Here is a 144179-nt window from a genome sequence, read left to right as displayed (position 1 = left end):
ACAGGGCAGCAGGTAGGTGGCTCCCGCAGACAGCTGTACATGTACGGAGCAGCCGGTAGGTGGCTCCCGCAGACGGCTGTACATGTACGGGGCAGCAGGTAGGTGGCTCCCGTAGACGGCTGCACATGTACGGGGCAGCAGGTGGGTGTCTCCCACAGACGGCTGTACATGTATGGGGCAGCATGTAGGTAGCTCCCGCAGACGGCTGTACATGTACAGGGCAGCAGGTAGGTAGCTTCCGCAGACGGCTGTGCATGTATGGGGCAGCAGGTAGGTGGCTCTCACAGACTGCTGTACATGTAGAGGGCAGCAGGTAGGTGGCTCCCGCAAACGGCTGTACATGTACGGGGCAGCAGGGTGGTAGCTCATGCAAACGGCTGTACATGTAGAGGGCAGCAGGTAGGTGGCTCCTGCAGAAGGTTGTACATATATAGAGCAGCCAGTAGGTGGCTCCCGCAGACGGCTGTACATGTACAGGGCAGTAGGTAGGTGGCTCCCGCAGACAGCTGTATATGTACAGAGCAGCAGGTAGGTGGCTCCTGCAGACGGCTGTACATATACCGAGCAGCAGGTAGGTGGCTCCCGCAGACGGCTGTACATGTATGGGGCAGCAGGAAGGTGGTTCCCGCAGACGGCTGTACATGTACAGGGCAGCAGGTAGGTAGCAACCGCACATGGCTGTACATGTACGGGGCAGCAGGTAGGTGGCTCCTGCAGAAGGCTGTACATATACAGAGCAGCCAGAAGGTGGCTCCCGCATACGGCTGTACATGTACAGGGCAGCAGGTAGGTGGCTCCCGCAGACAGCTGTATATGTACAGAGCAGCAGGTAGGTGGCTCCTGCAGACGGCTGTACATGTACAGAGCAGCAGGTAGGTGGCTCCCGCAGACGGCTGTACATGTACGGGGCAGCAGGTAGGTAGGTGGCTCCTGCAGACGGCTGTACATGTACGGGGCAGCAGGTAGGTGGCTCCTGCAGACGGCTGTACATGTACGGGGCAGCAGGTAGGTGGCTCCTGCAGGCTGTACATGTACGGGTCAGCAGGTAGGTAGCACATGCAAACGGCTGTACATGTAGGGGGCAGCAGGTAGGTGGCTCCCACAGACGACTGTGCATGTACAGGGCAGCAGGTAGGTAGCTCATGCAAACGGCTGTACATGTATGGGGAAGCAGGTAGGTTGCTCCTGCAGAAGGCTGTACATGTACGGGGCAGCAGGTAGGTGGCTCCCGTAGACGGCTGAACATGTACGGGTCAGCAGGTAGGTAGCACATGCAAACGGCTGTACATGTACGGGGCAGCAGGTAGGTGGCTCCCACAGACGACTGTGCATGTACAGGGCAGCAGGTAGGTAGCTCATGCAAACGGCTGTACATGTACGGGGCAGCAGGTAGGTAGCTCATGCAAACGGCTGTACATGTATGGGGCAGCAGGTAGGTTGCTCCTGCAGAAGGCTGTACATGTACGGGGCAGCAGGTAGGTGGCTCCCGTAGACGGCTGTACATGTACAGGCAGCAGGTCGGTGGCTCCCACAAAACGGCTGTACATGCACGGGGCAGCAGGTAGGTGGCTCCTGCAGATGGCTGTACATGTATGGGGCAGCAGGTAGGTGGCTCCCGCAGACGGCTGTACATGTACGGGGCAGCAGGTAGGTGGCTCCCGCAGACGGCTGTGCATGTAAGGGGCAGCAGGTAGGTGGCTCCCGCAAACGGCTGTACATATACTGGGCAGCAGGTAGGTAGCTCATGCAACTGGCTGTACATGTATGGGGCAGCAGGTAGGTGGCTACCGCAGACGACCGTGCATGTACAGGGCAGCAGGTAGGTAGCTCATGCAACTGGCTGTACATGTAGGGGGCAGCAGGTAGGTGGCTCCCGCAGATGACTGTGCATGTACAGGGCAGCAGGTAGGTAGCTCCCGCAGACAGCTGTACATCTACGGTGCAGTAGGTAGGTGGCTCCTGCAGATGGCTGTACATGCACAGGGCAGCAGGTAGGTGGCTCCTGCAGACAGCTGTACAGGGCAGCAGGTAGGTAACTCCTGCAGACGGCTGTACATGTACGGGGCAGCAGGTAGGTGGCTCCCGTAGACGGCTGTACATGTTCGGGGCAGGAGGTGGGTGGCTCCCGTAGATGGCTGTACATGTAGAGGGCAGCAGGTAGGTGGCTCCCGCAGGCGGCTGTACATGTATGGGGCAGCAGGTAGGCGGCTGTACATGTATGGGGCAGCAGGTAGGTGGCTCCCGCAGGCGGCTGTACATGTATGGGGCAGCAGGTTGGTGGCTCCCGCAGGCGGCTGTACATGTATGGGGCAGCAGGTAGGCGGCTGTACATGTATGGGGCAGCAGGTAGGTGGCTCCCGCAGGCGGCTTTACATGTATGGGGCAGCAGGTAGGTGGCTCTTGCAAACATGACTAACTACAAGCTAGTGGAGGCGTTGAGCCCACAGTGGGGTGGGGGCTGTAGGTGGCCGCGGGGGGGCGGGGTCAGCTCCAGTGTTGCAGTGTATACGGACAGCGCCATCTAGTGGTCCGCAGCCGCCTGCATGCAGTCCTTGTTTTCCTCTTCCGGGCGGCAGAAAGTAAACAAACGGAAATATTTATGTGTAACCCAGTGATATCACCGGAGAGCAGCGAGAGCCCGAGGCATATATACAGACACAGCGGCACCCCGTGACCGCCGCAGCCCGACCCCGCCCCCTTCTGGTCACGTTGTCCATGACGTCAGCAGGGCTGCAGCCTCGGCCAGTGACTAGAGAGGTAAGTAGTGTACAGCGGGGGCGCTGCGGCCTCCGTACATGACAGCCCTGTCCCCGGCTGCCCGGTCTATAAGGTCTGGATCCAGGAAGTAGACCGGGTGCTGACAGACATATATACTGTCCGTGCAGCGCTATATACACTGTCTCTGTATCCATCTCTATATGTACTGTCCCTAGCGCTATATACTGTTTCTGTACTATATATACTGCCCCTGTACCCAGTGCTATATACTGTCCCTGTACTATATATACTGCCCCTGTACCCAGTGCTATATACTGTCCCTGTACTATATATACTGCCTCTGTACCCAGCACTATATACTATCCCTGTACTATATATACTGCCCCTGTACCCAGTGCTATATACTATGCCCGTACTATATATACTGCCCCTGTACCCAGCGCTATATACTATCCCTGTACTATATATACTGCCCCTGTACCCAGCGCTATATACTATCCCTGTACTATATATACTGCCCCTGTACCCAGTGCTATATACTGCCCCTGTACTGTATATACTGCCCCTGTACCCAGCGCTATATACTATCCCTGTACTATATATACTGCCCCTGTACCCAGTGCTATATACTATCCCTGTACTATATATACTATGCCTGTACTATATCTACTGTCCCTGTACTATATATACTGCCTCTGTACCAAGTGCTATATACTATCCCTGTACTATATATACTGCCCCTGTACCCAGCGCTATATACTATCCCTGTACTATATATACTGCCCCTGTACCCAGCGCTATATACTATCCCTGTACTATATATACTGCCCCTGTACCCAGTGCTATATATACTATCCCTGTGCTATATATACTGCCCCTGTACCCAGCGCTATATACTATCCCTGTACTATATATACTGCCCCTGTACCCAGCGCTATATATACTATCCCTGTGCTATATATACTGCCCCCATACCCAGTGCTATATGTACTATATATACTGCCCCTGTGCTATATATACTGCCCCTGTACCCAGCGCTATATATACTGCCCCTGTACTATATATACTGCCCCTGTACCCAGTGCTATATACTATCCCTGTACTATATATATACTGCCCCTGTACCCAGCGCTATATACTATCCCTGTACTATATATACTGCCCCTGTACCCAGCGCTATATACTATCCCTGTACTGTATATACTGCCCCCTGTACCCAGTGCTATATACTGTCCCTGTACTGTATATACTGCCCCTGTACCCAGTGCTATATACTGTCCCTGTACTGTATATACTGCCCCTGTACCCAGCGCTATATACTGCCCCTGTACCCAGCGCTATATACTGCCCCTGTACCCAGCGCTATATACTGCCCCTGTACCCAGTGCTATATACTGTCCCTGTACTGTATATACTGCCCCTGTACCCAGTGCTATATACTGCCCCTGTACCCAGTGCTATATACTATCCCTGTACTATATATACTGCCCCTGTACCCAGCGCTATATACTATCCCTGTACTATATATACTGCCCCTGTACCCAGCGCTATGTATACTGCACCTGTACCCAGCACTATATATACTATCCCTGTACTATATATACTGCCCCTGTACCCAGCGCTATATACTATCCCTGTACTATATATACTGCCCCTGTACCCAGCGCTATATATACTGCCCCTGTACCCAGCACTATATATACTATCCCTGTACTATATATACTGCCACTGTACGCAGTGCTATATACTGTCCCTGTACTATATATGCTGCCCCTGTACCCAGCGCTATATACTATCCCTGTACTATATATACTGCCCCTGTACCCAGTGCTATATATACTATCCCTGTGCTATATATACTGCACCTGTACCCAGTGCTATATACTATCCCTGTACTATATATATACTGCCCCTGTACCCAGCGCTATATACTATCCCTGTACTATATATACTGCCCCTGTACCCAGCGCTATATACTATCCCTGTACTATATATACTGCCCCTGTACCCAGCGCTATATACTATCCCTGTACTGTATATACTGCCCCCTGTACCCAGTGCTATATACTGTCCCTGTACTGTATATACTGCCCCTGTACCCAGTGCTATATACTGTCCCTGTACTGTATATACTGCCCCTGTACCCAGCGCTATATACTGCCCCTGTACCCAGCGCTATATACTGCCCCTGTACCCAGTGCTATATACTGCCCCTGTACCCAGTGCTATATACTGCCCCTGTACCCAGCGCTATATACTGCCCCTGTACCCAGTGCTATATACTGTCCCTGTACTGTATATACTGCCCCTGTACCCAGTGCTATATACTGCCCCTGTACCCAGTGCTATATACTATCCCTGTACTATATATACTGCCCCTGTACCCAGCGCTATATACTATCCCTGTACTATATATACTGCCCCTGTACCCAGCGCTATGTATACTGCACCTGTACCCAGCACTATATATACTATCCCTGTACTATATATACTGCCCCTGTACCCAGCGCTATATACTATCCCTGTACTATATATACTGCCCCTGTACCCAGCGCTATATATACTGCCCCTGTACCCAGCACTATATATACTATCCCTGTACTATATATACTGCCACTGTACGCAGTGCTATATACTGTCCCTGTACTATATATGCTGCCCCTGTACCCAGCGCTATATACTATCCCTGTACTATATATACTGCCCCTGTACCCAGTGCTATATATACTATCCCTGTACTATATATACTGCCCATGTACCCAGCGCTATATATACTGCCCCTGTACTATATATACTGCACCTGTACCCAGCACTATATATACTATCCCTGTACCCAGCACTATATATACTATCCCTGTACTATATATACTATCCCTGTACTATATATACTGCCCCTGTACCCAGCACTATATACTATCCCTGTACTATATATATACTGCCCCTGTACCCAGCGCTATATACTATCCCTGTACTATATATACTGCCCCTGTACCCAGCGCTATGTATACTGCACCTGTACCCAGTGCTATATACTGTCCCTGTACCCAGTGCTATATACTGCCCCTGTACTATATATACTGCCCCTGTACCCAGTGCTATATACTATCCCGGTACTATATATACTGCCCCTGTACCCAGCGCTATATATAGTGTCCCTGTACTATATATACTGCCCATGCACCCAACGCTCTTATACTGTCCCCGTACCCAGTGCTATATATATACTGCCCTTGTACCCAGCACTATATATATACTGCACCTGTAGCCAACGCTATATACTGTTCTTGTACCCTGCGCAATATATTATGTCCCTGTACCCAACGCTATATATTCTGTCCCTGTACCCAACGCTATATATTCTGTCCCTGTACCCTGCTCTGTATATACTGTCCCTATACCCTGCTCTGTATATACTGTTCCTGTACCCAGCGCTATATATATTGTCCCTATACCCTGCGCAATATATTCTGTCCCTGTACCCAGTGTTATATATACTGTCCCTGTACCCTGCTCTGTATATACTGTCCATATACCCTGCTCTGTATATACTGTTCCTGTACCCAGCGCTATATATACTGTCCCTGAACCCTGCTCTATATATACTGCCCCTGTACCCAGTGCTATATATACTGTCCCTGCACCCAGTGTTATATATACTGTCCCTTTACCTGGCGCTATATATACTGTCCCTGTACCCTGCTCTATAAATACTGCCCCTGTACCCTGCTCTATATACTATTCCTGTACCCTGCTCTATATATACTGTCCGTGTACCCTGCTTTATATATACTGTCCGTGTACCCTGCTTTATATATACTGCCCCTGTACCCAAAGCTATACACTGTTCCTGTACCCAGCGCTATATATACTGGCCCTGTACCCAATGCTATATACTGTCCCTGTACCCGGCTCTATATATACTGTCCCTGTACCCGGCTCTATATATACTGCCCCTGTACCCGGCATTATATATACTGTCCCTGTACCCGGTGCTATATATACTGTCCCTTTGCACAGTGGTATATATACTGTCCCTGTACCTAGTGCCATATATACTGTCCCTGTACCCAGCGCTTTATATACCATCACTGTACCTGGTGCACTATACTGCCCCTGTACCCAATGCTATATATACTGTCCCTGTACTCAATGCTATATATACTGTCCTTGTACCTGGCGCTATATATACTGCCCCTGTACCCGGCATTATATATACTGTCCCTGTACCCAGTGCTATATATACTGTCCCTTTGCACAGTGGTATATATACTGTCCCTGTACCTAGTGCCATATATACTGGCCCTGTATCCAGCGCTATATATACCGTCCCTGTACCCAGTGCTCTATGCTGTACCTGGAGCTCTATACTGCCCCTGTACCCGGTGCTATATATACTGTCCCTATACCCTGCTCTGTATATACTGTTCCTGTACCCTGCTCTATATGTACTGTCCCTGTACCTGGTGCTATATGTTCTGTCCCTGTACCTGGTGCTATATGTACTGTCCCTGTACTGAGTGCTATATATACTGTCCCTGTACCGAGTGCTATATATACTGTCCCTGTACCGAGTGCTATATATACTGTCCCTATACCCGGTGCTATATATACTGTCCCTGTACCCAGTGCTCTATACTGTACCTGGTGCTATATATACTGTCCCTGTACCCAGTGCTATATATACTGTCCCTGTACCCAATGCTATATATACTGTCCCTGTACCCGGCGCTATATATACCGTCCCTGTAGCCAGTGCTCTATACTGTACCCGGTGCTATATATACTGTCCCTGTACCCAATGCTATATATACTGTCCCTGTACCCAATGCTATATATACTGTCCCTGTACCCGGTGCTATATACTGTCTCGCAGAGGCCTGCACAGAAATGTCAGTGGTGACGGGCCAGCATTGCTTTGCACATGTGCCGGCTGGCCGGCAGCCGGTGCGTAGCAGGAGACGGAAGATGCTGGGAGTGGGTGAGCCGCAGGTCTCTGCAGCGAGATGCGACCCGGCTGTCTGCAGGCGGCCTTAGAGGCATTTTTTCAGCACAAAAATGTGTTTTTTGGTAAATCGTTATTTGCACTTTTGTTACCACATTGGCTGTCACATTAACACAAGTTGTTTGCATGGCTGGCATTAGGGGGAGCACACGGGACAGTTTCCCTGCACTGCCATCCCTAAAGGGGCTGCACGGCCTTCAGTGCTGCCGCTGGTGTTTACCGGTTTCGCAGAGAGCAGTCAGACAGCACCACAGCTGAAGAGCCCACCGACCCGGCTGTTCAGACATCTGATGTGGGGAAGCAGGGGCGGGGGTTTGGCAGCAGCAGCCCCTCTCCTCCCCAACCCAGCTGCTTGCTACTTCTCCAATAAGGCTGGATGCTGCTCACGTCGGTGTAAGGATGTGTGTGTAACGTATGTCTGTGAGTGTAAAACCATGTGATCCATTAAATGGTAACATGAATCCAGCTCCTCCCGTTACAACAACCTTCATCCAGCAATGTGATGAGAAAAGGAAGTTATCACTCAAAATACAAAGCCCCCCAGATGGCGGCTCCCTGCCGCCCTCACTTCTTATTTTTCAAGTTAATGACCTTTTGATGAATTTGACATTTACTACGCATGTATTGGAAACACCGGCATTCGGTTTCATTATATTACCCATTTCTAACTTTTTTTTAAACTTTTTACTTAATTTCTTAGTTTTTCTGCACAGTCAGCAGCCTGTAATGATATGTTGGAAGGTGAACAAAGAGTGCCGTACCGCCGCCTGGAGCCTGCAGCGCAGAAGTTTGCAAAGGTAGTAATTCCAACCGACTTGGAAAGATTGAGGAACCACCAGATCAATATCGAAAAGGTTCGTTCCATTTATTGTCTTTAGTCGCTTTACTAAAAGCAAAGTCTGCAAACAGTATCTGCCGCCCAGAACGGTTTACTGATTTGTTGTGTAAAGCGATGAATCGGTCTATTCAGAGGGGTTCGCCCATCATGGACAGGATACTGTAAGGATACGCAACATTCTATGATTGGTGGGGCTCCAACAACTGGAGGGAAGGGGCCACAGAATCTGTTTTGTAGAGGGAACTCCTGGCCACTGACTGTGGGAGGAATTAAAGCACAGTCGCTTGATGCCTGTGAATTGGCTGCAGATCAAAGAGGTCTGTGCCGTTTCAGCCTGCTTTGGGGAAGTGACTAAAATGGTCAGTTGCGATGGCACGACTGCTGGAAGAGGTGCTACAGGGTCTCAGACACAACGATGTGTTGTTGTCACAGGAGGAGGAAGAAGAAGGGATTTCAATCTCCCAACTGTCTGACCAAACCACCATTGCTCAACACAGCAGGGAGGGTTGCTTTGGGCAATAAAGAGGGTTGTCTTCTCCAATGTGTTTCTCCACCCATGGGAGAAGTATAGAGGAGAAAGAAAAGAAGGAACAGCAAAAGTGCAGGGTTGGATTGCCAGTCACAGACAGCACTTATCCATGATGCTCCAAGGCCATGTCAGCTACCACATGGGTGTACTCAGACATGGCGGTGGAGCCTTTGACTTCTGAGTGTCTAAGCTGGACTAGTGGCCGGAGCTGGCACAACATGCTATAGAGGTGCTTGCCTGCCCTGCTGCCAGTGTGCTATCAGAAAGGGTATTCAGTACAGCTGGGGGTGTGATAACTGACGGACTCATCCGCCTGCACACAGACAATGCGGATCACCTGATGTTTATTAAAATGAACCTGGCATGGATGTCACCTGACTTCTGTACCCTATGGCAGATTCCACTGATTAGTTAGCAAGCTGGCAAGGTTTACTCACGTATGACTGAGCGTAGATTTATATCAAAGACCTCACTGAGTCCTCAAGGTTATCCTGGCTGTGGTGGAACTGCTGGTGCTGCTGCTCTCCTTCTCCTGCTTCTACCAGGTTTCCTCCTCCTACCCCGCCCTTCCCGGCCCCAAATGAAAAATATGTTAATATGGAAATCTGTAGCTACAACTGTTATGTTTCCACAAGGATCACACTCTGTCCTCAAGGTGCTGTTGCTACTAGTGGTGATGGTGGAACTGCTGCTGCTGCTCTCCTGCTTCTGTTGGGTCTCCTCTTCCTCCCAAAGCACAAGAAACAGCTGTAGCTCTACATCTTTTCCTTGGAGGAGGCCCGTGCTCGGCTGTTCTGTTCACATGGTAGAATTTGACCTTTGCAAACTTAAGAACATTGCTTTTAAAACAAGCGGCACACCTGCTGTCTTGCCTAGCAAAATATTTTGTAGCTCTACAGCTGTTGCTTGGAGGAGGCCCGTGCTTGAGTGTTCTGTTAACCTGGCAGAATCTCTCATTGAAAATGTATTACACTATGTTTAATACAAGTACCACACCTGCTGTCTTGCTTGGTGCAATTTTTGATCTAGGAAACTCTATGTGGTCCTTCCTTTTCTTTCAGTGACACCCCGGTGCTACAATTGAGCCCTACACCACTGTACACTATTTTGACCAATTTTCGGGAGGAGCACATTGTTCTCCAGATGTGTGGCTGTATTCCGATGCAATTTGGAAGGAAGGGGCAGGGGTTGGATACTTTAGGGACCTCCTGGAGGGCAAATTAGTGGATCAGATTTTTATTCTCATTGACTCTTATGGGAGTCTGAACCGACCCCGCTAATTCATAAGGATTTTCATGAAATTGGCCCGATACCGACACAAACCGATTATTCCACTAATTGCTTATCAGTATCTGCAATTAGAACAGTTTTCTCAATAATCTATATATTTATGTCCCACCTGTTATGCTCGCTCCTTAAAGGGGTTGTCTCGCGAAAGCAAGTGGGTCTATACACTTCTGTATGGCCATATTAATGCACTTTGTAATATACATTGTGCATTAAATATGAGCCATACAGAAGTTATTCACTTACCTGCTCCGTTGCTAGCGTCCCCGTTGCCATGGTTACGTCTAACTTCGGTGTCTTCTTGCTTTTTTAGACGCGCTTGCGCAGATGCATCTTCTCCCTTCGGCTGGTCTTGGAAGCATCGGCGTTTTGGCTCCGCCCCCTTGTACGCATCATCGCGTAGCTCCGCCCCATGACGTGTGCCGGTTCCAGCCTCCTGATTGGCTGAAATCGGCACGTGATGGGGGCGGAGCTACGCGATGATGCGTACAAGGGGGCGGAGCCAAAACGCCGATGCTTCCAAGACCAGCCGAAGGGAGAAGATGCATCGGCGCAAGCGCGTCTAAAAAAGCAAGAAGACACCGAAGTTAGACGTAACCATGGCAACGGGGACGCTAGCAACGGAGCAGGTAAGTGAATAACTTCTGTATGGCTCATATTTAATGCACAATGTACATTACAAAGTGCATTAATATGGCCATACAGAAGTGTATAGACCCACTTGCTGCCGCGAGACAACCCCTTTAACTTAGTTCTCTTCCTGAGGCGGTGTTCTTGATGATATTGAATATTGAGCGGGGTGATTGTGTGGAATGCTTTGACCATTCTGATCGCTGTACTGAGAAACGATGTGATATGGTGAACAGGTTGCCGGAATTTGTTTGCTCAACTCCTCCTGCATCAACGGAAAGAAATGCTTATTAACCCCTTAGTGACCAAGCCTGTTTGCGCCTTAATGACCAGGCCAAATTTTGCAAATCTGACACGTGTCACTTTAACATGGAAAAACACCAGAAAGGTTTTGCATATCCAAGCGATTCTGACATTGTTTTTTGCCACATGTTGTACTTCATTTAGGTGGAAAAAAAGACCGATAGAATTTGTGTTTATTTATTAAAAGCGCCAAAATTGGGAAAATTTTGAAAAAATCGTCATTTTTTTCACATTTCCAACTGCAATATCTCAAATATGTGCAAACCTAATATAGAAATTTTTGCTAAGATTTATATTTCCATCTGTTTACTTTATTTTGGGCGCACATTGGAAAAACGTTCGTTTTTTTTTTTAACCATTTAGGAGACATACAAATTTAACATTACTTTTCAGCATTTTGAGGAACACTTTGTTTTCCTACACCAAGCCAAGATTGGAAAGGCTCATAGGAGTCAAAATGATAGATACCCCCACAAGTGACCCCATTTTAAAAACTACACCCCTTAACGTATTCACTGAGGGGTGTCATGAGTGTTTTAACCCCACAGTTTTTTTCAGGAGTCAATGCAATTTAGTAGAGAAAAAATAAAATTTCATATTTTTGCAAATCTGTCATTTTAAAGACAGGAATTTTTTCTATAGTTCACATGAAAATGAGGATTTGCACCTCAGAATGGATACCCCTGTTTGTCCCGTGCTCAGAAACATACCCAATGTGGCCCTAGTATTACGTCTGTATGCACAACGGGGCCCAAAATGAAAGGAGCAACCGGTGGCTTTCGGAACAGAAATTTTGCTTGAAGGAGATTTAGTCCCCATTGCCCACTTGTAGAGCCATTGAGTGACCAAAATGATGGAGAACCCCCACAAGTGACCCCATTTTGAAAAGTAGACCCCTTAACGAATCAATCTAGGGGTACGATGTCTTTTTTGACTTCCCAGTTCTTGAATGAATCTAAGCCATGCAGAAGAAAAAATAACGATTTTCATTTTTTTGGTAATTCTGTAATTTTAAAAGTGATTATTTTTTTTGTACAGCACATATATGAATGAAGACTTGCACCCCAAAATGGATACCCCTGTTTGTCCTGTGCTCAGAAACCTACCCATTGTAGCCCCAATCTTTTTAGAGAGCGCATGGCTAGGCCTATAGTGGAGGGAGCAACCGTTTGATTTTAGGGCGCAACTGAATAAATTCCATAATAAACTGCCAAAATAATAAAATGCCCCTCACAAGTGACCCAATTTTGACATCAAGACCCCTTAGCTAATTTATCTAGGGGTGTACTGGGCATTCTGACGCTACATTTTTTTTTCTAAATAATTATAATGCGAGTGAAATATAAATGTGATTTCATTTTTTTTCACCAAATTTGACACTTTTAGGACCGCTTTTTTTTTTTTTCAAGCAGGAAAAACTGGGGAGACGGACTAATAAAAGTAAAACTGATTCCCTAAAAAGACCCCCCCACCCACACCCCCTTTTGGCGTTTTTTATATGTGAAATAAAATTAATAATGTAAAACTGTATGGTAAATTTCAAAGCAGGGGTAATTACAAAGGCCAGGGTGGGATGGGCACGTGGGGCAATAAAAACGCGTATCCCTCCTCCTCCCTTGCTTGGTGCAGACGCGACACTTTTTTGGGGGGTATTTTTTGCTCGCAGTCTGAGGGATGGGATTCATGAAATGGCGCTCTGAGCCTCCACACCTCCTCCGATTGCAATGCGTCTTGTGGTCCCAAATAAAAGATTTTCTACGAGCGCCTCCTGAAACTGGAGGAAGCTCAGCGTGCCCCCCGGACGATTTAAAAATCACGTGAGCGTTATACGTAGCCATCTGTATAAGGTAGATGGCTACCTTCTTATACCACGCTCTCGTTTCACAAGGTAGGGCTGTAGCGCCTGGTTGGACAGATCGACGCCCCCCCTGAATTTATTATATTCTGTGACGCAGACCGGTTTAGTTTTCTCCGCTGCACCCCCCTCTCCCTAACCGCACAGTGGACAGCGTACAAATGTCCTTTTTGTCACGCCATTTAACTGCCAGCAAGGGGTCATAGGCCGGTGCGTAAGACGCGCCTTTATCTACACGCCTGGAAACAAGGGGTTGTGGGAACCCTACCCTATTTTTGCGTACAGTTCCGCAGGCCCCTGTACCTGCGGCGTGTAACGCTTTAAAAAGGGGGACGCTCGTATAATAGTTGTCAGTATATATGTGGTACCCCCTTTATTTAAAAAGGGCCCACGAGCTCCCACACAATTTTCCCGTTAACGCCAATGTCTTCTTGACAGTTGGGGGGATTTAATTGGGGATCCCTGCCCTCATAAATAAAAAAGTCGCAAGTATAACCTGTGTCGCTCTCACAGACTTTATACAGCTTGACGCCATATCTTGCGCGCTTTGAGGGAATAAACTGGCGGAAAGATAAACGCCCTTTGAAACTCATCAGCGATTCATCCACCGCCAGATTTTTTTGGGGGGTATAAATGTTTTTAAAGGCGTCCCTTAATAGCGAAATAAGGGGCCTTAATTTGCCCAGTCTGTCATACGCCGGGTCACTTCTCGGGGGGATTTGGGCATTATTGGCGATATGAAAAAAACGCAAAATGTTTTCGTATCTGCGTCGGGGCATTATGGATGCAAATACGGGCGTCGCGTGAATGGCGCTCGTGGACCAAAAGGACCGTATTGATGACATTTTTACGAGTCCCATTAGCAAAATAAGTCCCAAAAACTTTTTACACTCAGGGACATCTATGGCGGTCCACATCACTGCATAAACTGACGTGGGGTGCGCGGTCACGTATTGTCCAGCGTATATATATTCGTCTGCTGGCCAATTAACTGCAGGACGCCGGCGGTAATAAATAAATTTAAAAAATTAAACGGTGTAAAATTTGCGACGTCCAGATTAACGCCTGGAGCCGCTAAAAATTCTGGGATGCGGGGCGCAAACAAACTTGCGGCACTCCACGCAGTGGCGGGCACCACGTAACTTGGCCCCGCTGCCCCAACGACTTCCTCTACCTCCATAGCGCTGGAGGCAGAGTCGTCACTTTCAAAAATTTCCTCCTCCTCCGACTCGCTGGTAGCATCACTACCGAAGCTTGACGCAAAGAGCAGCGCCTATGCTCCATTTTATTAAAAAAATTTTTAATGGGGGTAGACAAAAAAAAATAGCCCCCAAAAAAGTGGACAGGGATAAAATGGGGTAATTGGGGTATGAGGGAAGGTGAAGGCGGGTAATAACGGGTTTTTTTTTTCTTTTTTTAACTCTCTATATGGCACACGATTTTTCACAGCTATCTCTCTCCTGCCACAAATCTCTCTCAGTGACAGGAGATACGCCAGACTGATCGTGTGCCATATTTATTAAACAAAAGACATGGATGGCTGTGATAGGTTTATCCCAGCCACCCATGTCAGCAGGGACCAATCACTTTGGTCTCTGCAAGTTACTATGCCTAAGTCAACTTTTGCCTTAGGCTCTACTGCGCATGCGCCGCCATTTTGTTCGGCGCATGCGCAGTAGAGGGTAATGCCCTGCGTTTTGCGGGGGCTTTGGGGGACCTGAGGGGAGATGAAACTACAACTTTTTAAAACTTTTTTGTGATCGCCGGTATGTAAAACATAAATAATGAATATCATTTTCTATGGTTCAAGAGGCTAATATAAATCCGGGGAATGTGTGGGCCATGGGGGGGGGGGGGGGGGGGAGGAATGTGCGGGCCATGAGGGGGGGGGGGAGGAATGTGCGGGCCATGAGGGGGGGGGAGGAATGTGCGGGCCATGAGGGGGGGGGAGGAATGTGCGGGCCATGAGGGGGGGGGGAGGAATGTGCGGGCCATGGGGGGGAGGAATGTGCGGGCCATGGGGGGGAGGAATGTGCGGGCCATGGGGGGGGGGGGAGGAATGTGCGGGCCATGGGGGGGGGGAGGAAAGTGCGGGCCATGGGGGGGGGGAGGAACGTGCGGGCCATGGGGGGGGGAGGAACGTGCGGGCCATGGGGGGGGGAACGTGCGGGCCACGGGGGGGGGGGGGAACGTGCGGGCCACGGGGGGGGGGGGGACGTGCGGGCCACGGGGGGGGGGACGTGCGGGCCACGGGGGGGGGACGTGCGGGCCACGGGGGGGGGGGGACGTGCGGGCCACGGGGGGGGGACGTGCGGGCCACGGGGGGGGGGGACGTGCGGGCCACGGGGGGGGACGTGCGGGCCACGGGGGGGGACGTGCGGGCCACGGGGGGGGGGGGGGACGTGCGGGCCACGGGGGGGGGGGGGACGTGCGGGCCACGGGGGGGGGGACGTGCGGGCCACGGGGGGGGGACAACGTGCGGGCCACGGGGGGGGGGGGGACAACGTGCGGGCCACGGGGGGGGGGGGGGAACATGCGGGCCACGGGGGGGGGGGAGGACGTACGGGCCACGGGGGTGGGGGAGGACGTACGGGGGGGGGGGGGAGGACGTACGGGCCACGGGGGGGGAGGACGTACGGGCCACGGGGGGGGGGGAGGGTGTACGGGCCACGGGGGGGGGGAGGACGTACGGGCCACGGGGGGGGGGAGGACGTACGGGCCACGGGGGGGGGGGAGGACGTACGGGCCACGGGGGGGGGGGGCGTACGGGCCACGGGGGGGGGGGCGTACGGGCCACGGGGGGGGGGGAGGACGTACGGGCCACGGAGGGGGGGGACGTACGGGCCACGGAGGGGGGGGGACGTGCGGGCCACGGGGGGGGGGGGGCGTGCGGGCCACGGGGGGGGGGGACGTGCGGGCCACGGGGGGGGGACGTGCGGGCCACGGGGGGGGGGAGGAACGTGCGGGCCACGGGGGGGGGGGGAGGAACGTGCGGGCCACGGGGGGGGACGTGCAAGCCGGGGGACGGCGTGCAGGCCACGGGGGGGGGGCGTGCGGGCCACGGGGAGGGGGGACTTGCGGACCACGGGGGGGATGTGCGGGCCATGGGGGATGACACTAAAAGATATGCTGTATCTTCATCTGTTAAACGATTTCAGCCAGCGATTGTTTGTCCAATAGAAGGCCCTGTCCGCTGGCTCCAGCGTTCTGTACGGCTCCTTCTAGTCATTCTGTGTACCGGAGTTATTCACGTGGAGTTACAGCATTGATTCATACACACCTCTTTTACGTGTGCGTCCTCTCTTATAGATTCCATGGGGGAATTAGTGTGTCTTAAATGTATAGTTGCACATAAGTACTTTTGGTGGCAATATATATTTCCCCTCGGTATTAACCCCTTGGTGATGGAGCTTTTTTGCTTTTTTCCATTTTTGTTTTTTCATCCCCTTTAAAAAAAAATTTCTCCTTTATTTATCCATCGACGTCGCTGTATGAGGGCTTGTTTTTTTTGCGTGACGAGTTGTATTTTTTAATGGTGCTATTTAATGTACGAAAAACTTGTAAAAAATTCTAAGTGGAGAGGAATGAAAAAAGAAAAACCGACCTTCCGCCATCTTTTAGTGCGCCTTGTTTCTACGGCGCATAAACTGCAACAAAAATGACACAATACCTTTATTCTATGGGTCAGTACGATTACTACGATACCAAACTTGTATGTTTTTTTTTTTTGCTGTACCACTTATATATTTTTTTAAGATATTTAATTTTTTTAAATTATTTTCTTTCTCCATCTTCTGCGCACAATAACTTTTTTATGTTTCCGTCCACATAGTTCTGCTAGGGCTCCTTTTGTGCGGTACGGCCTGTAGTTTCCGTTGGTACCATTTTTAAATACATATGACTTTGATCGCATTTTATTAGATATTTTTCTTGGCAACAGGGTGACCAAAAAAGCGTGTATTTTTATTTATTTTTTGGACAACATTCACCATGTGCAGTAAATAATGCATCACTTTGATAGATCGGACTTTTACAGACGCAGCGATATCAAATATGTATTTTTGTTTTATTATTTAGATTTTTTTATTGTAAATATGACAGAAGGTTTTTGTTTTTTGAACTTTTATAACTTTTATTTTTTTTAAATAATTAATAAAAATGTATTGTTCTAATTTTTTCATTTTCTTTTAGTCCCCCTGGGGGACAACAACATGTGATGCTCTGATCGCTCCTGCAGTATGATGTAATGCCATAGCATTACATCATACTGCGATCTGAGAGGCAGGCTATCAAGCAACCCCATGGGGATTCTGCCATGACAGCCCTGGGGGCCTTTCAGAAGGACCCTGGCTGTCATGACACCCGCATGGCTCTCTCGATATCGTCGCGGGGGGAGGTCCGTATGGATGTTTAGGGTATTTAAATGCTGCTGTCAAGATTTTACAGCTGCATTTAAAGGGTTAACGGCCCCAATCGTCCGCTCAGCTTGTCAGGGCTGTTGCCGGCAGGTGTCAGCTGTAAGAAACAGCTGACACCCGCGATGTATGGAAGGAGATGGCAGCGCAAGCTCCCTCCATACATATCCTGCAACACAGGACGTAAAAACACAATAGGGTGGTCACTAAGGGGTTAAGAAGATGATGGAATTTGTGGCTATATCCCCTGCTATTCCTACATTAATGGATTTTAATAGTTGTCTGGATCCTTGTTTGGATGGACACGCTTAGTAATGGAATTACATGTATGTGATCTGTGGAGGTTGAGAAATCCAGACGTTCAACAATAGTCTTGTTATTCCAGTTCACATAATCCACTTTCTAGAATAGGTCTCCCGATAAGCGCTCCATCTGCGCTCCATCTGTGCTTCCCTATGTTCGTAGAGTGGAGTATCTACCACCAACCATGTCTGATCACTCTCCACTCGTCATCGATTATGAGTGGTGGGGGGTTTGGATATAGTTGGGAGGTCACGTCCCTTGTGGTTGAACCTGCTTGATGGTAATGCTAGATAAATATTGGTTCCTCCCCCGTGTCTGTGATGTAGGGGGCTGGGAAGGCATTTAGACGTGGTCCTCATATGCCGTTAGGGCCGTTCAGCAACGAGCTTTGGATGCAGAGCAAGTGGATGAGTATTCTCAGCCTCAACTGACGGATCATCTGAGAGGCGATGCGAAGCAGAAGTGTCTGCTTATGAAGCGGAGGATCTTTGAGGAGGAGGTGGTTTTTTGGCTTCTACATTCCAGGTCCAGGAATCCTCCTCCCATGCTTCAGCTGAGGAGGCCTGACGATTCTCTCCCTATAAAGGAGGACGACGTTTTGGAGACCTTTTTTCTCTATTTTAACAACCTGTCCGTTTCTACGTTTGTGTGGATTGTGAAGATCTTTAGGAATATTTGGCTCGAGTGCAATTGCTACCATATATTCCGGCGTATAAGGCGACGGGGCGTATAAGACGACCCCCCAACTGTCACCTTATATGCCGGGAATACAGCGGAGCAAAAAAAAATAAATCATTACTCACTTCCCCCGGCGTTCTGCGGTGCTGCGGCAGGCTGTCGCTCCCTCCTTGGCCCCGGCAGAGCATTGCTTTCTGGACACAGGGCTTGAAATCCCCGCCTCCAGAAAGCTAATACTATGATTAGCTAGCACACGCCATCAGCCAATCCCAGCCATTCAATGACATCATTGAAAGCTGTGATGGCTAAAACACACGTGCCTTCAGCCAATCACAGCCATTCAATGACATCCTTGAATGGCTGTGATTGGCTAACACACGTGCGCCTTCAGCCAATCACAGCCATTCAATGATGTCATTGAATGACTGTGATTGGCTGACGGCGTGTGTTAGCCAATCACAGTATTAGCTTTATGGAGGCGGGGATTTCAAGCCCCGCATTCAGAAAGCAATGCTCTGCCGGGGACCAGGAGGGAGCGACAGCCTGCAGCAGCGCCGCAGAACACCGGAGGAGGTAAGTAATGATTTTTTTTTTTTTGGACACTTTCTTTTTTTTGCATTACCGGCGTATAAGACGACTCCCGACTTCAGAGCAGATTTTTGAGGGTTCAAAAGTCGTCTTATACGCCGGTATATACGGTAATTTGTCTGATATCCAAGAATGATGTTAGAAGCTCCTTTGTCTCTGAATGAGTTAACCCCATAGGGTGCTTTCAGACGAGCGTGTGCGTACATAGGTGCAAACACACGTACCTGCAAAACATAGGACATGTGTGTACCATAGGTCAGTGGAGAGTGCCCAGGTCTGAAAAGGCTCATTAATTCTCCTGCACAGTTCGCCCATGCACCATCTAATCCAGGACTGGTAACGATAGCCCACAGACTCCTTTGTATTCCACTGCATCACCCCGTCTCTGGTCTTTCAGCACACCACCCCAACCATGGTGCTTACCCTCTTGCCAAGACATATCATACGCTGGGCCCCCTGGACTCGCTCTTCTTCCACATTCACTGGCTCTAATCTTCAGGCCTGCGTCCTTGGCATTTTCTTCAGGTTTCCTGTGGTCTCCTGGACCGTATTGCTGGCTTTTACTACATGGACCCTTCTACAACAAGTCTAACCTGTGGGGCGGAGTGCCTGTCATGCGACACAAGCTGCACTAACTGCCCCACATGTTGGCATCTGGTGCCTGTGTGCGGCCCATTCTTCTGCCCCATGTTGGCTGTATCACTTGTCATATAAAGGGGCAGAGCTTTCCTTTTACTGTGCTCTGCCTAAGCAAAGCATCTTCCTTGTCCACTTGTGGCATCTAATGATTGGCCTGTGTGCTACTAAGAACACTGTGACGCTCGTCCAGAGGGGCCGGACGGCAGTACAAACGTGTGGAAGTTACAACATGCTGTTAGATGCACTAAAGATAAATCAAAACTTCATATGGAAACAAACAAGGTATCACTGGCAGCGGCTGCGGAACCGCGAGGGATTTATGTGTAGAACATTTGGAAAAAAGAAATCCAATAAATGCCCAAAATAGCTGTAGAAATGGTCAGGAAGGGGATCATCACTCCTTAAGGAGAGCACCTGGGAGGTGTGAGGAGACTTATAAGGCCACCCATGCTCCTCTAGAAATATGCAAATGGTAGAAGGAACAAGACCTCTGCAGCGCCACTTATCGAACTATATGAGGTTTCCCATTGACAACATTAGCCGATCTTCTAATGCGCCTGAAAGCCGCGCCGGAGGATCTCTACTTCACAGAGGTAATAGGTGTTTTCCAGAAAAATGTTTCACATTGGCATGAAAAGGCACATTGCCAAGCGTGATATCGCCCATGTGGGGGTGGCCTCAGTCCAAGTAAAAGAAAAGCCCCCGTGCATTCAGACATGCAGACAAACTGATACTGTGTCCATCCAACATTTTGGTCTAAAAAATCGGATAGAAAAAACATCCGTGTTCAAGTAGCCCAAATCTAGAAAAACCAACGGACTGCCTGCTGGATTGTACAAGCTAAACCCATTGCCTGCGCTGAAGGCTGCCCTCGCCTCTTCTGCAAGTAGTAACGACTGCACGCAGATTGTACATGAAGGGTAACTGTAACCCTTGCATATGGATGGCCGCACTCTCTAGCAGGAGATGAACGTGAATCCGATGTCATTCATTGGTTCGGCGTCTCACCAGAGGGTATTGCATTCAAGTGACTCTGGCTTATGATCCGTATAAAGTTCTGCTATTTATGGACAGTTTTACAAATTACTATTTTTTTCTATAGATGTGCGGATATTCTAGAGATCTACACCAAATGATTGCAAGCTGAGTTTTAATCTGACGGCCGTATGATGTTTTTTTTTCTTCTATTGGTTAATTTCTATCTAAACCAGATTTTCTTCATTTAACCCCCTACAGTTTGGGAGGAGCTCTGTTACAGTTTGGGAGGAGCTCTGTTACAGTTTGGGAGGAGCTCTGTTACAGTTTGGGAGGAGCTCTGTTACAGTTTGGGAGGAGCTCTGTTACAGTTTGGGATCAGCAGAGCTCATTCTACAAGCAGCTGCAGCTCCGGTTCTCTTAGGGCTAGGGACATGATTTTGTGTCATTTTGAAGATAATATTCTTGGGCTTAAATGACAACATAAGAGCTAAAGCTGTCCATTTTTAGCAGTGCGTGCAGAGGACAGCAGCGGCAGCAGAGACCATCTGTGATCCTCCTGCGTATCTCTGTCTTAGAGGAGTTGTGATTGTTCTCAGTGAGAGAAACCAAGTAATCTTGTAGATATGATAGCCTTTAATGGCTAACAAAAATACATGATATTACAGCGAGCTTTTGGATCTTCTATCGGTCCTTCCTCAGGCTAAAACAGAACTGGTTCGGATGGGGCACATATATAATATTCAAATGCAGAGACGACAACCAACTTGATTGAAATACAAATGTTCACACACAAATTTGAGACTGTTTTGCACTCAAAACTTTAAACAGACAAACTGAGCTGAGACATAAATACTTAATCAGTCCATTGAGCTCAGGAATGTGACAGTTTTATGATGTCTTATCTGTCCTTCAACCTGCACATGGTAGGAGATGCAGCACCACCTAGTGGATGGCAACATTATTACAAGTCAAGTTCTGAATTTTTATGAAGTTAAAAAAAATGATCGGGAAGAGGACATCCCTCTTGACCTCCTTCAGACCTTTCATATTTTCCACTTTTATGCAGGAATCCCAGGCTGAGGTTCATTCCATTCTTGAGGATATCAAACGTGGCTATAAATTTGTAATCCCAAATTCTTCTGTGATGCTGCAACTTGAAATTGCCCTTCAATATGATAACCCTCATCTGCTCTATGCTGTGTCCCTGACCACAAATATGTCACAGGTAGTTCAGTCTTTCCCTCTCTAATTGAATGGGATGAGGTGACATGAATTTTTGTTCATGTTATCACATTTGCTCTCCGATTGTTAGATATGGGGTTTCTCCCAGAAAAGGAGTAAAACCATCAGGACTTGCTCATCTAATCACTCGATTTAACCTGCAGATACTGCAGTCGTTGCTGACTGTGGCTTCTAAATGTTTTTACTGAAAAATAATTTCAATTTTTTTTTTAGTCCTTACACAAGGCTTTAAATACTGGAAATAACTACTAATAGTTGGCATAGACACATCCATAACAACCTGTGCTATAATATAATATCTGGCACAATAAAAAACACACACAAAAAAAGGGGGCAAAATAACCATTTACTGACGATCTTGCTTCACAAAACAGGATAAAAAACATCTTAAAAATTGTATATACCTCAAAATGGTACTAAGAAAAACTTTGCGTTACCCCACAAAAACCAGGCCGGATACAGCTCTGCTGACCGAAAATAAGTGTTCAGGTCCTGTAATGTGGAGCCACACAAGTCTGCTGGTAAAGGTCCATGGCTAAAGAGTCTCATGATAACGGCAAATATGACTATTGGACTATCTGGGAAGAATTTTTTTGATACCCTTTCGCTCAGGGGTTAAATCGGGGTGTTTTTGGTGACTGTTTTTGGTTTATTGATACACCAAATATTCATAAAAATGTTTATTTTTCTAACTTTCCATGTCAGTGTGTGTGTCATATATATAACTAGCTGATATACCTGGCTTCGCCCGAGTTAATTTGATACTGGGGTTTATCTGGTGTTCACACAGAAAATCTTATGAAGTCGTGGTTACTTTAGAGATACTGAGGAAAAACATATGTTCACCATTTTGCATAGTTCTCTGCGTTACCCAGGAAACCCCACGTGGAGGCAACCATGCGACGTTTCCTTTATATAAAATGAGATCAGGAAGTGAGAGAATTAGATTACGTACGTAAAATTTGGATGCTAATTTTTTTGCACTTAGAATTGAATAATCGAGTTTGGACCCTTTAACTTTTCCTATTTATGACATATTCAATGCTTATGGCAAATTTCATGTTTCTATGACACTGGGAAGTGAGAGATTTAGATTCCGTACGTAAAATTTCGACGCTAATTCTTTTGCGCTAGAATTAAATAATCGAGTTGGGACCCATTAACTTTTCCTATTTATGACATAATCAATGCTCGTGAAAAATTTCACGTTTCTATGTGAGAAAATTACATTCCGTACGTAAAATTTGGACGCTAATTCTTTTGCGCATAGAATTGAATAATCGAGTTGGGACCCATTAACTTTTCCTATTTATGACATATTCAATGCCCGTGTCAAATTTCGAGTTTCTATGACACCGGAAAGTGAGAGAATTAGATTCTGTACGTAAAATTAGGACGCTAATTCTTTTGCGCATAGAATTGAATAGTCGAGTTGGGACCTATTAACTTTTCCTATTTATGACATAATCAATGCTCGTGCCAAATTTCATGTTTCTATCACATTGGGAAGTGAGAGATTTAGATTATGTACGTAAAATTTGGACGCTAATTGTTTTGCGCATAGAATTGAATAATGGAGTTGGGACTCATTAGCCTTTCCTATTTATGACATAATCAATGTTTGTGCCAAATTTCCCGTTTCTATGACACCGGAAAGTGAGAAAATTACATTCCGCACGTAAAATTTGGACGCTAATTGTTTTGCGCATAGAATTGAATAATGGAGTTGGGACCCATTAGCCTTTCCTATTTATGACATAATCAATGCTTGTGCCAAATTTCCTGTTTCTATGACACCGGAAAGTGAGAAAATTACATTCCGCACGTAAAATTTGGACGCTAATTGTTTTGCGCATAGAATTGAATAATGGAGTTGGGACCCATTAGCCTTTCCTATTTATGACATAATCAATGTTTGTGCCAAATTTCCCGTTTCTATGACACCGGAAAGTGAGAAAATTACATTCCGCACGTAAAATTTGGACGCTAATTCTTTTGCGCATGGAATTGAATAATGGAGTTGGGACCCATTAGCTTTTCCTATTTATGACATAATCAATGCTCGTGCCAAATTTCCTGTTTCTATGACACCGGAAAGTGAGAAAATTACATTCCGTACGTAAAATTTGGACGCTAATTCTTTTGCGCATAGAATTCGAATAATCGAGTTGGGACCTATTAACTTTTCCTATTTATGACATAATCAATGCTCGTGCCAAATTTCACGTTTCTATGACATTGGGAAGTGAGATTTATATTACGTACGTAAAATTTTGACGCCAATTCTTTTGCGCTAGAATTGAATAATCGAGTTGGGACGCAATTACTTTTCCTATTTTGGAGATAATCTATGCTCGTGCCAAAATTCATGTTTCTACGATATCGGGAAGTTGGAGAACTTTTGGCGAGTCAGTGAGTCAGTGAGGGCTTTCAGCTTTATATATATATAGATCTTAAATATATTGCATAGCATCTTCCCTCTGACCCTGAAGATCATGAGGAGTTGGGACAGTCAGCCTGTGCTGTGTATCCTGGGGAGGGTCTGCAGACCTCTCCTCATTATCAGAAGATGAAGGGGCCCTGCTTTTATAGCACTGAAGTCCCTCATCAGAGGCTAACAATTAAAGTTGAGCTTTTCTTCCCCCTCGTGCCCACAGGGCATTACACGGGGCTCACAACACCCTCCCATAGAATTCAAGAAGTTATTTTCTTGGAGCAAGATGTCCGCAGTGAAACAAATTTCTGGGATGCTTTGCAGCAATTCATACCAGCGGGTTGTGTTTTTAGGACAGAAGCCGATGTTTTATCCTTCCATATTCGGCTGTTTATGATGGTTTGTTTTCCAATGTGATCATCTCTTACTTTATGTTTTTTTCTATCATTAAAGTACCGAAGGTTAGGATCATGGGAGGAGCTGCACAAGGAGCACATCCATGCTGGCCGTACCGTGCTGGTGAGTTACATCTGATGTTCCACAGCTACTTAAGTCATCTTCCACTTATAGGAATATTTATGAAAAGCCTAGAATAATACGGACATTGTTATTGGATTATCCACTTGTCTTTGGCTACCATTCTGGCTCATGTCTCTTAAGGCTATTCGCCTTTCAAGTCTCCTTGTCCATAAGCATTTTACCAGGCCATGCTGAACTCCCCGTCTTATATACCAGGCTGTGTTTGTATTTTGAGAAGAATTATATATAGATAGATAGTCTGCAATTCATTCAAGGTTGTTTCCGGGCCCTTAGAATGGGCTACCTTGTCTCAGTGTGGTAGGGTTTGAGTACCGCTAACCCCACTGATGCTGCAGCACAACCCTATTCATTAGGTGAGGCCGAGCTGCAGTACCAGATATACTGATGAGCTGTTGTGTCTTGATAACAATGAGGTTCTTCCTTAAAGGGGTTGTCCAGCCTCACGGGGTCCATTATTTATAATAATAATGCCTTCCTTTTGTGAGGGTATATGTATATATTGCCATATGTTCTTTATACTTTTATACCTATATGCAAGTTCTATTCAATTCCAAATAAGAAAAAACTTAATCTGTCGCCTTAACATCAGATATTCCAAGGCTTTGCAAGGCTGAGAGAGATGTTTCTAGAAATTCAGAGATGATACCGAACCAGACACGAAGGCCGCGTGTACTTGGCTGTTTTCCCGGAGGCGCCAGTATCAAGATAATGACTGTTATATGATTTTCAGTGTCTCAGGCCGGAAATCCGGACTTCCCATATATGGAGAATGCATGCTTGGCCGCTTTCTTAGAATTGAGTGGGTGATTCTTTGCACTGGAGTTAATTGAATACGTGATTTTCTGTACATAAGCCAGAGGCGCCGTAGCAAGATAACGACTGTTTTCACTGTCTCAGGCCGGAAATCCGGACTTCCCATATATGGTTATGAGCCCATCACCCCTTGCTGGTGATGAGACAAAGGGTATAAGATCTCATGTAATCTGTAATAAAGCGCGAAGCGCAGCCATGTCCCGTGTGAGAAACTATACCAGACCTCCGTGTGGTGTTTTCTTCTCTCCGCCGGCAGCGGGGCAAGTGGGGTGGGCCCGATTGGTGCTGTACTTAGAATTTTACCCTGACAAATGGCGCCCGAACGTGGGGCGACAAAGCCAGAGCCTACAACGCATTCCACCCGGATCCACGCCGCAGAGAAGCCGTCCTGCTGCAAACCGAGCCTGATCAACTCACAAGAACTCCAGGTAAGACCAGCATATATTTATGTTGTGTTTTACGCTGAGAGTCTTGCAGCAGGACTGACTATCTGTGGTTTGTGACCGGACGGGTTGGGTTAAGAGTTCTACACGGTAACTCGTGTGGGCTCCGGGTTTGCCGTCATGGACCACTGACCGTGATATGCGCACCAATCGGTCACCCGGAAACTAGTCTGTAGTTTATTTGTACTTTGAAGTCCGTAGTGTTTTAGCAATAGTGAAGGTTGTTTGTTGTATCTGCAGAATTTTTTTTCTCTTTCTTTTCATTTTGTCTCATAGAAGAAGGGACCCTCGGTTTTAGTTTAGTTAGTTAATGGTTTAGCTGAGGAGGAGATGCACTCTATGAGATAAGTCTCATAGAAAAAGGGACTCTCGGTTGTTTTGCCTTATATATGGGGCTAACGATTTGATTTCAGAGAGATGCATTTTATGAGGCTGGTTCCATAAAGAGAAGGGACCCTTGGTTGTTTTGCCGGTATATAAGGGGCTGACAATTTGAAAATTAAGAGGGATGCACTCTATGGAGCGTGTTATTATTATTGTTGTTGTTGTTCTAATATGCGTAAGACCTTATTAAAGAAGACAGAGCCCCTCAAGGGCTGCCGCCGTGTGGATGAATTTGTAGAATGTAAGAAAACTTATGAAAATGTGTGACACCGACCCGCACGGTAGATTACAAAAATGGTGTCTGGGAGGGAGGTCTTTAGGACCAAGAGGTGCCTTGGAAGATCAAGGTTTGCTAGAAAGTACAGGGAGGAAGAGAGAGAGACAGTCAGAGAAAGTATGTACACATTATTTGTTTAAGAAAGTATCCGTAAGTGAAATGTTGAAAAGTACAGTAAGTGATCAAGAGGGCGTCAGGAGAGTGTCTATTGAAGGTTATATTGACAGCTAGGTAGGGAGAAAGTGCTGAAGGAACAAGCAAGTCGAGAAGAAAGTTACAATGCATGTGATTTGTTGGCAAAGAAAGAAGAAAAGGTGTATAATACAAGATAGATAATATATATATATGTGTGTGTATATATGTATATACTGTATGTGCAAATAGTTAACTGAGCTTGCTTTTAGGGGAGAAGGGTTTGTTGACATGTAGCTGCGAGCTTGTGTTTAGTTTTCAAGGTTGGAAGATAACAGCGAGAGAGAATGAAGTGCTGACCCTGGAGAATGTCTCTGCTTGCTTAAAATGAATTGAAATGAATTTAATTAATTATACTGTCTTAGTAGGCAGGAAATATAGCAATTTCTAAGGTATATTCTTACTTATACAGGGGTTGAAAATGAATGTTGCAAGGTCCCAGCATATGTGTTAATTACATGCTATAATGTGGTACAATTCCTCTAACACACACCTTTGACTACTGTACACTAGCCCCCTGTTTCAGAACAAATTAATACAATCAAATGTGCAATATGAAGCCTACACTAAGGGTGAGAATCCAACACTGCATCGTGCTAAGAGGGAAGTTGACGCTCCAGGTGGTAACTTTGATCCACATGTACACATAGATGTAATAGGAGTGCCAAGGGGGGTGCCAGATGAATTTAATTCTAGAGATCAGGTTAAAGCAGGTTGTGAGTCCTTATTTGCTATTGTCACTGTTAATAATAATGTAGATTGGATGAATTATATCTATTACAATCAGCAGAGGTTTGTAAACTACACCAGGGATGCTTTGCAAGGGTTAGCTGACCAGTTAGGGCCCACTGCATCCATGGCGTTCCAAAATAGAGTGGCCGTGGATATGATTTTAGCAGAAAGAGGTGGGGTATGTAACTTCCTGTACGTGTATTATGTGTATTATCCCTTTGATCAAAAAGAGTATGAGTAAGGGACTGGATAATGTGACCAAAATTTCCCTTGTTTGAAAAAAAAAAAAAAGAAAAAGATGAAGAGCCAGTTCCGATAATGCCAGCCAGGTACGTTACCAGAAGAATGGAGAGATGTACTAGTACTGCGCCTGCCCTGGTCTCATAAGATGGACTGTCAGTGGAATTCCCATTTGCCTAGGGTTAGTGCAGAAGACCTTAGGTTCCGGCGAGGGCACACCCTGCGGGGTGTTAACTCGTACAGATAGAGGGTATGGATGCCCGGAAATAAGCCCAGGTAATCCATGGCCTCCTTCTGAGGTGAGGTAGGGATCCCCCCTCTTAGGAGTAGGGACTTACGGGCAAGTGGAGAAACCCTGACGCAAGGGAGAGGCGACCGAGGAAGAGTGCAAGGCCTGGTACTTGATCTCCATATTAAGTTTTTTAGGGGCGTTTGTGAGGGTATATGTATATATTGCCATATGTTCTTTATACTTTTATACCTATATGCAAGTTCTATTCAATTCCAAATAAGAAAAAACTTAATCTGTCGCCTTAACATCAGATATTCCAAGGCTTTGCAAGGCTGAGAGAGATGTTTCTAGAAATTCAGAGATGATACCGAACCAGACACGAAGGCCGCGTGTACTTGGCTGTTTTCCCGGAGGCGCCAGTATCAAGATAATGACTGTTATATGATTTTCAGTGTCTCAGGCCGGAAATCCGGACTTCCCATATATGGAGAATGCATGCTTGGCCGCTTTCTTAGAATTGAGTGGGTGATTCTTTGCACTGGAGTTAATTGAATACGTGATTTTCTGTACATAAGCCAGAGGCGCCGTAGCAAGATAACGACTGTTTTCACTGTCTCAGGCCGGAAATCCGGACTTCCCATATATGGTTATGAGCCCATCACCCCTTGCTGGTGATGAGACAAAGGGTATAAGATCTCATGTAATCTGTAATAAAGCGCGAAGCGCAGCCATGTCCCGTGTGAGAAACTATACCAGACCTCCGTGTGGTGTTTTCTTCTCTCCGCCGGCAGCGGGGCAAGTGGGGTGGGCCCGATTGGTGCTGTACTTAGAATTTTACCCTGACACTTTCACTGAGCATTGTAAAGCACGGCATACAGGGGCTCAAAATGGCAGGAATATCCGCTGTAATGTCCTTCTCTAACTTTGTAATCTGTGGAAAGCAGCTTTCAAAGATGGTGCCGTTGTGCTGCCTTCCCACAATGCCCTGCACCTCTCCCCTCTGTGGGCACGTTCCCGATGACAAACAATGGAGAACAAACAAAGCAATCTCTCCTGTTCCCGCCCACCTCCGTTGAACTCCTTGGCCGTCTCTCCTGGCCCTATCCACCTCCATCGAGCTCATAGGCCGTCTCTCCTGGCCCCGCCTATTGCAATGAATGGGCAGCATTGGCAGCAGTAAAGATTTAAAAAAAAAAAAAAAAGTTAAAACCAATAACATCCATCCTTGCACCCAGAACAGTGACAGCTGTTGTAATGGCCATACAGAAGTGTATAGATGCATTTGTCACGGCCGGACAACCCCTTTAAGGAACTGTTACATGGCCTAAGTGTTTGCCCGAACATGTAATTGCCCTAATATTGGGCCGAGTAAATACGCTAACAATCAACCAATGGAATAAGCAAACGCTCGTTCATCAGCTGATGTTTTAGTTAAAACTGCAGAAAAAAATCATTATCTGCAGCGCTTCTCCGTGATATAATTGGGGGGGGGGGGGGCTTCTAACGATGATGACACTGTATTAAAGAGGACGGGAGAAGTTGATGGGTTTACAGAAGGGAACCTCTGGTGAACTATTTAGATGTTGCAGTTGACCCTGACTGACATCTAAAGGCCCATTTACACTAGGCGTGTGTTGGGCAAACGATGCCCGACACTCGTCCCTGTGTCTCCGCGCTCCTGCACGGTAGCTAGCAGGGCTGGCTAGGTCATGGAGTGGCCAGCAGGGGGGTGGAGCAGTGCAGGAGATTTCTCTCCTCTCGTTCCCCCGCCCTTCTCCATTGAGATACTCAGTGGCCGTTCGCTATTGAAACAGCGGCTGTTTAAACTTAACGAGGAGCGATGAGCTGATTGTCCATCTTTTATGCTGCATAAAAGATGAGCGATGAAGCTCATTATACAGTTTAAACAGTAGTGAACAGCGGCTGTGTTATGTCAATGGAGAGGGGGAGCGAGAGGAGAGAAATCTTGTGCACTGTACCACCCCCTGCTGGCCGCTCTGTGCGCGAGCCCGCTGTGCTAGCTCCTGTGCAGGAGCACAGAGACACGGGGACATGTGTTGGGCATCGTTTGCCGGACACTTGCCTAGTGTAAATGGGCCTTTAGTGGCCATTGCAGTGGGAGCCCTGCAGTGTATTATAGCTGGCTCCTGCCGCAGACGGCGTGGCAGCCCTGCAGTGTATTATAGCCGGCTCCTGCCGCAGACGGCGTGGGCTCAGCTCCTGTGGATGGTTCTTTGCATTGACTACCTTCATATCTGTACATGTAAATGTAGATCACAGGACCGGAAGGCCTTCCTAGCTGTTAGTAAATAGTGTAACGATGTGTGTTTTACATTTGCTGCACAACAAGGATTTAACGCCAAGTTTAGTGGAATCCAGTGTCTGCATTAAATAGCCTGGCCCTTACCATAATGAGCTGTATTACATGTATCCGTGTTTGCTGTAAGCGCTCTAAATGTTTGCCGATGGACTTGTGTTCTGTTTGTTTATAGACAAAGCAGATTAATGTTGGGATATGAAATGTTCTTCTCCGCACAGTTCTGCTTCGGACGAGGCGCCTGCGATGCATCAGGAAGCCGAGTCAATATTTAGATGAGGCATTTAGCCGAAGGTTTTAGCCAAATATATGCACAACAACTTCTAATCAATGCTGGTAATTGGAATCGTTATCTGTTTTATTTACACAGCCTAATTACCTGCATTTGTTATCATTCTAGGCATATTAAAATGTAATTAAAATGTTTTAGATATTAGACTGCAGGAAATGTATGAATGTTTAATGCTTTTGTAACAATTTGTCACGAGTAAACGAAGCGCCTGCCAACAGTCTTATCACAGACCTCGTTAGACTTTGGTAAAGGTTGACACTACTTTTGAAATGTGCTTTCGAGGATCTTCCAATACATACCTCTGAAGGAAGGCGATGTATACCAAATGGCGCAATAACGGGCACTGCGCATTTTCTTTCTGATGGCAATGTGATATTTTAATAAACTGGACTTTTATGGACACAGCAATGTAATTGTTTTAATGCAGCTCTAGAAAAATAAGGTGGGGGGAGCAATGATGTTAGTTCTTGGGTCTGGAATCCAATGGGAGAAGCAGCCTTAGGGCCCATTTAGATAACGATTGTTGCTCAAAATTCGCTCAAAAGATAATCATTGCGTCCAGATGCGCGGCCATCATGCACTGTTCATGCATCGCTCGTTTCTAGCCAGCTACAAATTAGTGATGAGCCTCATCAGCGTTGCAGGCTGGTATCTCCACGGGCGCTGCTGATGGCATTCTTTCAGCTGGTATTCCACTGGCAGTTCTCAGCGGGACACCAGCTAAAAGCGCCAAGAACAATGCAGCTGTTTGCATATACAAAACAGCTGCATTGTTCTCTGAGCTATCGCAGTGGTATCCCTCTCTGCCTGCATTAACTCTTTAGTAGCTAATTAGCTACTTACAGTTATGCAAAGATGATCGCTCAAAACTGTCACTCAAACTGTCAATGGAGCGAATTTTGAGCGGTCATCGTAAATGGAAAATGGGCCTAAAGTCATATGCAAGCAGAGTTCAGTACACAGGATTGGAGATCAATGCAATGGTTAGCACAGTCAACTAAATAAGCTACAATACTCAGACACAGAAGTTACAGGCTGGGAGTTTAAATAGAACTACCACCACTGTTATTGGCCAGAGAGCAGGTGATTTCAGTAATTTAATCCCTGGAGATGCAAAGCACACAGCTGAACAAAGCTTCATGTACACGCAACGATTATCACTCAAAATTCGTTCAAACAATGGCATATGAGCGATAATTGTTGTGTGTTAATTCTACCATCATTCACTCTTCGGGTAAACGATGACTTTAAGGTGAGCTTAAAATCCATGATTCAGCGGGATATTAGATGACAAGGACTGCACACTGTATTCTGCGTGAGAGCGCTGATTACATTGTATTCATCTGACAACCTTTGCAAGTACAAAGGAGCTGATTGCAGAGCTCAGATCACCTGCCATGTTCGACAAGCAGCTCCTGGAGGCTCACTTACATGCAAATGAAGCTAATAAAGTGCTAATGGACATTAGTTTCCATTAGCACTTTATGCAAAATGATCACTAGAACTGTCAATCTTTCAATTGTTTGAAAGTTTGTCTTTACATGTAAATGAGCCGTAAGATTAGAAAAGCGAGACTTTGGATAGCATGATGATCAAGGCTGCAAAACACAATCTAAAAGGTCTAGTTTTAAAGTCTTGACAGGGTGTTTCTTGAAACTTTTTAATATTTTTTAATTTGACTAATTAAAAAAACATTATTAAGCGTTCCACTTTTTTTGTCCCCACAAGGAATCTGAACTGGCAATCATCTGATTGCACATACTATATACTGCAATATACCAGTATTGCACTATATTGTATTTTTCCAGGCTCTATAGTTTAATAAATTCTTTTATTTAACATTTTCAAATATAGAAAAATATGCTTATGAAAGTGTTGGCATGCAAGCCGAATGCCAATCAAATATATCAAGTGACACGAACATCATAAAATCTGATATAAATAATCCAGAGAGTTTGGAATCCTCAGGCACTTGGTATAATGGTATTGAATTATAAAACCGTTCTGATAATCATAAAGGAGATGGAAGAGTAGGACTCCCAGGGACAAGTGAAGGAGGGAGAGAAGGATCAAAGAAGAGGGGAGAGAAGGGGAGGATGGAGAGAGGAATCAAAGAAGGGGGGAGAGAAGGGGAGGATGGAGAGAGGAATCAAAGAAGAGGGGAGAGAAGGGGAGGATGGAGAGAGGAATCAAAGAAGAGGGGAGAGAAGGGGAGGATGGAGAGAGGAATCAAAGAAGAGGGGAGAGAAGGGGAGGATGGAGAGAGGAATCAAAGAAGAGGGGAGAGAAGGGGAGGATGGAGAGAGGAATCAAAGAAGAGGGGAGAGAAGGGGAGGATAGAGAGAGGAATCAAAGAAGGGGGGAGAGAAGGGGAGGATGGAGAGAGGAATTAAAGAAGGGGGAGAGAAGGGGAGGATGGAGAGAGGAATCAAAGAAGGGGGGAGAGAAAGGGAGGATGGTGAGAGAAATCAAAGAAGGGGGGAGAGAAGGGGAGGATGGAGAGAGGAATCAAAAAAGGGGGGAGTGAAGGAAAGGCTGGAGAGAGGAATCAAAGAAGAGGGGAGAGAAGGGGGGGTGGAGAGAGGGATCAAAGATGGGGGAGAAAAGGGAAGGATGGAGAGAGGGATCAAAGATGGGGGAGAGAAGGGAAGGATGGAGAGAGGGATCAAAGAAGGGGGAGAGAAGGGAAGGATGGAGAGAGGGATCAAAGAAGAGGGGAGAGAAGGGAAGGATGGAGAGAGGAATGAAAGAAGGGGAGGATGGAGAGAGGAATCAAAGAAGGGGGTAGAGAAGGGGGGATGGAAAGAGGAATCAAAGAAGGGGGTAGAGAAGGGGGGATGGAGAGAGGAATCAAAGAAGGGGGGGATGGAGAGAGGAATCAAAAAAGGCGGGAAGAGAAGGGGAGGATGGAGAGAGGAATCGAAGGGGGAAGAGAAGGGAAGGACGGAGAGGAATGAAAGAAGGGGAGGATGGAGAGAGGAATCAAAGAAGGGGGTAGAGAAGGGGGGATGGAGAGAGGAATCGAAGGGGGTAGAGAAGGGGGATGGAGAGAGGAATCAAAGAAGGGGAGGATGGAAAGAGGAATTAAAAAAGGGGGAAGAGAAGGGGAGGATGGAGAGGAATCAAAGAAGGTGGTAGAGAAGGGGAGGTTGGAGAGAGGAATCAAAGAAGGGGGGAGAGAAGGGGAGGATGGAGAGAGGAATCAAAGAAGGGGGAAGAGAAGGGAAGGACGGAGAGAGGAATCAAAGAAGGGGAGGACTGAGAGAGGAATCAAAGAAGGGGGAAGAGAAGGGAAGGACGGAGAGAGGAATCAAAGAAGGGGAGGACTGAGAGAGGAATCAAAGAAGGGGGAAAAGAAGGGAAGGACGGAGAGGAATCAAAGAAGGGGAGGATGGAGAGAGGAATCAAAGAAGGGGAGGATGGAGAGAGGAATCAAAAAAGGGGGAAGAGAAGGGGAGGATGGAGAGAGGAATCAAAGAAGGGGGGAGAGAAGGGGAGGATGGAGAGAGGAATCAAAGAAGGTGGGAGAGAAGGCAAGGATGAAATAAGAGAGTGGAGGGGTGCAGTAGTAACACTAGCTAAGGATAACATCAGTGGGCAGACAGAAATCCATGTTAAGGAGAATTTTAAAATCTGATCCAGTCATGCTATGATATTAAAAACTTGTCACGAGTACCTTTAATACAAGCCTTAAGATACTCCATCTTCATTCTCTCCTCTATTTTGCTGAGCCACATCAAAACTGAGGAATGGGAAGTTTGTCAACAACTAATGGTACTTGCCCTTCGCCATATTGAGCAGATGAACCATAGAGCATTATATGCAGATAAGGAGATAACACTGAGATGCAGAATAAACCTTCCAAGGTCAAGTGGCTCTTTCTTCAGGGGCAGGAACATATGGAAAGCTCTGTGGTCACCGAGATCAGTAGACTTACATCGGCACATGTTTCCGCGGGGGGCCTCCTAAAGGGTATGGTGTTCGCCAACAATCTTCACACCATTGCCAAAGAAAGAACCACTTTCCTTCATGCTCTGTTTGGATGTGTGACAAGTCATCTTGTCTTGTTAAGCCATTCTGTAACTTCTCATCTAACTGGTTCTCGAATTCTCTGAATATTGACAGGTTAAGTTGTCTGTAGACCACATGATGGCAGATAGTTCCTGATCTTGGCCTAAATTTTGCTGAACACACTCCCCGTACTCCACAGGCTTCACCATATCAGGTGGCTGCGGTTCCTGAACAACAATGGCACGCTAGAGATTCAACTTCACTTGCTTAGTGGCTCGGAAACATTGCCAAGGACTTTACTGTTCCTTGTGATAATTGGCAAAGAGACTTTGCGGGGAATGGAGACAATGTACCCTCACCTCCTGAGCGGTGACCACATGGCTGTAGAACGTTTTACTGCATCATCATAGAAACTACTAAGAATTCTTCATTGTACATGCATGCAGATGTAAAGGACACCAACTTTTCAGACAACTTCTGCTCCTTGAGTGGCACGCCCGAAAATTTTCCTGGACGAGCTCCACTGCTCATAGCCCGGAAGATTTCCGGGCTATGTATCACTATGGGAGCTGCAGAGCACAATGCCACAAGCTGTGACAGTGTGCTCTGCCTGCACAGTCCCACATAGAGCAGAGCAAGGGCTTTGAAAAACCAGCAGAAGATATTGCCGATATGTCGGCAAGCTCCTGCACTGGTTTGTTTACAGGTTGCTATAGAGACCATCGGCTTGTCAGAAGCAAGCTGATGGTCTCTGTGGCAGGGAGAGCTGGTTGTTAGCTGTCAGAGGACAGCTAGGTACCAGCTCTTACAGCAGAGATCAGAGAAAACCTCCGATCTCTGCTGTGTTAACCCTTTACATGCTGCAGTCTATGTGACTGCAGCATGTAAAGGGCTGTCACCATCGGACCCCTGGAATGTGATCAGGGGTCCTGATGGGTCCCTGTGGAAGTCCCCTAAAGGGACAAAAAAATAAAATAAAAAAAAAAAAAAGGTAAAAAATTATAAAAAAAAATAATAAAAACACTTGTCTCCCTTTACTTTGTAAAAAATCAAAAATACAATCACGCATGTGGTATCCATGCGTCGTAATGACCCAGAGAAGAAAGTTAATACATTATTTAACCCCTTAATGACATGGCCCCTTTTTTTCTTTTTTCCCCATTTCTTTTTTTCCTCCCCCCTGTTTAAAAAAAAATCACAACTTGTCCCGCAAAAAACAAGCCCTCATATGGCCATGTCAATGGAAAAATGAAAAAGTTATGGCTCTTGAGACGCAACTGCAAAATTAGTTGAAATTCAATGATTAGACCATTTTAAAAAACCTGCCCTGGTGGGCACGACAGGGTGGTAGGAAACCCGCCACTCAAGGGGTTAATAACCTGTGTGTGTCTCATCAATCTTGCACTATACTTTAATTACATTTCTTTTCGGTTTTAATGTGCTTCCCCTGAAAAAGAGTCCTGGCTGAAAACCTCATCGTAAAACCTCAACAATTTGGGCAAAAATACTTGGTCTTCAGAATGTTTTTTGAGTCCGCATCCATTATAAAATGCTCTAGAAACGTGGTAGAGTGCCCATCGAAAGCCTCGTATTCCGGGTGTTCTAAATGTAATCCTGCATATAACAATGTAATGTGAGACACTGAAGAGGATTTCTCTGTCTTACTTTCATCAGCAGCTTCGGGCCAACATGCAAGACATGGAAACTCTTTTTCTGAGGGTAAGGAAAGAAGATACGGAGGCCCTGAGAAAAGTACTGCAACCAGTAAAAGATACGGCTTCAGCATCAATAAGTGACTTTTTGGAAATTCACTCGAAAGCACTTGGAGATTTACATGAAAAAAATCTGTTTGATATGCCAAACAATGTAGATGCAAGAGGTAGGTGTCACGTTTGTCTTGGACTGCTGACAAAACCATGGGGTGATTTGGTACAAGAGTAGTGAGGACAGGTGTGTAGGCTCGCTACTCAGGTGGCTAGACGCAGGAAAAGGCTGAACAAAAGGGTAAAAATCAGAAGTGGGCACTCTGAACCTCTCTGACAGATCCCGCCTCAAAGCTGAGCACCCGTCCCGAAAGGGACGACCCCACTACTTGCACAATGTCCTGAGTCAGAGGGGAACCAGCGTACAGAAACCAGAGACAAACAGTAACTGATGAGAATACACAGAATATAAAACAAACAGACAGACTAACCAGAAGACAGGAGCCAGACAGGTGAACTGAGCAAGCTGACAAGACCTGAACTATAACCAGCACTTACGGCCAGGATGAGCCGGGTTATATAGGGAAAGGAAAGAAGCTGATTGGCTATCAGAGCTGTCAATCAACACAGACAGCACAGCGGCAGACATAATTAATTATCCCACTGGTTAGCTGTTAATCACCAGCCACTACCTCCGCCAACATCTGCAGGCTTTATTAACCCTAACTAGTCAGGATAAAACCAGCTGCAGTAAAGGTGTGCTGGCAGTGACAGTAGGGCTGTTTAGCCAAATTCCGGATTCTGTGACATGTGGAGGAAGTGTTAGGGAAGCTCCATGTAATATTTTCAGTCTGTGTTCTTCAAGGATCATTCCATTTTGCTGAATCCCAAACAAATAACTCGATAGAATCCCTTCAGTGCGGCAGACAGACAGACGGACTGCACAGAGCAATATGCTTAAATAGAAGAGCAATGTATAGAGATAGCATCGTGGAAGTGCGGCTGATATTGTACAACAAGCAACAAACGGTGCTGATGCTTTAGGACTGTTAGGGCTCATTTACACGACCGTGGGTCACGCAGCATTTTACTGGCCCGTGTGAGCCGGCTGTCGCCATGTATGGCAGTGAGTGCACTGAAGGTGGCAGCGTATCTTGCGCACGCTGTCATATGACTTGTTTCATTTTTTTTTATTCCCTGCTGTCTTAAAGCGACATTGCGTATGTATGGCGTATGGACAGCGTTGCATACACTGCCCATAGAAAAGTATAGGGCTGTCCCTGCGTGATACGCTGTGAAGTAGAGCATACTGCGATGTACTTTTCGTTAACGCCATTCACCGTGTATCACGCCGCCATGCCTCTCATAATATGCAATGAAATCACGTTCATGTGAAGGAGCCCTCTAATCTGATTACCAAACAGCACATGCTATAAGTAGATTTAATGTCCTTTTCGCTGAGCATGTCTTTTCTTGGTTTTAGTGTTGCGCTCCTCATGTTTACATCCCATCATTAACTTTTACGTTGCAATCACATTTAGATCCTTCTGGGAGTAGCTCCAAACTCCAGATTGATGCACAGCTCATTCAGATTCCGCATCCCAACGCCTCAGAATCGTGGAATACACTAGAAAAGGTACATTTCAGAATGTTTCATTTGTTGTCCGGGTGTCTGGAGCAAAATCTATCCGACCCAAGTATCTAATGACATTTCCAGTACTTGTGGTCTCCCATTGGGCCCCCTTGGGTAGCATACGCCAGGTGCAGTTACAGCCTGCGTAGGACCTATAGGTAAGCCCTGTGGAGAACTCAATACCATCATTCAGTTTCCTCATTGAAGTGGAATGCATCATGTTTAGCTCATCTGAAGCACACAGTACTTATGACGAATGATGGATGCTAATTAGCTCTGAAGTTTAAAAGTGATGGCCATGCATGCACACCCCACCTCCTACTTCAGTAGGAAATCCAGCGGGCGTGCAATCAGCTGATCGTCAGGGCCCCAAGCGACGGATAGGGAAGGATATATCAGGTGAAAATGCTAACAGAGCTAGGCGAAGGGGAATAAGCCCCACAGTAAAAGTATCACTACTGGCACTTAGCTGATGATGACCCGCTGCCACACCAGACATCTCAGGCAAGAAGCCGCAGTCGTGTAGAGGGGAGCCCAGAATTATTATGATCAATCAGTCCATACACCGCGGGAGATATTGTAGGGAAGAGAAGAAGGGAACATCAAACACTGAGGGATTCCCAACATATGACCCCTAAGGGAACTTATGACAGGATAGAGTAACTCATCGGTACCCAGCGCCAATGACATAATCACGTAGACCATGCTTGAAGTCGTGACGACCCCGCCTGACCCCACTTTCTGACTGTAGCTGGCACGCAACAACACTAATTAAATGGCTTATCAGAGGGATCTTTTACCAAATTCTGAGCAGCAGAACATGATTTGCCAGTTGTTCCCGAACAGATCTTCAAGTTCCGCAGCATAGTCTTGTTCATAGATCAGGCTGGACGTTGTACCCACACAAACAACTTAAAAAAGAACATATATATCTTTATTGAAATACAAAACCTAATTAATAAAAATAGATCTAAAAACCAGAGACTGTGATATGCAGATACACAGAAGGTGGCAACGCAGCAGACCTCGCAGGGAAGTACAAGTGCCGCTTGTATATTAGTCGATTCTCAATATCATAAGAATCCAAAATCATGGCAAAATCAATTGTTGCAAAAACAAGCAAACAAATAAGGATATTTGATAAAGAACTCAAATCACGAACATGGTCTAGCACAGTTGATGAAGGTTTAGTACCGTTTAGGGAGAACTCATGTTCTTTGTTGGTCCGGAGTTGGTGAGATGGCGCTCCGATGAGCCACGTATCAGCAGGTGAGTATAGCTGTCAATTAAACTGTGTATACTAGGAGGGGTGGACAGCCTAGTGACTCGGGCTGGACCGCCTAGTGACTCGGGCTGGACCGCCTAGTGACTCGGGCTGGACCGCCTAGTGACTCGGGCTGGACCGCCTAGTGACTCGGGCTGGACCGCCTAGTGACTCGGGCTGGACCGCCTAGTGACTCGGGGTGCCTTTACATGTCACGATTTATCACCCGAATTATCACTACAAACAGCACATTTGGGCGGTAATCATGCCGTGTACATGCGGTTGCCGACAAGTCGCTACTTATCAGAGTCGGGCTTTGCCGCGCTGCTGTGCGTGAGTGGCCGCACTTGGTTTTTAGCAGAAGTAAAAAACAAACTACTGTCAGGCCATGTAAACAGGAGCCCCCCAATGTTTGAGAAACTTCTGTTTACGGTACATGGAGGCGGGTGGGCGGAATAATCCTCAGCCGCTCCGCTGCCACTCACTTGAATGACTATTGCTCCTAAACCAAGCATAGGACCGACCATCATACCGTGTAAAGGTACTTTCAAGCTTGCCATACACCCCACTTAATTGTCACCAGAGAGCAATTCCCCCCACCGCCGCATATACATGTACACTCAGCTGAGTACTCTGTGAGAAGAGAGGGGTAAGCTGTCCAAAGGTCTCTGGTAGTGGTCTATCGTCCCTGAGAACAGAAGGATTGTGCATGCTGGACCCTGCATTCCCCGACAAGGGAAGGGAGCCGAGAGTCAGGAGGCCCCTATAGATGGTTGACTGGTTCTGCCAAGATTGGCAGGTTTGATCAACATTAATGTGTCGTGGATTGTAAGCTCTTGTGAGCAGGGCCATCACCCCTACTGTTTGAATTGTCAATTAGCTTGTAACTCTGTAATGTCTGGTTTTGCTGGTACTTCTACCCTGTTGTGTTGGTGCTTTATAAAAATGATTATCATTCTAATTACTATGTGTATAAGAAACCGGTGGCAATCATGGGAATCACAGAGTAGCCCAAACAGAGTAGCCCAGGCTTCATTATAGCCTTCTAGGATGATTGGTTAAATCAGTATTATGGTGGCAGATGCCGTTCCAATAATTACTTGCCAAGCCTATAAATCAAGTTCTTAGATTTCTTTTATCTGTCTGCTGAATTTCTTTGGATAAAATACAAATCTGACTCTTCCATTTTTCCAGGATTTATTGGACTTGAATGAAATTATAAATGAATTTTCCCACCTGGTGCATGTGAGTATCGGATTTATGGTAAAGTACATTTTGAATAGCCTCATAGTAATTTTCCTCTTACCAGTCAGTGAAGTCCAAGTTGGGTTTTTAGTATTATGGCCTATGTATACCCAACAATTGCTGCTCAAAATTCGTTCAAACGAGCGAAAGTAAGCGATGTCGTTACGTGTAAACGCCATTCTGCACTATTTGTATACTTGTTGTTGGTCACTGAGTTTGTCTGCATAAAAGTAGTCGCTAGTTCATTCACTTGTCATTAAGTTTAAACAGCAGTTGTTCAGTCCTTCAGTACTTGAGGACAGGGTGATTGTTTGCCCAGCTAGAAAAGCGAACACAATCCGCCCAACTGCCGCAGGGCGCCATCCGCCCAACTGCCGCAGGGCGCCATCCGCCCAACTGCCGCGGGGCGCCATCCGCCCAACTGCCGCGGGGCGCCATCCGCCCAACTGCCGCGGGGCGCCATCCGCCCAACTGCCGCGGGGCGCCATCCGCCCAACTGCCGCGGGGCGCCATCCGCCCAACTGCCGCGGGGCGCCATCCGCCCAACTGCCGCGGAACGCAATCCACAGTGCAGCTTAGCTCCGCCCCTCCCCACCCCTTATTTGCAGCCAGCAATGGGAGGAGGCAGGCCGGGGTGGAGTTTGGCCCACCCTGTCCCACCCCCTCCCATTGCAAAGAGCTGGAGGGGAGGAGAGAAGAGGGAGGGAGTTTTGCGGTCATGCTGCTAAACTCCCTCCCACCTCCCTTCTCCGGCCGCTGTCATAGACTCCCACAGGATCCCATGCAGTGGCCGACGCATTCCGACCCGAAAGATAGTTCCAGGACTATCTTTGCGGATCGGCGTGAAAGCGCTTTGCCCTATATTGGGCCTGCTCGATGCTTTCATGCCGCAGGAATACGTTCATGTAATCTGATGCACTGGAATCCAATGCATCAGATCGTAGAGTATATTGGCCGGCCGTGAAAACGGCGTCCGATATACGCTCGTGTGAAAGGGGCCTTAAATGATGATTACTGTACCCAAGATATAGAAGCCAAAAAAATGACCTCCTCCTCAAAGATCCTCCGCTTCATAAGCAGACACTTCTGCTTTGCATCGCCTCTCAGATGATCCGTCAGTTGAGGCTGAGAATACTCATCCACTTGCTCTGCATCCAAAGCTCGTTGTTGAACGGCCCTAACGGCATATGAGGACCACGTCTAAATGCCTTCACAGCCTCCAACATCACAGACACGGAGGAGGAACCAATATTTACTGCTACCATCAAAGAATTCTTTTACTTGGTAATACATTTAAGACAAACGAATCTCCCGATAGAATATATAAGATGACTCACCTAAAGGAGATATTTATGAATTGGCTCACTTACTCCATGCGAAGAACTCAAGTACACAGAATGAAAAGTAAGTGCCCATACAGAATGGTGAAGCCAGTGGACAGGGGCTTTAAATTGGGTTTCTAATAGAGAAACAATTGCTGGTTGAAATTCTTGAATAGGTGAGGAGATGGCATATCTTTTATTTTAGTCCCCCATAGCCACACATTCCACAAAATAATATTAATTTAGGATGCCGATGGCATTGCATGGTAGAGAAGGAGACCCCAGTGGAGAAAAGAAAAGCACCCTGTTACACCCTACCCCATACACGTATACCCATGCCCCCTATGGCTCTAAACATCTAGGCATAATGATAATGGTCAAAAAAATCAAGCAAGATGACTATTAACAAGGAGCGTATCCAGGAACCTCCCACTGATCCAACAAATAATATCAGGCGGTCAAATAGTAGAGACCAATAATCCAGTAATAAGAAGGACTACTTATTACTGTTACGTAACTATTCTTCATGTATATTAACCCAGGAGGCGGCATCCATAGAAGTATCAAAGAAAAAATGTCTTCCCCTGCATGGCGACTCTCAGCCGCGTCGGATACAAAATAGCACAATGTAGCTGTGATCGGCATTAGCTCCTAACATCCTGAAATGCATCCGTCTGTAAGTCTGCTGAAGAGCTGTACCATGACCTCCATAGTTATCGCTTTCATCTCTCTTGGGGATACGGGTAACTAAACACGTCTAGATTCTATTGCGTTCTTGGATTGGCTGGATACTGGGTCTCTCTTCCTTTAACTCTCAAAGGCCGACTTCATTTATTGCAAATAAAACTATTGCCCAAATTCCCATATGCCCTCCACAACGCTCCCATTTGATCCCTCAGAGATTATATCCTGTATATCATGGAGAGGCTCCCTTCCTAATATTGAATCTGAGACCTTTTGCCTTTCAGTAGATTGGGAGGGTTGGCCTAGGTCAGACAGTTGGTATACACTGGCTGGATATTATAAATCTCGGACTCTGGGGATGGTGGGGATATTGGCTAGTGTTAGCGGTACAGATTAAATTTGTACATAGAAATAACTGTTCTCCATCTGGTTTACATGCCATGGGTTTGTCTCCGTCAGTAGATTGCCCACGATCACTTGTGCATCGGCTGATCGATGTCTGTTTTAGCCTCCTAATCGGGCTAATAAATGTTAACAAATTTCCATGCCCAACAGTTGGGATGTGTAAAAGGGTCTTTAAGCACTGAGTCGGCTGTCAGCCACTCATTCCCCACTTATTTCCGTGTCATATTTTTACTCGGACTTTATTTCCGGTTCATCGCTTTAATTGGTCAGACTTCTAGCATTGGTCAAAATACAATCTACAGGTTCCTTGGTTATTCTTTATTTTAAACTCCTTTTTTCTAACTTTTCTAACTCCTCCCTCTTTTCTCCACTCAGGTTCATTAATCTGTCCCAGTTCTCAGTATACACGATCTTGCCCTCTACATGTGTAGTTGCCCTCCCCAACCCTAATTTTATCCTTTCATGGCCAAGGGTCATTGATGCTCCTATGTGCAGGTCACATTCTGCAGTTATTCCCACTTTAACATTTTTTTTTATTATTTTTCTATTGCCATATCTACATGAGGGCTTGTTTTTTGCAGGATGAGTTGTTTTTTTTCAATCATGCCATTTAGCGTACAATGCAATGTATTGGAAAACTTTTAAGAATTTCTAAATGGTAGCAAAATGGGGCAAAAAGCACAATGATGTGGTTAAATGAGATGTATGGGTATATAACAATCCTGTTTTATAACGAACAACCTGTCTTATAGTGACTTAGTGTACCGCTCGAATGCTCCATTCTATTGATATACCGTGATGCTATTATTTTTGCTATTTTATATCACATGGATCTCCCATAAGAGCTTTTTGGAAGCCTTTATATTTTACCTTATTTTACCTAATTTTCATATCTTCATTTCACTTTACTTTGCCTTGTGTTCATGGTCTCTGACTGTATGTGTCAATCCGGCACACTTCTACTCGTGCTCTGCTTCATTATATATTTTTCTGTAATTTATGGTATTACAAGCTGATATCTCTGACTTCGCCCAAGTTACTTTGCTAAAGGTGTTTACTTGTTGTTCGCACAGAAAATTTTATAAAGTCGTTTTTACTTCAGAGGAACCAAGGAATAAAATATGTATACATATAGAGGAGTGTTAGATTCTCCTCAGACTGCATACACCGATGTCGCTCTGCAGAATGTGCCACCCCTCTCACTCTACTCACTTTTTACCCTTAAAGGTAACACCCCTTTTTATTCAAATTTACCGTCAGACTGTAGGTTGTAGCCCCTTCTTAGCCTTAAAGGCATGCTCCATCCCTGCAGTTTATGGTCGCTTACTTATGTTCTTTACAGTATTTCAGTAGATTCTCCTCAGTATATACACAGAGGTCAGTTATATTCTCCACCATATATACACATAGAGGGGAGGTAGATTCTCCTCAGTATATACACATAGAGGTGAGATAGATTCTCCTCAGTATATACACATAGAGGTGTGGTAGATTCTCCTCAGTATATACACATAGAGGTGTGGTAGATTCTCCTCCGCATATACACATAGAGGTGAGGTAGATTCTCCTCAGTATATACACAGAGAGGCTAGTTAGATTCTCCTCAGTATATACACATAGAGGTGAGGTAGATTCTCCTCAGCATATACACATAGAGGGGAGGTAGATTCTCCTCAGTATATACACATAGAGGGGAGGTAGATTCTCCTCAGTATAGAAATCATTTCCCTCGGCTTTATAGTTTCTGAGAAAATAACCCTCTCATGTATGGTAGATTGTTGCATCGTTTTTCATGCTTAGAATTGAATATTGATGTTGCAATCCCTTTACTTTTCATATTTTGGACCTAAAGAATGGTGGTACCAAATTTCAAGTTTGTACGACACCGAGAAGTTAGAGAATTAGATTAGGTACATTACGTAGGGGGTCACTTACTTTCACACTTAGAATCGAATAATCGAGTTGTGATCCTTTTACTTTTCCTATTTAGGACCTAAAAAATGGTTGTGCTCTTCAAGTAAGTTTGAACGACACCAAAAAGTTAGCGAATTAGTGGCGAGTCAGTCAGTGTCTGTCCCTCTCTCTCTGTCTGTCTCTCATATTTTTATTTATTTTTTGTTTGTTTCCCTATGCCGATTTTATCATTGTTATCCACTGCTATTTTTTTAATTATATAACAGAGAAGTTGAATATGTCATCCTATTGCCTCACAACTTTCGCTGGAGAGTTACACCAACATACCAGTGTGCTGCTCCATCCTCTGTTTAGTGGCCAGTGCTTGTAACTGCAGCTGCAACTCTCAGAAATCAGTATTGCAATATATTGTATTTTTAGCGTGGCAGGGCCTAATATGGTCAAATACATAACAACATTGGAAGCCTCCAGGCTCAAGGATGTCATGGCAACCATCGTCACCCCATCAGTGCATCGGGGGGGGGGGGGGGGGGTGGTTTGGCAGTGCATGTAAGCTGTCAAACAACTGCAATTGGAACTGGATCGAATCATGGCTGTTTGCGGCTGGTATCAGCTGTTTCAAACAGGCAACACCCACCAAGGATGCATCAGACTGGGCTCCTGAGTCTGCCTTATACGCAACCCACACCTCTGTGAGAAGGGGTAATAGTGTACAGTGGCAGGGAATCGCCACTAAGCCTGTTGTCAATCTACCATTCTGTTTAGAGCTCTAGGAAACACAACCTCCAAGCTTACAATGTGCTGGTTAACCAGTCAGGGTAAAATGCAAAGCATCTTCCTGAAAATGTCGCATTGAATTTATGTCTCATGTAAAAACATTTGATGCAGAACTTGGTGGAACTTAGTGCATTGTTAACCCCATAACTAATTTTAGCCTTAAGAGCCAGTATTTGCCGGACGAGTTCTGGTCTTTTATAGGAATCAATTTTGGGTACATATAATGTATTGAAAACCATTTTATATATATAAATTTTTTTTATTTTTTTTTTTGCTGTGGGCAATGGTAAAAAAGCTAATTCTCAGCCGTTTTTTGTGATTTACGTTTATGGCATTCGCAGTGTGGTATAAAGATTGTTACCTTTATTCTAAGAGCCATTATGATTATTACAACACCACATTTACAGAGGTTTTACCACTATAGGGTGTTTTACCACTTTTTGCGCAGTATAACCATTTTTTTACAAAAATACTTTTTTGTGTGGCATAATATTTCAGGACCAGAACATTTTTATTTTTCAGTCGACAGAGCTGTATCAGGCATGTATTTTGTGGGAAAACATGTAGTTTGCATTGGTACCATTCTGAAGTATATACGATTTTTTCAAATTTTTTTTCTTCCTATTTATGGGAAGCGAAATGATTTTCTGTTTTCATTTTTTCAATATTTAAAGCCTTGTATGAGGGAAAAAAGTTATTTTTTTTTTCTGTAAAAACATGTAGAAGCCACAGTCAACAATAACTGCAGTATCTGCAAAATTAAACGGTGTAGAGAAATGATTAGGTGAGCAAGTCCTCATCATTTCATTCCTTTTCTGGGAAACCCCCATATGTGACAATCAGAGAGCAAATATGCTTTCTTATTGATGGGAGATGAGCTTATCTGTTTTCACTAGTCTCCCCTCCTTTTCTACTCTGCACATTGACTAAAATTCACTGCCGTAAATTCAGTATTCCAGAATCCACCTCAGATGGCTATAACTCTGGTTCTCTAAGGGATATGAACATGCTTTTGGTGACATTTCAGAGCATATTGGCAGCTCTGATAGAACCGGAGTTTCAGCTATTTAAAGTAGAGTAAGCTCTGTTCCTCCTAAACTGTAATGTCCTTTTCCTGCAGAACTACCGGAGCTCATCCTGAACTGCTGGGGGTTAAGGTTTCTTCTCTAAAAAAACTAGGTGGTCCTTCTGCTCAGTCACATGACCAGAATTTCTACCTGGGAAACAACAGTTCCCAGAAGCACTTGTATCACCTCATGGAACCTCACACCTCTATGCATTGACCAGTAATGCTTTGATTAACCCTTTGTCCTCCTCCTGAGCTTTATTTACAGACTGTGAAGAGAGGATGGGGCTGTTGCTCTGCAAAAGTTGTCTCACAGCCTTGATAAGACTAACTGAACTGTGCATATGAAATAGTTAATGTATTGTCAAGAGGAGGGGGAGCTACATGGTAAGTATGCTATGCTAGGCTGATAACTGACAAATATCCATCTAGTTCAGCCTGTTTCCACCCCCTCTTGTTAATCCAGAGGAAGGCAAAAAAAACAAAACAGTGAGGCGGAAGACAATTTACCCTATTTTGGGGGGAAAAAAATCTTCCTGACTTCATAATGGCAGTCAGATTAATCCCTTGATCAACATTTGAAAACGTTCTACCTTACTCCCAAGTCCGGCAGTAGGAAGTTACCCGGATCAACAGTTCCTGCTGGTTAATAATGTCTATATCCTGTAATATCCTTCCGCTCTAGAGAGACATCAAGTCCCTCTTAAACTTCTCTATGGATTTTGCCATCACCACATCCTCAGGCAGAGAGTTCCACAGTCTCACTGCTCTTACAGTAAAGAACCCCCTTCTATGTTGGTGATGAAACCTGCTTTCCTCTAGACATAGCGGATGCCCTCTTGTTACCGTGGCAGTCCTGGGTATAAACAGATCATGGGAGAGATCCTTGTATCGTCCCCTCATGTATTTATACATAGTTATTTGATCGCCCCTTAACTGTCTTTTTTCCAGGGTGAGTAATCCCAATTTCAATAGCCTCTCCGGGTATTCTAGTCCTTCCATTCCATGTATTAATTTACTGGCCCTTCTTTGATCCCTCTCAAGCACTGCAACATCTTTCCTGAGTACTGTTATGCAGAACTGTGCGCAGTATTCCATGTGAGGCCTGACAAGTGCCTTATATAGTGGGAGAATAATGCTCTCGCCCCTATACCTCTTTTAATGCACCCTAAAACTTGCTTTTGCAGCAGCTGACTGGCATGGATTGCTACAGTTAAGTCTACAGTCCACTAGTACCGGCAAGTCTTTTTCCTAGCAGTACCCCATTTAGAGTATACTGGTAACATCCGGTTCCCCTGCTCATGTGCATAACCTTACATTTTTTGATGTTGAACTTCATTTGCCAGTTTCCTACCCAAGCCCCCAACTTATCTAGGAGAAAGTTAAAAAAAAAAAGGCTGGTGAAAAAGGCACAACACTCTAAGCTTGGTAGAAACTCAAGGTCATGGATATGGTAGTGAAAGAACTTCTCTTTTATTGGACAACATCAAAACCCAGTAAGTGAACTTCAGTTTCTTCCAAGCTTAGAGTGTTGCGCCTTTTTCACCAGGTTTTCCTTTCTCCTTGTCACATTCACGCCCACCTAGGTGGAGCGTTTACTGGCAGGCAGCACCTATACAATTCCATACACCTATAATTCCAGAACACTATTGGTTATCACCAGAGATGAGCAAGCATACTTGCTAAGGACAATTACTCGATCGAGCATTGTCCTTAGCAAGTATCTCCCCGATCGGCAGAGAAGGTTCAGCTGCCGGCGCAGGTGACAGGTGAGTTGCGGCAGTCAGCGGGGGGGGGGGGGGGGGGGAGAGAGAGATCTCCCCGCTCTCTCCCGCCGCTGGCAGCCAAATCTTTGCTCCCTAGCGGGCAGGTACTCGCTAAGGGCAATGCTCGCTCGAGCAATTGCCCTTAGCGAGTATACTCGCTCATCTCTAGTTATCACCTTCCTCCGGGTTTTCCACCCTCAAACCTTTCTCTATCTACACTATTCCCAGCTTATCTAGGTCCATTTGTTACCGTACATTGTCCTCCATTGTATTATCTTTATAATTTGTGTCATCTGCAAATATTAATATTTTACTGTGCAGTCCCTCTATCAGATTATTGATAAACATATTGAACAGAATGGGGCCCAATACTGAACCCTGTGGCCCTCCACTAGCAGCGGTGGCCCAATCAGTGTACGAACCATTTATTACCACCCTCTGCTTTCTATCTCTGAGCCAATTCTTTACCCAGATACACAGGTTTTCACCCAGTCCGAGCTGTCTCATTTTATATATCAACCTATTATGCGGCACTGTGTCAAATGCTTTAGAAATATTTAGAGATCAATAGACTCGCCCCGGTCCAGCCTAGAACTTACTTTATTGTAGAAGCTGATCAAGTTGATTTGACATGATTGCCCCCTCATGAACCCATGCTGGTGAGGAGTTATTCCATTGTTCTCCTTTCAGGATGGCATCTCTTAGAAACCCCTTAAATATTTTTCCAACTATTAAAGTGAGACTTACCAGCCTGTAGTTACCAGGCTCTCTTCTTGACCCCTTTTTGTATATTGGAACCACATTAGCAATGCGCTAATCCAGTGGTACAACCCCAGTCTCAATAGAGTCCCTAAATATAAGAAATAGCGGTCTATCTATCACGTTACTTAATTCCCTTAGAACCCTTGGATTTATTTCATCTGGACTCGGCGATTTGTCGATTTTAATCTTTTTTTCTTTAGCCGGCTCAGCACTTCCTCCTGCGTTAGGCAGGTGATATTAAGTTGGGGGGTTAATTTTATCCCTTTGTATCTCATGTGATATTTCTTTTGTGAATGTACTTGAGAAAATACTATTTAATAGATTCGCCTTCCGTTCATCATCTATTATGATTTCTCCTGCATTATTTGTTAAAGAGCCAGTGCTTTCAGTGCAAATTCTTTTACGTTTATATAACCGAAAAATAGTTTAGGGTTATTTTTGCTCTCCTTGGCAATGTGTCTCTCTTCCTCCTCCTTGGCAGTTTTTATCTTTTCCTTATATAATTAGTTTTTTCCCCTGTATGCTTTTAGCGCTTCTTCACTGCCTTCTTATTTTAGTAACTGACTTTTTTTTTTTTTTGACTTCTTGCCCTCCTTACAGTCTTATAGAGCCACATTGGTTTCCTTCTATCTGTAGTTCTTTTTAAAGGGTATAAACTGCTCCCATGAAGCATATAGGATGTTTTTAAACTTTTCCCATTTGTTGCCTGTACTATTATTTTTGAGGACGTTGTCCCATGTAATGTTGCCAAAAGTAATTCTGAGCGGATCAAATTTTGCTTTACTAAAGTCTAGTATTTTTGTCGCTCTCTGATAAGGCTTCCTATTAAATGACAACTGGAGCGGATGATATCCTGATAGCTCTTGGTCGACCGCATACTGATTTGCCACGGGTCTTTGATATATTAAAGTGTTTTGGGAAAAGTTCAGGTTTCAAGGTAAACGCTACTAAATGCGAATTGCTTGATATCTCTCCCCGGGGTATAGTTGCTGGAACTGACCTTAAAAACTATCATCTTAATTTAGTCAATGCTCACTCCTGCAACTCACCGCTCACCCCCGCCGGCCCCCGAATCTTTTGGCACGAGCAGGCATGTACTCGAAAATGCCAATACTCGCTTGAGTAATTTGCCTTAGCGAGTACGCTTGCTCATCTCTACTCATGAGACATTCTCTGGATTGGATAAGGGGATCCAATGACTATTCAAATACAGACGTAGAGGCGGAGTTATTCCACCCATGGAGCTTGAACGCTCTCCTACACACAGGCTTTTCTAAGCTTCCTATTGATAGTAAACATTCCGTCATGGCTAGGGACACCATAGCAGCCTGAAAGATAGCTCATAAAACATATGGCCTGCTGTTTAAAATTTCCAAACACATGGACCTATGGAACCATCCAGAATTTAAGGAAGGGCGAGAAAATAAAATGTTCAAAATTTGGCAGCAAAAAGGCATTATAAAAGTCCACACCTTATGCACCCAGAATCTCCTAGGTATAGGACTTTTAGAGATCTATGTGAAAAACACAATTTACTGGGATCACATTTTCTCCCATACGCATAAATACAAAATTTTCCAAGGAAGAGGCTGATATATCAAGAGCGGCAATACTTAACCCTATTGATACTCTAGTTAAAAACCTTTCATGTAAATATTCGTTTTCAGTACTATACACTAAATTTAGAGATGGGTGGGTGATAGAGAACAGATCGAATTTGTTCAAAAAACGGTCTTGTGACTTGCAGGACTCGGAATTACCCGAGGGAATAATTGAGAGCTGTAACTCTGTGAGAAAGGCGGTGTCAAACGAACGGCGGCGGGAAACTTATTTTATGATAATCCATGGCGCAATTTATGAGTTTGACAAACCACAGAGGTGCCTCCTGAGGTTGTTATCTAAACCTCCGGGGATAAGCGATGTCCTACAACAGCTAAAACATCTAAATTGGAGAGAATCGAGATTGAGCGACGCGTGGGATCTCAAGCCCCCCAATTTTTCAATAAGTGGAGGGAGTTTATGGAGAATTTCCTTAGTCCCCATGAAATTAAGGAATGAATGAATCCATTCACTAATACAACCTTGTACTATAGCCAAGATGATATGAACCAGTTGGGAAAGTTGAAGATGACGTAACTGGTCGTAGTGGGAGGTGGTCGCTGGGAAGCTATGCCGCGGGTTAGTGTGTAATAAATAAGAGCTTTATTGTTTGTTCCACAATTTTGATGAATATTAGGGAATAATAAAATAATGGAAGACCTTTGTATGAGGTAGATTTCTTTTATTTGCAGAAGATACAATAATTGTTAAATTTGAGAATGCAACTGCATACTGTAATTCTTCTGTAAAGATAACGCATGTTTTATGTTTGGATTTACTACATTGTCTGCCCATATATGTATTTCATGAAAATTTCAATAAAAACAGAGTTATAATAGACAACTGGAAATTAGTTATATTGTGGTCACTATTTCCTAAGTGTCTCTCAACCTACACCCTCATGATTCTGACCGGTCTGTTGGTTAATATTAAGTCCAGAGTGGCCTTCCCTCTAGTTGGCTCCTGTACAATTTGGTTAAGGTGGTTATCTTTGATTGTTTTCAAGAACTTATCTCCCTTGTGTGATCCACAGGTTTCATCTTCCCATATTAAATCCGGATAATTAAAGTCTCTCATAATAATTACTTAATTGCGGTTTGACACTTCTTCTATTTGTCTAATAAGTTTTCAGTTTCTTCTGTTATTTTTGGTGGCCTATAGAGAACTCCTATCAGGACTTTTTCAGTCTTCTCTCCCTTTTTTTTTATACCCATAGAGATTCCACGTGTTCATCTACTACATCTATATCTTCTCGTAGTATCAGCATTAAGTAGGATTTAACATACAGACACACCCCTCCCCCTTTTCCAGCTTCCACAATCCCTACTGAAGAGATTGTAATCCACTGTCCAGTTGTATTTATCATCAAGCAATGTTTACGTTATTCCTACTATATCGTAGTTTTCTTCAGACATTCTCGCTTCTAGCTCACCCACTTTACCTCGTTGCCATACAGCTTTCATTATGCTTCTTATGGTCCTATTAGCTATCAGTTCTATGTGTACTAAACCCCCTTCCGCTCAACCCACATTTTATTTCCTTAGTCCCAGGTCTCTGCCTAAACCCCCCCCCCCCCCCCGCCCTATCTCTCTGGTTGCCCTCCCTCCCAGTCCCCAGTTTGAACACTCCTCCAGCCTTCTAGCCATCTTCTGCCCCAACACAGCTGAGCTTATTGAATGCAGGGGCAAGAGAGCAAAGACACGGTAGTGCCTGATTGTGCATGCTGACCATATGTTGCTAACGACAGGGACTGTGTACTTACATAGAAGTGAAGACAGGATGAATTGAGCATGCTTGACCAGAGTGAAGGAAATATTGGAGGCCGTATCCAGGCGAAACCAATGGCAAACTGAGAATAGGGATGGGGTGTTTAATGGGGGTTAGAGTTCAGAGCTGGTGTATTTGCAAAGATTAATGGTTTGAGATATAGAAGTCACAGAGCCTAAATGTGACCTTGGGAATAGCCTTTTAATTGTATAACAAAAGCTAAAATCTAATCCTGATGTGTTACTACAGAACTAAGATTAATTAATGACATGGTACGCAGTAGACGTGCTTGGAGTCGGCCATTAGACGGTACCTAGATGTGTTCCAATGACTTACAGCTATACTGTTTGTAAGAATAGATTGCCGATTCAGGTGGTAAATCAGGTAACTGTTGTTAATTGCCAAAAAGTGATTACTGAAATTTTATGACATCCAAAAACAACTTCCTAAAAGTGTTGGCCCTTCTCTCACATCTGCGATTGACTACTTTGTGTTCTTTGTATGGATCTAAAACCAAACAGCGGCGGCTGTAAATCTAGTTTAGACTTCTTGAAGCAAGAGGTGGAAGGAAGGCAGATGACTAATAGTTAAATCTTTAACTTTAATTTCTTTCCCCTTCCAGCACTGTTTATCAGGTGCTATTAGTGAACTGCCATTAACAGCTGTGCAGCTACACAGCGCTACAGATGAAAGCTGCTGCAGGGTCCCTGATTACAAAAATTAAATAGTGTGTATTGGCTTTCTGCTGCTTCTCAGCGGGAAATCTCACTCATAATTCCTTTGCATCCAGACTCAGCAGGAGAAGATTGACAGCATTGAAGACCATGTCAACACGGCTGCTGTGAATGTTGAAGAGGGAACCAAGAACCTGGGGAAGGTAGGGATATGCTCCCGCTGCTGAATCAATGGTACTGTGCCTACCAGCAATCTTCTGTATTAACCCAATTGATCTGCCGTCCCTAATGCTGAGGGAAACAGCAATTAAGGAAATAAGAAAGAAATGACACATGAGGAAGAAGGAGGGAGCAGTGAAGAAGAAATCAATCTCTGCTGTGATATGCTATCACATTCTTTCTTCAAGCACTAAGAAGCAGACATCCTACACTTTGCATCTACTTCATTTCAAATACTTTTTCAAAGTCAACATTCAAAAATATGCTCATTCTTCGAGTTACAGTCAGATTTATGTCACGGTCTTCTAATATTTATTGGGCTTTGCACAGACTATAGGTCAAGCATTCATAATAGTAACCACAGACCAAGTATCTATAAGGACTCTCTCACGGGAATTTTCTCCTGCGCGCCATGGGCGTGTTTCCAGTGCGGGGAGCACGCAGCGGTACACAATGCTGCATGCCAACTAGTCCCCATACACTAGCCTGCCACGCATGCGCATGTAATACATACCAAGATAGAGCATATTTCGTTCTTTTTTGTGCGCTGTCTGAGAGGCGCTGTTGAAAGTGATGTAAAGTTAGTTTCCAAGTATTACGTGCGCAAAACCCACACATGTAATATGCTGTTGTCCAGTTGTAAACTATTAATGGCCTATCTTTAGGAAAGGCCATCAAAAGTAGATCAGCAGGGGTTTGCTGCCCAAGATCTCCTCCAATCGGCTGTTTCCTGGGCTGGAGCTTTTGTGTACAGAGCTGAAGTGAGTGGGAACTTTGCATGTAATACCAAGCCTGGCCACTGCAGCGGGAACGGAGCTGTCTTTCCTGCAGAAATCGGCTCATTAGACTGGAACTTTTTAGAGAAGTACAGCACCAAAGTAGGTGATACATTGATGAAATCAGACTCCTTGTCATGGTATTGGATAGATGACATGTTCACTTTAAAGATTTGTGGATTCTGATCTCTGATCACATCTGTGTTGTTATTCCAAGTTGTTTTGTTTCTACTTCTTACATTTAACGGTACTTTAGAATGAATTTATAATTTGTGCTAACATTTTTTTCTATATTTTATAAGGCATTGAAGTACAAGCTGTCTCTGCTTCCTGCCGCCGGGGCTCTCATTGGTGGGATAGTGGGGGGACCTATTGGCCTGATGGCAGGATTTAAAGTGGCTGGTGTTGCAGCTGCACTTGGCGGTGGACTGCTGGGCTTCACAGGAGGAAAAGTCTTACAAAGAAAAAAAGAAAATGTGGAAAGAGAGCAAGAAGTCCCCAGTATAGAAGCCAATCCACAGGAAGCCGAGAGAGAGCCTGAAAACACTTAGCCATTGTAATAGAAAGCCTTGGGAAGAGGTTAGCAAGAATATTTACGAGTGCGGCTGCTTGTTTGTGTTTTTGGGAGGAATGTTTGGTAGAAAAAAGACTTTTTAATTAAAAAATAAAATTCTTCCTAGTAAGACATGAAGCTTTATATATGATTGATGTATACAGGACACAACTCCTTCACACAGACATTAAGGATCAGTCCGACCTCTCGGGTCCGGGATTGTTGGATGGCAAAGAGTAGGCAGACAACAAGAAGTATATGCACAATGACTTGGTGGAGACCCCAGAGGGTTGCGAACGGCACGGATCGGCGGAGCTCTGCTGCAGTCAGAGTTACACTAATCTGGAGAAAACACATTAAACCCAAAATGAGAGCTCCAAGGTGAGAGCAGGACCCACTGCATGTGGCTAAGGTACAGACTTGGAAAGAGTGAGGACAAAGAACAGGGAGTCCGGGAAGTGCTGCTTTACTGATCGTTTTATCAAATACTGCAAGAACTGTATGCCTCGGATTGTGTAGTGATGAGTTTTGGGGCGCGTTCCTTAGTTGCATGAAAAGTGCCTGCAGTATTATAATCCATCCACTCACTTTCTGTGGGCAGCGGCCGCCTGAGAGGTCCGCTATCCTGTACAAGCTGGCAGTTCCTTACCCACAGGGCTCATTCAGACGACTGTGATTTCAGCACGTATTACAGCCGCGATGCACGTGACACGTGGCGAATGGAGTCAATAGAAGTAAATAGACTTACATTGATCCCCTCAGATTAGCATGTAAACACGAGATATAGAACGCAGCATGCTCTATTTCTGTGCGAACCCCATCATAGAATCATAGAATGGTAGAGTTGGAAGGGACCTCCAGGGTCATCGGGTCCAACCCCCTGCTCAGTGCAGGATTCACGAAATCATCCCAGACAGATGTCTGTCTGGCCTCTGAACACTTCCATTGAAGGAGAACTCCCCACCTCCCGTGGCAGCCTGTTCCCCTCATTGATCCCCTCACTGTTAATATCTAATCTGTGTCTCCTCCCTTCCAGTTTCATCCCATTGCATCTAGTCTTTCCTTGTACAGATGAGAATAGGGCTGATCCCTCTGCACTGTGACAGCCCTTCAGATATTTGTAGACTGCTAATAAGTCTCCTCTCAGCCTTCTCTTCTGCAAGCTAAACATTCCCAGATCCTTTAACCGTTCCTCATAGGACATGATTTGCAGACCGCTCACCATCTTGGTAACTCTCCTCTGAACTTGCTCCAGTTTGTTGGTCTTTTTTGTGTTCAAAAGTATTTTATTAAGGTTTTTTGCAAGATACAACACACAACATTTCTTTTCCTGTCGCTCCTGGATCCAGTTTTCGCGCTGTTCCTAACTTATGTTAATTACACTGAAATTAACGTATAACATACATTGTTTATCTGTTCTCATTTTCCACAATAAATATCTCCTTAAACTTCAACGCTGTCCTCCAGCTGAATTTATCTTCGTGTCTAACGTTGCTACTTAAGTCATTTAAACTGTCAACATCGTAACTGCATTAACTTACTTTCGTTCTGTTATCCGGCTTCCACCCCGCCCCACGCGTGACCAGGACGTGGCGGTCGTCGGATCACTATACAACTTTTGATAGCATTGCTTGTGAACTGATCATATGGTGTATTGGGAGGAAAAGAATGTAAGATAGTAAGAGAAAGAAGAAGAAGAAAAAAGGTAAACAGATGGGGTGGGGTTGGTAAGAAGAAAGAAGGAAGAGTACAGGGGGGTAAATAGTACCTCTTTATACCTCAGATCTCGGCGTGCCCGTTAGTCCCTAATTTATTTATTGGTTGGGCGAGTCGCCCCCCCGCAGCCACCCATTGAAGTCTACTGACCTTTGGAAAGTCAGCCATGGCTCCCAAATCGCATGATAGGATGTATATTTGTTATCGTCGCTTGCTCTCAACTCCTCCATATGGCTAATCTCATCAAGCGCTGTCACCCAGTTAAGTCTGGAGGGCGGGGTTTGCGATCTCCAAAGACAGGGGATTGATACCCTTGTCGCTAGCAAAAAGAATCGGAGAATTCTTTTCTTATTTGTCCCTATTGACCCCGGTAGAACTGACAGGAGGGCAATTTCGGGAGTGAATGTTAGAGAATCTCTGGTTAAGGCATTGTATAATTCCTCCACCGCCTTCCAGAGGGGTGAAACTTGGGAGCACGCCCACCATATGTGTGTAAGTGTCCCGGTTTCCATCAAGCATCTCCAGCATTGGTCCGACACCCCTGTGTAGAATCTAGCCAATCTTGCCGGAGTACGATACCATCTCGTAAGCAACTTGTAGTTCAATTCTTGGTGGTTACCTGATACTGTCATCTTGTGTGTCAAACACTGGGCCTTTGCCCAGTCCTCTGCTGGCACGGTTCGTCCTAGCTCCTTCTCCCAGGATCTCTTGAACCCCTCCCCGGCGTCCCGACCCCCCTCGGCGACCAAAATGCCATAGACCGCGGAGATCATTCCCTTCTTTTTCTGAGGTGTTTCACATAGCTCCTCGAAGGGAGTCGAAGGCTGTGTCAGTATAGCCATCGGGCCCAAGGTTCTTATGTAGTGAGCGATCTGATGATATTGGAGCCACGCGCCTGCCCGCGGCCTCCCCCCTCCCGAGATCGTTTCCATTCGTAATATTCCATCCTTGTCTGTGATGTCGCGCACCCTCGGGCATTGTAAGCCCAGACCCTCTAGCAAATGTAGTCCCGTATCCCCCTGAGGGAAGTCTGGGTTTCCCTTCAGGGGTGTCCATGGTCCTGGTGTCTTTATCAGTCCGCATTTTATTGCGAATCCGTCCCATATTTTTAGTATTGACCTCATTAAAGTGGATACTTTAATTCCGCGTCTTCCTAAACCTCCATTTAACCAAAATATACCTTGTATTTGTTTAGTTGATCTTTCTAGTTCTACCCAATGTTCCGTATAAGTTTCTCTTGTTAGATCTAGTACTATTTTACCGATTGCAGCCCTGTAGTAAGACCGTACCGTGTTTCCCCGAAAGTAAGACAGTGTCTTACTTTCTTTTTATCCCCAAAAGCCCCACTATGTCTTACTTTCGGGGTATGTCTTATAATAAAAAAAAATCATTACTCACCTCCCCCGGCGTTCTGTCGCGCTCCGGCAGGATGTCGCTCGCTCCTCGTCCCCGGCGCAGCATTGCTTTCTGAATGTGGGGGCTTGAAATCCCCGCCTCCAGAAAGCTAATACACACGCCGTCAGCCAGTTACAGCCATTCAATGACAGCATTGAATGGCTGTGATTGGCTGAAGGCGCACGTGGCTTCAGCCAATCACACTATTCAATGACATCATTGAATGGGTGTGATTGGCTGAAGCCACGTGCGCCTTCAGCCAATCACAGCCATTCAATGATGTCATTGAATAGTGTGATTGGCTGAAGCCACGTGCGCCTTCAGCCAATCACAGCCATTCTGTAACTGGCTGACGGCGTGTGTATTAGCTTTCTGGAGGCGGGGATTTCAAGCCCCGCATTCAGAAAGCAATGCTGCGCCGGGGACGAGGAGCGAGCGACATCCTGCTGGAGCGCGACAGAACGCCGGGGGAGGTGAGTAATGATTTTTTTTTTCTACGGTATGTCTTACTTTCGGGGGAACGGCTTACATTGGCCGACCCCCCTGACACCCCCGATACGTCTTACAATCGGGGGTGTCTTACTATCGGGGAAACACGGTAGGTCTGGGAGCCCCAATCCCCCTCTAGTTTTCCTCTGTGTCAGCAGTTTATAGCTAAGGCGTGGTCTAGATCCTTTCCATATGAAACGGGTTGTGATTTTTTGAAGTCTGTCAAAGTAATCTTTTGGTATATTTATAGGTACTGTTTGAAAGAGGTAGAGGAGTCTGGGCAATACATTCATTTTAAGTACATTAATTCTGCCTAGCCACGATAGGTTCAGTGCTCTCCATTTGTCTAAATCTTTTGTGATGGATGTGAGAATGGGTTCGAAATTTAGCTTAAACAATTTCTCCGTCTCTGAGGGCATGGCCACTCCCAGATATTTTATTTGATCCTCCCGCCATCTTAAGGGGTATTTTGTTGATAGCTGTGCGATCTCTTCTGCCTGGAGTGTAATGTTTAATATCTCCAATTTGGTCGTATTGATCTTGAAATTGCTGACCCTACTATATTTTCTACATTCTTGCAGGACAGCGGGCAGACCTTTTTGGGGGTTTGTCATATAAATCAGCAGGTCATCTGCGAACAAAGCTACTTTATGTTCGTTCCCAATGGCCTCGTATCCCGTAATTTCTTTATTGTCCCTGATGGCATTAGCCAGTGATTCCATTACTAGCGCGTATAGTGTTGGGGATAAGGGGCATCCTTGGCGTGTTCCATTTTTTATGCTTATTGGATCAGAGAGCGCCCCATTCACTCTTATTTGTGCAGTGGGTTTGTTGTAAAGTGCCATAATCCATTGTCTACATCTGTTACCTAGCCCTATCTGTCTTAATGTTTTCTCCAAAAACATCCAGTTGACTCGGTCGAAAGCCTTTTCAGCGTCGACCGAGAACAGACATAATGGTGTGCCTGCCTCTTTTGCTCGCTCCACCGGGGATAGTGTTCTTATAGTGTTGTCCCTGGCTTCTCTCCCAGGGACGAATCCCACTTGATCTCTGTTTATAATGTCCCGAGTCAGTGGGCCTAGGCGTGTAGCTATAATTTTCGCGAAGATCTTTCTGTCAATGTTTAGTAGAGATATCGGGCGGTAGTTCTCACATGCCGTAGGGTCTTTGCCTGGTTTGGGTAACACCGTAATGGTAGCCTGCATGGCCTGTGGGGGGAAGGAGCGTTTATCTGAGATTGTGTTAAAAGCTTTACTTAAAAGTGGCGCTATGAGATCTCCTATTGATTTGTAAAACCTGGGGGTGAAGCCATCGGGGCCCGGACTTTTCCCTATTTTTAATTCTTTGATTTCTTTGATTATTTCTTGCTCGCGGATGTCCTCTTCTAGTGCTCTTGCTTGATCTATGGATATTGCTTTCGGAGCGTGTGTCTGCAAGTACTGGTCTATCTCCCTTTGATCTACTGGGTTATCTATGTTATACAGCTCACTATAATAGTTCTGGAAACATTCTAAAATATCTTTTGTCGCGTGGATTTTCCCTTTCTCTTTTGATTTCATCGCAAATATATAGGTTTGGTTACCCCTGGGGTTTAATGCTCGTGCTAGCCATGATCGACTCTTGTTTCCATATTCATAGAATTTCCCTTTAAATTTATCTCTCATACAGAGGTGATTTTTATCCATTATTTTTAGCACCTGTTGGCGTAAATCTGAGATTTCCGCGCTCAGGGTCTGTGTGGGATTCGCTTTATTGGATTGTTCCGCTCTATCTAATCGGGAGATCAGGCTTGATAATTTACCCGTCCTATCCCTCTTTAGGCGCGTCCCGTGGGAAATAAAAACCCCTCCCAGCACGCACTTGAGGGCTTCCCATTGTACTGTTGGCGGTGTTGTGTCTGTTTTGTGTATGTCTATAAATGTCTCAATTGTCTGTCTGATCTCCTGTAGACAACATGAGTCACTTAGGGGGTTGTCATTTAGTCTCCAGGAGTTCAGGCCCCCTTTTCTCTCCTGCCCTAGGAGTGCCCCGTAGACAGGCGCGTGGTCCGACCATATAAAATTGCCCATCAAACACTTGGGATCTAGATCTAGAAGGTCGTGTGAGACAAATATGTAGTCAAGCCTCCCGTAGCTATTATGGGACACCGAGTGGTGGCTGTAGTCCCTGACCCCCGGATGGAGAATCCTCCAGAGGTCAACGAGTCTCAGCTCCGCCAGTTGTCTCCGCAGTCTACGCAATACCGCCAAAGAGGGTCCGGACTTACCCGAAGACGAATCCAGATCCGGGTCCAGTCCGAGGTTGAGATCCCCGCCGAGCACTATCCTTGAGCCGGTGGCGAACCGCGCCAGTTCTCCCAGGATGTGGCAGCTGAATGGGACCTGTCTAGAATTTGGAGAATAAACATTGGCTATTGTTAGTATGTGTCCTCCCAAATCAAGCTTTAAAAAGATATATCTCCCTTCATTATCTATTTTTGAAGCTAGTACTCTATGTGGAAGTGACTTATGTATTGCGATCGATACTCCGCATACTCTCTTATCTGGGTGCGTGCTGTGGTACCAATTGGTGTAGTGTCTGTTGTTTCCTTTTGGTATTTGGCCTGTTTTATAATGTGTCTCCTGAAGGAGGGCTATCATAATCTGCTTCTTGTGCAAGTGGGATAAAATCTGGCCCCGTTTAGCCGGTGCATTCAGTCCCCTAGAGTTATAGGAGCAGAAGGTCAGACTAGCCATGGGATATTCACTTTGGGTGCGTGGGTGGCTCTTGAAATGTGTCGCATCCGAGATAAATGTGGGGTTTGGTTCCAGGAAAGAGAAGATGAGTACTCAAGAGAGGTGTGGGTTAGGGGTAGGAGACAGAAAATTGTTTTCCTGTCGATTGCAGTTCGGGTCTCCAATCTATCATATTGGGGAACCATCCTATAGTTGACTGCGGGCGATACATAGGCATCGTCCATCCCGGGAGGAGAAGCGGCCTAGCAGCAGAGTGAGCCCCCTCCCCCCACTCCCACCGGCAAGCCACTCAGTGTTTAAGTGATATGCTGAAAATTAACATTTTTTCCTATCCGCATAAATTATACTCTTATGCATCCGTACGGAGAAAACAGAGAAAATAACAAGTTCTTTGGGTAGCCTATGTTACTACCCTGGGTGGCCCCCCTCCCTCCAGCCTAAGAGTTCCACCCGTGGGGTCCATCAATGGTCAAACTTCAGGATCATTGGTGCATTTTTGATGCGTTTTTATGGCTTGAGTCCATATATCTTTCGTCGCTGGTGTCTGTCTCTTGTCTAGTGTTCAGCGCTTTGACCTGCCGTTGGTCCTGGATGTTCTAGGTCTCTTGTGGTCTAGCCTCCTGCCATAGTTCTCTTGGGGCCCCGATAGGTAGCGCCGGGACGTAGGGCCAGTCCGGAATCGCTACCATAGGTAGTTCCAGTGTTCCTAAAAAACCTGGTAAATCTGCTGGGGATTTGAAGGTGGCCGTTTTCCCGTTTCTTGTTGCTGTGAGTTGAAACGGGTACCCCCATCTGTAGAGAATGTGGTTTGTTCTCAGAACTTCTAGAATCGGCCTTACTGCCCTTCGTAGCTGTAGCGTGCGTCATGCTAGGTCTGGGAACACTTCTATGGGGATGCCGTTGTGCATAATGGAATCTTTCATTTCGTGGGCTTTTTTCATAATGGCTTCTTTATCCTTGTAGTAGTGCATGCGACAGATCACGTCTCGCGGTCTATTTGGATTATCTGGCTTGGGGCCCAAAGCCCTATGTATTCGGTCGATCACTATCTGGCTCTCGGGACCTCTTTGCATTAGTGAGTTGAAAAAGTTGCGGGCACAATCGTCCAATTGCGCGGGTATGATCTCTTCCGATAAGCCCCTCAGTCTAAAGTTATTTCGCCTATGGCGATTTTCAATATCGTCGATATGAGTTAGAATGTGCGCTATCTGTATAGCTTGTGCATTAATCGCTTGACTGTGCGCTTCTAGTGTGGATAGGGCCTTCTCGTGTGATTCTTCCACTGTGCTTAGACGGTTGCCCACATGTTTGATCTCTTGTTGTAACATATGCATAGCTTCCTTATGGGAGGCCTCCAATCTTTGGAAGTCGCTTTTGGTTGGTAATGCGCGCTAATGATCTCTCCAGTCCCATTCATCCTCCGACGATGGGTCTTGGTATTGTGAATTGTGGTTAGGAGTTTTGGGCCTGGCTGCAATTATTGCGCTTCTGTGGTATTTGTGTTTATGGTTCTGCGCTCTCTCTTGCTGGCTGCCACTTCCGCTGCCCATGCCTTTGTCTGCCTTACTGGGGCTCTGTCTGCCGTTTATTTTGGTTTTTGGGGGTCTGACGCTGTCATGATCCCCTGCTGGGGGGGGATGGGAGGGCAATGCTTTGAGTGTGTGCTGGCTTCCCCCACTATATTTGGAGTTCAGGCCCTGTGAATCACTCTGGGGCGGTTCTGGGGGCGATATGGCTTCTGCAGCCTCTCTCCACTTATCTGTTCTGCCGGTCTCCTGGGCTCCTGCTTCCTCCTCTGCTCCAGCCTCCTTGTCCCCGCTGTCGGCTGTGTGCTACGCTTCCAGCGTGCGCTCCGGTGCCATCTTGGAGGGGGTGGCGGCGTGTTGTCAGCGGGGCTCCCGCTCCCTCCTCTGCCCGCTCTCCTCCTCTCCCCCGCTGTCGGCTGCGTGCAGTACTGCCGGCGCCATCTTGGAGGGGGGAGCCGCCGAGCCGCGGCTCCCGAAGTAGTGCTGGATTGTCGGCGGTGCTTCTTCTGCGGCGTCCAGCTGCTTCCCGGTGCCTCTCTTTCTCACCATCACGGTTTTGGGGGGTTTTCTCCGCTTCTCGGATCACTTTAAGGTAAGCTTGCCGGTGTTTGTGGAGGGATCCTGGGCAGCGTGCGTCTCACTCCTGCATAGCTTAGCTCCGCCTCCTGTTGGTCTTTTTTAAAGTGGGGTGCCCAGAACTGGACACAGTATTCCAGATGAGGTCTGACTAAGGAAGAGTAGAGGGGGATAATGACCTCACGTGATCTAGACTCTATGCTTCTCTTAATACATCCCAGTACTGTATTTGCCTTTTTGCCTGCTGCATCACATTGTTGACTCATGTTCAGTCTATGATCTATTAGTATAGCCAAGTGTTAGGTTGTGCTGCTGGGACCTGTAGTACTATGTTTTCTAGCAGCACAGCTCCACAGATGTGGAATGATTTGAGCTGGCTGGGTGTGGTGATCTCCTGCTAGCCAATCCCCTGGGTCTTTGCTCACATATATACCCAGCTCCTTTCAGTGTTTGTTTGGTGTCCAGGGTGAGCAGTCCTGTTATTTCTGTGTTTCAGCTTGCCGTGTGACTTGTGTCCTGTTATCTGTGCTGTTGCTGTTTGCTGTGTGAACTATGTCTGGTGCTGCTGGATCATGTATCCTTGTCCGTTGCAGCTTGAAGTGTGTTTGGTGTGTTGTTGGTATATGTCCGTTCTTGCATTTATTTTCTATCAGTTTTGTGTTTGCTTGTCCTGCGGAATTTGTTTGCAATTTCTGTGCTAGGGTGTCCCTTAGGGTCCTCTAGTAGATGTGTCTTGCTAGTGTAGGGACCACAAGACATGAGGAGCCTTGTCGTGGCTTTGCGGCTTAAGTTCATTGGCCAATGTACAAACCAATACCTCATATTTTTACAGCTTTATCATCTGCTTATGTATACAGGTATGCATGGCAAGTGTTTTGGTCATTTGTCATCCCTATGTTGTGTCTGTCTATCAGTCCAGTCCGCAGTATGTAGTGCTCTGTCCCGTTGGTGTTTGTGGTCCCTTACCCCTTGTGTGGTCTCTGCGCTTATTTGCCCACACAAACGTAACACCAAGTCTTTTTTACATGTGCTGCTGCTTAGCCCAATTCCTCCCATTCTGTATGTGCTTTCTTCATTTTTCCTGCCCAGATGTAGGACTTTGCATTTCTCCTTGTTAAATACCATTCTGTTAGTCGCTGTCCACAGTACAATCTTTCCTAGATCTTTTTGAATCCTCTCTCTCTCTTCCCTAGTGTTAGCTATCCCTCCTAGCTTTGTGTCGTCGGCAAATTTGATCAGTTTTCCATCAATTCCCTCCTCCAGATCATTTATAAAAATGTTGAACAACACTGGTCCCAGGACAGATCCTTGTGGTACCCCACTTGATACATTCCTACACTTGGATGTGCAGCCATTTATGACCACTCTTTGAGTATGATCACTCAGCCTAATAGTTGACTTGACAATCCCAGATTTGGTAATTTTTTCAATAAGTATGGTATGAGATACTTTGTCAAATGCTTTACTAAAGTCAAGATATACTATATACACCGCATTTTCCTGATCAACCCAGTCGGTGATTCTGTCATAGAAGGAAATTAGATTCGTCTGGCATAACTTGTTTGTTACAAACCCATGCTGGCTCTGGTTAATTACTCCATTCTTATCCAAGTACTTGCATACATGCTGTTTAATAATTTGTTCAAAGATCTTTCCCGGTATAGAAGTCAGGCTCACAGGCCTGTAGTTTCCTGGATCCACCTTCTTCCCTTTTTGAAGATAATTTTGTATGGGCACGTATGCAAACACTGCCCATGCACAATACATTGCGTATAGATGGTGTTTTCACACAACCCGCTATAAAACAAAGCGGGGCGTTTAAAGACAAAAAAAAGTAGTTACACTGTGCATGAGATCCGTGGCCATGCACAGTCACTAACTGCTATATAAGGTCTCCGTCAGCTTACCAAGACCGGTAATACACTGTGGCATTCCTGCAGCGTTTTGCGAATACAGTTGTGTGAATGAGCTTTTAGGGCCCTTCTACAATGAACAATAATTGTTCAGCTTCTTGCTGGGTTATAGGAATCTAAACCATAATGGGTCAGTGTTAATGATGTCAGCGACTGACTGACGAATGATTCGTTATTCAGTTTCTGCAGACAAAAAATCAAAGGACAACCCACTCATGGAAACATATTCATATCATCTATTGTACTGTGAATAGAGGTGGTCAGCCGATACAATCTCTGTTCTACTCCGCCTCCATTCACTGAGTGATTCACACGTGTAAAAAGACCCTTAGTTGCCTTCTGCACTTGACCAATGGGAGTATTGCAGTGATCTGAGACCCCAGCTGTCTTGTGACAGTTGCAGTATTGGCTCAAGCATAAAGCAGCTGCCTGCAGACACGGCATAAGAGGGGGACAAGAGGCAATAAACTACTTCACAAGGCACTGAGAGTAGCAGCTGACAAAGCAGTGTGAACAGGCTGTATTCCATGGAGCTAAGCCCCGCCTCCACTTCCTGTAGTCAGTCTGTTACTAGAGACCGGCATCAACTGACAACAGGCAGTGGACAACATATTACAAGGGTCAGACTATTCAGAAATTTTTCAGGCAGAAAACTTCAGTTTCAGTAAATAAAGAAAATGTGCAGTTTTCCTAGTCATCACATTGGCTTCCATATTAACATCAGTGTGTTGAAACGACAATGATCATTTAAATTAAGAAACCCTTCCAACCACATATGAAAAACAACCAGTACCAAGCCACTATTAAAACGGACTGCGTGATTCTGAATCAGAATGAAGCCTTCTGAGAATACATACCGGTAGGAACATGTCTTATGTACAAACATTGGGGTCAAAGGTCAAAGCTGGTGTGTCCTTACATAAAAAACAGACAAAGAAAAATAGTGACCTACACATAAATATATCTAAAATACTTTGTGGAATTGGAGGTAATAGTAATTATACATATATAACAAGATATGATAGATGTTAACGAGAGGATATGTTTACGGTGTCAAGCAACAGGTAGAAAATCAAGCTTTAAATCAAAGAGTTAGCCGGGCGCTCACGACCGCCGTGCCAGCGTGTGGAGCACGGAACTCTCACATACGAGCACACAGCAAGCATGCAATGACATGTCGCCAATCCCCATGCACTTGGCGTGTTTGTGTGCATAGTACTTGCCAAGATACAACATGCTGCGTGAATACAATGCAGATGTGAGCGATCCAATGAAATGAATGGGCTATTGGCATCGCGTGTTGCAACGCACAACGACAATACGCCAATGAGACTGGCATTGTCTAGATGATGAAAGGTGCAATTAATTTTGATATATTTTGAAACAATTTCAGAATGAATTACCATAAGTCATAATGTAACAAAGTATCATACTGACTATACCTACAGCAGTCTGTAAGCTGCTTCTACATCTGCATTGGTTCCTCAGTTCGGGAGTTTCTGTCTCTCTGCTCAGTTTTTGGTGGAGATGAACTGATGAAAAACTGAAATAAAGTGATTAATGGGTTTTTAAAAAAACGGAATACTTTGTTTGCTTCAGGTTTTTTTTGACTGGAACAAAAACCCATCTGTAAGTTGTAACTGCGGGGGTCTGTGTCGAAAGAAAGCTAAATATCTGATGGGTAACATCAAGGCACCATCATGCCTAATATTCCAGATGTAAGGGTGCATTCAGACGACCGTATATCGGCTGGGTTTTCACGCCCAGCCAATATACGGAGTCCCTCTCTGCAGGGGGAGGAGGCTGGAAGAGTCGGGAGCAGTGCACTGAGCTCCCGCCTCCTCTCCGCCCCTCGCCACTATTTGCAATGGGAGGGGACGGGGTGGGGCTAAGCTTCCAGAGTAGCTCCGCCCCGTTTCACCCCCTCCCATTGCAAATAGTGGCAAGGGGCAGAAAGGGGGTGGAGGGGAAGCGGGAGCTCAGGGCACTGTTCCGAATCTTCCAGCCTCCTCCCCCTGCAGAGAGGGCCGCAGTATATCGGCCGGGCGTGAAAACCCAGCCGATATACGATCGTCTGAATGCGCCCTAACTTAGCAGCTCGATGATTCCATTTCACAAACCTTTTCAAATTCCTACACTCACAGATACTGTTATTGTGATGGGTAATCTGTCATTGATGCTAACCAATTAATTGGATATTGCAACATGCGCGGTGCAGTGATTCATTGGTTAGTGTGATGTAGAGACGTTAGGCTGTCAGACCCTAGCTGTGTAGTCCATTTTATGTTAGCCCATTCAGTATGCTGGCTGTATGGCGGCCATTGTGTGCAGTTAGCATTTGTAATTTGTCAGGACCCTGGGCAAGCTGAATTAATGCAATGTTCTAATCTCACTCCCCCACTCCCTTGCATCTGCAAGAGGCCAGGAAATCCTGTATTCCAATGGCAATAAAACTAGCTAGTGACAGGTGGCTGCTAATTGAACCCCGCTGGTGTGGATTAACACCTTAGACAGTTCCCATTGACAGCTTTGCTGCCCCAATTCACATCAGAAGGAAATCTTTTAATAAAGGAGGTCAGGTGAAGGGCCCAGCCCGATGCAAATTATATTTTCAGAATCAGGAGGGCCAGCTGGACAAAATGCTGCATACATTGTAGTACGAACTCAGAAATGTCCCCAAATGGCATATCTGCATACCTGGGCCTAATGTACATATCATGCTTAGTATCTATGGACTGGTAAATTTCTGATGACGGCCATATCTTCCCCATTGGAGCACCTCTTAGGGAAATATGGCAAACTATTAAATCGGGGTTTCCTACAGATCTTCCCTGAATATACTCAACCAGCTTTGATGACGTCAGGAAAAGGCCGGCAGGGATGTGGTTCTGTGGAGGCTTTAAAACTGAGTGGGTTCTTTATATTGTCAATTCATAGAGATATGCTGCGGCATATGGCCTGTCCCCGTTGTTTCTGGAGCTCCGCCAATCAGAACATTGGACCGATCTCCAAATCTGGTCACCTTCTGTAAATTTCTTTCTGTCTATTTTACAATATTGCCCTGCTGTGTGTTAATACAGGATTTTCTTATACTTCCCATGTAGCAACCTTTTTTGTATATCTTTTGTACATATCTATATTTGCAGTGCTAGACCTTTTCTAGAATAAATCTACAATTTATCAGTTAAGCCTTGTCTGTTTTAAAACGATTTATAAACTCCGAAGATTGAGTTCATAATTCATAAGTCTGGGTTCCAGTTTACCTGTAACAAACTAGTAGTGGCAGCGTGTATTTGGCATTGTAGAGTGCGGAAGCCATTAGAACGAATCAGGTGATGATTTGAGCTTTCGCTTCGCATGCGTGCAGAAGCCAGGAAAAGCTGGATACAAATCAGCCTGTATTCTACCGACTCCAATACTGCTAGAGTGATCGATCGAAGCTCGGCCGTGACAGTTGGCAATTGCGCTTGGAATAGTCGATCCGTGAGTAATCTGGGACAGAGGCGGAATCGCCCCCCCCCCCCTAGCCCCCCCCCCCCCCCCGACAGCCAAATCGAGGGGCGATTACTCCCAATTGATCCTCCTCGACCTCTCCGCAGCATTTGACACTGCTGATCACAAACTCCTCCTTGTTATGCTTCGCTCCATTGGCCTAAAGAACGCTGCTCTCTCCTGGTTTTCCTCCTACCTATCTGACCGCTCATTCAGCATCTTCTTTGCAGGCTCTACCTCCCATCTTTTTCTCCATCTACACAGTCACTATTGGACAAGCCATCAGGAGTTTTGGCCTCCAATACGCCTCTGGGTGACATCTTTCCTCCAAAACATCACCGACTGTCTATCCGCTGTCTCTAACACTATGTCCTCTCGCTACCTAAAACTAAACCTCTCTAAAACTGACCTACTAGTGTTTCCACTCTCTACTAACCAACCTCATCCTGACATCTCCATCTCAGTGTGTGGCGCCACCATAACTCCCAGAGAGCACGCCCGCTGCCTTGGGGTCATATTCGACGTCGCTTTCCTTTACCCCCTACATCCAATCTCTGGCCCGAACATGTCAGCTGCACCTCGAGAACATAGCAAGAATCCACTCTTTTCTCACCGTGGATACGCTTAAAACGCTTACTGTTGCCCTCATCCACTCTACGATTATTGCAACTTGTTGCGAATCGGCCTCCCCTGCACCAGACTCTACCCTCTCCAATCAATCCTGAATGCGTCAGACAGGCTCATCTTCCTGTCCAGCTGCTACTCGGCGGCCTCTGCCCTGTGCCGTCTGTTAAATACAGCTTAAATTCACTACCTTCATCCAGAAAAAGCCCTCCACCGCGCAGCGCCACCCTCCATTGCCTCCCTCATCTCAATGCATCACCCAGCCTGGGCTCTCTGCTCTGCTAACGAAACTAGACTGCACTCCCCTTTAATTCGAACTTCTCATTTCCACCTCCAACACTTCTCTAGAGCAGCACCAGTCCTCTGGAACACACTACCAAAGGCACTCACAAAATTTCAGGTGTGCTCTAAAAACGTACCTCTTGAGGGAGGCATACTATATCCCCTAAACCAAACCTCTTTGTATGCCGCCTGATAGCATTGCTCCCTGACCTATTGACTGCAATCCCTGCTAGCCACCATCAACTGCCCCCTGCAGTCATACCGATTCTGCCATCACACGGCTAAATGTCTGACCAAGGTTTATGAGTATAGCATCCCTCACTCTCCACCCCGCCATACCGTGCACATCTCCAGCCCTTCTTTATCACCCCATTACTTGTAGTATGTAATGCTCGTTAGAGCAGGACCCTCACCCCTACTGCTTTCATCAACTGATTACTATGTAATCGTCCTTCTGTATTCCCCCTGTCTATGTAAGCGCTGCGGAATATGTTGGCACCATACAAATAAAGATTATTATTATGTTATAGCACTGATTATTTCAGAAGGATTGCTGATTTGGGGATTACGATTGGCAGATTGGAGTTGGGAAGGATCTCCCATACATGCTACAGTATATAGAAAAACGTATTAAGTTTAAAGCATTTGATAAAAATTAACTAAAAGTAGATAATTGGAGGAAATGTTCCCACCTTTCCCCCTGCCCCTGGCGCTTGCATCCATGGTAATCATCAGCTTTATATCTTAAAAGATTTAGGGGTTGCAGCCCCCGCTGCAGGAATGGTTCTCCCCAATCTTGGTTCCCAACTGAGAAAGCTGGAACTTCTAGCTGAGGCATAGAATTGTGCCAAGCTCACTGCGGGAATGCATAAGGTCTTGAGACAGCGGTAAAGCACTGCATTTTGTACTCAGCGTGTTACCATACGGTGGTGTGAGCGCGGCCTAAGAGGGAGAGCGTGTTGCAGGATTAGAATTTTTTTTTTACATTTTTTATTTATAAATGTTCAGGTTTATAAAAATCCAAACATCTCAGTAGATTATCAAATGTTCAAGACATTGTCAACAGTTAGCAGCAATACTTCCTTTCCAGTGCTTTGTAAGGTCTCTGACCCACTTTTTATGGACTGCCCTCGTGATGGTCTGCTTCTCTATGGAGGCAGGGTCTTGCCAACAGGAAGTAGAAGTATTCATAACTTCCTAGAACTCTTCTGTCTGGACAACCTCCAGAGCGGAGATCTCGTCTTTCTTTATTGTCACTATGGAGGTCATTCTGAAAGACGCTCTTCTACTCCAGCCCATCCTGCTGATACTCCTGGCATTCAGGGGGGGCTTCAGCTTACAACCTCCGGGAGCCCCTCTCTCCACAGGCTCTGTGTCTCCTTCCAACACCATAACCTTATGGAGCCTGGCCTGGCCGGAAGGCATGCAGAGCCTCAGTTAGTGTATTGAAGAGTTGCTATTTAATGTAATAAAGATGACTACTTAATGTATGGTTGGAAAGGGATACCGAGGCTGCTGAATCACTGGTGTACGGCTAGGGGTTGCATTCGCAACCTGACTCCTCAGATAGATCTGGGAGGTTCCGGTTTTCTGCCCCGATGGGGCATTCTCTCCTGCTGCCATAACTGTAAAGGAAAATTAAAAGTTGCAACTAATGTACTCAAGTAGACTCCTTATGCAACAAGGAATCCGCAAAAGTTTAGGTGTGAAGAGTTCATTCAAAGCACATATCTACATTTACAAGTTAAATGCTAAAACCGCACACACATGAAATTGGTGATTTTAGAGGTAGATCATTTTTCCATTTCCCTACACAAACTGTAACCCTGTAAATCCCCAAACCTGCGGTAACATGTAACTAAAGCCGCTCTCGAATAGGTATAATATGGAAATGATTTCTGTTGGTCAGAAAGCACCAGAATGTCTGACATCTATTAGATATTCCTCTTTACTTTTATGGGCGAGAGCGATGTAAGCCAGTGAAAGTCGGACCGACAACGCACTCCATTTTTCTGCGATTGTCATGCATTTCGGAGTTAAAAATGCAGGATTCTCATCAATGTGCCAACGCTTTTCACACACGACGGAAAAACAAACCACCACCTGGATCTGGTTCCAATCGTTAAAACTGTAAGAAATGCATCACACTCACAAGCAGACAGTACGGCACGTGAATGCGACTATTTTCACTCCCATAGGAATCATGCGCAATTTTTGAACAAGAATCAACCAAAAATAGCAAATGCTGCAGTTTTTCGCAGACCATAGTCTATATTTACCCATGGAAATAATGGGTTCTTCTCACACGCACGTTCTAACCATCCCACAACGGGCCAAGACTCGCACGTGAAAAATCACCCGTGTAAATACCGCCCAAGGCTGATCGCACACAGGCGTCCGTGTAAATGCAGCGTTTTTACTAGGGCAGGGCTGCTCTGTCCAGCGTTACCGTGATTTTAGTGCAGTAAAAAGGCAGGGAAAGAAAACAGACTGTCACCACTTTCCCTCGTAGTGGCATAGAGCGCTGCATTCAAATACACGGTAAACCGCTGTACACAGGCTTCTACCATGGTTTTGACAGTGTTGAACATGCTCCCCCTTGACACATTGCGTTTTCAAACACTTAAATGCTGAAAATAAGAGACAGCGCTCGAAAATCGCAGAGTTAAAAATGCCACCCCCGAACGCTAGTCTGAGAAGACCCATTAAAATCAAGAGGCTTTTTACAATGTTTAGCGCGGCCTTTAAAACACAGCAAACGCGCTAAAAAGTGTTGTGTGCGAGAGACGTCCTAAGGCCACATTCACGCGAGCGATAATCCTGCAGTTGGGGCGTTTTCACGCGGCCTGAGAAAATCACGAGATTTGCGCATAGTGAGACTCATGAATATGAACTCCATTCTTTTGCATGAAGTCATACACAGGAGCGATTTTTTTCCCGCATCACAGTGTGGGGGAAAAAATAAAATCATTGCATGTACTTTCTTTGGGAGTTTGCTCAGAATGCTTTCACTAATTGTTTTCAATGGGGTCGGGAAACCATTGCACGGCCTGTGAGGCGCATGCGATGCTTCTCATTGAAAATTATGGGAAACACGTGCTAGTTCCCTGAAGTGATGCGAGGACACTTCATGCAAGTGATGGGCGAAACCACGCACGTTCCCGAGTGCAATATCGGCAGAGTTCCATGGCCCAATATTGCGGTCGCCCGTATGAAATTAGCCTGATAGGTTGAACTATATGTGATTGTCCTCCCTGCGATCCACGTACAAGCTCCTCTGCTTGCCTTCTGACATCTCTAACACTGAGAATGGAGACATTACACAGTTAGGGCTTATGTAATGAGGGCGGAGGGCCCATGCCAGTTTCTATTTCCCTGTCCTGTATGAAGATGAAACAACGTATCATTAAGTGGAGGTTGTTGAAGCCGGGTACCTCCTCCTTCTGTTTGTCAGCAGCCCACCACGTCTGCACATCCGATCTCCTCTACACATCGTAGTGGAATTGTCAAGCCTCAGAACGGGCAGCCCTCTGACTTTCGGACTATTGGCACATATTTACCACGGGCGGAGGTCCCACGTGAGTCATGTACATTACAAAATGCACAAAAAACCCAGAACCCATTATTGTAAATGGATGTATTTGCACATGCAGAAAAATAGGAAATGCAGCTGCATCGCTGTGAGAAACATCGCAATACTGCAGCAGACTCGCCCATTACTGCTTCTGGGAGAGATTTTATTTACTAATGTTCAGGAAACAATATTTAAGTTTTTCAAATTGAAACGTGATTTTCTCACAAAATGCACTGCGTTTACATTGAAAAATCATAGGTTTAAGAGTGTGACATTGGTCTGAGTAGAAGCCAAGTGCTGTTGAATCTCTGCCAGAAGCAGCAGGGTAAACACCTATGGGAATTGCGCACACACCACACGCACGACAATGGTAACCATTTTTGGCAACTTTCCAAATTTAGTCTTTTTTTTTTAAATTGTCAGTTAAATTTTCCCTCTGAAATCCAGATACCCATGATAAAAAAAATAAACAAAAGACTACCCCTCACCTCTTGCTCCCCGCAGCGCCAGTCTGTGTTTACAGGCTGCTGCAGCCAATCACAGACCTCAGGACCAGAGCAGCGGCACTTGACACAGGGGGGAGCCAACAGGATTGAATAGTTTGAAGTTCATCTGTTCTTGTGTGAATATAAAAAACAAAGTAAAAATCTAACTTGGACAATTCCTTTACATTCTGGATGCAAATGAACAATAACGACCAAATAAAAATGGTGCAATTGAATAAATACTTTTTCTGTAATAAAATACATTCCCGGCTTATCAGCCATCTCTCCCGCACTCCTCACTGGGAATGTGCCGACATCTGCCCATAGATGGATTGCAGATGCTGCCACAGAGGTTTATGAAGGAAGACGTGCAGCGCTTTATCTCGGACAAGTTAATTAACTGCTACACTGCTGTATAATGTCCTCCATGCCGCTGCAGACACGTCTTCTCTGTGTGCGGTATATGGGAGATGTCACAGCAACTAGTCTCTGCCCACTCTGAAGCGGAATGTACAGTAAAATGACTAAACACAATGCTGGATACAAGTCATAATGGGTGGATATGCTGTTATTCCTCCTTGGTGTTGCAGATCTTGTTCTTGGACACCAGCACCACAAAGCAGTGCTAATCGCTGAACCGCAGGAGGACCACCACCTCCACCTCGTGGGGTCACTCTTAACCAGACGTTTAGCAATGCTTACCTGAAACAGTTTGGCAGGTTCGGTTCACACATGACAACTGACAGCATAACTAAACTTCCAGATGATTTTACAGTACAAGTCCATAAATCATCATAGTCATATGTAACAAGTATATCTACTCCGAAGACTCCTAAACGGTAACCATAGCATACAGAGCTTCGTGAAATAACATTTAGGTCAAAATATTATGCTAGTGGAGGGACCCTTCCTACATATCTGGTGGACCCGCCCTCGGCTCCGCAGGTTCTGCATTCAGGTTTACACCCTTATATATTCCATTACTAATATTTTGTTACAAAAATCGTCCTGGGTAGCTTTACTGGGGTAACACATCCCTAACATCCCCAAACACTCATAAATGGAGATCCTATTGTTTCCTAGCTGCACGTACGGCAATCGCTGCTCCTGGAGGAAAACATCAGTTAGTGTTGATTTGGTTAAATTAAAACGGTCATGGATTCTGGTTAATGAGAAGCTGGCGGCTCTTCTTGCAGACCGTGAAGCGGTATATGAAAGAATCTGTCACCTTGGTACCAATACTCGCTCACTATGCGTCTATGGAACCCAACAGCTAGCTCTGTGACCCTCCCAGGGGCCTCTAGCTCACCTTCAAGTATATCCTCTACCCCCCCCAACAAATCTATGAGGTATATCTATATCTATATCTATCTATCTATCTACAGAGCTAAATCAACAGAAGAGTTTTTTGTACCCTTTCAACTCAGGTGCGCCGATATGACAAGCTACAAGCACAGCCCCTCCACCCCACCCCTTGATCCTCTCCTTACGTGTTTGCCCTACTGTCTTTATACTTGTTTCTCCCTTTATGTTACTCTTGGTTCGGGTCTCTTCAGGCCGATTATATTTTGTTTCAGTGAGGGTTTATCTAATAAAGGAATAAAACTTTGAATTTTACTTTATTCTTCTCTGTAAGAAGTAATACCCGAGATGTAATTTGGGCATTTTACCCAACTTTGTAACCCCCTGACTATGTAAATAAATGTAAGATTGAAAGTCATGTTTAATATGTTTTGACCTTTCCAAAAAATTAATAAAAACTTTGTTAACCAAAATATTATGCTAGCAGGATGATCATGTTGTGAAGCGCCTGTAGACCGTGTGGAAACCAATTCTGTTCTTTATTTGGAAGACTTGATCGTTAGCACATTGTATACCTGAGCCTTGGCTTATCACTTATGCCTAGTATGAATAAAGACAGACATCCAAAAATCCAATTTAATGGGGGAAGTGCAATTTAACAACTTATGCATATTCTCATGACACCTTAGTGGCTTTGAACCGGGACCGTTGGTTTCAGAGATTTCAAATTCTCAAATTTAAAAGTCTGTACAAAAGGAAACCACGAGACAGACGTATTTACAAACAGTGGGAGCAAAGAAAAATAATCCGCTGTGTATCCCAAATAAAAAATACAATTATGAAAATATAGGCTAAGATTTTATTTTACCAGAATCTGCTTGATCAAACATTAAGGCTTCCACGGCGGTTCTAAGTTACTAAAGCTCGTCACGATCCCTTTTCAGTATAGTGTACCTATATTCACTTGGGGCTAGTTTTTGAAAGGAACTCTCAGGAGGGCTGCTGGCCAGATCTTGGGTTTGCTAGAAAGAGAAAAAAAAAAAAAAGTCAACACGTAAAATACAGTTTCTGAATGAGACTTCAATGCTAATGAATAAAATCTAATGAAAATACAGAAATGTGAAAGGGGGATTCAGGGCTTCTACAACGGACGACCCATGCTCTGGATAGGTCATCAGCAGTTGACTGACCGCTCGAGATCTCCGTGCTTCTATTACACTTCCTGCTCATCCTATGGTCAGAACTAAGGTTGGGACATCGAAAACAGATTTATTGAAATATCGATATGTCGCTAATGCTTCGGCGATACTTTTGATGGATATTGTTATGCCCGATATAGCGGTAACAGCGATAGTTTAAGGCGATACGATACCATATTGATTTTTGTAAAGGAGGAAGGTGTCTTGTGGTCCGGTGACCAGATGTTCTTTCTTTACATGCTGCCCTTCCCTTTGTGTTGTACAGGATGTAGTTTTGCTTGCGGCACTAATGAACTTATAAACAAGTTCTAAAGACTTCTGGAAAGTGTGAGGTGACTGTCACCAATAAGGTTTGCTCCAGGCAAAACGACTCTCAGAAAAAAACGGTGTCCTAGGCGCCTTTTCCACATGCGTTTGTTCATCACGTTAGATGCAGGCTTTGAACGCTTGCGTCTAACGCGATGGCTGTGGACAATGCTTTCTAAAGGAAAGCATTTCCACATCCAGATGGAGAGCTGCGCTGAACGCACGAAGGTTGCATCCAGAAAAGGAGACGGACATGTCGTGCGTTCAGCGTCTAACACGAACGCAGTGCCCATAGAAAAGATAGGAGACCCATCTCATTCGCGTTACCAGGCCCTGCATTGTTTACAGGTTGCCATGGAGACCGTTGGTCCCTCAGCCGCAACTTGGAAAAATGCAGAGCCCGCAGCCCCACAAACACACAGAGATCACGCCCGCATCCCATCAGCTCCAGCAGCCAGATTCTGGCTTTCTTGTCGCAGGCAGGACCTTGTTTGTGTGTTTACCTCCAATCATCTCGAATTTATTATTAACCTATAACTAAAAATAACATGAAAATATATTACAGTTTAAAGTTTTAACATTTTTTTGTTGATTGTTGCTTTATTAACCCCAGACCTGTTGTATTTTCATACAGCATTTAAAAAAGTCGATATATCGAAATATCGATAGTTTTCTACCGATATTTAATAATAATAATAATAATAATCTTTATTTGTATAGCGCCAACTTATTCCGCAGCGCTTATATTTATATTTTACAATAAAACAATAGTATCGACTATCGCTGAACAAACTATCGACTATCGATATTTGTGTGTCGATGTCCCACCCAGTACATATACACAACTAGGAACAATGTGAACATCACTTTGCAAACCTCCTCTAAAATATCATTTCTCATGAATTTACTAAGGTCACAAATGCTGCCTTTATGGTACAATCACTGGGCGGAGTTGTGAGAATTCCCACCTACACACAGGAGAAAAGCCACAGAGTGCGCTAACCTGCGCTACGGATTTAAAACTCGCATCATGTCTGTGTCTGCTGTGGACATCACTACTTCAAGCGAAGGGTTGAAATCCACTGTGAAGTTGCACCAAAATCTGCAGCAAATCCGCAATATGATAACATACCCCATCGATCACCCCCCTATCTGAGAAAACTCCTGCTGCTTCCAAGTAGTTTCATATTTGCTAGGAGACTATATATAATATAATATATAATATAATATGTTAACTACTCCATATACCTGTCCGGGGGCAACATCAGTTGGGTCAGGTCCATGGTGAAATTCTCTATGCAGTTTTCCAGAATGTAAATCTAAAACAAACTGTTTGAGTTTGCCGGGAATTCTAAAAAGAAAAAAAAAATGATAATTTAAGTCTTAAGATCTTAAGGTAAGGTTCATATACTTTACAGGAGAGGTTAAAGCAATTGTTATACTCAGACTATACAGACAAAAATGGCAACCAGGCTCTTGGTAGTCCACACCATGACACTATATTGCCACTCTTCATACAGTAGTTACAGTCCTGCTGCCTAATTACACTAAAGGTGGCGCACGGCGCGGAAGAGGCGCGTGGCATGCGGAAGAGGCGCGCAGTACTTTCAGGAGACGCTGTATCTCTACAGACTGGGGACAGAATGTGTAAATCGGTAAATGTGACATGTCATTTTCTGCGGTAGGATTATTAGTCTCTGGAGGGGTGAAGCCGTCGGCTCTTAGTCTTTGATCAGTATCACAACCCATCAGCTCATCCAGGAGTCTGAAACAGACAAGCGCAATAGTTTTTGGTTGTCTTTCTTTACGGTCATGAGGGGGAAGGTGGATTAAGGGGTTTTTTTATATGCAAATAATAAAATAAAGTTAACTCTTTCCACGGTGCCAACATATTCAGCAGCACAGCAACAGCTGACAGATAGGGTCAGGCTCTGAGCCATGACATAGAAGTGCAAAGTTGGAATTCTAGATGGGAGATAATAGTCTAAGATCGTCAGCTGAACATAGTCTATCACTCGGATCTAAGGAGATGGGAGGCAGTAAAACGCTCCGGAGAGCTTAGTGGATGAGAAGATGAAGTTATAAAGGGAACGGAGGGACAGGGCTGTGGGGTTGGTAAGCCCAACTCTCCATCCTTCAGGAACTGCTTGTGTACAATTACTATTAGTGATTTAGTGTAATAAGTGTTATCAGCTTAAGTCATATTACATGATCTGATATTGCAGTTGGTACATTTTCACCAACTCATGACTTGCCTCCACGGTGCAGTAACTGATACAGGGTAGAGGCAACAGTGTAGCTGGTGGTGGAAAGAACGATGAGCCGGGCTAGGATATTCAGGACAGACTGGAAGACGATGCTGCCAATTCCACTGCTCATCTGGTGTGCGATATATCAATTCTTATGGTTTCTGGGTGTAGAATCCGAATTTACCTTTAGAAATCACCTAAAGTTTTTATGTAATGTCAATTTTTAAAAAAAAGATTTGTGTTTGTGGTCATTTTCTGGTGAATTATTTATATAAAATTAGATCAGTGACTGAGCTAAACTCTTTATTTGAATGTAATACACAGCGGATGAAGTTCTACAAACAGTCACTAGATGGCAGCACAATTTAGTTGAGCAGGAAGGTTACCGACATGAGCCTATCTGCACTGCTGTTTAGGGTTTGTTGTAATCCGCATGAAGCCCTTCTCTTCATTCTTACATCAGATCGGTATTTGAGTTTCATTCACAAATGCATTACCAGAAAAACATTAGTTTGGAGTGTTTTTTTTTTTGTATTTAAAAACCAGACAATATTTGGCAATGCTGTATTATTGTCCATGTAATAGTGGAATGTATCTAAAAAATGTGACGTGATACATGGAATCTGATTCTTCCACTGAATTCAGCCCCCCAAAATTAGTTAAACCCACCTGTTTTCAAACCAGATACAGAAATTGTTTTTGTTGGCCAGTGTTGTTAATGAATTATAGTAATCAAGACAAGAATGAATCAGATAACGAGCCCATTTGCACAGTAAGAAAACACAAAGGGCATATGCTGATTAAGAGGTATGGTGGATTGGAGCACCTGGAAGGTGATTTGCATAAATCCTGAAGCATTCTGGGAAGAGTGAAGAGTCAATGAGTAGGATGATTACTGGGTCTAGCATCCTATAGATTATATGTCATCGCAAGAATTCTTGGCTTTTAGAAGTTTGGACGTGGACATAAACGTGGAAGGGGAGCAATATAATGAGCTGCAATGGGTGCTACATGTTTACAGACCGACCAGAGGAAAAGCCAAACTTCAGCTGCCAGAGAGGTCAGCTTGTGTCCAAATGAAAATTAAATGCCAGATGAGACGCAGAGTGATAATGTAATCTCTTCATTAAATGTCACCAGTCTAAGGCCGATGGCACACTACCGGTTTTGGATCGCGGAGTCCGTGATAGTCATACACGCAGACGATCCGCAGTATTCCGCATCCATTGAAAGAATAGAACAATCGCATGTCTGCTATCAGCGGGCAGCGACTAAGATTTCTGCGAGCGGAACTAAAATGGCAGCATGTTCTTTTTTAGTGCGGACTTCACTGAAAACGGACATTGTGGATGGGCTGCGGGTACCCGCGTCATCGCCTAGCGACGGCATGAGAAAAACGAACATAAAAAAAAAAACCTGTACTGCGCACGACCGCGAGCCGCTGCAGGTATCCGTAATACAAAAGAAACCAGGGGTATATGCAGGGTCACAGGCCACGGTCAGCGCCGGATTCCGTTGCCGCATGCGGAATCCGACTTAATCATGTGCAGCCGACCTATCCCAGAAAGAAGTGCAGAACAGTCTTAAAAATATTAAAATAGATAAATCACCGGGTCCAGATGGCATCCACCCCCGGGGTTTAAAGGATTTAAGTAATGCGACACAGAACGTTATTTCTTATATTTAAGAGCTCTAACTATTTATAAAAGCACAAAAAAAAAATCTAGGCAGATTTTCCATTTCTTGATAATCAATAAAACTCATAATTCACATGCTAAGGCCTCACACACACGGGCGGACTTTTTGCTTTGGAATACAGAGTGGACGACCACCTCCGGATTCTACAGCAACAGCAATTAGAGCATAGCCAATGTGGTGCCGATATTCAAAAAGGGGTCAAAAAGTGAACCTGGAAAATACAGGCCAGTAAGTCTGACTTCTATTGTGGGTAAAATGTGTGAAAGGTTTCTAAGAGATGCTCTCAGAAGGAGGACCCCAAGGAAAATAGCTGTATGACTCCATATTAGCATGGGTATATGAGGAGTAGCTCCTATCAAACTAACCTGATCAGCTTGTAGGAGGAGGTAAGTTGTAGACTGGACCGGGGAGTCACTGAATCTTGTGTATCTGAACTCTTCCAAAGTGTTTCATACTGAGCCACATAAAGGTTGGCATATAAAATGAGAATGCTTGGTCTGGGCGAGAATGTGTGTTAGGGGGTAAGTAACTGTACATACTCAGATTGGGTCATCGTTAATAGTGGGGTACCATAGGGGCAGTACTGGGGGGGGGGGGGGGGTTACTCTTACTATATTTATTAATGACCTGGTAGAAGGATTGTGCAGTAAAATATCAATATTTGCAGATAATACAAAACTATTTAAGATACTAAAACAAGAGGAAGCAAGGACATTGCAAGAGGATCTGAATAAGTTAGGGGCAGAAAAGCGGCACATGAGGTTTAACACTGATAAATGTAAGGTTCCGAACATGGGCAGGAAATACATGTCACCATTACACACTAAATGAAAAAACACTGACATGGGAAAGGATTTGGGGATTTTAGTTAACTTTAAGCTTAACTGGAGCAACCAGTGTCAGGCAGCTGCTGCCAAGGTAAATGAGATCATGGGGGACACCAAAAAAAGACTAGGGGCACATGATGAGAACATTGCACTTCCTCTTTACAAGTCACTGCTCAGACTACACATGGAATATTGTGTTTAGTTTTGGGCACCGGTACTCAATAAAGGACATATCAAAGCTTGAGCGAGTACAAAGGCGGGCAACTAAAGTAATAAACGGAATGGGTGGACTACAATACCCAGAGAGGTAATCAAAATTAGGGTTATTTTGTTTAGGAAAAAAACAAAAACAAAGACAGCTAAGGGGGCGACCTAATAATGTACAGATATATCAGGGGACAATACAGAGATCTCTCCCATGATTTATTTATACCCAGGCCTGTAACAAGGGGGCGCCCTCTACGGTTAGAGGAAAGAAAGTTTCATCACCACATAGAAGAGGGTTCTTTACTATAAGAGCAGTGAGACTGTGGAACTCTCTGCCTGAGGATGTGGTGATGGCAGAGTGTTGATAGAGGAATTTAAAAAGGGGACTAGATGTCTTTTTAGAGCACTGACATTACAGGATATAGACATTAAATAAATAAGCAATAATAAAGAATTTGGGGGGGGGAGGGGTCAAAAGCAAAAGAAAAGTTAAAGATGCTATTGGATGCTTACAGGATGAAAATGGTGAATTGGTTAAGAATGATGTAGAGGAGGCCGAACTTTTAAATTCCTATTTTGTATCCATTTTCTTTCAGAAAGAAGATGGAACATCAGCTGATCTTCCCTGTGCTATTGGGGGAATAAAAGAATGCAGGCTATCTATAAGCAGAGAGCTGGTGAGGGAACACTTAGCTAACTTACATAAATTCAAGTCTCAAGGTCCAGATGAATTACATCCAAGGATACTAATAGGAAGCAGCAGAGGTAATTGCTGAACCACTCGCTGTAATCTGTGAAAATTCCTAGAGAACAGGAGAAGTCCCAGAAGATAGGAAAAGGGCAAATGTTGTCCTTATCTTCAAAAAAAAAAAAAAAAAAAAAGGGAAGAAGGTGGATCCAGGAAACTACAGGCCTGCGAGCCTGACTTCTATACTGGGAAAGATCATTGCCACAAAGAAGAGTAGCACAAAGGAGAGAGAAACCGCTAAAATCAGCATGTCTGTCACTAATGGGTAATGTGCAGTGGTTTCTAAGAACTTATTGCTTGTTCTGCAGCTCCCAAGAAAGAGAGGAGTCCAGTTTATTCATGTGGTCCTACTACCCCCATCCAACCACCCTGGCTGGCAGTTTTCTAAGCATGGAGTGTAATAGCTATAAGACTGTTAGATACAGTAGATAGGTGGAGCGCCTCATGAATAAACTGGGCTTCACTCTTGCTGGGAGCTGCAGAAACATACAGAAGCAAGCTGCAAGTTCTTAAAACCCACTGCCTTTTACCCCATGAAATAGCAGGTCTGTTACTACTTTATGCAGTGAGGACAACAAAAGTACTTGACAGTTTCCCTTTAATCCACATGTCCATAGTAAGTTACTTTGTATTGGCCATGTTAGCCACTGCCGTGTTTTACTTTGGATTAGTTGTAGAGTCAATGTAATCCTCTTAAAAGGGGTTGTACCAAAAACAACTTTTATCATCTATCCATAGGATAGGTGATAAAAGTATGATCAGTGTAGGTCTCACCGCTGAGGCCCCCCACAACTGAGAACGGCCATCCAGTGTACCCTTCTCATCCTCATTGTGGGCTTGCTGCACTCCATGCACCTCTATTCATTTCCAAAGGGACTCCCAGAAATAGCCACTTGTCCTCTCTAGTAGCCCCATTGAGGAAAATAAATCGAGTGCAAACGCTGCTCCATTCAATCTGACATCGCTGCAGGTGGGTGCAGCGGTCCCACCGTGACTAGAAGAGAGGAACACTGCACCCCTGGTTACAGGATCATCGGCAGTCTCCACACTGAGACCACCATTGATCATACTTTTATCATGATGGATTGGTGATTTTTAAAAAACATTTTTGTACAACCCTTTAACCCCTTAATGACATGGCCTATTTTGGCGTTGAGAACCAAACGATTTTTGGTATTTTTTCATCTCCATTTTTCAAAAGCCATAACTTATTTTTCTGTCAATGCGGCCGTATAAGGGCTTGTTTTTTGCGTGGCGAACTGTAGTTTTTATTGGTACCATTTTTGGTTACATAGACTACATTTTTTATGATCGTAGGGAGAGAAAACGCATCAATTCTGCCATAGATTTTTTTTTTTTTTAAGCGTTAATTATGCAGCATAAATGACAACCCATTTTTTCTGCGGGTCGGCACGGTTACAATGATACCAAAATGCTTTTTTTTAGGTTTTTCCACTTTTACACACACTTTTTTTGGAAATTATTTTTTTCTAAACTCACTGCATTCAAAGTGCTATAACTTATTTTTCTATGGACGGAGCTCTGTGAGGGCTTATTTTTTGCGAGACGAGCTGTAGTTTTTATTGGTACTATTTTGGGGTACACACTTTTTTGTCATCATTTTTATTGCATTTTTTGGGAGGCAAAATGCTAAAAATTAGCATTTTGCCTCAGTTTTTTCGCAGCGGGATGCCGGCTACTAGCGACAGCCGGCTCCCGCTGCAGGATAGCGCGAGATCTGCTATGATCTTGCGCTATCCCTATGACGTAAGGGTACGTCATTTTGCGGGAAGTACCCCGTTCCCATGATGTACCCTTACGTCATGGGAAGGGGTTAAACCCTTAGTGACTGCCAATAGGCCTTTCTACAGAGGTCACTAATTGGCTTTAAACTGCACATATATCTTAAGGCAATGACTTGGCTGACTACCAACCTGAGAAAAAAACCTCTGTCTGCCATGTAACTGGGACTATTAGCCCCCGCCTCATAGGCATTGTACAATGCACTACATAAGTAATGCAGACTTCAGAGTAAAAGGTTTTCTACATTCACGAAGAAAGTGGGTAAATATCTAAAATAAGATCTAACTTTAATTCAATACTTCAAAAGGGTGTGTGCCCCGGGCACTATACACATACGGACATACAACAAATAGCGTTAGCCCCTGGATATTTCCAACCCGTATTACATCAGGCGAGAGGGTGGAGAAAACAGACTGTAGCACGACTTTGGTCACAAAGAGCCCCATAGATGGATATCACAACATAAATATACCCTGGGAATGGACCCAACGCATTTCAGCTGTACAAGCCTCTTCATGGGGCTATGCTCAGAAAAAAAGAGGGCTGGGCATTTGGTGTATATACAAAGCTTTATAGGAGGCCGATGTGTTTGTTTCTGAAGGGTTCAGAGATTGGTTTTTAGAATGACAGGGATAGTGCATTCACATATAACGGGATTCTTAGGGTCTACAGTGGATCCAGCGATCCCCGAGTCGAGGGAGATCACTACTTAATGTGTCACTATATCCACTACCCCCTTTTACTTGCAGATGGCCTAGATCCCTGTCTGGCAGTAAACAGATTTATAATGCCCCCTTCAGTTATGGAGGAAAGTAAAGCCCTTATGCTATCTGTCACCGGCTACAGAAATCACTGCCTATATTCACAAGCCAGCCGTGTTGTTGCCAACAGCTGCACGCCGGTCCCATGCCCGCATAAATGGGGAGGGTGGGGAATGCAATGGCAAACTACTCCCTTACCGCTGCCAAATACTTCAAGGATTTATCCATTAATCTCCTAAAAGATGAAGGGAGCCGATGACCTTCCATAGCTTGTCCCCGGTTATCATCTCATCCACACATCTCTCCCGTTCACCCTTATAGTAACATTCTGCAGTGTAATCACTAGTATCAGCTAGCAGTAGATATAACACATCCTATCACCACTCCTAACTACAAAGATCACTTAACAAGCCTCAGCATTTCTACCTATAACAGTGCAGCGAGCCAGAGGTAGGTCGAGTGGGTGGCGCTAGCTTACGCTTGGTCACAGTGGCAGCTACTCTGATATGGAGACTTGCGCAGCAGTCGCCATAGAGGTAAGAGTCTCTGCATAGTTTGTGTACCGACTGATGTCAGTATGCGACGCCAGTGCCTTGTGGTAGTGAAACAACGAGACCAGTCCACTTAGATGCCAGTAAACTGAAGGCACACAGTTTACTATGAAATGTCAGGTCATAGAAACCGTTCACACTAGTGGATTTGGGAGCAATGGTAACAGTTTCACTTGTTTCCACATTGACAGTGTCAGATTCCTTACTTCTCTCAGGGTAAAGGTTATTTGAATAAAATTAAGATTTTTCTTTTTCTGGGGCCATTGGTGACAGATTGGAGGGGCTTATGCAGGGTAGACTGTACTCCACTGTTACTCAGGATGGAAGAGAAACTCCGCTACTCTCCGTGCTTCCTCCCTCTATCTCCTCTGATGACACACTCACTGTCTCACCACACTATAATCCTCTTCTGCTCTTGTCCCTACTTCTGCCCTCTTCTGCTCCCAATCTTTGACTACTGCAGCTTACGCACACTTGAAATTAATTTTCCCATGTGGGCTCTGGTGCTGCTAAGCAACCAATGCACCAATCATGGGCCTGCTATCTCCTGACTATCCTGTCTTCCAATCACCAAGCTATTGCTGGGTTAGATATTCCAGGAACAGCAGCGTCTATCTCAGGTGGGGCACCTCCTAAGTCCCCTAGAGGCTCATACCGAGGTCACAGTGACTCGATAACTCTTTTGACTACCCTGTAGGACCCTCCGGGTCACTACAACGGCAGCACCAAGCGCCTATCTCAGCATCTCAAATGTAACGGGCAACTTTAGTAAGTATAGCATCGGACTAAGATTAAATAGGAGTAACGCCGCCTAATTGGGGTGTCTTATGACATTAATGACCAATCAGATACTGGTCACGTGACACAGAATCTTCAGGTCACCTGACTGTTCGACTCCTTCTCATTGTTTATTAAGCAGAGATGCAAACACATTCACTAGTTGCATAACTGGTATCTTCAGCAGCAACCTAATCAATGATGGTCCAATATGTGAAGATGATGCAGGAGATTTGGACAAGTGTGGCGAGCGGTGGGGTCCATTGTCGTCTACCATGAGATTGAGTTGTCTGTTGGATACTTTCTGAACAGATGGACTAGTAAAACGGTCCAACCTGTCTAAAATGGCATTGAATGCCGTGGTAAGGTCAGAGATCGCCAGTGACAGGAGCGAGCCCATTCTGGTTCGGCATTCAGTGAGGGTTGAGCAGGAGGGGTGTCTGTAGTAGGTTCTACAGCCGGCTGCCACGATGGAATACCGCTAGAGGAAAGCGGCTTGAAATGTTTGCATGTAAGTTTTGTTTTTCAGCGAGACAACACACACCGTAGTACGTGGCTCTGGCTGGACCCCTGTCGAGTCTTTCGCTGTATGTGTGTGATATATACAACACATACACTATATGGACAAAAGTATTTGGACGCTGCATGTTTTTAAGAAAAAGCTTCATTATTCTATTTAGTAACGTGTCGACCCTCCTTTTGCTTGTATTACAGCGGCAACACGTTGAGGCGTACTTCCAACAGGTTTTGGATCAGATGAATGAACAGTTATTACAAAATGAGCAGCTTTATATTTTCCCCATGCCCTTCCCAGCATACTGTTTGGCAAACTCCGTATTTGCATATTTGCCGATTTTCTGCAGTGTCCAAATACATTTGTACATACAGTGCGCACACACAACTGAAAAAAAAAAAAAATTATATACCTATATACGTAGCTAAATATATCTTTGCGCCCGCCTTCAAAAGAGGTAGAGTGCACTCCAGAAAGATGGGGAACACTATGGCTGACGAGTCCTGTTCAAGTTTAAGCTTGAACATGCCTCCATCTCTTTTGAGTCCAGGGCAGACAACAGAACGGTTAACTTCGTTCTGTTCGCCCACATAGGCGAGGTAACAACGAGAGTCCTGCCTCCCTGTATTCCCAATAATCCAAACGCAGTTGAAACCTGGTAAGAACAGGTCTGCCTCCTACAGACACCACGCTAAAACCCATTAGCTTGGTGCCTGTAAGGGGGAAGGAGCTAACACTTTCTGCTTAGTATCCGCCTCCTAGTGGCAGTGGCTATACCCACGGTCTTCAGCCGTGTCTCAAAATGATACGGGTGAGAAAAAGCAAATGTGCCATTAAGGGGTGTGTCCTTGTGCAACATTCATAACAGTGTTAAAAATGATATGCAAACTTCATATTAAAGTGGTCAGTACCATTATGACAATTCTACGTTTACACTTTTTTTTTTTTAAATGTTGGAAGTTGAATTTTTCCTTCATTGGGGATGTGCGAGGGCTCATTTTTCCCCCGTAGAGTAAGCAGTAACTTTTATTGCAACCATTTTTGGTACACGACTTTTCGATCATTTTTTAAAATTTAACTTGTAGTGGGAGACAAGATGATCAAAAACACAACTCTAGCATTAGGTTTTATTTTTCCTTTTTTGACAGCCTTCACCATGTGAAATAATGCGATGCCTAGTAAGTTTGGGCTTTTTCAGACAGTGGGATATCAAGTGTGTGTGTGTATATATTGTATATATATAAATAATTTTTCTTAAATGGGTGTGTGGGAAAAATGAGAAGTGGGGGGAGGGGAGGACTTTTAAATATTTACTTTAAATTAACTAAAATGTTAACTAAATATTTAGTTTTATCTTTTTACTTGGAAGAGGCTGAGTGCTGCGACTCTGGCTGACTTGGGTCCGATGTACTATATTGCTTTGATCGGCCTATTAGTAGTGCCGGGCTGTCTTGGCAACCGAACAGCACCTCACCATCCCCCTCCATACAAACTGCAAAGCGCCAAGCTGTAACTGTATGTCATGTCCTTAAAGGGTTAAGAAAATCACAACATAGTATTTGAAGCTACTACATTATTAGTGAAGTGAATGGATGGTTGTGATGAAGGTAAACCATAAAAGATACTTACGCTAAATCCTTGTAGTCGGAGAACACGTACATATGCCTAAAACTATCAATGGCTATTACTGGGCAGTCAGCTGGAGTTTTCTGGATGTGCAGGAGGGGATGTCTGAACTTGTCGCAGTCGGCATGAAGAAAATTTATTGTTCCTAGAAAAGTAGAAGACAAAATAGTAGAAATGTGTATTTTTTAAGCACGTATTCATTCTTGTTGGTAACATTCCTGAGCGCTAAGGCCCACGGAGGGATTAATGCCGCGTTCCCTGCGGCAGAACAACGCAGCTAGTGGGTTCTATTGAACCTAATAGCTCGGTCCCCACATGCGGGATTCTGCCGCGGCTTTACACCGCGGGGGGGGGGGGGGGGGGGGGAACGTGGCATGTTCTATTTTCCAGCGTTTTCTTGTGGCGGGAGGTCTCCACTAATATAGTTTTAATGGAGACTGCGGAAAAAGGCTGTTTTTCCGCGATAGTCAGCGGGGACATTTTTGTTTATTCCCACAGGATTCCGCAGGCGTATCCCGCTCCGTCCGTGGGCATGAGCCCCAAGTCATAGTAAGTCATAGGCATCAAAGTATTTAGGGGTCTGCAAGCTAAATGTTCAAGTTAGTAGTTTAGTTTGATGGCAGATTCATCCAGAACAAGCCGTCATGGGCATAAATTACCTTCCTAAGGTGACAGAGAAGTGAAACAATGTGCTACTAACATGGCAAAATGATTAAAACCAAATACTTTTCTTTGTTTGGCAGACAAAAAACAAACATTAATTAGAGCTCCTCGCCTTCCAATGCAAACATTTATCATACGTTCTACATAAAATAGATGCCCCATCACAATGCCACTTGGTCACTCAAGTTTCGCATCTCAGCCATAAAACACTGAGATGGGAATGTTTCTTTAATTTGCAGGACCAGAGGTAGTTCGGATGATCAGGGTCAGGGTGCTGAAATCACCCCGGGGGACTCCGTAGGATGGCCATAAATATAGGTCAGTTCTGCAGAATAGCACACAGGTCTGGCCGTATATGTACAGTGGGCACAGTCCAGAAGTAGTCAGAGTATTCTGAACCAAGAGGAAAAAAAAAAAAAAAAGTGTAGCAAGGTGAAGGCTGCATTCACACAGGGCGGATTTGCCGCGGTTCTGCCGCAGCAGATCCGCCCGCTAATCTCGGGATTAGCCAGCCATGTGGACGACATTTCTCAGAAACCTCGTTCACACGGGACAGCTAATCCGCTGCGGTAAATCCGGCTGAAACCGCAGCTGCGGCCGCCGCAGCTTCAAAAGATGCAGCATGTCTATTTCCTTTTTTTTGTTTATTTACATCGCGGCCACGCTCTTCTCTATGGGAGCGCCGGCCGCAAACGGAAAAGCATGCGGCCGAGCCGCTTCAAACCGCGAGATTTTTGACGGGAATCCGCCCTGTGTGAACCCAGCCGAAGAGGTCGCAGTCAATACATACCTTTTTCACTAATTAACTGACGAGCAACTTCTCGTTGGAACTTTTCTAAACTTTCCATGTCATCTTTCATATGGAAGAGTATAAGGAAAGGAAGACCCTCCTCGGTCAGCTCCTAGAACACAACCGCATATTAAAAATGGGGAGAAAAACTAAAAATAAACAAAAACTCTTCACTGTTGCTTTCCGTTGAGTCAGGTAATCAGTTTAGAATAGATTTGTAAAGTGTTTTTCCCTTCCCCATAAGTCTAGCTAGAAGTGATACAAATATAAATGATGCACAAAATTGAAGGGTTAACAGTTTTACTTCATGACTTACCATTTTGTCACAAGATTATACTAGGAAGGCCAATACCACCACATGTATCCCGACCCTATGAGTGACGGGTATACACATACTCAATGCCTGGCAGCAACAGTCTTGGTAGCATAGTGACATAGTATGCTGAATGAAGACAATGGCTATCCAATTCTGCCTGTTTTAATCTCCCTCCACCCCGTCCCCCCCAGAGAGCCAATTAGCTACTATAGAGGAAAAAAAATTCCTTCCCGACTCCATAATGACAGCCAGAGTAATCCCTGGATCAACCTTTGAGATCATCAACCCCGCTGGTCACCTAATGTCTATATCCTGTAATATTGTAGCACTCTAGAAGGGCATCTAGTCCCCTCTTAAACTCCTCTATGGATTTTGCCATCACTACATCCTCAGGCAGAGAGTTCCACAGTCTCACTGCTCTTACAGTAAAGAACCCACTTAGGTGTTGGTGATGAAACCTGCTTTCTTCTAGACGTAGCGGATGCCCCCTTGTTACCGTCCCAGTCCTGGGTATAAACAGATCCTGGGAGAGATCCTTGTATCGTCCCCTCATGTATTTATACTGAGTTATTTGATCATCCCTTAGCCGCCTTTTTTCCAGGATAAATAATCCCAGTTTTGGTGCCTCTCTGGGTATTCCAGTCCCTTCATTCTGTTTATTAATTTAGTTGTCCTTCTTTGAACCCCCTCCAGCACTGTAACATCTTTCCTGAGCATCGTGTCAGTGGGTTTAACCACTTAAAGACCAGACACATTTTAGAGATTTTACTGCCCTATTTTTTCCCCTTCAGCTACCAGAATTATTTTTGCTGTGACATAGGGCTTTTTTAAATATCTTTTTTCAGTTTTTTAGTTTTATTGGAGCTAAGTTTTTTTTTCTTAAGTTAGTGTATTTACACTAAAAGTATGGGAAAGTTTTCCTCACTTTGTTTTGGACGTTTAAATATATAATATCTATGGTTTTGGATTACAGGGTGTCTACAGTGAAGGTTTGGGGTCTTTTTTTTTTTTTACTCATTTTTGTAACTTTTTTTTTTTTTTTACAACTATGACCCCCATGACATCATATAAGACCTCAGGAGGTCATTCACATTGTATTTTGCTTTATTTCACCCTTCTCCCCTGTAGCTGGGACATCCATAGGAGCCCCAGTTACAGGGAAAAACATTCCCCTATAGTGACATCAGTCACTGGCAGAGCTGATCAGGATCTGTCAGGACCCTGCAGCTCTGCTGTGCCAGGGGATCACAGTGATCACAGGGTCGCATAGTAGAAGTAATATTTTCCCTCTTTAGCACTTATTGAGCGCTCTGTACCCGGGAAAGGAGAATGCAGAAGCTGTTAAAGGCTTCTACCTTTCGTTCCGTAAAAAACCAGCAGTCATACGGAAAAATTAAAAGTTATGGTTCCTGTCAACTGAAAAATTGGTTGATCGTTAGGGCATAAAATGGGCCCGTCACTAAGAGGTTAAATTGTCACGATTTATCAAAACTATGTATTCAGCTGCTGAAATAAAGCGAATATATATATTTTAATATCCAATTGCCAAGCATTCGACTAGCAGTGAAAAACAAACCAACTAAAAAGGTGAGTGTGTGAGGGATGCCAGGCATTGCAGAGGGGGGAGAAGAGGAGTTAAAAGGTTTACCTCTCCGTTCTCAAATGTTATTTCCCGTACAAGAGGCACACATTTATCTTGCGTCCAAGCAAAAGCCAAATCAAAGTTGGTGAGTGAACCCAGGTACACCATGTCGGGAGCGCTTTCCTTTATGGAAAAGAGAAAACAAAAACACAAATGTTAGGCATCCCAGTACATAAAAGTGGCGCACTGTATATTGATCGGCATAGGTTAAATCATGGCAAAGATGGTAACAGTTCTGTACATGCTGGTTGGGAGAATGGAAACAGCAGATTATAGCAGGCTACATCGCTTCCTTAAAGGGGTTTTGTCATTAGGAAAAAAAAATAAATCTATACTTGCCTATTCCTCCCAGGCAGCCTTCTTACAGCATCTTCTCCTCACTGATCTTCTCCTGTCTCCTCTAGTTCGAGTCACATCACCTCCAGCCGGCCAGATCCTCTTCTTCATGTGATGTAACGTACATTCTCCTTCCTGCAGGTCGGTGTACCTGGTCACTAGTGCCTAGCGTTCACTGCCTAGCAGGGATTGTCGAGCCGTTGCCAAGACTGCGCATGCGCGCAGTCTCACCGCGAGTGTTCATATACTATTGTCGCAAGACAGCGTGCATGCACAGTCTCGGCAATAGCTCGGCATTCCCTGCTAGGCAGTGAACGCTACGTTACTAGCGAGTGGGAGCACCGACCCGTCGGAAGGAGAATGCAGAGAATGTACGCTTAGTCACCGGAAGAGGATCCGGCCGGCTTGCAGTAAGGTGAAGATCTGGTAAGACGACTGATGGGGCAGGAATAGGTAAGTAATAGAGATGAGCGAAGTACTCAGTTCGGGTGTTTTTGCACTTGAGCACCGCTTTGTCCGAGTAACTGACTACTCGGACGAAAAGATTCGGGGGGCGGCGTGGTGGAGCTGGGGGTAGCAGTGGGGAACAGGGGAGAGCTCTCTCCCCTCTGCAACCCCCCGCTCACCCCCGGCGCCCCCCGAATCTTTTCGTCCAAGTAGTCAGTTACTCGGAAAAAGCGGTGCTCGAGTGCAAAAAACACCCGAAAAGAGTACGTTCGCTCATCTCTAGTAAGTAACTCAAGAGCTATTGGTTAGGTCAGCTGGCGGAGGTACGCCGTTTCTGTAACGCACATTCACTGCCATGGACACAGGGACACAGCGCAGAGCCTGGGGAGCGGAACAGGGTTGTGGGGAGCAATTTTTAAAATGCTGGTCCCTCTCACAGGGGTCAGAAACGCTCTTTTCTCCTTAGGAAGAGCAACTATATACTATAAACTAAGTGAGGAGACTCAAATGGCCACGCACGCTCCTCTGGGTAATATGCAAATAAGGGAGATGGAATAAATCATCCACAGTGCCACCTATTGAAAGGCAGCATTCCTTCGAGTCAAAGTGGGACTTTTTATACAAGTCTTCTTACAATGACTGGGAATCAAAAGCAAAGCCAGACTCCATGTACATACAGCTGTTTCCGGGTTATTGCCCATCATCAGTGTACAGTAGGAGTCTGGCTTTTGCTAGTGAGAGGCCTGGGACAGGGGTCAGAAACGCTCTTTTCTCCTTAGGGAGAGCAACTATATACTATAAACTAAGTGAGGAGACTCAAATGGCCACGCACGCTCCTCTGGGTAATATGCAAATAAGGGAGATGGAATAAATCCTCCACAGTGCCACCTATTGAAAGGCAGCATCCTTCTGATTTGGTCCCTCTCACAGTGATATAGCAAATGGGTTTTTTTAGAATTCCCACCAAAACCAAAAATTCAAAAAAAGAAAAAGAAACGACAAACAGTCATCCCAGCAGCACATCCGGAGGAGCGCGGCGTCAGTCTGCCAGTCGTGTGGCTTGTCGAGTACGAAGCAAAGCCAACTCCCCTGGTCAGGGCAAGAGCAGATTTCTCTGCCACAAACTGCACTGATAAAGCAGTAAAGATCTACAAGTCAAATACACAGGCTGCAGAACTCAAAGCTTCACCCCCGGCATCTACAAGTCCTCATCCACACTCCTGTATTGTGCGGAGATTACCTGCACTAATATACAGACACGGGCCATTCCATCCCAAAGTGGACGTAATCTGCCCGTTCCCAGGCGCAATGTCGAGAACAGATACACTGCTCTGCAGACACATTTGTAGGGATCACACTACATTATCCCATACATAGTATGTACATTGGGAAAGCTCATGGTGTACACACCATATATCTCTATAGGGGTCCAGTAGAGGCTAAAGATCTTTTTTGGCCTCCTTTTGGCTAGAATATGATGGGGTGCCATTTCTTTTATCTGGATGGAGTAGAATACGCTATTCCAGCCAGCAGAGACCTGTAAAAACAAGCCACATCCATTAAACTGATAGCACATTTGCCTGAGGAAGCGCTCGAGGTAGGTTGAAAGCTCGCTGTAACATCACGTATCTTTGTTAGCCATTGAAAGCTCTCATATCTACAGGATTACCTGGCTTCTCTTACTGAAAACAATCACACTTTGCTCTACTGGCTGAGGCCTCGTGTCCACAGACGGATCGGAGCCTGCAGCCGAGGACCCTGCGTTACCTGTCCGGGTCTTCTGCATCCTGCTTTCCCGCGGAGTTCGCAATTCAATTGCAGACGGGCCGCGGATTGGACTGCTTCAATGGAAGCCTTCAGTGCAGACACCGCACGGACACGGAGCATTCTGCGGTTTGTTTTCTGGACCAACAAGTCCAGTGCATGCTTTACTTCCAGTACGGATGCCTATGTGTTTATATGGGAGGCTTGAACTGCGGCTCGTCCATGCGGGTGCCCCACAAGGATTCTGAAATTTAATTCCACCTGTGGGCATTGGGCCTAACACTGTGCCAAGCTTTTTTCGATTTGCCTACGGGTGACAGACGCAACTGTTGTCTTTACCTGGGCGATTTCTTTGAGCAAGTTCAGTCCGATGCAACACAGACGGCACTCGCACAGGAACACAACCCATTTTTAATGGATTTATACAAATGGACAGTTTTTTTTCTCAGAGTCCGAAACAGAAAAATCACAGCATGTCCTATTTTTGTTCAAGAATTGCTCATTATTTCCTATAGGCGATAAAAGGGGGAAAAAAAGCACCAACGCACTCACATTCCCTGCATTCGCATGCAACTACAATGCTTTTCTCCTATTTTAACGATTGGAACATGTGATTTTTTTTCCCCAAGTGTGTGAAAACGGCATGTCCAGAGATTTGAGGTGTTTTTAAAGCCAATCAGGAGGGGTAACATCACTCCGTAGGGAGAGCACCAAGGAGTGATGTTAACCCCTCCCGACCCACGTCCCAGGCCTCTAACTAGGCAGGCCAGAATCCTACTGCACACTGATGAGGGGCAAACACCCCGAAACAGCTGTCTGTGTATCGACTTGGTTTTCAATGCCCAATCATTGCTCTACAGACCTGTACGGAGGGTCAGGCATTGATTTGAAGGAATGCTGCCATCCAATAGGTGGCGCTGCAGAGATATTATTGCATCTCCCTTATTTAAAGCCAATGATGCTTCGCAATTGTGAAAAAAATAGCAGGTTTATTAGTGCAACATGGGCCCAATTCTCTCAGATATCACACTTACCTGTATAAAGACAGTCTTAGGGCTTAAACAGATGGGCGCATGTACTCATACACTACGGAGCGTATTAGCACATGGATTGGGTTTTGTTTTTTGACTAGTCAAGCTATTGTGTGTGAGCTTGAAAGAAGAAAAAAAAAAAAAAACATAAGAGAAAGATAGGCGAAGTCCTATTTTGTCTTGGGCATAGAATTAACACATGAGAATCCCAACAGTGAAAAGTAAACCAATGACATCAATGGTCTTATTCCGTTTTGCGGCTGTGAAAATCAGGGATGCAAAATGGAACAAGCACACACATGTTTAAGCCCTTCCGCATCCACTTAATAAATCCGTGACTTCCAGGTTATAGTGGAATACATTTAAGAGATCCATCATGAAAAAAAAGCTCCCAAGAAATCTGTTGATTGGGTGGCAGATGCCACTGCTGTGCATTAAACCGGAGGCTGCGACAGATGCCATGTCTGGAGTCTTTCCTAACATATACATTAAACGGAGGCCAAAAAAGTGTGAAATCAGATTTACTCAAACAGGAACGGATCGGAGGAGCGTTCATTCCATATGCACAAACAAGACTTTTGAATGAGACACTAGAGTGATACTTACTCCTAAGGGCCTGTAGATGACGTTGTCACCACTGAACCTCTCTGGCTTGGAAACCTCTCTAAGGGGAGCAAACAAAGGAGCAATGTATCATAACTCTATACATACAGCCACAGAAGTATACATACAGTTAGGATCCTGGACTGCACATCACTTACCCCACAGCCGCAATAAATACACAATCATCATGTAAAATGTTCGATACTTTTTCAAACGTTCGGTAGTTGTCAGACTCCATGGTTTCGAAAAAACCAATTATTGTTCTTTTACTGCGCTGTAATAAAACAAGAGGATTACATAGAGGTGGCAATAAGCACAGAGTCACAGGAGTGTCACATAGTTTTACCATCTGCCGGCGTGTCTGCAAACAGTGCTTCCCCAATAATAAGACCTACCCCGATTTTTGGGGGAGGCTTGAAATATAAGCCCGCCCCCCCCCCCCCCCCCCAAAAAAAGCCCTAGCTGACCTGCATTAAAAATAAAATCAATCCTCAACTGGTCTGCGGCGTCCCGATGCCTTGCGATGTTCCCCGGCGGCGCTGCGGCAAGCTGCAGTGTGCTCCACTCTGACATCTTAGCTTCTTTCTGGTGACGGGGCTTTGAATACCCCGCCTCCAGCAAAGCAAGCGCTGTCATTGGATCGAGTGCCAGACAATCTTAGTCGGCGCTCTTTACAGACACTTTCTTTACCACAGGCTGAGCCTCTTCGAGGTATGGTTCCCTCTCCAACAGTGTTCCCCACCACATTCGCCGTCATGAAGGATGGGAGTTGCTCCAGAGTGGGGAACCCTATAGCGGGCAGGCAGCGATATACTGCACACGGGCATGATCGTGCCTCTTTTTTCTTCTGTGGGTTGGGCACAACAGCATGACAGATATACTGTACTGCTTGCCCTCCCCGTGGGAAGGACAGGGAAGTCAGGGAGAGATCTGCCTCCCCATTTTCCCACAATCTTTGTCTTTTTCTGAAGACCTAACTAAGACATCTGCCTCCTGCAGACACTAAGCTAGAACTGATTTAGTTCAATGTCTGAAGGTGGTGTATAGCTGGTAGGAGGGACTCTTTCTTTGCTTAGTGTCGCCTCCTAGTGACATCAGCTATACCCACGATATTGCCGTGCCCCCAATCATACGGACAAGGGCAAATGTTGTCCTTATCTTCAAAAAAGGGAAGAAGGTGGATCCAGGAAACTACAGGCCTGTGAGCCTGACCTCTATACCAGGAAAGATATTTGAACAAATTATTTAACTGCATTTATGCAAATGCTTGGAGCCAGCATTGGTTTGTAACAAACAAGTCATGCCAGACGAATCAAATTTCCTTCTATGAGAGAATCACCAAATGGACTGATCAGGAAAATGCAGGAGATACACTATATCTTGACTTTAGTAAAGCATTGGACAAAGTATCCCACACCATCTTTATTGAAAAAAAATGACTAAATAGGGGGTTAAGACAACTGTTAGGTAGATTCCCAACTGGCTGAGTGATCGTACTCAGAGTGGTCATAAGTGGCTGCACATCCAAGTGGAAGAATGTATCCAGTAGGGTACCACAAGGCTCTGTCCTGGGCCCAGTGTTGGTCAACATTGTTATAAATGATCTGGAGGAGGGAATTGATGGGAAACTGATCACATTTGCTGATGACACAAAGCTAGGAGGGATAGCTAACACTAGGGAAGAGAGAATATTCAAAAAGATCTAGAAAAGCTTCACAGTGGGCGACGACTAACAGAATGGTATTTAACAAGGAGAAATGCAAAGTCCTACATCTGGGCAAGAGAAACGACGGCACGACTTCTATCCACACCCATCGCCATCAATCTCAATAAGAGGGTCGCTTAACCCATGTAATTTGAAAGCAGATGCAGAATACGACATTCACTTGCAGAATACTCACATCTATGGTTTTCAGTTCCTCTAGATCTCCAACTGTCCGTATTGGATCGCTTTTTTGTTGTCGGATGTAGTCTGCGATGGCCGTCACTGAGCGCTGACCTCTATACTCCCTCTTCATCATCATCCCATTCCTAAACAGCTTTAATGTGGGGTACTTGCTTATCCGGTATCTCTGTGCTATGTCCGCTACAAGGAAAGTAGAAAGGTTATAAGTCTACAAGACAGTTTGCACATCAAACTGAGAATTAGAGATTTTTCCAGTGTTTGAGGCTGGCTGTCCACGAGCGATTTGTCATAGCGCGATCCGCAGCAGTAAATCGTACGCGGAGCACGAATGACACGCTTTATATAGGATAACTATGGAAAGCACAGCCCAATGTACACGAGTGGGGATTTTCTGCTCACATCTAAAAATTGCTGCATGCCGCAATTTTTTGAAGTGAACCCATGGTTAATACAGGTTCATTGCAGAAAATCGCGGTGACATTAGTGCTCCCCGCATTGGAATATCACTCGCGATATTCCGTCCCGCCACATGGACACTTAGGCCTCATGTCCACTGGACAAATAGAATTAGGAAATCCAAGCGGGTGTCCCGCACGCATTTTCTGCGGCCATAGGGATGCATTGGACACCCGCAGGTAAGTAAATACCTGCGGATGTCAATTTTCCCTGCCGCGTGGATCGCACGGGCGGGAAGTCACCCGCAGCATGCTCCATTTTCTGCGGGTCTCCTGCGCGGACGGCTCCCGCAGGCTTCCATAGAAGCCTATGGAAGCCGTCTGTATTCGCGGCACACCCGCAGCTGAATTTCTGCACTGCGGTGTGGGAGAGCAGGAGTTAAAAAAAAGTACATAGCGCATGCGCGCAGCACGCTTCCGGCGTGCCGAGCACATCCGCCGGGCCGAAGAAAGAAGATCTGGCCGCGACAGAGGGGAGACACCCTGCATCTGGACAGGTTAAAAAAAACAAAAAAGAAACAAAAACAATTTTCAGGCCTCATGTCCACGGGAAAGGAGGGACCCGCTGCAGGATTCTGCATGGAGAATCCACGCGGGCCCAAATTTCCTAGTGGACACGAGGCCTTAGTGCTGGAGGATGTAGACGACTAGTGATGCGTCTGTATTTTGCCGGCAGCGCAGTAACTCACAGCGCACTCGCACACGGCAGGATTTCATCTCTGTTTGTAAACCAAAAGCAGAAGAACCCCGAAAACCTGACAGGGTGCAAATCATACCATTATTGGTCTTCACTGTTCGTCGCTTACAAGTACTGACTAAATATGGAAGTGTTGGCGCTATATACATCATTATACATTAAACTTGACATTTTTAACCCCTGTGTGACAGAGCCGGTGTGCGTCTTTCAGTCTCTTATCACATTCCAGGAACCAGAACTTTTTAATTTCTCCATCAATATAGCCGTATGAGGTCGTGCGTTGTGCGGGACAAGTTATATTATCTAATGGCAGTATTTTTGGGTACATATGTGTTATGTAGCTTATTTTCTTCAGGGGGATTGGGGGAGGGGCTCTATCATTTGTCTTTTAGATTTCATTTTTACGTCTTTCGGTGTGCAGAATAAGTTATGTGATCGCGCCATTCTCTTGGGCAGCACGATTTCTGCAACACGAAGTTTAGTTTTTTTAGGTTTGCCATTTTTGTACAGAAAACAACCCCACTTAATTATTTGCTTTTGTGTCCCTGCATTGCAGGAGCCAGAGCGTTTGCCGTTTTTCTATGAGGGTCTGTTTACTAGATAATCTCCAGTCTTCATCTATTCAGTTTTTGGGAAACTATAACATTTTCATTGCTTTTTATTTTATTTCTAGAGCCAAGATCAGCAAAATCTGCAATTCTGGAATGTTTTTTATTATTTTTTAAAAAAGCTTTCACCGTGCGGTATTAATAGTTACATTAATGCTGTAGGCCGCTGCGACTGTCAATACCACATGTTGATCCAGGCGACATTTTGATCACTTTCTATTCTGTTTTTTGCAAGGCTAGCCATCTTCACCATGTTTTTTGTATTTTTTTCCATGGCGTGCACAGTGCGGGTTAAATAATGTACTAACTTTTCACTGGGTCATTACAAACACAGCGATACCACATTTGTGATCTTTCTTTCACTTTTTACATCGTAAAGGGGGATAAGCCAGGGTTTTGTTATTTTATACTTTTTATTTTGGTCCCACTAGGGGACCTGAATATCAACATCTTTTATCAGTCTAATACTCTACTCCACTAACTATAGCAGCATTGTATTAGAAAACCGACTGAGCTCAGAGGCTGAGCCTCAGACCACCGTAGCTGGCAGACCCGTAGGCGATATTCAAGCCTCTGTTTGCCATAGCAACCAATCACGATCCCACGATCACATCATGGGGGTCCGATGGCTGACCGAGGGTAAAGGTTAGACACTGGGAATCCGTGGTTTCTTCAGCCCCCACTGTTAGAGCAAGTGTCTAGTTGTCATTCAACGGCCAAGCACATGCTCTCCCAGGCATGGGAGACAAGGCTTCTACACTAGTGGCCAAAATTGTGGAAACATTTTGAAAAAAAGGGGGCGCTCTAACCACCATTAATTTATTCTGTCTTTTTTTAACTTTAAATTTGTTTTGAAATTTTATTCATTATTTCATGTTTTTTTTTTTTTACTGTAATCCATCGGAGCCCCAGTTACAGGGAAAAAAAAAAACATTACCCTAGAGTGACAATGACAACTATCAGAGTTGGTCAGGGGTCTACTAAGACCCCGAAACTGACACGCCAGGGTTCACCAGTGGTCACGCGATTCTCCACATAGTGCTCAGTGACTGCTACGTAGGAATGTAAACGAGAAGGCAAAAGCCGTTATAAACAGCTTCTGCCTTCCTCTTTGGATCCTCGGGGTAATCGGCTAAATTGTATGGACAGATGTCTTTTTTCGGCCTAACATATTCTGTTACTAGGTTGACCACAACTGAGCAACACTCAAACCATGTAAAGCAGGTGCATAACATTGAAAGAGTTGTATCCGAATCAACTAGGATTAGGGGATATAAAAAAAAAAAAAGTCTTATTGGTGGGGATCTCCCTGCCGAGGCCCACTCCAACTGCAAGAACAGGGGTCCCCTGCAGTGAAAACAGGATTGAACCGCGGTTGCACATGTGGGGTGCCCTTACATTCATTTTCAATAGGACTGCTGGAAATAGAGTACAAGCGATTGAAAATATCAGTCAGACCCATTGAAATGAATAAAGACCCCATCGTGGCAAAAAGACGGGGACATGGGACCCCTGTTCTCAGGATCAGTGAGGGTCTTCATGGTGAGACCCCCACTGATCAGACATATCACCTATCTTAGATACCCCCACTTTAGTAACCAAAGCAGAGAGATACTGCAAAGGGCTACAGGAGAAATAGGAAGAGTGTCAAAGCTTCAGTCACCAGAAAAGCCGACTGGCAGCGAGTTCTCAGAGAGGAGCCGACTCACCGAGACATCACCACCGTACAATATTATAGCATGTGTAATAGCTTCCATCACAGCTCAGTACGTCCCTAGCTGATTAATGGCACACAGTGCAATCTGCTGAAGAGGCTACTTACAGTGTTGGTCACAGTCCACTCGGGCAAAGACAACTTTATTTCTATCAGGATATTCTTCTTTAATAATATTTGAAGCTTCCTCAAATATGGGGTGAAGCATCTGACTGAATCTGCACCTAAGAAACCAAACGAGTAGGAATTACAAATCACCAGTGTAAAAATCAGGAACTTTACATTCTAAAGCAAAACCCGATACTTTCAGACGGATACAGTCTCATAGGTCACTAGATTACAAGAGAGAAAGACTTCGGGAAATGAAAGCACAAATATCACTGTACGTCACTGAAAAGTCCGCAACAAAGTTTTTAAAGTAAGATGCTGGCGTCAGGCATGTGTTCCCATCTGAGGCACACAGCTTCTGTTGTAGACCCCATGTAATGGGTGGGATTTAAGGAATAATCTGTACGCAAAGGTTAAAGCCGACCCACTTCTGTGAGCTACGTCCGGGCCCCAGGCCATGTGCAGGGTACCTATAGCAGTATAGCACAGGCTATATAAGAGATTAGGTGGCAGTGTCACAAATAACATGAGTAATCATGAAAATTGTTTGGCCGTATAGAAAAAAAAAGTCCTTTTCTATGATGTACTAAATTGGTGACGGTAAGAGGGTCACTCAATCGGACATACTAATACTATGGGCAGAGTAACTGTGCTCACACCATCACCTGTGGTGATAAGCAATATCAGATCTGATTTGCAGATCAAGCCACCCATAGGGAAGCACAGGCGTCCGCACATGAATTAAAGCATGTGGATTTGTGTTTGCAGACCTTTTGGTGTCCCATTTCAGTTCAGTTCCTGCACGGACGGCTTCCCAATGGAGTCCTTTAAAAAGTCAATGGAAGCCGTTCGATCTGCGGCCCGTCTGCAGACGGGTCTGCAGATTCCACGGTAAGCAGGAGTTTAAACAAGGATAAGCAGGGTCCTCGGCTCCGGCAGGGTCGGACTCCGATCCACCCGTGGACATGAGGTCTAACAGTGGGAATTGAGGGGAACTCCAACTATGGCTAATTTAGGCTTACCATGTGAGCAAAAATAAAAATATCATTGCTTTGCTTCTAATTAGGTTAGAACTTTCCCCTTCGGCTTGTTCTCAAGTTAATGGAGCAGTTTATAATTAAAATTGATTTATAATAAATTATTAATCTTAAGGTCATAAGATGGAAAATCATTTTTCTAATTTTTGGGGAATAAAGCAGGTAATACAAGTAAACGCTCTCCGTCATGCAACCGTTATTTTCGGGCGCCTTTTTTGGTCACCATTTTTACACGCAATAAACACAGATTGCACTTGTTGCGCGATGCGTTTTCCTGGCCTGCTGTAAACAATGGAGGACGTGTCCTGAGGAATGCAGAGGCCACTCATGTGCAAGCCTCCATTCAGAAGAACGGAGTTCATGTTTGTGCACCTCACAACGCACAGATCTCGGGTTTTCTCTGCCCAAGTCGGCCATTTAAAATGCTGCTGTGTTTCAGAATAAAAATATACAAGCGCCAAACGGGCGGATCTGCGGTGAGGTCATGCGGCACGAAACCGGCGACGCGTTTCCTTAGAAGGTAAAGCATATTCTTTATCCCACACATAGAACACAGTTTGTGGGGAGAAAAGCACGACAATGCTGGGATCTGTTCATCCAACTCCATGGAACTGGAGGTTAAAAAATAAAAAAAAGGCATATGTACCCCAAAATGGTATCAAAAACTACAAGTCAGCTAACAAAATAAAATAATGTTAGGGGGTCTGTGCACGCACCGACACAAACGTATATAACTTGGTACGGATGCTATCATAATGACCTGCAAAATAAAGTCGCCATTTGTGCTGCATATTTGACAAACACAAAAGACAATGGATACATTTGTATATCAGCCCCCCCCATAAAACTGGATGCTAATTAGTAGTACAAGTACCCCAAAATGCTGCTAACATTTTCTTTAAAAAAAAAACAAAAACATGCACAAGTAATTAAACAAATACGCCCCATATGGCTGCGCCAAGCAAAGAATTAAGGTAGTTTTGGAACCATTTTCACCCGCTATAACAGGGTTGTGACCAGGAGCTGTAAGATATGTGACATTACATGTATCAGCAGCTAGGAAGATATAGCAGTGTATATGTACTGGCAGCCATGAGGCTACATCCTCCCTCACACAGGGAGCTGCGGCCGGCAGCCGAGTGCGGAATACCTCATCATTGATGGGGTGCGCTAAACCCCCCAAATAGAACGGAAGCAGCAGGATGGAGCGGCTGGCTGAGAGGCTCCATGGGAGACAATGGGAAGCTCCGACAGCGTTCAGCGTGAGCGAGGCCGAAGGTCACATGTGTAGTACACGACGGATAACCTTCACCCACAGATCTTCCCCTTTATATACATAACAGCATTATTGATGATTTACAACAAATGTATATGAAGTGAAGCACAAACAGCAGACGGAAAATAGGAAACATACCAGTCAGCATAAAAATTAACTAAAGCGACGTCTGTATTACCTGCAACGAGAGAGAAAGACATGAGAGGTAAGTGGTTATACAGCATGTGAAGCAGCAGCGCTCACCGGGCACCGACCCCGGCGGGCCGGGACAGACCTACAGCCTGCTAGACCTCAGGTAATGAGGGAGTCTCAAGACGACAACCAGCTGCCGCTCTTAAAGGGAACCTCAAACATGCTGTATTCACTGCGGCACGATGTTACAGAGCCGGAGCGGCCGGGCGGACTGATAAACAACGGTATGGGGAAAACAGTAGAACTTGTGCTTTATTCATTTATATCTCTGCACATTCTGAGCTGAACAGTCCAGTGGGCGGAGCTAGCAGTGACTGTACATATGGGTGGAGCTATAACGTGAGGCCTGCAGTTTGGACAGACGTCCTTTAAGACGAATGTTATCATTTACATGTAGATTTTATTTACTAATTAAAACCAATTAGTGAAACGTTTTCTGTTTTCTCGTCTGCACGTGGCTACAGAAGCCGCCTGCCAGCCTGAGGCTCTCAGGATGGGTTCACGATGGTGGAACTGCTCAACCATTTTAGCTGCGTAATATAGAATTTAAAAAAAATCATCATTTCAACCGTTTGAAACATTTTAGGCTCATTTTTTATTACCATTTTACTTGATCTAACTTGTATAATATATTCTGGTGGACTAATATCCATCTCTCTGAAATACCCCCTTTAACATTTGAAAGCACTGTCCCGCTGGTCTGGGGAATGCAGTTTGCTCCCCATTTGCTGTTCCCGCTTCCGGCGACATGCGCTGGAGTGTTCGGGCACAAGCCACCCAGTGCCGCCGAGCGCCACACTGGCCTTCATGCCTACTTACCTACCAGCATGGGTGTACATCACTGCTGTCCGCTTCCTTTTCTAAAGCCACAGATAAATGTATTGCCAATTGTGGTAATGCCCTCCAAAACGCCACACAATCCTACCGATCACAAAGTTCTGTGTGTGACTGATCAGAGGCGTCTTAGCGACCCAGACGAGAACCTGGAAAGCCCGATTGGCCTCACCCCCCCCCCCCCCCTTTTAGAAGCAAGGAAAATCCTTTTTACAGATGAGTTGACTGCATGCCAAAGCTCTCATTTATAGGTTTCGTCCCTACTAAACTGTAGCAGAAGATGGTCACACTGCGAGTATGAAAGTCTGCAACACGTTCTGTTTGTTGAGGAAATACTGGGGATTCCAAAGTGTGAACTCTGTGCGGAACATTCACAGCAAAATCCATATTTAGTCGGCGCTGTGTGATCAGACCCTTCTTAGAGGTGCTTAACATGATGGACTGGAGGGGACCCAGTGACTTCTATGGGAGAGTGTTCCAGGAATGCTCTGTGACAGGGAGGGAGCAGGTAAGCTGCGGCCCCTGCTGTATACAGTAGGTGGGCACCTCTCCGTGTACTCCTGCCCCTGATGAGAAGGAGAGGGCTGCTACAAAGTATCAGACCATTGTCAGTCTTACTGAGCGGTGTGAGAACTGCAAAGATTTTATTTTCGGTGTCCTTTATATTAGCATCAGAACTATGTAGGGAAATCTTAATGTTGGACGACGGCAGACATTGGATTGGAAAGGGTTAAGTGGTACAAGATTAACACATAAAGCCTGCATTGGTAAAGGGGTTGTCAGATTTAACCCGTTCTACATACTCTGCTCCCCAGCACCATGATGCCGTTCTTCTCGCCTGATCTATGCTGACAAGCTGCTGCAGCTTGAGCTCTAAGCCCTGCAACTGGCTGCAGCAGCCTGTGACTTTAACCCCAGGGAGTAGCAAAACACCCGGGGGCTACAAGGAAACTTGTCACTTCTGGTAAGCACAGTAAACTAAGTAATGGCGCTAACAGGAACATGCAGTCTGGGGATGTACAGCTCCCCAACCCCACGATGCCCCCCCTGTCTGCGAGCGGGACCCTCTCCTCCAGGCAGTGCACACACGAGCAGCAGCGGAAGAGAAGAGCCACGCTCACAGACCGAGCGCCGACTACCAGGGGTGCATGCAGGCATATATGAGAAGTGCACTCCCACCGTCCCTCATCCCTCTCCTATTATCATAACTCAGGGCCTTTTCACACTCGCTGGATCGTTGGAACGATAATCATTCAGTGTAAATGACTGCAACGACCGACGAGCAATTCCTCCACTATCCTTTAATTGTTTTGGGTTTTAGATACTTGGCTGGTGTAAACCGTATTTCATCTGTTTACTGTGAATGGCGGCAGGAGCGATCCCCGGCCCGCGACGCCTCCAGTCACTGAGCTTCTTAAGATGTATGGCTATGGGGCATAATTAATTTCTTAATCTATAATTCAGATTTAATTAGCATAAATCTGAAGTTTGAACATCCCCCCACTACTAGAGGTGAAGCAAAAGATCATGTTTTACAGCGAGAACCAGAACATTTCTCGCCAAATCACTTACCTAAAATGTCATCTATATTGCCACTTTCTAAATTGAGGATGTCCCCTTTTGCTGGAGTGCACGCCCATGCCGCCTGTAAGACAAAGACGTTACATCAGAGGAGAAGTGCAACAGCGCGGTCTGATCTAGAGAACCAAGCAGAGAGCAATGACAATGGGGAACCGCAGGAACAGGGGTCCCATTGTCCGGAAGCTTCTGGACCCCGACGCCCCGCAGGAACAGGGGTCCCATTGTCCGGAAGCTTCTGGACCCCGACGCCCCGCAGGAACAGGGGTCCCATTGTCCGGAAGCTTCTGGACCCAGACGCCCTGCAGGAACAGGGGTCCCATTGTCCGGAAGCTTCTGGACCCAGACGCCCTGCAGGAACAGGGGTCCCATTGTCCGGAAGCTTCTGGACCCAGACGCCCTGCAGGAACAGGGGTCCCATTGTCCGGAAGCTTCTGGACCCAGACGCCCTGCAGGAACAGGGGTCCCATTGTCCGGAAGCTTCTGGACCCAGACGCCCTGCAGGAACAGGGGTCCCATTGTCCGGAAGCTTCTGGACCCAGACGCCCTGCAGGAACAGGGGTCCCATTGTCCGGAAGCTTCTGGACCCAGACGCCCTGCAGGAACAGGGGTCCCATTGTCCGGAAGCTTCTAGACCTGGGGACACGGGTATAATATAGCTGAGGAGAAAGAGGAGGAACAAGCACTTTGAAGATAGGACAGAAAGGGTGTGTGGACATGTGCTATAGCGATGCGCAGCCTCTCCCCACACTTGGGCAGACATGCATCGCCCCGAGTACCAAACACTCCAGTCATATATTGAGGAGTTTCCTTTGTAACGGCGTTCATCATGCTACGACAGACAGTTCGATCGGTTTGGTACATTAGACACCGGTCTGCTGTTCTACAGCCGGAGTGTCACCCCACAAGTCCTGGCTATACCAGAAGGTCTGCAGGCTGTCCGATGACAGGACATCCATCGCTTCTCCGTAACGTATATATAATATATACACCAACATACCGGACATAGAAAAGCTCGTCTGGCAAGAGACGCCCTCAGAGTGGCCGTGCTTATGGGACGCCCCGACCTCCTCTGCAACTCCCAGAGAAGTGAACGGAAGTTACAGAAACCGCTTCCCACCATCCCGGACTGCGGGCTGCTCCACTCTGCAGGGACAGTCTACAATCCGCTGAACTTTCACTGCCAGGTATCAAGATTCGGTTGCGCTGTGTACTAAAACAGCAGACGTGGAGGCCATTGTATGGGCAGCTTCATGCAGACGTATCTGCGTGCATCATACGCAGAGAATACAACCCCCAGTGCTGTGTACACTAAACGGCGCGCTGCATGCAGAAACCGAACATTTCTCATTCAGCCGCTGCAGGCGTTTACACGGGAGCGCAGGCATCTAAACCGTTCAGAGTGATAATCACTCCGTGTAAATGGCCCTTAAGTGATCTGGAGGCCAAAATCAGGGTTATTGCCGATACCCGCCACCATGGCTGCTGCTAACCACTCAACCCCCTTAAGGGCGCCATCTAACTTTACCTCAACTACCTAACGCTAAATACACATCCATCACATCATCTGTAGGGTGTGCAGCACATGTAGAGCCCTCACACCCTACAGACGATGTAAGCGCACGCCATTTTGCATTTGTTAACCCAATTTGTTAATTCACTGATTTTTCTTCATCTACGCTGTTTAAAAGCCATAACTATTTTTCGGCCCACATCGCCATACGAGGGGCACGCTGCAGTGTGAGGGGGGCGTATAGTCTATACATTTTACAGAGCAGCGTGAAAACAGTCTAATTCTATTACTGTTCTTGGAAGTTCCTTTTTATTGCTTTCACTGTGATCGAAACACGGGTCACTTAAAATACCAAAAGTTATATTCTTAAGGCCTCATGTCCACGGGCAAAAGAAGAATTAAAATCCGCAGCGGATTTTAACTCTTCTCCTGCCCGCGGATCCGCACCCCATAGGGATGCATTGACCCCCTGCGGGTAGATAAATACCCGCGGATGGTCAATAAGTGATTTTTTAAAAAATGGAGCATGAAAAAATCTGGACCATGCTCCATTTTCGTGCGGGTCTCCCGCGGGGACGGCTCCCGCGGGCTTCTATTGAAGCCTATGGAAGCCGTCCGGATCCGCGGGAGACAAAAATCGGAATTTACTCACCCGCTCCGGTTCTTCCCTTCGCCGCGGCGCCATCTTTTCTCAGTCGCGGCCGGATCTTTTTTCTTCGGGCCGGCGCATGCGCGGGGCACGTCACCGACGTCATCCTGCGCATCCGCCGGGCCGAAGAAAGAAAATCCGGCCGCGACGCAGAGAAGATGACGCCGCGGCGAAAGAAGGATCCGGAGCGGGCGAGAGGTGAGTTCATTCTTATTTATTTTAAGCGCTCATGTCCGCGGGGCAGGAGGGACCCGCTACGGATTCTCCATGGAGAATCCGGAGCGGGCCTGATTTTCCCCGTGGACATGAGGCCTTAGGCCGCTCTCACACAAAAGACAAAAAACTTGTGCTTATATAATAACCAATGTGAAACTAGGAAACATTTAACTTTTTTTTGGTAAATAAACTGTGCTCTTAAGTGTTGACCACTAGGGGTCTCCCTTCCTAATAACTTGCTATCCACTGCCTGTTATCAGTTACTTGGGACAGACAGTAAGTGTAGGAAGAGAATTGAGTTATCCTGCTCACTGAAATCTATGAGAGCAGAGGGGAAGGGGGGGGAGGGAGACAGAAGCAGAGACACAAATATGTAGTTTTTTACTGCTATCTCTTCACATTTCAACTGCTCTGCACTGCTGTATTGTACACTGTCCTACAGGTCTGTCACAGACAGAGCCAAATATGTGCAGTATATAGACGATGGCATAAACAGGCTCCTCCCACCAGTTTAGAGAATGAGAGATAGACTGCAGATTGGAAAATGGTGATAAATGCAGAATATAGGTTATGATAAGCAGAAGGCGGTTTTCCTCATTCACACAGCAGCTTATTCTGTAAAGCCAAGTACTCCTGTGTCTAGGGCTGCCATTTATACTGCTTGATAACCTCTTCATGTTAAGAAGTAGGTGGCGGAAGGACTCGGGGTGTTTCCTAAGATGCTTAGAAGGTTACTGAACCATTTTACTTCTAAAGGGGTAAAAAAAAATTACTAAAAAATGTTTAAAAAGATTTGCTTAAAAAAAAATCCATGCTTTTATTTTGTCTGATCAGATTCTATTGGTGCCCCTCGGTGGGTAGATGGGGCAGTAATACGGGCATTTATAAACATTTACACTTTTTCAAGTCTCTTCCCCTTCCCCCCCCCCCCCCCCCATTTATTTAATTGAACAAAGTGTGGTTTGACTTATCAGGTCAAGTGAATTTACAGAAGTTACTGGGCTACCGAGAATCCCAACCTGACTACCGGAAATTGGCGTTTTGTGTGCCGTCAGAGGAGCACGAAAAATGGACCCTATTTTCTTTGAATCTACCGCAAACTCCACGGTTTATCCGCCCATCATTGAACAGCTTTACAAACACCACCAACAGGAAGAACGTACAGCTTTTTCCAACAAGATGGGGCAACATGCCGGACCGCCCGTGACTCAAACACCGCACTGCCACCATTGAAGAGCTGCAGGCGACATGCCCGGAGGTGCGTAGAAGCAGATGGGATCCGCCAGTGAAGCTATGGTGCTTCCTGTAGTATTGTCAGAGGAGGGCCGCTGTGTGGTTCCCCCCGTGGAAGCAGATACATTGTAACTACCGTATCACATACACATTAAGGGCTCACTCGCCACATATTGCGCATACAATGCGTGGCCGCATGATATGTGGCGAATGGAGTCACAGAAAATACATGGCCTTTCATTGATCTGTTCACATTAGTGTGTGGATACGCATGTGAAAAAGATGGCAGCATGTGCTCCTTCAGCGCGTTTCACCTGTTCTTTTGCATAGGTAGCGTATGCAAAGCTGTCCGTACGCAATACATTGCATATGGGCGACGATATGTACGCCACACCGCTATGAGAGAGCGGGGGATATATGACAAGAGTCAGACTGTGCATGACCACGTGCGAGATCCGCCATCATGCGCAGACCACTCACTGCCATAAGCGTCGGTAGCCGACTCTTCGCAGTATTATATGCATCCGTGTGAATGAGGCCTTACAGGGATAGTGGTTACAGCCAAGATACAGTAGTAGTAACTTGATGCTACTCTTCGTTACTAATGGCTGTCTTTTACGGTTTGGTGTTCCTTCTAGTCAAGGATGTAACTTATTTCTAAAGCCAAAATAAATACCTCACAGGAAACATAAGTCCTGGCAGCGCTCCACCGGTAAACTCCTTTATTAACTCCTGCAACGTTACAGCCGCCTCTGGAGCCCTTCTGCAGCAGAATCGGTCACTAACCCATAGAGCTTATAGATAGGATCCGTTGAGCCCGGGGGTGTCAGGTTTATACTTGCAGGGCCACCCATTCCCATCGTCACCCAGGGGAGTCAGCGCTCCATCAGTATGACTCTTCGTTGTCCGTATGCACTTCATGGTTCTCTATGACATGCGCATGCAAGGACTTCCCAGGATGATGGCATGGGAACAGAGCCCAGCGAGTACAAAAGTCACATCAACGGGCTCAGCGCCACCTATGCTATAAGCACTATAGGTTAGTGTACAGGAGGTGTATAGGGGGTGACAGGTTCCACTTAAAAAAGGCTCCTGAGCGAGTCAAAAGTTGTGAAGATTAATAAAGGCCTTTACTGGTGCCTACGTCTGTTTGGACTTGACAGGGACTGTGGACCAGGTCCTGCACCATTATATGTACATCCAGCACTGCTGGGTGCTTTCATACGGTGCTTGCGTAGTGTCACAGTGCAACGTCTCACATCGTCCGCAGGAAAGTCAGATCCCACAGACCTACAAAAGACGACTAAACAATGCATGCTTTGACTCCTTAGCAACCACCAAGGTGTTTTCACAAACCGCCGCATATATATGACGCTTGCGCTCTGCAATGTCCTCAGTAGGCGTGTTCTAGTAATTATTAGGAAATTATCAGTGCTTCTGGTTGCACCACACAGCTCTGCTACATGCACACCACAAGCACACAGCTCTGCTATGTTGCTTTGGCATATGGGCTGCATGTGATTTACAATCTTCAGCTGGTGGCTGAGGAGACATGTTGGCTCGTAGCTTTCGCATATGAGCTGCACGCAATTTACAAACTTCAGCAGGTGGCGGAGGTGAAATCCTGACTTGTCGCTGTGTCATGCAAGCTGCATTAGCTTCACAGCGGCGTTGAACCATCTGCAGTGACATGTTTGCATGACAGCGACGGTTTGTTTCACCACTGGACAACGGTTGACGATTGGACGAAGCCTGGAGGGGTGTTGGCAGCATTAGCACTTGAGATGACATGATAGCAGTGAAGGATGATGCTTTAATGTTGTTGGTCAATATGCACGGCCAGTTATAGATGTGGACATTTGTGAGGTGTCGTTTATTGGAGTCTTCACACAGGTATCCAGCGGTCTCACAACCAGATACAAACTGCCAGACTGAGTACTGCTGTATCCATAGCAACTGAGGCCATGGGGGTTTGTGGGGGATGTAGTCTGCCCATAATTCCTCATTCTGTGCAGGAGGAGGATAAAGGATGACATCATAGTCATGTGATAAGGGGGAGGCGTTAAGAGCCGGTAACTAATATCACAGATGCTGTCAAGCTCTGCATGTAACCCATACATGGATTGACGGACAAGTGGTCGTTAGCACTTTAAAACTGAACCGGACTCCTGCATCAGCTGCCATGACTGGAGCTAGCTCTGATCCCAGCAAACTGGCCCCATGGATGCGGTTGGCAAAGCAGACAGTAGAACCTAAGGGCTTGGTTCCCTCCTGCACTGGCATCCCTGCAGTACTGAACACCTACTTTAATCATCACCCTGTACATAGATCCTTTAGGCCAGTTTCACACAGGCAATAACATTGTGTGAGATTTAAAGGGATTCTCCATGAGGATGAAGGAATCCCCTGCCAATGCTGTCACAGAGGATGGCGGAGTTTTCCCCACAGCTTTCAGTTGAAAGTTCTAACATTGACTACTTTGACTGATCTCACGCTCACCGCTGTAAGGCCTCCTTCTCACGAACGGATTTCCGCCGTGTAATTCGTGGCGAAAATCCGCTGCGTTGCCCGCAGCTATTAGGTTCTATTGAACCTAATAGCTCAGGGCACACGGTGCGGAATTCCGCACCGTGAAATCTCCCGTCCTCACCCACGGCATGCTTTATTTGCCGCGGGTGTACGCGCTGACAGCTTCCATTGCAGTCAATGGAAGCCGTCCGTTCACGCTATCTCCCGCTGTAACACAGCGGAAGATAGCATGAAAACGCTTTCCCGCCGCCGCGTCACATGACGCAGCTAGCCGCGTAAGCGTCATGCGGGAGCGAAAACGCCGGATCGGCTGGTAAGTATGGGGTCTCTGGGGGGGGGGGGGGGGGGCGCCGTGACGGGCTTCGCCGCGGAATATTCCGCGGCGGAGCCCGTCACGCTCGCGTGCAGCCGGCCTAAGTCTGGCCTTATGTTTATTGCCTATGTAAAGAAAGGATTATCTTTGTTGCTCGGATGCAGCAGGTTTATTGCTGATATTTCTGAAGAATGGGCCGGCTGGGCAAGGATTTCCCCAAATCCGATTTAGACAAATGTGCAGAAGTTTCTGGAACATATATCTTTGGCATCTAAATATACCCTCAAGGTGCCTTAAGAGGTCCGAGATAGCAGATCCCCTTGTTTTCTCTTCTACCTTCTGGAGGATAAAGTTGTCAGTAAGAGCGGATAAGAATTTGTTGGATCCATTACTATTACCTGAGAGATTCCCAACAAATGTCTGGATGGGTAAAATCTCCCATGATCACTACGTTGGGCTTCTTTGAGAGCTTGGCCATCTGATGTAAAAAGAGTTCCTCCATATCTTCTGCTTGTCCAGGCAGCCTATAGTAAATGCCCACAATGGTGTCCTTTCTGTTGTTCTCTCCTTGTATTCTTACCCAGTTTCTACAGAACTCCCAGCTCTGAAGCTTGAATCTCTGGAGATGGACGTGTAGTGAATGATGAATACTAAACAGAGCGGCAGCACATCCCTTCACTTCTCATTGGAAGACATCAGCGCTGATCCAACATCCGGAAACGGCCTATAGCACACCTTCCAGTACAGTGTAATAATAATGAGGGGGCCAACTCCTCTTTTGGCAAAATCGAGTACATGGACATCATAGAAAGCCTTTAGGTAATGTAAACTGACATTCATGTACATCACAGAAGGCATAGGCACTGAAGCAGTGCCTGCGGGACCACCACAGGAGCCTGGGGGCAACTGAAAGCCAGGCCCCCGCTATGGTGGCTACTGCTCATATAGACACCATGGATGCCATGGTCAATAGCGACTGCAGCATCTAAGTAAGCAGACAAAGGGAGGGGGCTGTCAGCCAATGGGTTACCATGGCAGCCTAATAAGAGGTCCCCAGGCCTGCCATGGCTGTGCACCACGGATTGACTATTAAGCCTATTATTGACAGACAATGCTCTAGTATACCCAGTGTATCAAAGGATCACATAAAAAAGACTTGTTATGCAAAAGCATGTTAATAAGGGAGATGGAGAAATTCTGCTGCAGCGCCACCTACTGGATGGCAGCATTACCCAGAGGAGCATGCATGGTTCCATCTTCCTTATTTGCATATATTACCCAGAGGAGCATGCATGACCTTATAGGTCTCCTCACCCCTTCTGGGTGCTCTCCTTAAGGAGAGACGATGCCCGTCCCGATCCGCAAAGACAAGTTTCTGTATGGCTAGATCAGTGAGGGGGGGGGGGGGGGGAATGGAGCAGTTCCGGCTCCGAGGGCTTATTCAGATGACTGTATTTACAGAGGCGCGTTAATGTGTTTAAAAAGAAAAATCAGACAAAGCAACGCATTTCAGTGGGTTCATTCGGGCGAACCATTTTTTGCCGTGTGAGGAAAATAATTGGACCAATAGGATTGTTTTCAGACATCTTGTTCATACGGGGCCCGAAGAGATGGGTCTGGCCCTATCCTTCAACGTGCTACACAGCAAGCTCCTATAGAATCCTATGGCAGGTGGAAAAGGAGGGTGGGAGTTACCCTGCGTACAACACCGGGAAAAGACGACCACGCGCCCTAATTAAGCTTAATTGGGAATTCTGAGCATTTTATGGTTGGTTTCTATCGCTTCTGTGTGAATGGTGTGAAATACACACATACATTTTGTGGACTCGATCGGGTCAAACCTTCATTCACGCGATTATATGGGGCGTACGGGCGAACATATAAATGCATACGGCTGCGAGGAGGAGGCCTCACAATGCAGGGATGGGGATACACGGTGAACTCCAATATGGTTCCAGCAAGAAAAACAGGCTGGTGAGTCCGTGAGCCAAACCTCCGACGTACAAGCCCCGTGTGTCAGGGATCCACTTACTGCAGGAAGGCAGGAACATCCGGCCTCATCACCGCTACGGGAAATAAGGCATTTAGATCTATTTATTGGAGTACAGTGTCAGAGCATGGCTTCCTAAATTCTCCATCTTCAATACATTGTGTTCTAGAAGTAGTACGGCCGCCATCAGATCCTCCTCCACGGATCACATCTGATCTGATTGTGTATCGCTTGTTATAAGGCCGCGTTCACACGGCTGAGAACCCACCGCGAGATGTGTGCACTGAGACACACGAACATGAAGCCCATCGACACGATATAGAGCTAATCGCTGCACGCTCCTCGGAACGTGACGCCCAGCGACTTCAATCTGACCTTTAACCCTTTGCAATCCAATTTTGGATTCAGAGTTTCCTAGGGGGCTTTCTCTTTCTGTCATTATACAATGGCGCCATCTGCTGGCTGGAGCCAGTACTGCAGTATGTCACATGCTAGAGAGGCCCCTGACAACAGAGTGGCCAGTAATCTACAGTAAGAATACCCTGCCAGACGTCTTCCGACATCGGAGCTGTACAGCCTTCAATCAGAATGTCTTTAGACGTCAGACAGAGGATTGGAAAGGGTTAATAGATCGCACGGCATGCAGAGGCCACGCAACATACACGCAAGGTTTCCTGTATCGCACATGAAACTCGTGCGAGGGGATCGGAACGTCTCAGATGGGAGGCGTGTTTGCCTGAAACTGGCCTTGCATCCGTGGGTAAGTGGTAGATTCACGAGCGTGGCATCAGTCAGATCTCGGCCAAATATCGCGCTCGCCCGTGTGCCGGTAGCCGGAGTCAGAGTTGGCACTTTTCTACCAACACCACACAAAATAAGACTCCAAGGGCCGCTTCACATGAGCGCAGGCGAAACCAGTACCCCGATATATCTGTGCTGTGAAGGAGGCAGATGTGGGCGCAGCGCCGCATTGTACTGTACTTTCTGCGCAGGGTGCACACCACCGCACCCCGATGTAAAAGCCTAGTTAGCCCACGAGGTCCATGTGCTTCTTCAGAGAATTAAGCGGCACATTCGCCCGCACTGAGCGCCTCTGTCACACTTATGGGGCCCGCTGAGCACAAGTGTCTGAACACGTAGCGCACGCGGCTTTTCTCCCCCCGTGTGTGAAATGCACACGAAAAAAACTGAAATCATTGTTTGCGCAAACGCATTCTAGTGAGGGGGCCGCAACGCCACAGCTGCGGGAAAAACACGTAACGGAGGCCGCTCTCGCACTGCCGTTCAGAAATGGTGGCACTTCAGCGCTGCATTCTTGACCGCCTGTTGCAGCATTTGACTGTTTTTCACCCCATCGCTCTGCTGGGTGAGGAGGCGCTACTAAAACGAGCGAAGATAGAGCAGACCGCACTGAAAAGGGTGGAAATGGAAGTGCCGCGTTCAAATGCTTGTCTGCGAGGCATCATTTAAATCAATGGCGGCATTCAGGACGCCGCGCCAATCGCGGTTGAAGCATCTGGTGTGAGCAGCCTTACGGTACACGCACACAGGCCATGAAGGAGCTGCACAACTCACATCAATATCCGCTATTCATGGCCGATTATAAGACCCGCTACCGCTGTGTTACACGGCGTACCGGTCAGAGCACAAGCCAGCGCACGCGGATGGGGGCTAGCTGTCCGATTCTGGGGAATATTGCCTGCGTGCCCGCACCCCTCAGCCGGGTACGGCTCTTTGAAAGTGGCAGCACAGAAGTAGAATAATTTGTGGCCCTTAAGGGGGATACAATGGCCCTTGTAGGACCTCCATATCTGGTGAGCGGAGTGCGCAGGACTAATTCACGTAGCGCGGTACATAACCTGCACCACGAGGTCGGCTGATACGTGTGGATGGAGGCGCCGACACTTGGCAGACTCAGACCATGAACATACAGGGCAGAACCCAGTGAGTTCACCGCACAACCCGTATGTACCTCGCACATACTGCGTGTAGTCGCTGCACGTGTAAACCGCGCCCAAAGCTTTATGCACAGGACCACATGGGCACTGCGTGCGCCCCCCAGGCGCCTCCCCCGCACACCGGGGCGCCGTTCCATGTAGCATACTCCTAATACTCCCGCGGGGCGTGGGATCTATGAGGGATGGATCCTCAGGTGGATTCCGCTGGATGCAGATCATAATAGCGGGATGTAAAACCGCATCATGGAACAAATATAAGAACCCGGCGACTTCCTGACGGAGATTCTGCAGCCGATGCGCCGTCTCCCCGATGCACAGCAGAAGCGCGCAGTCTCCGCAGAAAGGCGTCCGCCTCGCAGATCCGTTTTGTGACTATGCACTTGTCTAGTCAGACCATAATGGCAGAAGAGGCAGTCTGCACTCCGCAGCCCTGGCAGAAACACTGCGGACAGCCCCGCCATCAGCCCAACCCCCAGCCACGGTTACCAGGGTGCAGAGACGGCAGCACTTTCCCAGCTGCCTCTGTATCACACAGGGGTGACAGCCCCCCATCAGAGAGCAGCCCCCTTCACTCTGCAGACCCCCCAGGGCTCCCCCAGCAGCCTCTGTATCACACAGGTGTGATGCCCCCTATCAGAGAGCAGCCCCCCTCACTCTGCAGACCCCCCAGGGCTCCCCTGCTGCCTCTATATCACACAGGTGTGACGCCCCCTATCAGGCAGCAGCCCCCTCACTCTGCAGCCCCCCCCAGGGCTCCCCCAGCAGCCTCTATATCACACAGGTGTGACACCCCCTATCAGGCAGCAGCCCCCTCACTCTGCAGCCCCCCCAGGGCTCCCCCAGCAGCCTCTATATCACACAGGTGTGACGCCCCCTATCAGGCAGCAGCCCCCTCACTCTGCAGCCCCCCCAGGGCTCCCCCAGCAGCCTCTGTATCACACAGGTGTGACGCCCCCTATCAGGCAGTAGACCCCTCACTCTGCAGACCCCACCAGGACTCCCTCTGTATCACACAGGTGCGACGCCCCCTATCAGGCAGCAGCCCCCTCAGGACTCCCCCAGCAGCCTCTGTATCACACAGGTGTGACGCCCCCTATCAAGCAGCAGCCCCCCTCACTCTGCAGACCCCCCAGGGCTCCCTCTGTATCACACAGGTGTGACGCCCCCTATCAGGCAGCAGGCCCCCCTCACTCTGCAGACCCCCCAGGACTCCCCCTGCCGCCGGGCAGGCACAGAGCTCGTCGTCCGGGTCCCGCCGGGCACACAGGGCGCAGAGCCGGCGTGCATCAGTTCCGGGTTCTCAGCCAATCACATGCAGACAGCAGTGCAGACAGCCGGCCGCTGGTTGGCCGGGAGCGGACGGGCTGCCGGCGATGCTGGACATAGTGCGGGGCTGACACCAGCCCGCCGCAGGCCGCCCACCACGACCCCGCACAGGCCGCACTGCACCCGCAGCTGCCCGGCCACCAAACCCCGCACAGCCGCTCGGTTACCGGGGAGAACGAGCTGCAGGCGGCGGCCACTCACCAGAAGGACGAGGACGCAGGCCGGGTCACTGAGAGGCAGGAACATGGCGTCTCTGGGGCTCAGCATCCCGCACAAGCGGCGGCCGCTCACACAGCTGAGAGCGCGGATGTCTCCAGCGCGGCCGACCACTTCCTACAGACCGAGGCTGATGACGACACCGCGTCACGTGACCCGCACTGACGGCGCGTCTGTGTTTACCCGCCCTCATCCACCCTGCAGTGGGAGGAGGGAAAAGAGAGGAGATCCGCGGCAGCCGTGAGTGGGGGGGAGGAAAGAGGAAATCCGCGGCCATGAGGGGAGGGGAGGAGGGAGAGGAGATCCGCAGCAGCCGTGAGGGGAGATCCGCAGCAGCCGTGAGGGGAGATCCGCGGCCATGAGGGGAGGGGAGGAGGAAGGCCGCCTGCACACGAGCGGGTCGGATCTGGCAGCGAGAATTCTTGCCGCGGGACCCGACCCGAGAGCCTGCAGGGACGAGCGTGTACTCACCCACGCCTGGCGGCCCCGGCTCTTTCATGTGCCGGCTGCGGTGCAGCCGGCGCATGCGCAGACCGGAGCCGGCGGCCGGGTGAGTGCAAGCCCCGCACAAAAATAGGACATGCCGCGGTTTGTTTGCCGCGTGAGATTTCGCGCGGCCAAACCGCGTCCGTCTCCATAGGAGTGCGTATTGTAATGCACTCCTATGCAAACTTTCAGTGGCGGAAATCCCGCGGTGGGATTTCCGCCCGTGTGCAGGCGGCTGAAAGAGGAGATCCGCGGCCATGAGGGGAGGAGGGAGAGGAGATCCGCAGCAGCCGTGAGGGGAGAGAGGAGATCTGCGGCCATGAGGGGAGGGGAGGGGAGGAGGGAGGGGAGATCTGCGGCCATGAGGGGAGGGGAGGAGGGAGAGGAGAACCGCGGCCATGAGGGGAGGGGAGGGGAGGAGGAAAGAGAAGATCCGCGGCCATGTGGGGAGGAGGGAGAGGAGATCCGCGGCCATGAGGGGAGGGGAGGAGGGAGAGGAGATCCGCGGCCATGAGGGGAGGAGGGAGAGGAGATGTGCGGCAGCTGTGAGGGTAGGGGAGCATCGGATCGCAATTCCACCAAAGTGAAGTGAGGCGCCTTTGCATGTAAAAGGCCGGTTGCTGAGCGCAGTACCAGGTTGCGCTTCTCGGCCCGATATCCTACCTGTGTGAATGTAACCAAAGACACACCAGCAAATAGTTGTCAATGAACAGGCCTGCAGCGGGAGTGTCGTACCGCAATTAGCGGTAGAGTCCGCTGGGAGGGGGGAGAGGAGTCCATGAACAGGCCTGCAGCAGGAGTGTCGTACCGTGATTAGCGGTAGAGTCCGCTGTGAGGGGAGGGGGCAGAGGAGTCCATGAACAGGCCTATAACGGGAGTATTGTACTGCGATTAGTGGTAGAGTCCGCTGTGAGGGGAGGGGGCAGAGGAGTCCATGAACAGGCCTATAACGGGAGTGTCGTACCGTGATTAGTGGTAGAGTCCGCTGTGAGGGGAGGGGGCAGAGGAGTCCATGAACAGGCCTATAACGGGAGTGTCGTACCGCGATTAGCGGTGGAGTCCGCTGTGAGGGGAGGGGGGAGAGCTTTCACAAGAATTAAAATTGCATCAGAAGTTATTACCTTTTTTTTTTTTTTTTGCAGATTTTAATCTAAAACCATTTTTTTATGATAGCAGAGAAACAAAACTCAGAGTGTATGACCCGGATCCTGCAGCAGTGCCCCATATGTGGGCGTAACCTGCTGTTCGGGCACGCGGCGGGCTCAGAACAGAGGGGGCGCTATTTGGCTTTTGGAATGCAGATTTTGCAGTAATCCTGATCAGATGCCATGGTGTTTGCAGCCCCTGATGCATCAGTACATCTGTGACCCTATTTTGGAAATGAGAGCCCTCAGAATTCATGCAGGGTGTCGGAAGCGGTCTGACCCTACAGTGTTTTGTGATTTTTTTCTTTTTTAAACATTTGGTTTATGAACCAAAAATGAATTCCTCCAGTTATAAGTAACTTTAGCCTCAGATTTTTATTTTTTGCCAGGGGCAACAGGAGAAGAAGCCCCCCACGAGGTGTTCCCCATTGTCCCCGTGTCTGTCCTCCCTCATTTATAACAGACTCTGCACCGTTTTTTACCAATCAAAGGAATTTCACTCGGAAAGTGCTGCCCGGGTACAATATGTGTGCCCGCACGTCCAGGAATACTGAGCCTCCCCTTCCTGGTCCCCAAATATTAGGGCCTTGGTGACCTCCTGGAATTCAGGGAAGAATGGCCTACACATGGCATGTTGGCATTATATCCTGCCACCTGTATGACCTACACCGCCAGTTTTTTGTACCACACCCTTGTTTTCTGCATGCCATTGTACAGCCTGAGTACTTGATCAGACAGGTTAACCCTTTCTGTACCAATTGTACAGTCAGGCTTGGGGGTCTCTGTACTGGGCAGGGGGTACTGCTGTGGCCGTATATTGTGCTCACTATAAGAGTATCCCTCTTGTCCTTATACTTAGTGCCCGTCTCTCACCCCTTCTGAGAATTTAGCCAAGGAGCGACTAAGGGAAGTTTTTCTGTTTTTTGTAACGGTGCCACATGCCACAGTATTTCTGGCAGTGAGTGTCTGCAATAGGGGAACATTGGTGTAATCATCTAGGTACAGGTGGTCACCCAGTCTAGCAGTGGCTGCGCCAATTCCCATACAATTTTTTCTATAATTCCCAGGAAGGGGGGCATTTTGGGAGCTCAATTTTAGTGTCCTTCCTTTCATAAATACGGAACTTCTGGGCGTACCCTGAGGTACTCTCGCACAACTTGTACATTTTTATGCCAGACTGTGCCCTCTTACTGAGCGGGTACTGGTGGAATTGAAGCCTCCATTTGAAATGTAGACTCATCTACAGAAATGTTTTTCTTAGGGGTGTATGCCAGGGCAAACTTAGCAATAAAAGGCTCTATTACCAGCCGCGATCATAATTGGGGTCACCGCTGGGTGGGTGCCGCGTATTGTCATAATGCAGGGATTCTATGCTTGCTTCAGAACGTGTCCTGGACATAGCCATGTGGAATCATCGGGTGTGTTATAAAGGATTCATGCTCCAGTAGGCCCCAGTGCTCGGCTTCTTTACTAGCTCCATACATAATTCATTGCCCCAAAATGTTGCGATTTTTGATGGGTCCATTTGTGGGGTTTTGCAAAACTTGCACCAGGGGTTTTCTCAGCTGAAATTTTGAGTAAAATGGGAAAATTAGGTGCATCGAGTATAAGCCTAGCTAGACTAGGTAAAAAAACCAAACCACAATTCTCACCCCCCAGCTGGCGTCTGTGTCCCTGGCGCCATGGTCTCCCCGGCGGTGTGGCAATCTACTATGTAATTCTCCCCGCTATCATCTCTCTGCTCGGCTTTGAATTCCCCTGCTGTCCCCAAGTAAGCGCTGTGGTTGGGGACACAGGTGCCGGCTGGGAGGTGAGTATTGTGGTTTGTTTTTTTTTAACCTAGTCTAGCTAGGCTTATACTCGAGGCACCCAATTTTGAAAAAATTTTTGTGGTAGAATTAGATGCCTCTGCTTATACTCGGGTCGGCTTATACCCGAGTAGATACGATAGCTTGGGTAACAATGTGGGCAATCCAATCATCTGGGAAAAAAAACATAACTTTAAAAAGTCCCCTCTGAGCCCTGCTGAATTAAATTGTTTCCAGTAAAGTCAGGGAACTGGGGTCTGAAATTTTCTAGGGTAATCCACTGAGCATCAGATGAAGCGGGGTCCCCTCAAGTGGCAGTCCTTGGATGCCTTTTGATGAAGAGGATAATGCCAGAAAAGTGGGGTCATTCTACTTTGCTGAATCTGACTCAGATGCCATTATTGCGTAAGCCTCCTCTGCAGTAAAACTCTTGCAGGCCGTACTATAGGTATGTATATTATGCACCCAAGAAACACAATTTTTTTTTATTGGGGTGACCACGGGACAGGAGCACAGTGGGAGCTATTTTTGTTTTTTGTTTTTACACTGATGGATATGCTGACATTGCACTGACTAACGACAGAATGGCTGACTGCGGAATGGGAACACAGCAGAATCTTTTTTTTTTCACGAACCGGATCAGAGACTACACTAAATATAATGACTAAACTAACACTACACTGAGTGATCACTGTGGTGTCAACTTGCTGTTCAGGAATGTGGGAGAGTTGGGTGGAACAACTCAATAGTCTTTTAATTCCCCCTTCCTCACATCTGACAGGCCTCTGATGTACATGGGGCCATAGGAAGTTCTTTGTCCTTATGGCAATAAAGTTAGCTAGTGACAGGAGGATGCTAATTACACCCTGCTGGTGAGGATCAACACCTTGGATATTTCATACAGACTCCATGGCTCCAAAGTTTTTTATTAAGACAGAATCTAATAAGAACCAATCTAATTAGCCGTGTGAAGGTCCTAGCATGATGTGAATCATATTTTTTTAATCTGTTGGGCCAGCTGAATGAGATGCAGAGGGGGTGGAGGGAGGTGTGTTCTGGGGAATCCTTTATAACTGGGTTCAACGGACCCTTATTGTCAGACTTCAGAGATATACTACAGGTTAAGGCTTTCCCATTTGCCTCAGTGACTCCACATGAATCAGAGACTTGGTGAATATTCCAAATCTGGTAACTTTTTCTTTATTTTAAAATACTGTCTGTTGTGTATGCATTAAAACCTTATCTCCATTGTAACATCCTTTTCTGTATATTTTTGTATATATACAAATATATAGCACTGCTAGTCTTTTTTTTTAAAATTAATCTGCAATTTATTAGTCAAGCCTTGTCCGTTTTAAAACGAACCATAACTTTGAAAATTGTGTACATAATTCATAGCCCAGGTTCCAGCTTACCGGTGACATACAAGCTGGTGGTGGCAGTGGTAGTGTGTGGGTATTGTAGAGTGCTGGAGACGTTAGACCGACAAGGGGGTGATGCTTTCGCTCTGCATGCATACAGGAGCACGGAAAAGCTGGGTACAAATCCACCTGTATTCTAACAACTGAGCTTACAACTCCGCTTGAGTGGTCGATCGAAGTTTTACCGTGACAATTTGTAGCGGTGAGTGCACTCAAAGTAGTTCATGTGTGACAAATTGGTGACATAGACGGGATTGGTTGGGGTCCCCCTACTTTCTCTCTGATGGTCACACTGTACTAACTACATTAATATACTGATCACACCACACTGATGACACTTTACTAACTACACTAATATACTGATCACACCACACTGACAGATCACACTTTACTAACCACTAATATACAGATCACACTACATTGACTGATCATACTGTACGATCTACAATAAAATACTGATCACACTAACACTAAGGCCACTCTCGCACATCACCCCGGCAGAGCACCCCTGATTTCAATCACAGTGCTTTGCCACGATTTTACTTTCGTTTTCAGAAGCAGCGTTCCTGCCTCCAACAGGGGCTTTAGTACACCCTATCATTGATGAGGTGCGCTAAACAGAATAAATAGAACAGACAGCACATGCCTGCGAGGCTCCATTGAGCTCCAATGGGAGCGTTATACAGCAATTACCACGATGTTCAATATGCCACTGTAATCGCGGGAAAATTGACTGCGCAAGAGTGGCCTAAACTGACTGATTATATTGTACTAGCTATGTTAATATATTAATCACACTCCACTAAGTGATCACACTATAAAAATCATACACTAACTGATCGCACTATGCTAACTACACTGATATACTGATCACACTATGCTAACTACACTACTATGCTGACCATACTACACTGACTGATCACACTTTACTAACTACACTGATATACTGATCACACTACATTAACACTACACTGACTGATCACACTTTACTAACTGCACTAATATACTGATCACACTACATTAACACTACACTAACTGATCACACTGTACTAACTACACTGATATACTGATCACACTACATTAACACTACACTGACTGATCACACTTTACTAACTGCACTAATATACTGATCACACTACATTAATACTGTACTTACTATACTGATCACACTACATTAATACAACGCTGACTAATCACACTGTGCTAACTACATCATAATAATACATCTTTATTTGTAGAGTGCCAATTGTGTGAGACTGGCCTAAACTGACTGATCACATTGTACTAACTACACTAATATACTAATTACACTCCACTAAATGATCACACTATACTAACCATACACTAACTGATCACACTGTACTAACTACACTGATATACTGATCACACCACATTAACACTACACTGACTGATCACACTTTACTAACTACACTGATATACCGATCACACTACATTAACACTACACTGACTGATCACACTGTACTAACTACACTGATATACTGATCACACTACATTAACACTACACTGACCGATCACACTGTACTAACTACACTGATATACCGATCACACTACATTAACACTACACTGACTGATCACACTGTACTAACTACACTGATATACTGATCACACTACATTAACACTACACTGACCGATCACACTGTACTAACTACACTGATATACTGATCACACTACATTAACACTACACTAACTGATCACACTGTACTAACTACACTAATATACTGATCACACTACATTAACACTACACTAACTGATCACACTGTACTAACTACACTAATATACTGATCACACTACATTAACACTACACTAACTGATCACACTGTACTAACTACACTAATATACTGATCACACTGTACTAACTACACTGATATACTGATCACACTACATTAACACTACACTAACTGATCACACTGTACTAACTACACTGATATACTGATCACACTACATTAACACTACACTAACTGATCACACTGTACTAACTACACTAATATACTGATCACACTACATTAACACTACACTAACTGATCACACTGTACTAACTACACTGATATACCGATCACACTACATTAACACTACACTGACCGATCACACTGTACTAACTACACTGATATACTGATCACACTACAGTAACACTACACTAACTGATCACACTGTACTAACTACACTAATATACTGATCACACTACATTAACACTACACTGACCGATCACACTGTACTAACTACACTGATATACTGATCACACTACACTAACTGATCACACTGTACTAACTACACTAATATACTGATCACACTACATTAACACTACACTGAGCGATCACACTGTACTAACTACACTGATATACTGATCACACTACATTACCACTACACTAACTGATCACACTGTACTAACTACACTGATATACTGATCACACTACATTAACACTACACTAACTGATCACACTGTACTAACTACACTGATATACTGATCACACTACACTAACACTACACTAACTGATCACACTGTACTAACTACACTGATATACTGATCACACTACATTAACACTACACTAACTGATCACACTGTACTAACTACACTAATATACTGATCACACTACATTAACACTACACTAACTGATCACACTGTACTAACTACACTGATATACTGATCACACTACATTACCACTACACTGACTGATCACACTGTACTAACTACACTGATATACTGATCACACTACACTAACACTACACTAACTGATCACACTGTACTAACTACACGGATATACTGATCACACTACATTACCACTACACTGACTGATCACACTGTACTAACTACACTGATATACTGATCACACTACACTAACACTACACTGACTGATCACACTGTACTAACTACACTGATATACTGATCACACTACACTAACACTACACTAACTGATCACACTGTACTAACTACACTGATATACTGATCACACTACATTAACACTACACTAACTGATCACACTGTACTAACTACACTAATATACTGATCACACTACATTAACACTACACTAACTGATCACACTGTACTAACTACACTGATATACTGATCACACTACATTACCACTACACTGACTGATCACACTGTACTAACTACACTGATATACTGATCACACTACACTAACACTACACTAACTGATCACACTGTACTAACTACACGGATATACTGATCACACTACATTAACACTACACTGACCGATCACACTGTACTAACTACACTGATATACTGATCACACTACATTAACACTACACTAACTGATCACACTGTACTAACTACACTAATATACTGATCACACTACATTAACACTACACTGACCGATCACACTGTACTAACTACACTAATATACTGATCACACTACATTAACACTACACTAACTGATCACACTGTACTAACTACACTAATATACTGATCACACTACATTACCACTACACTAACTGATCACACTGTACTAACTACACTGATATACTGATCACACTACATTAACACTACACTAACTGATCACACTGTACTAACTACACTAATATGCTGATCACACTACATTAACACTACACTGACCGATCACACTGTACTAACTACACGGATATACTGATCACACTACATTAACACTACACTGACCGATCACACTGTACTAACTACACTGATATACTGATCACACTACATTAACACTACACTAACTGATCACACTGTACTAACTACACTAATATACTGATCACACTACATTAACACTACACTGACCGATCACACTGTACTAACTACACTGATATACTGATCACACTACACTAACACTACACTAACTGATCACACTGTACTAACTACACTGATATACTGATCACACTACATTACCACTACACTAACTGATCACACTGTACTAACTACACGGATATACTGATCACACTACATTAACACTACACTGACCGATCACACTGTACTAACTACACTGATATACTGATCACACTACATTAACACTACACTAACTGATCACACTGTACTAACTACACTAATATACTGATCACACTACATTAACACTACACTAACTGATCACACTGTACTAACTACACTAATATACTGATCACACTACATTACCACTACACTAACTGATCACACTGTACTAACTACACGGATATACTGATCACACTACATTAACACTACACTGACCGATCACACTGTACTAACTACACTGATATACTGATCACACTACATTAACACTACACTAACTGATCACACTGTACTAACTACACTGATATACTGATCACACTACATTACCACTACACTAACTGATCACACTGTACTAACTACACTAATATACTGATCACACTACATTAACACTACACTGACCGATCACACTGTACTAACTACACTGATATACTGATCACACTACATTAACACTACACTGACCGATCACACTGTACTAACTACACTGATATACTGATCACACTACATTACCACTACACTAACTGATCACACTGTACTAACTACACTGATATACTGATCACACTACATTAACACTACACTGACCGATCACACTGTACTAACTACACTGATATACTGATCACACTACATTAACACTACACTGACCGATCACACTGTACTAACTACACTGATATACTGATCACACTACATTAACACTACACTGACTGATCACACTGTACTAACTACACTCATATACTGATCACACTACATTAACACTACACTAACTGATCACACTGTACTAACAACACGGACATACTGATCACACTACATTAACACTACACTGACCGATCACACTGTACTAACTACACTAATATACTGATCACACTACAATAACACTACACTGACCGATCACACTGTACTAACTACACTAATATACTGATCACACTACATTAACACTACACTGACCGATCACACTGTACTAACTACACGGATATACTGATCACACTACATTAACACTACACTAACTGATCACACTGTACTAACTACACTGATATACTGATCACACTACATTAACACTACACTAACTGATCACACTGTACTAACTACACTAATATACTGATCACACTACATTAACACTACACTGACCGATCACACTGTACTAACTACACTGATATACTGATCACACTACATTAACACTACACTAACTGATCACACTGTACTAACTACACTGATATACTGATCACACTACATTACCACTACACTAACTGATCACACTGTACTAACTACACTGATATACTGATCACACTGTACTAACTACACTGATATACTGATCACACTACATTAACACTACACTGACCGATCACACTGTACTAACTACACTGATATACTGATCATACTACATTAACACTACACTAACCGATCACACTGTACTAACTACACTAATATACTGATCACACTACATTAACACTACACTAACTGATCACACTGTACTAACTACACTAATATACTGATGACACTACATTAACACTACACTGACCGATCACACTGTACTAACTACACTGATATACTGATCACACTACACTAACTGATCACACTGTACTAACTACACGGATATACTGATCACACTACATTAACACTACACTGACCGATCACACTGTACTAACTACACTGATATACTGATCACACTACACTAACACTACACTAACTGATCACACTGTACTAACTACACTGATATACTGATCACACTACATTAACACTACACTGACCGATCACACTGTACTAACTACACTGATATACTGATCACACTACATTAACACTACACTGACCGATCACACTGTACTAACTACACTAATATACTGATCACACTACATTAACACTACACTAACTGATCACACTGTACTAACTACACTGATATACTGATCACACTACATTAACACTACACTAACTGATCACATTGTACTAACTACACTGATATACTGATCACACTACATTAACACTACACTAACTGATCACACTGTACTAACTACACTGATATACTGATCACACTACATTAACACTACACTGACCGATCACACTGTACTAACTACACTGAAATACTGATCACACTACATTAACACTACACTAACTGATCACACTGTACTAACTACACGGATATACTGATCAGACTACATTAACACTACACTGACCGATCACACTGTACTTACTACATTGATATACTGATCACACTACATTAACACTACACTAACTGATCACACTGTACTAACTACACTGATATACTGATCACACTACATTAACACTACACTGACCGATCACACTGTACTAACTACACTGATATACTGATCACACTACACTAACACTACACTAACTGATCACACTGTACTAACTACACTGATATACTGATCACACTACATTAACACTACACTAACTGATCACACTGTACTAACTACACGGATATACTGATCACACTACATTAACACTACACTGACCGATCACACTGTACTAACTACACTGATATACTGATCACACTACATTAACACTACACTGACCGATCACACTGTACTAACTACACTGATATACTGATCACACTACATTAACACTATACTAACTGATCACACTGTACTAACTACACTAATATACTGATCACACTACATTACCACTACACTAACTGATCACACTGTACTAACTACACTAATATACTGATCACACTACATTAACACTACACTGACCGATCACACTGTACTAACTACACTGATATACTGATCACACTACATTAACACTACACTGACCGATCACACTGTACTAACTACACTGATATACTGATCACACTACATTAACACTATACTAACTGATCACACTGTACTAACTACACTAATATACTGATCACACTACATTAACACTACACTAACTGATCACACTGTAATAACTACACTAATATACTGATCACACTACATTAACACTACACTGACCGATCACACTGTACTAACTACACTAATATACTGATCACACTACATTAACACTACACTAACTGATCACACTGTACTAACTACACTAATATACTGATCACACTACATTAACACTACACTGACCGATCACACTGTACTAACTACACTAATATACTGATCACACTACATTAACACTACACTGACCGATCACACTGTACTAACTACACTGATATACTGATCACACTACATTAACACTACACTAACTGATCACACTGTACTAACTACACTAATATACTGATCACACTACATTAACACTACACTAACTGATCACACTATACTAACTACACTAATATACTGATCACACTACATTAACACTACACTGACCGATCACACTGTACTAACTACCCTAATATACTGATCACACTACATTAACACTACACTGACCGATCACACTGTACTAACTACACTAATATACTGATCACACTACATTAACACTACACTGACCGATCACACTGTACTAACTACACTGATATACTGATCACACTACATTAACACTACACTAACTGATCACACTGTACTAACTACACTGATATACTGATCACACTACATTAACACTACACTGACCGATCACACTGTACTAACTACACTAATATACTGATCACACTACATTAACACTACACTGACCGATCACACTGTACTAACTACACTGATATACTGATCACACTACACTAACACTACACTAACTGATCACACTGTACTAACTACACTGATATACTGATCACACTACATTACCACTACACTAACTGATCACACTGTACTAACTACACTAATATACTGATCACACTACATTACCACTACACTAACTGATCACACTGTACTAACTACACTGATATACTGATCACACTACATTAACACTACACTAACTGATCACACTGTACTAACTACACTGATATACTGATCACACTACATTAACACTACACTGACCGATCACACTGTACTAACTACACTGATATACTGATCATACTACATTAACACTACACTAACTGATCACACTGTACTAACTACACTAATATACTGATCACACTACATTAACACTACACTGACCGATCACACTGTACTAACTACACTGATATACTGATCACACTACATTAACACTACACTAACTGATCACACTGTACTAACTACACTGATATACTGATCACACTACATTACCACTACACTAACTGATCACACTGTACTAACTACACTGATATACTGATGACACTACATTAACACTACACTAACTGATCACACTGTACTAACTACACTGATATACTGATCACACTACATTAACACTACACTAACTGATCACACTGTACTAACTACACTAATATACTGATCACACTACATTAACACTACACTGACCGATCACACTGTACTAACTACACTGATATACTGATCACACTACATTAACACTACACTAACTGATCACACTGTACTAACTACACTGATATACTGATCACACTACATTACCACTACACTAACTGATCACACTGTACTAACTACACTGATATACTGATCACACTGTACTAACTACACTGATATACTGATCACACTACATTAACACTACACTGACCGATCACACTGTACTAACTACACTGATATACTGATCATACTACATTAACACTACACTAACCGATCACACTGTACTAACTACACTAATATACTGATCACACTACATTAACACTACACTAACTGATCACACTGTACTAACTACACTAATATACTGATGACACTACATTAACACTACACTGACCGATCACACTGTACTAACTACACTGATATACTGATCACACTACATTAACACTATACTAACTGATCACACTGTAGTAACTACACTAATATACTGATCACACTACATTACCACTACACTAACTGATCACACTGTACTAACTACACTAATATACTGATCACACTACATTAACACTACACTGACCGATCACACTGTACTAACTACACTGATATACTGATCACACTACATTAACACTACACTGACCGATCACACTGTACTAACTACACTGATATACTGATCACACTACATTAACACTATACTAACTGATCACACTGTACTAACTACACTAATATACTGATCACACTACATTAACACTACACTAACTGATCACACTGTAATAACTACACTAATATACTGATCACACTACATTAACACTACACTGACCGATCACACTGTACTAACTACACTAATATACTGATCACACTACATTAACACTACACTAACTGATCACACTGTACTAACTACACTAATATACTGATCACACTACATTAACACTACACTGACCGATCACACTGTACTAACTACACTAATATACTGATCACACTACATTAACACTACACTGACCGATCACACTGTACTAACTACACTGATATACTGATCACACTACATTAACACTACACTAACTGATCACACTGTACTAACTACACTAATATACTGATCACACTACATTAACACTACACTAACTGATCACACTATACTAACTACACTAATATACTGATCACACTACATTAACACTACACTGACCGATCACACTGTACTAACTACCCTAATATACTGATCACACTACATTAACACTACACTGACCGATCACACTGTACTAACTACACTAATATACTGATCACACTACATTAACACTACACTGACCGATCACACTGTACTAACTACACTGATATACTGATCACACTACATTAACACTACACTAACTGATCACACTGTACTAACTACACTGATATACTGATCACACTACATTAACACTACACTGACCGATCACACTGTACTAACTACACTAATATACTGATCACACTACATTAACACTACACTGACCGATCACACTGTACTAACTACACTGATATACTGATCACACTACACTAACACTACACTAACTGATCACACTGTACTAACTACACTGATATACTGATCACACTACATTACCACTACACTAACTGATCACACTGTACTAACTACACTGATATACTGATCACACTACATTACCACTACACTAACTGATCACACTGTACTAACTACACTGATATACTGATCACACTACATTAACACTACACTAACTGATCACACTGTACTAACTACACTGATATACTGATCACACTACATTAACACTACACTGACCGATCACACTGTACTAACTACACTGATATACTGATCATACTACATTAACACTACACTAACTGATCACACTGTACTAACTACACTAATATACTGATCACACTACATTAACACTACACTGACCGATCACACTGTACTAACTACACTGATATACTGATCACACTACATTAACACTACACTAACTGATCACACTGTACTAACTACACTGATATACTGATCACACTACATTACCACTACACTAACTGATCACACTGTACTAACTACACTGATATACTGATGACACTACATTAACACTACACTAACTGATCACACTGTACTAACTACACTAATATACTGATCACACTACATTAACACTACACTAACTGATCACACTACATTAACACTACACTAACTGATCACACTGTACTAACTACACTAATATACTGATCACACTACATTAACACTACACTGACCGATCACACTGTACTAACTACACTAATATACTGATCACACTACATTAACACTACACTAACTGATCACACTGTACTAACTACACTGATATACTGATCACACTACATTAACACTACACTAACTGATCACACTATACTAACTACACTGATATACTGATTACACTACATTAACACTACACTAACTGATCACACTGTACTAACTACACTAATATACTGATCACACTACATTAACACTACACTGACTGATCACACTGTACTAACTACACTAATATACTGATTACACTACATTAACACTACACTAACTGATCACACTGTACTAACTACACTGATATACTGATCACACTACATTAACACTATACTAACTGATCACACTGTACTAACTACACTAATATACTGATCACACTACATTAACACTACACTGACCGATCACACTGTACTAACTACACTAATATACTGATCACACTACATTAACACTACACTGACCGATCACACTGTACTAACTACACTGATATACTGATCACACTACATTAACACTACACTAACTGATCACACTGTACTAACTACACTAATATACTGATCACACTACATTAACACTACACTAACTGATCACACTATACTAACTACACTAATATACTGATCACACTACATTAACACTACACTGACCGATCACACTGTACTAACTACCCTAATATACTGATCACACTACATTAACACTACACTGACCGATCACACTGTACTAACTACACTAATATACTGATCACACTACATTAACACTACACTGACCGATCACACTGTACTAACTACACTGATATACTGATCACACTACATTAACACTACACTAACTGATCACACTGTACTAACTACACTGATATACTGATCACACTACATTAACACTACACTGACCGATCACACTGTACTAACTACACTAATATACTGATCACACTACATTAACACTACACTGACCGATCACACTGTACTAACTACACTGATATACTGATCACACTACACTAACACTACACTAACTGATCACACTGTACTAACTACACTGATATACTGATCACACTACATTACCACTACACTAACTGATCACACTGTACTAACTACACTGATATACTGATCACACTACATTACCACTACACTAACTGATCACACTGTACTAACTACACTGATATACTGATCACACTACATTAACACTACACTAACTGATCACACTGTACTAACTACACTGATATACTGATCACACTACATTAACACTACACTGACCGATCACACTGTACTAACTACACTGATATACTGATCATACTACATTAACACTACACTAACTGATCACACTGTACTAACTACACTAATATACTGATCACACTACATTAACACTACACTGACCGATCACACTGTACTAACTACACTGATATACTGATCACACTACATTAACACTACACTAACTGATCACACTGTACTAACTACACTGATATACTGATCACACTACATTACCACTACACTAACTGATCACACTGTACTAACTACACTGATATACTGATGACACTACATTAACACTACACTAACTGATCACACTGTACTAACTACACTAATATACTGATCACACTACATTAACACTACACTAACTGATCACACTACATTAACACTACACTAACTGATCACACTGTACTAACTACACTAATATACTGATCACACTACATTAACACTACACTGACCGATCACACTGTACTAACTACACTAATATACTGATCACACTACATTAACACTACACTAACTGATCACACTGTACTAACTACACTGATATACTGATCACACTACATTAACACTACACTAACTGATCACACTATACTAACTACACTGATATACTGATTACACTACATTAACACTACACTAACTGATCACACTGTACTAACTACACTAATATACTGATCACACTACATTAACACTACACTGACTGATCACACTGTACTAACTACACTAATATACTGATTACACTACATTAACACTACACTAACTGATCACACTGTACTAACTACACTGATATACTGATCACACTACATTAACACTATACTAACTGATCACACTGTACTAACTACACTAATATACTGATCACACTACACTGACCGATCACACTGTACTAACTACACTGATATACTGATCACACTACATTAACACTACACTAACTGATCACACTGTACTAACTACACGGATATACTGATCACACTACATTAACACTACACTGACCGATCACACTGTACTAACTACACGGATATACTGTTCACACTACACTAACACTACACTAACTGATCACACTGTACTAACTACACGGATATACTGATCACACTACATTAACACTACACTAACTGATCACACTGTACTAACTACACTAATATACTGATCACACTACATTAACACTACACTGACCGATCACACTGTACTAACTACACTGATATACTGATCACACTACATTAACACTACACTAACCGATCACACTGTACTAACTACACTGATATACTGATCACACTACATTAACACTACACTGACTGATCACACTGTACTAACTACACTGATATACTGATCACACTACATTAACACTACACTAACTGATCACACTGTACTAACTACACTGATATACTGATCACACTACATTAACACTACACTGACTGATCACACTGTACTAACTACACTAATATACTGATCACACTACATTACCACTACACTAACTGATCACACTGTACTAACTACACTGATATACTGATCACACTACATTAACACTACACTAACTGATCACACTGTACTAACTACACTAATATACTGATCACACTACATTAACACTACACTAACTGATCACACTGTACTAACTACACTGATATACTGATCACACTACATTAACACTACACTGACCGATCACACTGTACTAACTACACGGATATACTGATCACACTACATTAACACTACACTAACTGATCACACTCACACTGTACTAACTACACGGATATACTGATCACACTACACTAACACTACACTAACTGATCACACTGTACTAACTACACTAATATACTGATCACACTACATTAACACTACACTAACTGATCACACTGAACTAACTACACTGATATACTGATCACACTACATTAACACTACACTGACCGATCACACTGTACTAACTACACGGATATACTGATCACACTACACTAACACTACACTAACTGATCACACTGTACTAACTACACGGATATACTGATCACACTACAATAACACTACACTAACTGATCACACTGTACTAACTACACTAGAGAAGAATTTGTGGCAGCAAGCAGCGATGCAGTAAAAACTTCTTCCTTTATTACTCCATACACATACATGTGTATGGAGTAATAAAGGAAGAAGTTTTTACTGCATCGCTGCTTGCTGCCACAAATTCTTCTCTTCTGTTTGCACTACTTTGGGGTCTCAGGATCCGGATCCCTTTTGTGGCGTGCACAAGGTTGGTCCCACCCTGTGGGTTGAGTGGAGTAGTGCTGCCCTGAATTGTATTATATGTTCTGTACTAACTACACTAATATACTGATCACACTACATTAACACTACACTGACCGATCACACTGTACTAACTACACTGATATACTGATCACACTACATTAACACTACACTAACCGATCACACTGTACTAACTACACTGATATACTGATCACAGTACATTAACACTACACTGACTGATCACACTGTACTAACTACACTGATATACTGATCACACTACATTAACACTACACTAACTGATCACACTGTACTAACTACACTAATATACTGATCACACTACACTAACTACACTAATATATTGATCATATTACACTAATACTACACTGACTGATCACACTGTACTAACTACACTAATATATTGATCATACTACACTAATACTTCACTGACCGATCACACTGTACTAACTACACTGATATACTGATCACACTACACTGACCGATCACACTGTACTAACTACACTAATATACTGATCACATTACACTAATACTACACCGACTGATCACACTGTACTAACTACAGTGGGGGAAAAAAGTATTTAGTCAGATACCAATTGTACAAGTTCTCCCACTTAAAAAGATGAGAGAGGCCTGTAATTGACATCATAGGTAGATCTCAACTATGAGAGACAACATGAGAAAACACATCCAGAAAATCACATTGTCTGATTTTTAACGAATTTATTTGCAAATTATAGTGGAAAATAAGTATTTGGTCACGTACAAACAAGCAAGATTTCGGGGTCTCACAGACCTGTAACTTCTTCTTTAAGAGGCTTCTCTGTCCTCCACTCATTACCTGTAGTAATGGCACCTGTTTGTACTTGTTATCAGTATAAAAGCCACCTGTCCACAACCTCAAGCAGTCACACTCCAAACTCCACTATGGTGAAGACCAAAGAGCTGTCGAAGGACACCAGAAACAAAATTGTAGCCCTGCACCAGACTGGGAATACTGAATCTGCAATAGGCAAGCAGCTTGGTGGAAAGAAATCAACTGTGGGAGCAATAATTAGAAAATGGAAGAGATACAAGACCACTCATAATCTCTCTCGATCCGGGGCTCCACGCAAGATCTCACCCCGTGGGGTCAAAATGATCAGAAGAACAGTGAGCAAAAAGCCCACAACCACATGGGGGAACCTAGTGAATGACCTGCAGAGAGCTGGGACTAACGTAACAAAGGCTACCATCAGTAACACACTACGCCACCAGGGACTCAGTTCGTGCAGTGCCAGACGTGTCCCCCTGCTTAAGCCAGTACATGTTCAGGGCTGACTGAAGTTTGCTAGAGAGCCTTTGCATGATCCAGAAGAGTATTGGGAGAATGTCATATGGTCAGATGAAACCAAAGTAGAACTGTTTGGCAGAAACAACGCGTCCTGTTTGGAGTAGAAAGAATGCTGAGTTGCATCCAAAGAACATACCTACTAGGAAGCATGGTGGTGGCAACATCATGCTTTGGGGCTGTTTCTCTGCAAAGGGACCAGGACGACTGATCCGTATACATGAAAGAATGAATGGGGCCATGTATTGTGAGATTTTGAGTGCAAACCTCCTTCCATCAGCAAGGGCACTGAAGATGAAACGTGGTTGGGTCTTTCAGCATGACAATGATGCCAAGCACACCGCCAGGGCAATGAAGGAGTGGCTTCGTAAGAAGCATTTCAAGGTCCTGGAGTGGCCTAGCCAGTCTCCAGATCTCAACCCTATAGAAAACCTTTGGAGGGAGTTGAAAGTCCGTGTTGCCCAGCGACAGCCCCAAAACATCACTGCTCTTGAGGAGATCTACATGGAGGAATGGGACAACATACCAGCAACAGTGTGTGCCAACCTTGTGAGGACTTACAGAAAACTTCTGACCTCTGTCATTGCCAATAAAGGATATATAACAAAGTATTGAGATGAACTTTTGTCATTGACCAAATACTTATTTTCCACCATAATTTGCAAATAAATTCGTTAAAAATCAGACAATGTGATTTTCTGGATGTGTTTTCTCATGTTGTCTCTCATAGTGGAGGTCTACCTATGATGTCAATTACAGGCCTATCTCATTTTTTTAAGTGGGAGAACTTGTACAATTCGTATCTGACTAAATACTTTCCCCCCCCCACTGTACACTAATATACTGATCACACTAGACTAATGCCCAATTTAGACACAACGATTCCCGCTCAAAAGACATCTTTTGAGCGATAATCGTGTGCATTTACTGGGCAAGGTGATCGCTGAAACGGCAGTTTCATTGACAGTTTTGAGCGATGACTTTGCGCTCCGAGCGGTATATGCAGAAGACAAGCAGCTGCGCGCTCTGAGCGAGGTATGCAGAACACAGCTGGAGTGCTGTGTTCTCCATACCCCGGCTGTGTTCACGGAGCGCTCAGCTGGTATACAGCTGTGTGCTCCGTGCGAAGTATGCAGAATACAGCTGGAGCGCTGTGTTCTTCGTACCCCTTCTGTATTCACGGAGCGGGGTACCAGCTGAAACAATAGTATTAGTGGTATCCCACTGATCGTTCTCTTTCAGCATGCTGAAAGAGACCAATCAGCGACTCGTTAAAAAAAAATGCAGAATGTCAGTGCAGTTAGACCCAATGATTCTTACTCAAAAGACGGCTTTGAGCGAGAATCGTGTCTAAAACAGCCTTAATACTACACTAATATACCGATCACACTACACTGACTGATCACACTGTACACTGATCACACTGTACTTACTACATAATAATAAATCTTTATTTGTATAACGCCAACTTATTCTGCAGCACTTTCAAAGCACGGTTAGAGCACTAACAATACGGACAGTTCCATATGGGGCAGGATATGGGGCACAGGGGAGCACCGACAGTACGAGAATCACAAGTATACAGTTATTAGGGAACAAGTGGGGTGGGGGTTATAGGGAGGTGTGGGAGCAGTGTTTGTATGTGATATGCAGAGTGGAATGTGTGTGTGTGTGTGTGGGGGGGTCATAGGGGCATATTATGCCGTGGGGGATTGGGTCAGGAGAGTTGATAGGCTTCCCTGAAGAGGTGTTTTATAGGCACGTCTGAAGCTCCACGCGTCAGGAATTGTCTGAATGTTTTGAGGTAAAGCATTACAAAGGACTGGTGATGCTCTAGAGAAGTTGTGGAGGTGGGCATGTGAGGTTCGTATAAGAGGGGCATTAAAGGGGTTGTCCCGCGAAAGCAAGTGGGGTTATACACTTCTGTATGGCCATATTAATGCACTTTGTAATATACATTGTGCATTAATTATGAGCCATACAGAAGTTATCAGAAGTTATTCACTTACCTGTTCCGTTGCTGGCGTCCTCGTCTCCATGGTGCCGTCTAATTTTCAGCGTCTAATCGACGGATTAGGCGCGCTTGCGCAGTCCAGTCTTCTTCTTTTCTGAATGGGGCCGCTCGTGCCGGAGAGCGTCTCCTGGTAGCTCCGCCCCGTCACATGCCGATTCCAGCCAATCAGGAGGCTGGAATCGGCAATGGACCGCACAGAAGCCCTGCGGTCCACCGAGGGAGAAGATCCCTGCGGCCATCTTCACCAGGTAAGTAAGAAGTCACCGGAGCGCGGGGATTCAGGTAAGCACTGTCCGGTTTTCTTTTTTTAACCCCTGCATCGGGTTTGTCTCGCGCCGAACGGGGGGGCTGTTGAAAAAAAAAAAAACCCGTTTCGGCGCGGGACAACCCCTTTAAGTCTGCCTGTCCATGGCCGAGGCGGAATATCATTAGTGATATTCCGCCGCGGGGAAGAACTGACAGGTCTCTGTGGTGAGCCTATCTGATAGATAGGCTGACCGCGGAAAATCGCAGCATGCTGCGATTTGAATCCCGCGAGCGGAGAATTGCTGAGATTCTCCGCTCGTTGTCGTCGGGCTGCGCTTTCCATAGTTAAGTCTATGGAAAGCTTTCACTGCGTTACTCGAGGCCGGATTATCGCTACGGATAGCGCAGTGACATATCGCCTGTGGACAGGAGGCCTCTGTTAGCGGAATGGAGTGCACGGGATGGGTGATGTATGGACAGATGGGAGATGTATGTTGTCGTTGCGCCATGGAGAGCTTTGTGGGTGAGGGTGAGGAGTTTGAATTTGGTTCTGGTTCGGTAGTGGATGGGTAGCCAGTGCAGTGACTGGCACAATGCAGAGGCGTCTGAGAAGTGGCTGGATAGGAAAATAATTCTAGCTGCCCTTTTTGGTATGAATTGGAGAGTCTGGTGTGGGGAATGCCGATGAGCAACTGTTACAGCTGGCAGTGTGGACCCACTATGCCAACTTAAAAGCTAGGCCTTGATCCTGAGCCGGTGAGGCAGCAGCTGATCCTGGTGGACGGAGGTGTTGAAATGCGATGCTGCAAGTCTGTCCGATCTGCAAGCAGGAGAGGTACAAGGAATACCTAGTATAGGTAGAGACTGATGTCCTCTGACAGACTACGGGAGATGGGGGTCTCACCCTAAACCGAAACAGGGTAGGGGAAAAGCCCTGCCTAGAAGCAGGGCAATTGTTCTGACAAGAACGGCCCCGCGGTCTTCACCTGGGGTCTGTCTATCCCTGACAGAGCGCCGGAAAGGTGAACTGAAAACCAAATGCACACACAGAGAACAATGAACATATACAGAAGGGACTCGCCACAGAGGTAAATACAAGACAGGACGGTACTAGGGAACATGAACACGGGAGGAGTACAAGGCGAAGAGCAGGAAAGCACGTGGAAGTAGCAACCTGACTGGGTAGCAGTAGCAAGATACATCTGTTACCATGAGGCCGGTCAGGGACCCTGAGCGGCAGTGGTGTGGTTCGCCGCGGTGTCCTGGGATGACGTTGCGCTGGCGTTCGGGACGGCGATCAGCGGTGCTGTGCTCCGGTGTGCGTGCATGGCATGTGGCACACGTGACCGTGTGCCTGCTGTGAGAGGCACACGCGGTCTGTCTCTGTGAGTTATAGTGGCTGGCTGGGAGCTCTGGTTAGCAGGCTTGATTGGTCTCCGCCCTAAGGGCGGAGACTCCTGAATACAGTCTGGCAGCTGCTAATAGCAGTTGCCAGTTATTGGTTCCATCCTCTGTGTGTTTGACCTTGGTCCTGCTCCAGTGGAAGTTACCCTGTCCCGATCCAGCTCTGCATGTGTTCTGTGGTTTAGATCCTGTTGGTTATTCCATCTGCCTAGCCTGTCAGTACTAGTGAGTAGTCACCTGCATAAGTACGGCGGTTCCTTCCTGTCCTGCCTTAGGCAGCGTAGGGTCAGAGTTGGCGGCCTGGACGTGTCCACCTTCAGGGCTATCGCCAGGAAGAGACATTGGCATACCTATGCACCCCACTAGTACTGTAACAACATCAGCAATGAGACTAAAGGCCCTTTTACACACAATAGTCGCTAAAACGCCATCTTTTGAGCGCTAATCATCGTGTCTACATGCGTACCTATCGTGCACTTACCATGCACTTTTCCTCCATCGCTGACTTCAGGTACACATGAAATCCTTGTCCCTTGGGACGATAAGATAAGACTGACCACATGCTGTGTTCTCCATGGGTAGCACTGATAATAACAGCTTTTAAAGAATGTTATCAGTTAACAGCCGCTGTCCCGCTGGAGAACAATAGTGATGTATTTAGAGAACAGACCACCCGCTATTCTCTAAATACATGTAATGAAGCACTAAAAGGCTGATTTAGCCCATTAGTACCTATGCAAAATGATAACTCAAAACTGTCAGTTTCTGATGAATTTTGAGTGATCATCTGTGTGTGTAAATACACCTTAAGATTCCAGCTAAATAGGAGCTGCTGGCTGATGCTTTGGAGTGCTGGAAAGAAATGAATAGCAGTTCAGGTTACTGTAGAAACCGGATGACACCTATGTCTGCCAAAAATAACTGGAGGCAGGTAGGTCTGGGACACAGGCCTAACAGTACTCCCCCCTTTACGCCCCCTCCTGACCCAGCGGGTCCTTCGATAAAATCTCTGAACAAGGTGGGGAGCATTAACATTCTCCGAAGGCTCCCACGGCCTCTCTTCTGAACCGTAACCCTTCCAACCTACCAAAAAGGTCTTATTTCTAACCTTTTTAATGTCCACAATATCTTTCATACTATAGGTATTCTCCGTGGTGATCTGGGTTGCAGCCGGTCTAGCAGTTCTGGAAAATTTATTGAAAACCAGTGGATTGAGCAGTGAGACATGAAAAGAATTAGGGAGGCGGGAAGGCAAGCGGCGCAAGCGTGTAGGAAGGAAACTTCAACCTGACATGCTTGGACGAAAGCCATATCTTGTCCTCTGTGGCAAACAGAGGCGAAGGTCGGCGCTTTGCAGTCCACAAACCTCTTTATCTGGGCGGTTGCTTTCTCAAGAGCCCTCTTCGTCTCCTGCCATATTCTGGAAAAAAACCTCTGCAGATGAAGCGGCTGCCAGAACCTTGGATGTGGTAGAAATGGGCAGGGGAATCCTGGGCTGCTGGCCATATACAATGGAAAAAGGGGACCTTTTTGTGGATTCACCTATAAGCTGGTTGTGAGAAAACTCTGCCCAGGGCAGCAGACTGGCCTAATAATCCTGATGAGCATTGGTAAAATGGTGTAAATAGCTAGAATCTGAATAGTACGCTCCACCCGACCATTGGATTGTGGGTAGTAAGCAGAGCACAAGTCCAACGAAATCCCCATGAGCTTACAAAGGGCCCTCCAAAATTTGGAAGTGAATTGCACCCCTCTATCAGAAACAATGTGCAGCGCAAATCCATGTAGCTGGAAGATATGCTTGATGAAGCTCTAAGCTAGCTGGCTGGCAGGTGGTAATCCAGACAAAGGAACAAACTGGGCTGTTTTAGAGAATCGGTCGACAATCACCCAGATGACTGTGTGACCTCTTGCGGGAGGTCAGTCAGTGATGAAGTCCATAGCGATGGGTCTCTGTTTCAGGACCTTGTT

The 144179-nt window shown here is 45.2% G+C and overlaps 2 protein-coding genes across 4 annotated transcripts; one reads left to right on the top strand and one right to left on the bottom strand.

Moving 5' to 3' along the window:
- Positions 1-2590: 2590 nt before the first annotated feature.
- STX17 (syntaxin 17) lies at positions 2591-55173 on the top strand. Of its 3 annotated transcripts, none has more exons than XM_066585698.1 (8): positions 2591-2757; positions 8434-8574; positions 24893-24958; positions 36590-36791; positions 38157-38251; positions 40707-40757; positions 53610-53696; positions 54791-55173. In XM_066585698.1, the coding sequence occupies exons 1-8, from the start codon at positions 2716-2718 to the stop codon at positions 55037-55039; spliced, it is 933 nt and encodes a 310-aa protein (XP_066441795.1). In that variant the 5' UTR covers positions 2591-2715; the 3' UTR covers positions 55040-55173. The 3 variants fall into 3 exon arrangements, with proteins under 3 accessions (XP_066441795.1, XP_066441794.1, XP_066441797.1); XM_066585697.1 differs by having other exon boundaries at positions 2593-2757; positions 36587-36791; XM_066585700.1 differs by having other exon boundaries at positions 2635-2757; positions 8421-8574; positions 36587-36791.
- A 20599-nt stretch (positions 55174-75772) lies between these two features.
- On the bottom strand, positions 75773-118503 carry ERP44 (endoplasmic reticulum protein 44). The gene is made up of 12 exons (XM_066585280.1): positions 118342-118503; positions 106408-106480; positions 103948-103987; positions 101497-101612; positions 97910-98094; positions 96167-96282; positions 96012-96069; positions 91834-91950; positions 89870-89981; positions 88420-88561; positions 77904-78006; positions 75773-76172 (listed from the first exon to the last, which is right to left on the bottom strand). Exons 1-12 carry the CDS (start codon positions 118405-118407, stop codon positions 76068-76070), a joined length of 1233 nt encoding a protein of 410 aa, XP_066441377.1. The 5' UTR covers positions 118408-118503; the 3' UTR covers positions 75773-76067.
- Positions 118504-144179: the final 25676 nt, after the last annotated feature.

The sequence above is a fragment of the Eleutherodactylus coqui genome, chromosome 12 (genome assembly GCF_035609145.1).
Source record: "Eleutherodactylus coqui strain aEleCoq1 chromosome 12, aEleCoq1.hap1, whole genome shotgun sequence".
Lineage (NCBI taxonomy): Eukaryota > Metazoa > Chordata > Amphibia > Anura > Eleutherodactylidae > Eleutherodactylus > Eleutherodactylus coqui.
This window is presented reverse-complemented; position numbering and strand designations above follow the sequence as displayed.

Bases quoted from the DNA above. Each gene is read 5' to 3' on its own strand.
- STX17 (XM_066585697.1), top strand. From the start codon at position 2,716: ATGACGTCAGCAGGGCTGCAGCCTCGGCCAGTGACTAGAGAG. The intron at 8,575-24,892 runs GTTCGTTCCATT...CTATCATTAAAG, and splicing joins ACCAGATCAATATCGAAAAG to TACCGAAGGTTAGGATCATG. The intron at 40,758-53,609 runs GTGAGTATCGGA...CTTTGCATCCAG, and splicing joins AATTTTCCCACCTGGTGCAT to ACTCAGCAGGAGAAGATTGA.
- ERP44 (XM_066585280.1), bottom strand. From the start codon at position 118,407: ATGCTGAGCCCCAGAGACGCCATGTTCCTGCCTCTCAGTGACCCGGCC. The intron at 98,095-101,496 runs GTAAGTAGCCTC...CTTTCCTTGTAG, and splicing joins AGTGGACTGTGACCAACACT to CGGACATAGCACAGAGATAC. The intron at 76,173-77,903 runs GTATATGGAGTA...TTCTCTTTCTAG, and splicing joins CTGATGTTGCCCCCGGACAG to CAAACCCAAGATCTGGCCAG.